This window comes from Solanum dulcamara, chromosome 9 (genome assembly GCF_947179165.1).
Source record: "Solanum dulcamara chromosome 9, daSolDulc1.2, whole genome shotgun sequence".
NCBI classification, from domain to species: Eukaryota; Viridiplantae; Streptophyta; class Magnoliopsida; order Solanales; family Solanaceae; genus Solanum; species Solanum dulcamara.
Genome location: NC_077245.1, coordinates 70,609,275 through 70,734,701, shown reverse-complemented (window position 1 = coordinate 70,734,701; position 125,427 = coordinate 70,609,275). Strand labels below are relative to the sequence as shown.

Below are 125,427 nucleotides of genomic sequence, written 5' to 3'. Positions count from 1 at the left end.
GTACATAATTTTTTGAAAACTACTAAGGATTACTTAAGATATAAACAAACTTTAGAAGCTTGGTCAAACATATTATAAGTTCATTTTCAAGAATGTAAGTCTTTTCATGCAACTTTCTTTCATGTGATTATTGATCTGGAACATCCCTTTTTAACATCTTCACAGTTTGATACTTTCATATTGATGCATATGTAGGTCAGCACAGGATATGACCACACAATCTCAACCGACATTTTGTTAATTTATATATAACTACATATCTATTTCAACATCTTCTTTTTTGCATTCTCATCTCATATTTTACACCCCAATATTCTCTATCATAATATGTTGATATTATATATACTGTTCTATAGAATTTATCTTTCACTTTAATAGATATTCTGTTGGAGCAAAATGCAATGTAAATATTTGAGTATTTTTATATTTAATTAAACTGACTCGTGTGAAAATGTCATTGTGCAACAACCTTTCATTTGTTGTATTCCATTTTTCACGTGAGTGGCATTTTTTGTTAATTTACTCATAGTAATTGGTGGATATTATTTTCGTAATCTCTATTTCTTAATTCGCTCATTATTTTACTTCTTCATGCCTTGTAACTTATGTAGTCATTGGATTATTTATTTACCTAATTTACTATCTATAATCTTCTTCTTCATTGTAAAAAATAATTTTTCAACTATAAATAATGATGATCTTTCTTTGTTTTGAGAAATAGAAAACCTAGAGTGAAAAAGATGAGGTGTGTTGAGATTAAAGTAGAGAAAGAGAGAGTTGAGAAAAAGAGAAATACTCTAAGTTTTTAACTAATTCACTATATAAAAGAGAGTAATTTTATGTTGAAGGAAAATATTATTTTTGTGGAGCTTTGGACTCTTCAATTAATTCGGAGTTGTTTGAGCTGTACAACATTGTTGGGTTATTGTATCATAGAGGGGACTGATCAAGAGATATACTGCTAAACCGGTGTAGATTATACCGCATGGGTTGAATCTCCTTAAAAAGAGTGAGATATTCGCGTTTCAGCCTGAATATATTTTTTATTTATTTTCAATTGTAATTTATTATAATTGTGGTATATTACACCAACACCCTACAACGTAACACTTCTTTATTCCAATCATATGATATTTAATTCAATGAGTATCATCTTCATCTATGATATCATTTTCTTAAAATAATGAGCCTAGATATCATAGAGGAAAAAATCACTATGGTCGTCCGTAACGAGCTTGGAGCATAGATATGGGCGTGATTGGTAATTTTTCTATGTTTGGTTGTTCAAAATATTTGAAAAATATTTTCTTTATGATAATAAGCTCCTTAAAAATGAGGAAATTAAAATAACTTTCTTAATGAAAGTAGGAAAAACAAGTTACACAATTGACATTCCAGATTTATTGTCTGCTCCTCATCCATCCTAATAGAGCAAATTAAGGAAACACATCACTATAAATCCTCAATCAAATATAGTTTACCTTTTCTAGAATATTCTTTATTTATTGTAGATGATGTTAAGGCTTGGCATAAAATACCGAAAATCGAATTACCGAACCGAACCGGCTATTTCGATATTTCGGTATTCGGTAAATCTGTTCAGTATTCGTTACTGAAATATAAAATTTGGTATTTTGATTTTAATTTTCGGTATTTCGGTTTTGGTATTCGAGAAATACTAAATATCAATTTATTTTTTATTTTTTATTAATACAAAAAATTGGAAAAAAAAAAGAAGAAAAATTACCAAAAAGAGAAGAGTTTAGTAAGAGGAAACTATCCCATTTTTTCATTTTCCTTACCATTTTCATTTCAACTTTCCCACGTTTACAGCATACTATATGCACACTTTCAAACACGTACATTATGGATAACTGCTAAAATTTAAATTCATATACATGTAAAAATTATAAATTCTAATTTCAAATTTAGGCAATTGATTATGAATTCTAATTTCACTTTGCATGATTCACCACGTCAGTTATCTACATAAACTGTTTGGTAGTTACATTGAAAATGAAAGATTCCAACTCTTTCATATCTTTGCAGGAACTAATTAATAATTAGTTTAGTGATGTACAATTTTTGGATAATTCAAAGAAAAACATATGTATAAAAATTATGTGTGATATATTAGAGATTTTTTTTCCACTCTTTTTCATCATTTTTATTACATGGCAATATTTTTTTTATTCTGTATCTATTCATAAATTATTTTCTCTTTATTTATGATGTATCATTTCTCTTCCGTAGAATGTGGCTTCAGAGCAATGTCGGTTTCGATATTTGGTAAGTTAAAATGCATATATTACTTAATTATGGTGTAGTAATAAAAATGTAAGTTAAGATATGTATTCTTTAGGTTATGTAAATATTAAATGCGGATAAATTTTTATTGTACATTGGTATTACCGAATACCGCACCGAACCAAAGTTTAATTTACCGATTATCGAATTATCGAACCGAAGTTTGAAAGTTTGGTATTTGGTATATACTTTGAATTATCGAACTCGAACTTTAAAAATACCGAACCGAATATCGAACGCCCAGCCCTAGCCGATGTTATGGATATTGTTCCTACTCTAAAGCTTTATATATATATATATATAATCAGTAAATACTTAATACACAATTTTTTCTACACCTCTTGCATCTTATTATAGTATCAGAGCCTCTCCAAAAATCAAACGAGTGAACTCTATTCGATCCTTTCCCTTTCTTCTAACTGATTTATCTTTATTGCTTATCCATGGATAACATCCAAACTTCAGCCACCAATACATCATCCTCTACCCCTTCAATGTTGGTCAATCCAACTATATAAATTATCAACTTCAATTCCTCTTCCCAACTGCCTATTGTACTCTCGGGCAACACCAATTTTGCGACATGGAAGGCTCAACTCCTCACTCTGTTATGTGGTATGATAATCTAGGCTATTTTGACGGTTTCATTCCTTATCCATCTAAAACTATCACGTAGGAAAATCAACAAGTTGCTAATCCACTCTTGAGAACTTGGTTTCATCATGATAATTTTATTCGGAATGCTTTACTTGCATCCGTAGATCCAACCATCGCATCATCAATAGCTAATATTGCAAATTTCAAGTAAGCTTGGGATGAATTGCACACTGCCTATGCAAATAAGTCACAGACTCACATTTATAGTCTTCATGATTCTCTTGCCAAAGTCACTCGAGACTCAAAGTTTATCTCTGAATACCTGTGGGGTCCATCCCCTCTTTTTCTTATTCAATTATTATTGCAAAGGTAAAGGAAGCAGCAAATGTTAATTGGAAATTACTGCCAATGTTGAATGAAAAGGTAGCAACAAAATTATGAACGTTGAAATGAAAATTTCACCTATAAAATGAGTTCTTCATCTCCTTATTTGATACATCCAATTCACAAACAGAGAGAAAAAATATTTGAGTTGTGAGGTATACCATAGACTATAAGAAAATAGTCTATGAAAAAAAAATAGAGTCTGAGCGATATTTTTAGAAAGGTGGGAGATCAAAAGAGTGTTATTTCTTTTGAGTGTGTGGTAGTCATTTTTGAGTATTGTACTCAATACTACCTAGTGTAAAATTTCTTACTATAGTGATATCAGTTGTTCATCTTGGCCCGTGATTTTTTCCTTATTTGGGTTTTCACGTAAAATTCTTGGTGTCATTATTTTTCCCATTTTATTTTTACTATTTTGACTATATATACTTTTCTCTTAGTTTATTTTTCCAAATAAATTGATATCAGAGTAAGGTTTTATCTGAGTATGCTCTGTGGTTGCAGCATAGTCTGAACTTCCACAAGGTTTTATCTGAGTATGCTCTGTGGGTGCAACATAGTCTGAACTTCCACATCAAAAATGATTTACTTTAATTTAATATATTTTTTAGGGGGGGAAGGGGGAAACCGATGGAAGCCAACACTAGTAGAATGATTACTTTTAATGATGTTAATTATGTCATTTTGAAGGAAAAAATAAAAGACTCGTTTTATGTTAGGAGTTTTTATCAACCAGTCTTTACCACTGTAAATTCTGATAATAAAATAGATGAAGAGTGAAATTTATTGCACAGACATGTGTGTGAATTTATTATGCAATAGGTTGACGATAATATATTGAATCATATTTCTGGGGCAATACACACTCGTACCCTATGAGAGCATCTTGAAAGCTTGTATGCTCGAAAAACTGGAATAATAAAATGTTCTTAATAAAACAAATGTTAAGTTTAAAATATCATGATGGTTCTTCGATGACAGATCATCTGAATAGTTTTCAGGAAATTATGAACCAGTTGTCTGCTATGGGCATTAAATTTGACGAAAAAATTCAAGGCTTGCTTTTACTTGGTTCCCTACCAGACTCTTGAGAAATATTTAGAATTTCACTATCAAATTCTGCTCCGGATGGTGTGATCTTTATGGATTCCGCCAAAAATAGTGTCTTGAACGAAGAGATGAGAAGAAAATCTTAAGGCTTTTTTTCTTCATCAAATGTTCTGGTAACTGGCTCTAGGGGGAGAAATAAAAATCCTGATTCTCAAAATAGAGAACATAGCAGAAGCAAATCCAGAGACAGACTTAGAGATATTGAGTGCTATCATTGTGGCATGAAATGACACACAAAGAGGTTCTAGCAGAAATAGAAGAGGGAAAACAAAGAAAAAGAGAAAAATAAAGAAGATGGCAATAAAAATTGCCTAGCCACCATCTCCACCGAAGATCTTGTTACAGTCCTTGATGTAGATATGATAAATATTGTTTGTGATGAGTCAAGCTGGGTTGTGGACACTGGTGTCGCATCTCATGTGACATAAAGGAAGGAATTTTTCCCTTCCTATACTTCTGGTGACTTTGAAACCTTGAGTATGGGTAGTGAGACTGTATCTAGGGTGGTTGGTGTTGGTACAATCTGTTTGAAAACTAGTATTAGAACTAAACTAGTTTTGAAAAATATAAAACATGCACCTGATATTTGTCTGCACCTAATTTATGTTGGTGTTCTAGATGATGAAGGATATGTTAGTACCAATGAAGGTGGAAAATAGAAACTTATTAAGGGTTCCTTAGTTGTGGCTCGTGGTAACAAACGTCGTGGTCTATACTGGACTGTGACTTCTATTTGTGCCAATATAGTGAATGCAGTTGAGAGAGATAACTCCTCAACGTTATGGCACAAGAGTCTTAGCCACATCAGTGAGAAAGGACTTAATGTTCTAGCCAAGAAGAAATTATTGTCAGATTTTCAAAATGCTAAATTAGAAAAGTGTAAGCACAACTTGGCTGGAAAACAAAATAGAGTTTCCTTTAAGTCTAATCCTCTTTCAAGAAAGACAGAGTTGCTTGAGTTAGTGCACTCTGATTTATACGGTCCAATGAAGACAAAGACTCTGGGTGGTGCACTCTACTTTGCTACTTTCATTGATGACTGATCAAGAAAGCTTTGGGTGTATGTCTTGAAGACTAAAGATCAAGTAATGAGTGTCTTTAAGAAGTTTTAGGCTTCAGTTGAAAGAGAAACTGGAAGAAAACTGAAATATATTTGTACTGATAATGGTGGTGAATATTGTGGACCATTTAATGAATACTGCAAGCATCAAGGTATTAGACATCTTCTTAAGATTCCTCAGCTTAATGGGTTGGCTGAGAGGATTAACAGGACCTTGATAGAAAGAGTTAGATGTTTGCTTTCTGAAGCAAAGTTGTCGAACTCCTTTTGGGGTGAGGCCTTATTGACCGTTGCACATGTTATTAACTTATCTCCTGCTGATGCTTTGCAAAGTGATGTTCCAAATAGAGTTTGGTATGAAAAAGATATTTCATATGACCACTTGAAAATATTTTGTTGCAAAGCTTTTGTAAATTGCCAAAAGATGAGAGGTCAAAGTTAGATGCAAAGACAAAGCAGTGCATCTTTGTTGGATATGGCCTTGATGAATTTGATTATAGGCTATATGATACAATTGAGACGAAGCTTGTAAGAAGCCGGAATGTCGTCTTCATGGAAAATCAAACCATTGAAGATATTGACAAAGTGGAGAAGCTAAAATCTTCAAGTTCAGATGGAGTAGTTCATCTTGATCAAGTTTCTCATACAAATGTGAATGACGTTGATAAACTTGATGATCGTGGTGATGCTCAGAATCAAGTCCCAGATCAACATATTGATGTTGATGTTAACAATGATGTTGTTATTGATAATGCTCATGCTTATGAAGTTGTGAAAGAAGAAAATAATCCTCTTAGTAGGTCCACAAGACAATGTATTTCCTTCTCTCGTTATTCACCTAATGAGCATGTGTTACTCACTGATGAGGGTGAACCAGAGTGTTATGAGGAGGTCATGGAAAATGAGCATAAGGATCAATGGATTGAAGTCATGCAAGATGAGATGAAATCTTTGCATGAGAACCACACTTATGAGTTGGTGAAAATTGCCTAAAGGCATGAAATCTTAGAAGAACAAGTGGGTGTTCAAAGTAAAAGTTGAAGAACACAGCTTGAAGCCAAGATACAAAGCTAGATTGGTTGTTAAAGGATTTGGTCAAAGAAAGGGTATTGACTTTAACGAAATATCCTCTCTTGTTGTGAAAATATCCTCTCTTGTTGTGAAAATATCCTCAATTCGTACAGTTCTTGATTTGACTGCTAGTCTAAATTTAGATATTGAGCAAATGGATGTGAATACGGTTTTTCTTCACAGTGATCTAGAAGAGGAAATTTATATGGAACAACTTGAGGGTTTCAAAGTAAATAGTAGAGAAAATTTTATATGCAAACTCAAAAAGAGTTTCTACTAGCTAAAGCAAGCTCCTAGACAATGGTACAAAAAGTTTGAATCTGTTATGGGGGAGCAAGGCTATAAAAAGACTTCTTCAGATCATTGTGTATTTGCTCAAAAATTTTCTGACGATGATTTTATCATCCTCTTGCTATATGTGGATGATATGTTGATTGTGGGCAGGAATACGTCCAAGATTGACGAGCTAAAGAAAAAGTTATGTAATTCTTTTGCTATGAAAGACTTGGGTCATACCAAACAAATTTTGGACATAAGAATTACTCGTCTCAGGGATGAAAGGAAGATTTATCTATCACAATAAAAGTACATTGAACGTGTACTGGAGCGCTTCAATATGAAGAATGCTAAGTTTATTAGCACACCTCTTACTAGTCATATGAAGTAGAGCAAGAAAATGTATCCTACAGCTAGGCAGGAAAAAGGAGAACATGGCCAATGTTCAATATTTCTCCGTCGTCGAAAGTCTAATGTATGCAATAGTATGCACTAGACCTGATATGGCTCACGCAGTTGGTGTTGTCAGTAGGTTTCTCGACAATCCAGGTAAACAACATTGGGAAGCTATAAAGTGGATACTCAAGTATCTGAGAGAAAGCTCAGATAAATATTTGTGTTTTAGAGGATCAGATCAAATCTTGAAGGGTTATACAAATGTTGATATGGCAAGTGACCTTGATAACAGAAAATCCACTACTAGATATTTATTTACTTTTTCAGGGAGAGATATATCATGGCAGTCAAAGTTGCAAAAATGTGTTGAACTATCTACAACTGAAGCTGATTATATTGCGGCTACTAAAGCTGGCAAGGAAATGATATGGATCAAACAATTTCTTTAAGAGCTTGACTTGCATCAGAATGAGTATGTCGTCTATTGTGACAGTCAAAGTGTAATAGACTTGAGCAAGAACTCTATGTACCATGCAAGGACAAAACACATAAACATGAGATATCATTGGATTCGAGAAAAGATAGAAGACGAATCTATGAAGGTTGAAAAGATTTCTACAAATAAGAATCCTGCAGATATGCTGACCAAAGTGGTAACAAGGGACAAGTTCGAATTGTGCAAAGAACTTGTTGGCATGAGCTCTCTCTAAGAATATGAAGATACCTCCTTCTAGTGAATGAGACTGGAGAAGAGATTTGTGGGGTCCATCCCCTTTTTTTCTTATTCATTATTGCTGCAAGGAAAAAGGAAGTAGCAAATGTTGAATTGGAAATTGCAGCCAATGTTGAATGAAAAGGTAGCACAATTTTGTTGACAAAATTGTAAACGGTGAAATAAAAATTCCACCTATTAAATGAGCTCTTCATCTCCTCATTTGATACATCAAATTCACAGACAGAGAGAAAAAATATTTGAGCTGCGAGGTATACCATAGACTATAAGAAAATAGTTCATGAAGAAAAATAGAGTGTGAGCGATATTTTTAGTAAGGTGGGAGATCAAAAGAGTGTTATTCCTTTTGAGTGTGTGGTAGTCATTTTTTAGTATTGTACTCAGTACTACCTAGTGTAAAATTCCTTATTATAGTGATATTATTTCTCATCTTGGCCCGTGGTTTTTCCCTTATTTGGATTTCCACGTAAAAAAAATTGTGTCATTATTTTTTCCATTTTATTTCTACTATTTTGACTATATATATATTTCTGTTAGTCCTTTTTTCCCAACAATACCCTCGTGAGATCCGCTCAATTTCTAATAAAATCGCAATAACAGTATTTCCAATCAACAATCTAGAACTTACGGTTACAATATTAAGTGGTTTGGGACCTGAATATCGCGCCATCAATGCAGCCATTCGTGCTCGTGATACTCCAATTTTCTGTGAAGAACTCTATGACAAGCTGACTAATTATGAGCTTTTTCTCAAACATGAACATCAATAGAAAATCTCTCGATCATTATCTACAGCCTGTGTCAATCTTGGATTCTCTATAGAATCTCATTGTCATAAATGTTATGATCCCATTAATTCAAATATATATCTTTCCAGTTATGTTGAATTTTTGGAAAATATATTTCCTTTTCAAACCATGTTTTCAAACCTCCCATTTCTGCCCCATCCATTATCTTGGCATGATTTACTCTCTTCCAAATCTCCATCCACTGATTTTCTCCCTTCACCTTCTTCTCAAAAAATTCATCTATTTTGCCTGCCCACAACACGCCTCGCATGATCAGCAGTTCACAAAATAACATTTTCAGACCCAAACAAATATTCAATTACACAGTTATTCTTGGTGAAACTCTTCCACCCATAACTGTGAAACAAGCTGCTCAAAAATAACACTTGGGAACTTGTACCGTCCAAACCAACTCATAACATTGTAGGAAATAGATAAATCTTTCGTGTCAAGCAAAAAGCGTATGGCATCATAGACAGATATAAAGCTCGTCTTATTGCAAAAGGATTTACTCAACTCCCAGGTGTTGATTTTCATTATATATTCAATCCTGTTGTAAAACAAATAATTGTTCGTGCTGTTTTGACTTTAGCACTGCAACATGGTTGGCCTTTTCATCAACTCAACATCAACAATGCCTTTTTGTAAGGCAATTTTGATGATGAAGTTTACATGGATCAACCTCCTGGGTTTGTGAATCCTGACTTACCAAATCATGTGTGTCGTCTCTGCAAAGCCATCTATGGTCGCAAGCAGGCACCTCGTGCCTGGTATCAAGAGCTTAAATCCTTCCTTGTAGCCTTTGGTTTCAAACGTTCTCACTCAAGCAGTTCCTTTATTTATTTATCGATCTTTGGGTAATATCATCTTTCTTCTAGTATACGTGGATGACATTGTTATCACTGAAAGCAGCCTTCCATCTATTCATCAGATAAAAGTTGCCTTCTCCAGACGTTTCTCTCTCAAAATCTTGATCCCCTGCATTTCTTTCTTTGCATTAAAGTTGTACCTTGGGCTACTGGATTCATTCTCTTGCAATCAAAGTATATATTTGAACTATTACATAAACATTCCATGCAAGATAGTAAAGGTTCTATCAGTCCATTAAGCTCATCAATCACTTTGCAACTTGATGATGGTGCTGCCCCAACTGATCCCAAACAATATCATGTAGTCATTGGAAAGCTTCAATATCTCTTCTTTACACATCCAGATATTAGTTTTGTTGTCAACAGGCTCCCATAATTTATGCACAAGCCTTTCAGCATCCACTAGCAAGCACTGAAACATGTCCTTAGATATCTCAAACATAATATGCTTCACGACTTGCTTTTTCATCGTAATTCCACTAATGCACTTCATGCATACTCAGATACAAAGTGGGAAGGTGATGTTACTGATCGATCCTCTACCTCAGCTCATGTGATCTATCTTGGTCTCAATCCTATTAATTGGTCTTCAAAGAAGCAACGAACTGTTGCGAGATCTTTCACTAAGTCTGAATATCGTGTTGTTGCTAGCGCAGTAGAAGAAATCAACTGGATTCAAAACCTATTATTTGAACTTCATGTGACCCTTGCAGCATCTCCTAAAATCTACTATGACAACATAAGTACCACTTATATATGTCAAAATTTTGTCTTCTACAGTCGCATGAAGCATATTGCCATTGATTTCCATTTTGCATGCGAACAAGTGCAACAAAATCGCCTTTATGTCACACATATCCACACTGTAGATTACCTTGCTGATGTACTCACCAAAACTTTGCCCAAGACTTATCACCAATAACAAATTGCCAAGTAAGGCATTGTTGAAACACCCCCTAACTTGTGGGGGCATAATAGAGCAAATTAAGAAAACACATTACTAGAAATCCTCACTCAAATATTGTCTTGTCTTTTTTAGAATATTTTTTATTTGTTGTAGCTGATATATTATGGATATTGTTCCTACTTCAAAGCTCTGTATATACATGTAATCAGTAAATACTTAAAACACAATTTTCTTACATCATTTGCATCTTATTACATCCAACCCTCACCCTTTGACCATCCCAACCCCCCGCCCCGCCCCTAAACCATCACTCCCCATTAGAAATCTTATTAAATTTATTTTATATTCTTGTTATGTTCAGAGAACAATATAGTTGAAGCTTCAAGATAGCTTGTACCTGCCAGAGTAATGGAGATTTAGTAGGGAACTCCCTGTCATGTTAAATGAAGAAAAAATAAAATAATAAAAGAAAGAAAAAATACGTACAATTACATCGAATCAAAGGAAATAAAGGTTGGGTGTTGGGGTGAGGAAGCACCACAACTAAAGTTTAATATGATGAAAATACTGAAAATAAATTGGACACGAGAATTTTACATGGAAATCCCTTTAATTGATAGAAGGAAAAAACCACGGAGTAGAAGGATCTCACTATAAAATATGGAGTACACTGTTCTCAAATACAAGGAGAAAACAACAATTAACACTTCTCTCTTGTAAAAGGAACAACTACTAAAGAGGACACTCAAGACTACAATATTTATCTTGGTGTATAACTCTCTTTGTATTCTTACTCTCTCTTTCTGGGATTTTTGGATGATCTAAATGAGGGCAAGAGATCCTCTATTTATAGGAGGATGAAACGTGTAAACGCGTTAATTAAAAGAAAAGTTGGGCAGTACACGTTTTCTGTTTTTCAACAAAACGTGTTGTTCCCTTTTTGCATTTTCAACTTTTCTTTTTGACTTTTTCTTTTCTTCTTTTTCTTCCTCCTTTTTTTGACTTTCTGTCTTCTCTGTTTTCTTTCACTCTCCCACTTGAAGATTTAATTGAGAATCAATTAAGTCTTCACACCATTCTTTCTACCCAATTACTGCAATGTTACATTTTTGCTAGGCCAATAGAAGATCGACACCATATGAACTTGTTACTGTTGATCGGCTTCGTAAACATATCTGCCAGGTTGTCATTAGTGTGAATTTTCTGAATATCCACACTGCCTTCTTCCACCTTCTCACGAACAAAGTGATACTGAACTCGTATGTGCTTTGTCCTTGAATGAAATGCCGAATTCTCTGCAAGATGCAAAGCGCTCTGACTGTCACAAAACAAAGCAATCTTCTCTTGTTTGTGCCCGAGCTCCTCCAATAACATCTGCATCCATATTGCCTCTTTGCTAGCTTGTGTAGCTGCTACATATTCTGCTTCCGTCGTAGATGTAGCCACGATAGACTGCAGTTTTGAAACCCAGCTTACAGCTCCTCCAGCAAGAGTAAACACATAACCTGTGGTGGACTTGCTTTTATCAAGATCACCTGCATAATCTGAATCAACATAACCTTTAACAGTAAAGTCTGATCCTTCATAACACATTGTAACATCTGAGGTACCCTTGATGTATCTCAGGATCCTCTTAACAGTATTCCAATGCTCTCTACCAGGATTAGCCATGTATCGACTAACCACTCCCACTGCTTGTGCAATGTCAGGTCTTGTACATACCATGGCGAACATTAAACTTCCCACTGCTGATGCATACGGTACTCGAGACATATCCATCCTCTCTGCTTCATTGCTAGGACTCATACTTGAGGATAACTTGAAATTAATAGGAAGTGGGGTAGAAATTGACTTACAATCTTGCATCTTGAAGCGTCTCTAGATTTTCTTCAAGTAGTTCTTTTGAGAAAGCCAAATCTTCCTATTATTTCTGTCTCGGTGAATTTTCATTCCTAGAATCTTGTTTGCTGGTCCTAAATCCTTCATTTCAAACTCCCTAGCCAACTGTGCCTTTAAATTTGTGAGACGATCTTTGTTGGGGCCTGCTACCAACATGTCGTCAACATACAACAGTAAAATAACAAAATTGTCATCACCAAATCTCTTGTAATAAATACAAGGATCTGAACTATGTCTGTTGTATCCAAGGCTTATAATGAAGGAATCAAATATCTTATACCAACATCTCGGTGCCTGTTTGAGACCGTATAGAGATTTGTTCAACCTGCAAGCCAAGTTCTCTTTTCCCTGTTCTTCAAAACCTTCTGGTTGGAGCATATAAATTTCTTCTTCAAGCTCTCCATGAAGAAATGCAGTTTTGACATCTAACTGCTCCAAGTACAAGTCAAATGTAGCACACATCGCTAGGACCACTCGAATTGTTGTGAGTCAACCACTGGAGAAAATATCTCATTGAAGTCGATACCTTCTTTCTGAGCGAATCCTTTCACCACCAATCTTGCACGATATTTCTCCACTTAATCATTACCATTGCGTTTGATCTTGTAGACCATACCCTAAGAAAATGCATTTCCTAGATTTTGGATCCAACTTTGATTTTTCTTGGGTGTTGTACATAACATAAGCAGGACTTCCGAATATATGTAAGCGAGAATAATCAGCTGGTTTTCCTGTCCACATCTCCATTGGCGTTTTCAGATCAATTGCGGTTGATGGTGACCGATTGATCACATAACAGGAGGTTTTGACTGCTTCTGCCCAGAATGGTTTTTCCAACCCTGCAGTCGCCAACATAGCTCTTGTCCGTTCCAACAAGGTTCTGTTCATCCGCTCTGCTACTCCATTTTGTTGTGGAGTAAGTATTGATGTGTTCAGTAACTGACATGGACTCTACCATTCAAAGAGTATACAGTCTTCTTTTTAAGAAGATTTTATTATGCAAAGACTTGGCTTCATACAACCCCGTAAGAGTATCACATATTTCCTTCGCCGTCCGTTTTTCTGCCACACTAGACAATACTTGATCAGCTAGTGCCAAGTGTAGATCAGCAACTGCGTTGCTGTCTATGTCGTTCTACTTGCTGTCATCAACAAAGTCTGTGGGTCTGCCTTCAATTGCAGCTAAGCAATTGTCTTTTCTCAATATTGCTTTTATTTTCATTTTCCATAATGAGAAATTAGTCCCATTGAATTTCTCAACGTCAAACTTTGTTGTACTCGACATTGTTATTTGCTTCACACCCTTCTAGATTGTTTCTGAATATTTTGGCGAACAATCGTGATAAACTGTACCATCACTGAAATTTACTATTCACGTGAATAGTACTATTCACTGAATTTTACTATTCACGAAAAGTTACTATTCACAGATAGTACCTTCGCATAAAATAGACAGAATAACTGAGGGCTCTGATACCACTGTTGGGGTGAGGAAGCACCACAACTAAAGTTTGATATGATAAAAATATTGAAAATAAATTGGACACGAGAATTTTATGTGAAAACCCCTCTAATTGATAGAAGGGAAAAACCACGGGGTAGAAGGATCTCACTATAAAATATGGAGTACACTGTTCTCAAATACAAGGAGAAAACAACAATTAACACTTCTCTCTTGTAAAAGGAACAACTACTAAAGAGGACACTCAAAACTACAATATTTATCTTGGTGTATAACTCTCTTTGTATTCTTACTCTCTCTTTCTGGGATTTTTGGATGATCTAAATGAGGGCAAGAGATCATCTATTTATAGGAGGATGAAACGCGTAAACGCGTTAATTAAAAGAAAAGTTGGGCAGTACACATTTTCTGTTTTTCAACAAAACGTGTTGTTCCCTTTTTGCATTTTCAACTTTTCTTTTTGACTTTTTCTTTTCTTCTTTTTCTTCCTCCTTTTTTTGACTTTCTGTCTTCTCTGTTTTCTTTCATTGGGAAATGAGAAAATAAATAAATGAAAGATAAGTACTTCAGAAAAAATTTCTTTCCCTTTCAAATGTGCCGCTAAGATCTCTGAGAAACTTTTGGCGGTTTCAATTTTATTTTAATTTATTTTTTTTATTGTGGTTTCAATCTTCTTCTTTTTTAATTTGTATTTTGTATATCACATTACAGGATCTCTTGCTAAATCTCGAGTTAATGAACAAGAAATTAGATCAAAGCAGTGGAACGATTTAGTGAAGATGCAACAATACTTATGCATATTTTTAATTTCAAAGGTAAGAACAAAAAGATGGAGAAGAAAAGGTAAATTGTATAAATTAATTTGTATAACTTTTTAAAGTTCTGATGATTATGTTTGTATAACTTCAAACGAATTTTCGAGATTTACAATCTTTTTTAGATTTACAGTTGTACCCATGTTTGTATAATTTTGAAATTGTATATAACCATCATGATTGTATACTTATTTGTATATTCCGTTACTTATTTATGTATTTTAAATTCAGTACTCAATTCAACAAATTGTATACTTATTTATATATTTTGATACATATACAAATTTATAATCTTTCTACTCATATCATCTTGTATACTTATTTTTATATTTTGATACTTCTTTGTATATTTCGAATCCAGTACTTAATCCAACAAATTGTATACTTATTTGTATATTTTGATACATATATAAATTTTATAATCTTTTGACTCATATTTAGAAAGTCTCCCAACAAAATTATACTTATACAAAATAGTCTACCAACAGAATTATAAATCCGGAAATAGCTCATTTATATTAATATATCTATCACTTCTTATTTATTAAGTCATTTTTTGACATATTTATTTAGGAAGTTAAATTTATTTTTCTTTATTTGGTAGAAGTCATGTTTAGTGTAAGAAATTTTATTGAGATTCAATTTTGTGATTTATGGTATTAGTTCTCTTTTTCACAATCGAAATTATCGCCCATTTTCCTCAAAAAAATTTGAATATCAAATTGTATAAATTATTAAATTCATGCGAAATATACGAATGAAAATATTTGTAACAAAGCTATAAAATATAATTAGACAAAGATTAATTGATTTTTTTCTTTTAACTATTTATAAAATTTACCCTGTCCCAAACCTACACGAAGAGAAGGGTCCACAGAGCACCGAAATGTTCGTTGGGGCTTATGTGATCAACTCCCACATGACCCATAATACCTGCAGAGCTGATCACATGAATTGGGTCCTCCTACTTTGTGGGCCCAACATTTTTAAGTAGTGTTGATGTTCAATCAGGGCGGATCTATCGACAAGAGAGTGTTCACCTGAATTTCTTTGATAAAAAAAATGTATTTTATATATAAAATTCTATTTATGTACATATGTAAAATTTTGAATTTCTTGTACAATATAAAAATTGTTAGCTCAACAAACCAGGTAATTCAAAATGCACCGCAACATTCCAAAGTTCGATTCACAGGAATTGCATTACTTTTTATATTTTTATTTTTTGAAATTCCTACATAAAAATTCAGAATTCACTATATATTTAATAGGAATAAATCTTAAATAAGGTGTCAAATTGGAAGATTGAAAATACTTATACCTTAAGCCTTACCAAAATATTGATAAATGTGTTTCACAAACTATCAAAATATTTTAATTTTCTGTGACAAATGTAGACTAAACACAAAGGGAGTCTAATCTAAAGAGAACTATATGCGTGTTTGAATTATTATTTTTTTATCTCAAGTATAAAAGAATAAAATTAACTTATTTTAATGTCTAGATTCATCACCGATGAATATAACAACTTAAAATAATTTTACATTGGTTAAAAATGTAATGAGAATTACCTTTAAAAGTCAAATCAATTGACTCTCATCAAACTATGAACTTACATTATTTCAAAATTAGTGCAAGGACAAGAGATTTGAATTTAGACAAAATTGATCTTATCTAGTGATCGATGGAAACATCTTCTTTGCCCTTAATTATTTGTCTACATACAATATTTTAGATAGGATTTGGACTTTGGTGGATTATATAGAAGTGTAAATTGACTACTCAAAAACCTAATAAACACCACAAACAAAAATTATAAAAAAAGATAAATTCATTCTTCTAGTGCCAACATTTAAACATGACTTATCTAATCACCACATGCCCCTAAGGTCCAACATTCCTTTCTCTGGCTAAAATGGTCATTTGTCCCCACCATTTTATGGGCATTTAGGTATATAACCAAAGGAACCAAGCAGTCAAAAATACTTGTGAAAGAAACACAAGAGGAAGTAGCTAAGATGAGGATAACCCCAGGGGTGGATCTAGGGGTGGTAGGGTGTTGTTCCATTTTCGTTAGAGAAATCGTTAGTATCGTAGGTAGGGACAATAAGTCCGTAGTGATGGAAATGACGGTCGAAAACCATATCTTTTATTCAAACGAAAACTATTTCTACGAACGAGAACATTCAAATTTCCTCGTTAAAAATATACTATATATAAAGGGTAATCTTTTTATTTGTTATGTTTATGTATACAAATTTTGAATCCCTAAATATATAAAACTAGAGATTGACTTAATGGATTAGGGTTCAAAATTCACCTTGATTTAGAACTAACTACCTTAGTTTTATAGTTATTAATTCTACTCATTATTTATGAAACGCTTAATTACTTGAGGGTATCTTTTAATTGATTTAACAATTTCATTTAGTTCGTTTTCGAAAACTTTGTTGATTGATAATTCGTTTATTTTGCACCACCAACGGCCTCAACTCATAGGCAAGTTGATTTCTTTGATTGAGATTGTATTCATTTTATCTTGACACGACACATGGATGTAGATACTCTTATGGATCCAACTTTGAAATTCAGATTGGATGATGGTCTGCTCTTTGAATATCCAGAGAGAAGGGTAGACGTCTGATTGGAAAGTTTATTTATCCGATTGTAATTTGATCAAATCTAACTTTACTATTAAAAAAAGATCAACATGTTATATGTACAAGTTAAACTATAGTGGTTGTTTGGTTGATGGATATGTGATTATCATCTCTAGATGAATTGTGAGTCTATTTTATTCCATATTTGATAGTACAAAATTAATTTAATTTCAGAAGTATCAATTTCGAGATAGCAAACCCTGTATTAGATAACAATTCTGAGATAAAAACAATAAAATGACATATTTCCTTTTCTCTGAAGCTTTTATCTCAATGTTTTATAACAACACCAAATTAAAGTTAAAATTACAAATAACTGTTTGTTCCAATTTATACCATTTAAATCAAATACATATTTTATATAATATCCAATATATTCTATTTTTAGTCTAATGAACTAAATATCTACCAACAAAAATATTTACTAGATAATCTCATTAATTATAATTCTGAAATAACTTGTTCTCCAACCAGACGATCATTGAAACAAAAACAAATGATGACAACAAAAAAACGTCTAGTCTTTTATTTCTCTAACTAATTGTGAGACAGAAAAACATGATAGAAATATGTAGTAAGATATGGTGAGTAGCCCTATGCTTTACTAGAGGGACCTCCAACTCCAAAAACGATAGACAACAACAAAGCCTTCCCCCCCCCCCCCCCCTCCCCCCTTCTATATGATAATTGGTACGTGCGATAAAAACTAATTGGTTCGTTTCTAAAATGCTTATCCAAACTCTTCGAGATGTATGGCCTTATGGGGTAAAATGCCTTTCGCTATAGGTTATCAACCGATTCGGAGTATCGAAATTGATTCTCTTATGAATTTGTCTCAAATATATATATATAGAAAACACTATAAAAGCATGCAAAGTGGGGATTATTGGGGATGGCAGGGGTGGGGAGAAGACAGTAATTTTGAAATATCACTTCTGAGACTTATTTTTTCTATTTCTATTAAAAAAATTATTTTAAAATTATTTTAAACAATGAAACACGAAAAAATTAGAAAACATTTTTTTGAAAAATCTTTTTCTTTGTACCAGACACATCCAGGAGCGGACCTAGAGGTAATTCAGGGGGTTCGGGTCGGCAAAAAATTAAATTGTATATATAAGGTATTTTTTAGAATTTTTTTATGTCATATATTAATTTTAAATCTCTTAAATAGAAGCTTAGTGGTTGAGGGATTTAAAATTAATCTTGAGATTCCAAATTCAAATCTTATGCACTATAAAAAAAAAAAATTGAATCCCCTTAATAGAAATCGTGGTGGACACATCCTTCAAATCTTTTGTCACTACAAAGTACATTTCGAATCCAATCTTCAAAACAATATCTAAGCCCACAACTCATGAGTGCAAGTGAGAGAGTGATACAATAGAGAGAGATCATATAAAATCAAGAAACAAGAATTTTAGATGCAAGAAAATTGATCTTCAACATTCTTCTTTTATATTATTTTTTTTCATTTTTGATTCCAAATGTTTTTGTATTATGTTGATGATTGAAATGAAGGCATAGGGATGAGTGTTTAGCCATGTGAAAATCTAGGTGTATAGGCATGGGATAAGATAATTCTTCATGACAATCATTCTTTCTTCTTGCTTCTCTATTTAATTACCCTCTTCTTAGCCTTTTATACTAGTAAAAAAGTTGTGTACATAACCTTTTGTCCACTCCCAAATATTTAAATTACTTCTTTTGGGGGGGAGTGTGTGTGTATATATATATATATAGATCAACTTTGTCTAAAGTCTGCAGGAATCAGGATATCTACTCACTTAAACTCCTCCTGCAATCAAAGGCAAAAGCATCAATATCCTACTTTCTGTTTTAGGTATGTATCAATTATGAGCTTACCTATGGTAAATAGCTGATAAATTTAAATTGTCTAGTTTGAGGGATAAGGAATTATATATAATTTTAGGACTAATTTATTTTATATTTATCGAAAATAATTTTTTTATTTTAACAAGGTAGAGATAACTGAATAAGATAGCATACACATTATCATCTCAAAACTTCAACTTATGGAATTACACTTGACAAGTTATTGTTGTTGTACTAATATTTAGTTTTATTTATGTTCAGCATGACTATTTCACTAAAAAATATTTCATACTTGATTTTATTATATTTTATTTAAGTCGAAGGTTTATCAAAAATAATATTTTAAATTTCAAAAAATAGAAGTAAAACGGTGTACACATCCTCTTTTTTTTAAATCCATTTATAAAATTACACGAAATAGTTTTTATATTTCGTCCGAACGTCCTTGTCAAGCCAGCAAAGGTAGGGCTATAATGCTTTTAATAGTGAACTACGTGTAATATTTCTTTTAGTAACTTTTTGGACAAAATTACCCTTCCAAATTTGAGATTTCCAAGTGTTCTTTCTATAAAGGGCTCTTTAATGGACACATACTATTTAAAAGTTAGCATTTGTATTTCCTACTCTGCCTAAGTATGAGATATTTATATTGAGACTCGATTAAATTAAAGTTCATATTAAAAAATTTCATATAAGGAGTAATACGTTTTCTAATAAAAGTAGATTTATACTCCAAAATCTCTTATTAAAAAGGAAGAAATACTTATCACTTCATCTCACTGATCTCATGTATAGTAAAACTTATCTTTTGTATAGTCTTTCTCAAGTCTTGTTATTGTCATACAAACTAACAGTAACAAAATATCATTTTCAAGCTAGCAAGTCTTGCTCTTGTCAATATCTTGTCACAGGCCATTATATTCAACTGCTATTAATATCTAGCTAAGCTACAGTGACTTCTATCTGTACATTTATATATTGTTTCTATCTTCTATTTTACATCAAATCCTTTTCTTTTTCTCATTAATATTCAATAATGATTTATTCTTATTTTTAAGGCTTGATATATTGCCATACCTTTTATACTAGTGGCAAATTTTATTTCTAACACTTGAATTTCGATTTGTTTCAATTGGGCATCTAAATATGTGATAAGTTATTATTATTAGACATTTTTAATTCAAATTTTGAAAAAAACCTTTGCACTTGTTCTCAAACATTTTTTAGGTATTTAAATTACCACATACAATATATCATATCTTTTAATTATACATATCAGCCTCAATTAGAAAATGAATGGGATTTTATTGTTTATTGAGGTGAATGCATATAATTCAATGAGGTGGCATGTTTTAATCGGTTAACTTATCTACGTAATGGGTGTTGTGGCTAACACATACGCAAGTCAATTTTTAAAAAAATATTTGAACAGAAAGTGTCTAATTAATATGAGTACCTTATCATGTGTTCAATTAGAATACGTCTTAGTTTAATTGTCTAAATGAAATATACTAACAAATTTAAAAGACTATTAATATATAAAATCTATTAATAATATAATACGTTTAAGATCACAAGTTCATAAAAGCTTTTTTTTATATATGTTTAACTTTCTATGCCAAAAGTCTCTTTTTCTGTATGAACCTTCTTATGCAGTCAAATACTAGGGCATGATGTTAAATAAAACATAGTGTACATGCATGTATTACAATTTTTTAAGTTGATTTAATTGTAGTTTAATTTTTATATGTTATGCTTAATAACATACTCTTATAGCAACACAAAAAAAAAGTCATGATGGCATGGTTTAAACTATACTCCTTCCGTTCTATATTAGATGAATACTTTCTATGTTATACGATAATTAATAAATTATTAATAGATTGATTAATTTTATTATTTTGTCCTTTGTTCATATTAATTAGCTTCTTGAAAAAGAAATTTTGAGTCTTCAAAATTTATTTAAACTTTCAAAGGCCATATTAATTGTAGGGGTAAAATAAAAAAAAATTAATTAATTCTATCCTGATTTAGTAAGTGGTCAATTATTATGAAACAAATATTTATAGTAAGATGTTCATCTAATATGGGACAAATGAAGTATGTGATAAAGGGATAGATTGGTACATGGAATAAGATGACATATTTCAGAAAGTTAATTTTATTAGAATATCTAAATTTTTATCTTATTAGCGATAATTTAATTTTCATCTATTAATCTTCTTCTCAATTTTCCCTTCCTTTACCCCAATTTCAAAAAAAGATAAAAGATTAAATTTAAATCTATTTGGGATATATATTTATCGTCAATCAAACATATATAAATCTATTCTCAAACATAATTTTAAATATGTCATATTTTCTCATCAAATTTGAAATTATTTTATTCCACCTGAAATCAATAAAATAAATTAATTCAAAAATTATAATTTCAAAACTCAGAGCAATCATGTCCGCGAATCAAACGACTCCATGTTTGCGCTGCAATCTTTTTATTTTTTTTTACTATACTTTCCGTCCAATCAAATATCCTCACGTAAAAGAAAAAATATATGCTGTGTGTAAATGGCGATAAAACTGTGTGAGAGCGCACACGCATATATAGTGTTTTGATACAGACATGAGAACTGTTTTTGTACGCAGAAATAATGGAAGAAGAAAACAAGCAATCTCCTCTTATACCACCATTGCCCAGAGATCCAAGAGGTTCACTAGAAGTTTTCAATCCTTCAACTTACTCTTCCCAATCAACAAATCCAGTTTTCCGATCACAACCTTCATGGAAAAATTGGACCGCCGCCGAGCACATTACTAGTACCATCCATGAAACAGAGGAAAAACCAGAGCAAATCGCAATTCCTAAATTGAGTAACGAAAATGAAGAAATCGCGACTTCATGGATGGCAATTTCTCCGGCGTCAGCGAAATTGACTTCTCCGAGTAGTCAGAAATCAATTACCGGCGGAGAGAAGGTTTCTTCTTCGACAGCGAAAGCGGCGGATGAAGTTGGTGCTGCTGCTCAGAGAGCCGCGGAGTGGGGACTGGTGTTGAAAACTGATGATGAGACTGGGAAATTGCAAGGTGTTAAAGTTAGAAATTCCGGAGATGATCTGAATCGTAAAACAGAGACTTCCAGAAGAGATTCCGGCAACTCTTGTCGGAGTTCCGGCGATTTTTCTGATGATGGAGCTGGTAAGCATGTATCTACAAATTTAAGTTATATACACTTCAAAATTAAATATAATTATTTTTCTTAATAAAGAAGTCTTTATGCTATCAATTCAAAGTTTTCAAAACTTTTCCGTACTCGATGTTTACTGAACCACACATTTAATAAGTTTGCCACAGATCTGCAATAACTGTTTAAATTAAGTTGGCAATTTAAAGATCTAATTGATGCTAACCTGTATAATTACACTGCTAATATAGAAATTAGTTACATTATTATCACATAAAATTTATTTAAGCTGTTTTGTTAATTTATTTTGCCTTGATTAATTGAGTAAATACAGGTAAAGAGAGGGGAATTCCAAGGGTTTCAGAGGATTTAAGAGATGCCTTATCAACATTTCAACAGACATTTGTGGTATCGGATGCAACCAAACCCGATTACCCGATTCTGTATGCAAGTGCCGGATTTTTCAAGATGACGGGTTATACATCAAAGGAGGTTATTGGCAGGAACTGGTAATAATAATAAACTATTCTCTCCATTTTATATATTTATTTTATTTTTCTTTTTAATCCGTTTTATTATTGGGTCGGATTTAGTCGGTTCATGCAGGGTTCGGATACGGATCCTGAGGATGTGGCGAAGATCCGAGAAGCATTGCAATCGGGTTCGACTTATTGTGGAAGATTATTGAATTACAAGAAGGATGGGACCCCCTTTTGGAATCTCCTCACCATTGCACCTATCAAAGATGATGCTGGCAAAGTTCTCAAATTCATTGGGTAAATCTCTAATCACCTTTTTTTATAAAAAAAACATTCCCTAAATAATGACAAGATTTTTTTTTATAGCCATACAAATATATGACTAAAATTATACATTTCAAATATTTTATAGCCATATAGATAATATCATAGCATATTTAATATTATGAATTTTAAAAATACTTTTTTTAGTTCTGTATTGAGTCAAACTAGATCATATGTATCATATATATTAAAATTGAGGAAGCATGTAGATATGTAATTTAGAGTTTTTCCACTGAGAAAAACATATTTACATAATCCTTCAAATTTAGGGTGTGTTTGGTAAAAGGAAAAAAAATTAATGAAAAAATGTTTTCTTGTAAAAGCAATTGATTTTCTTATTTATTTTCTAAATAAGAAAAAAAGTAATATCATCCCAAAAGTATTTATATATATTATATAAAGTGGGGGTGGAGGAGACAGTGAACAAAAAATGCTACTTATGGAATTAGTTTTTTTTGCTTCAATTAGAGAAGTCATTTTTTTTATTTTTAAAGAAGTTATTTTTATAATAAAAATATTCTCTAAAACATCTTGACCAATCAAATTCGAGAAGAGTGAAACAAAAAAAATACCTTCCTCCATACGAAACACACCCTAATTGTTTTTTAAGTGCACTAATTATGTCAATACTTTTTACATAAATAAAACTCAAATTGAATAAAATTTTATCTTGTCATGAGAAATAACTGATTTAATTACCTACTCTTCTGTAAAAATTAAAGGTACGACCAAACGGGTACATAAATACCCTTTTTTTTTTTACCAATTTAAACAATGCTAAAGATGAAAACACACAATAATTTGGATAACGACATACTTGAATAATGGTCCAAATTTTTTTTCTTAATAAATTATAATGGTCCGAAGTTTACACGCTGAAAGGTATTACTTCATCAGTTTCAATTTATTTGTCTGATCTTTTATTTGATATGAAGTTTTAAAAAGTAAAGAAATTTTTCAAATCTTGTGATGTTAATCTAAAAATACATAGAATATACTAAATATATTTAAATCTTATAGTCTTAAATATATCATGAGAAAAAGACTGAAATATTTTTTTAGACAAATTAAAAAAAAAGTAAAACATATATAGAAAGAGCGCGCGCTGTATTATTGTAGGCTGAATGGATTTGTTCCCTTATCTCTTCAATAATTCTTGCTTTCCTTTTGTAACCAGCTGGAAATTGTCTTCATCTTATCCATGGAAAGATTGAATACATGATTAAGATAGGGAGATGATGGGCCTTAATGTAAGAATGCCTTGTTTTGGACCATTTTCTCTAGTAGATATCATAGTAGGTAGGGGTGTACATGGACCGGATTGGTTCGGATTCTTTATAAATCAAATCAAATCATTTGTGTCGGGTTATTAAATTTATAAACTAAACCAAACCAATAAAAGTCAGGTTTTTCGATATCAATTTTTTTTTTGATTTTTTTGATTTTTTCGGGTTTTCGGTTTTTCATAGTATCTAATAAAAAGTACGGAGTAGTGCTTCTTAAAAAGAGTTCTAGTACAAAATATCAACATATAAGATGGAGGCAGAACACTATTTGAAGTTTTAACTTTATAATATAACTTTATAAGATGAGCTTTTTTTGTATATTATTTAGATGAATTTCTCAAGTCCAAATCTAAATATAAGAAAGAAAACAAAAATTATGAAAAAAATTTTAAAAATATTTATACATTACATTTTAATAAATATTTTTATGTATAACATAATTTAAAAGTGTATATCTATAATCGGGTCGGTTTGAGTTTTTTTAGTTAAAACCAAACCAATCTTATAATGGTCGGATTTTTTTTTCAAACACCAAACCAAGTCAAACCAAATTATTAGTCGAATTTTTTTTCTGATTTAGTTCGATTTATCGGTTTGGTGTGATTTATCAATTTGCCTTGTACAACTCTAATAGTAGGGAACCCACCAACTTTTTGCATGGAGTCCTATTTAACTAGTGTTACTATTTCATCGTTTTTACTAGTCGACTTTTGGAGTCATTGTCATGCACCCCTTGAAAAAAAGAACTTGATGGATTTAATTCTCCCTCAATTTTTTCATGATGGTAGGTGGGCCCTATAGTAGATAGTCTAATTTACATGTGGTTGCATTCCATGATAACATAAATTAATTTATGATTTAACTAAACACAAAATTTAGAAGAAGAATTGAAATATATATATATATATATTTATGTGACTACAAGTTATTTCATTAAGATTTAAAACAAAGTTCAAAGTTAGAATTTCAAGAATCAATCAAATTTTTATATGTTTTTCAAATGTTTCAAGTGTTAATTATTGTGATTTATAATTTTTTTGCGTCATTTTTAAATAATATATGTTACTTTTTTGTCATGATTTATGTGACACCGCTAAAATTTCGAGAGTCAATTGATTTTTTTTTATATATCTTTTAAATTTAAATATTTAAAATAGTTAATTATCGTGATTTACGCCTTAGAAGAAGTCGTGTCCGTCCCGGGCATCTCCAACGTCCTCCTTTGATATTCTAATCTGGAAGAACTAAAAGACTGACCCATTCGGTGATTTTTGCGGTTCCCTTCACTAAACCAACTTGAATCTGAAGGACGATTCAAATTAAGTCTTACCGAAATAGGATTTTCTTTTCGTGTCATATGCGCTTAGACTTTACTTTTTCCCTCTTTTTCTTTCCGGTGCAATATTTGTTCTCGAAGATCTTCGTTTCTGTGTAAATTTTTTTTTACATAATTATTAAATATTTAAAAGATTAAAAAAATTAAAATGAAAAAGTACAAAAATTATATAGCTTGCTTCTAGACTTTTCTATATAGTAGTAATATTAAACTATTTATTAAATACATTTCCCTTGTTAGATTGTTCATCAGATAACTCTTTCGGATTATGGGTTTTTCTATATATTCAAATGTTTATGAATAAACATATTCAACAAGTAATGCATTACTTTCTTATACTTAAATCTGCTGGTATATGATAATTAATTAAGTACATACGAATTAATGCTAATGAAATTAACTATGAAATTTTTGGCAGAATGCAAGTGGAGGTAAGCAAACATACAGAAGGCTCCAAGGAAAAGACGGTCCGACCCAACGGCCTTCCCGAATCATTGATACGCTATGATGGTATTATTATTATTTTATCATATTTTTTTCATATTCTTTTTTAAAATATTTTGAATTATTAAATATTATAGTTTATAGCTTTTTTTTTACATAATTTTAAATGCATAAATTTTATTTAAAAAAAATTATATCTAAATGTACAATTAAAATTAAGAAATTTCGAAAGATGAAATTTTTTACGTAAATTGACACTAGAGAGAGTATTTAGACAGGAAGTATAAAGAAAGAAAGAAAGAAATTATTTTGAAATTTGTGGTCTAAAGCAAATCTTTCATATTTGTGTTGCTATTAATCATTTTATTAAGGGGGTCGTTTGATTCAGAACAAGTTATCGTTTGGTTTGGAACAAGTTATCTCAGAATTAATTATCGTGGGATTAGTTATCTTGGGATTAGTTATCTTGGGATAAGGTGGATAAGTTATCTCAAACTTGACAACCAAACAAGACACCAAAATTTTATTCCAGGACTATTTTTTTACCTCAAGACTATATATGTTTATCCCTTACACCAAACGACTCCTAAGGATATAAAAAGAAATTTTAAAATTAAATTCTTTCTAATTTTTAAAAAATGATATTCTTTTTAGGACAAACTAAAAGAAAAATGTGACACATGAATTGAGATAGAAGGAATACTTGTTTAAACGAGACTGAGTTGGAAGGTTAAAGTGAACTGGTTTGTATATATAATTCGACGATAAAAACTTAAAAGAGTTATGTTGGATAGGTCATATTTTCGTGAGCTAATTATTTTGATACCTCTTGTAATAGGTAAAAGTACAATAATGATTTTGACGGTGTACATGACTTAAATCCGAATGTATTAACTAATGGTTAATTTGTTGTTGGCAGTACGTCAGAAGGAGATGGCTAGTAATTCAGTGAACGAGTTATTGGAAGAAATAAAAAGGCCAAGTAGGGCAAGAGCACTTAGTGAATCGACAAATAATCGACCAACTTTCATGAGAACGTCAGAAGGAGATCAAGTCGAACCAGACAGAAAGGATAAACTAAATTTAGTGAACAAAGCACCAGCAAGAAGACATTCCCATGCTGGTACTAGAACCACCACCATGAAGATGGAGAAAATTAATGAAGTCCCTGAAAAGAAATCTAAAAAATCTGCTCGTCTATCTTTCATGGGGTAATTAATACGTACTTCTCTTTTCTTCATATGTCGTAACTATATTATTCAGACTCTTTAAATATATTATCGTGCTCATGTCGAATTCGACATGCAACTCTCATGCGCCCTTTTCGAAAAGTCTGAACAACATAGCATCGTTCTACTTGAATTAGGATCTAATTTATACATCAATGATTTAATTACCTATTATTATTACCTTATGAATATTACTTCTATGCACTGATATTGTAATCAGATTACTTATAAGATAATTACATGTAGAGATTTCTATGATACACATTAATTAGTAACCTGATAAAATGATAGTAATATACTTAACGTATTACAATAGGTTAATTTAATTACATTTAGAAAAGTTTGGTTCAAGGGATTAGGTGGATTATCGCGGTATATATAAATTTTGGGAAATTAGTATTATTTTTATAATATAATCTTGATCTTACTTATTCCATATAGAAAGTGGAATAATTCTCCTTGTTGGAATTAATAACTTGATTTTGAACCAAACAACCCCAATAGCGTAAAAAGGGGGGAAAAAAGGTCGATGTACGATTAATCGTTTTCTTATAAATGGCTTAATTGTATAAAAAAAAAACTACATTTTCTGTAGGTAGAACTTATTAAACTGTTTGAATCTCATATTATATGTGACACTAAACAAGCATGCATGCACGTCCAAGATATATACAAATGTAACATTACTTTATATATGGTGTAATTACGTACGTACAGGATTATGAAGAAAAATCGTTCTAGTACTACCATGGCTACTGATGATGATGATTTTGAGGCAAGGATGACTATGGATAACGACGACGATGACGATGAGAGCGACAACGATGGACGACCAGTTAGTGTTGATGACAAAGTGAGGAAGAAGGAAATGAGGAAAGGTATTGATTTAGCAACGACTCTAGAACGTATCGAAAAGAACTTTGTCATTACTGATCCAAGGCTGCCTGATAATCCTATTGTAAGACTACTAATTCTTCACCTTTTAATTCAAAAATCAAAATCTAGTACATGCATTAATTTGTTGAATTTAATTTCTAGTTCCATAATTAATTAAGTTTTTGTACAAGTATAACATTATGGTTTTTTGTGTTTGATAAAATTAGATATTTGCATCGGATAGTTTCTTGGAGCTGACCGAGTACAGCCGTGAAGAAATCTTGGGAAGAAACTGCAGGTATAGTAAGCTCTCTTTTTTTTCTTAAATTTTGTGACAGGTCAAATGATGTCACATAAGTTGGAACGGAAAAGTATTGATCATGGCCATGGCACTAGCTAACGGTGCATACTTAATCTAAAGAAAGAGAGCCAAAATGACTTACTCATTATATTGTTGCTATTTGGTTTTTCTATTGTTATAGGTTTCTACAAGGTCCTGAAACTGATCCAGCTACTGTGAGGAAAATCAGACAGGCAATTGATAATCAAACTGATGTCACTGTCCAGCTCATTAACTACACTAAGACTGGTATATATGCTTTCCACAAATTTTTCATTCTTCTCATAGTTGTATATATTTTAATTTCTATACACTGAGGGTAAAATTAAATAATCTAAAGATAACTACAAGTAATTTTCCATCATAAGTAGAATTAGCAACTTAAAAAAATAAGGCTGGTAACATGCTAAAACAAGTTAACTACTGGTAGTGCAAATAAAAAAATTTATATTGTCAGTGTATATAAATTATCCAATATGCATATTGAGTTCGATATCCGAGGCAGGAAATGCTCACACATACATATATCTGCCTTTGGATGGATCAACCAGTAGTAATTAATTTCATGCTAGAGCAAACTTAAGCATGCTCATTCAGCTCATGTTAATCAAAGAAAGGAAAAGTTTATTTTCTCAAATATAGTAAAATTGTCTTTTGTTTTCTATTTCCCTTTCAAACTTAAAGACTGTGATTTGGTTCTACTTGAAGAGATGTAAGAAACTTATTGTGTTTACACATCAATTTTCCCCTAAATGAGTGACCTCGTGAGAATTATGGATTTTTTGGTTAAAAATACAAAGTATTTTATTGTTGAAGCAACTGATAATCTGTTAAAATTCAGGCAAAAAGTTCTGGAACTTGTTCCACCTGCAGCCTATGCGTGATCAGAAGGTATGTATATTACTAATATAGTTCTTGATGTTAAGATAAAAGTGTCGCGACTCTGAAGTTTTGTTGTACAAAAGCTTTCTTAAAATCCTTATTCAATGGATCTTTTGTCTATAATCAGGGAGAGGTACAGTACTTCATTGGAGTTCAACTAGATGGAAGTCAGCATGTAGAGCCACTTCAGAACAGTATCCCCGAAGAAAAAGCAACAGAAAGCGCAATACTGGTCTTAATCCTACTCTAATCCTCTTCAATTGTCTTTATTTCACATAAGTTTTTGCTATTCTTTACCCTTGTATCTCGTAAAGATATGATAGATACACAAGTACTCATGAATGGTCACTTAGTTTGAGCATTCGTATATATACCCAATCAAATTAATTCATGTTTAATGTGTCGTATATGGTCTTCACTTTGAGTGGTGAGGCCTATCTTGATGATGGTTTCCATTTGGTTCCCTATCAGGTGAAAGAAACTGCTGGAAACGTTGATGAAGCAGTTCGAGAGCTTCCAGATGCCAATTCGGTAAGTCCGAAACGTTGAACATGACTGTTTAAGACTATTTCTAGGTGTCGAATTGTACAAGGCTCACAAACTGCTGAACTGACCTGCAGAAACCAGAGGATTTGTGGAGAAATCATTCAAAAGTTGTTCAGCCAAAGCCTCACAGGAAGGGGAGCCCATCTTGGAAAGCAATACAAAAGGTAGATAGAATTTTTGCTTACACTCATCAATTGGTTTTCCATAAACAGCTATATATGTGCACATGAGATGTGCTTGCTCAGAAGAATGATGCTCCCTCCGTCCCAATTACGTGACACGGTTGGAATGTCGACAGTCAACCAAGTTTTCTTTGATCGGAGTTTCTTTATATGTCTTTCAAATATTTTAAGTTGTTGATTGTTGTGATTTATAGTACTTTTTACGTAGTTTTCAAAAATATAAATTTTATTTAAAAAAAAACTTAAAGCTTTTATGTCCGAATTCACTATCAAAGTTTTGAAGTTTGAATCTCGAAATTCCAACTGTGCCCCAAAAATTGGGACAGAGGGAGTAATACCTCAAAGTTCCAGCATTCTTCCATTATGCAGTTTATGGCTGGATTAGTGATCCTTCAACATGATGCTGTTCATCTGCCCTGTTGGCTTTCTGAGTTTATTAAAATTGTAATTCTCATTATAGTAGAAATTCTTTAGCCTAATTTTTATATGAAGAATTAACATAAATAGCCGCCTAGCCAATTACTTAAACTAACAATAGCCAGTGGGTGTATTATATATTTATAATCCCGTATAATCAATGTACGATATACATATACCAGTTAGGAAAAGTAAACATTGAATCCGCCTGGCTATTTGTGTAAACATCCCTTTTATATTCCCCTGATGATTATTTTAGTTTGAGTTTTCACTGCCCCTTTCATCACTGAGAGGTTTGTGATTTGTAGATCATGGAGAGTGGAGAACCGATAGGCTTGAAGCATTTTAAGCCAATTAAACCACTGGGATCGGGCGATACTGGCAGGTACATTTTATTAAGAACATGGCTGTCCCACTGTAGAGTAGATCAAGTATTATGATATGCTTCAGTCATCCAAAATGAATGTTTATGTTATCTTGGTTAACTTGGGAATAACTTGTGAACATGCAGTGTGCATTTGGTGGAGCTTTGCGGAACTGACCAGCATTTTGCTATGAAGGCAATGGATAAGAGTATAATGCTTAACCGAAACAAGGTAAAGAGTTAAATTGCAAGATCACAAATGTTGCTGCATCTTTTTTAGAGATTGAGATTATGCTGTTGTTCCCACCTTTTTCGATGGCATTTACAAAGTTATGTAGTCGTGTGAAAACTTGTCTTCTGTTACACCTCTACACATCCTTGTGAAGAGAACGATTGAAATTCTGGCTTCATAGTTTTCTAAACCTGTTCAATATATAAATGTGATAGAAACTAAGCAAATCTTGACTCTGGTGTATATGAATCTCCATTCTCATTGTACCATGTAAACTTATACTCTCTCATTCTTCTGTCTTCAATAAGGATCCTCTTATATTTTCTGCAGGTGCATAGAGCTTGTGCAGAACGAGAAATCCTAGATATGTTGGACCACCCTTTTCTTCCTGCACTTTATGCATCTTTTCAGGTATGAGAGGGATCATAATTATGTAGTTTCCATACGTTGAGAGAAGTGTAATGAGTAGGAAATGCAAGCGCATGTAGACTTGAATCCTTCACAGCATTTGATACTTGATGAATTCAGTGAACTGATAATATGCACCTGAATATACTGAATTGTTGAATTTTGCTGTGCTTCAGACCAAAACCCATATCTGTCTAATAACTGATTACTACCCTGGTGGAGAGCTGTTCATGCTTCTAGATAGACAACAAACAAAGGTGTTGAAGGAAGATGCTGCAAGGTACGTAAAACATATGTATAACCAAATTTGAAAAACAAAATAGTCTACAATTATACCTATCCAAGAAGCATTCTACAAAGTTTGCTGAGACTTTGATATCATATTCTCACGGTCCTTAAACATTTATTGAGCTATTTTCCATTTTGCTTCTGACATACAAGTTTTTTGTTTCATGCAGGTTCTATGCCGCTGAAGTAGTGGTAGCCTTGGAGTACCTTCACTGTCAAGGTAGCCTTTATATCCACATGTAATATGTATACAATCAAATCTGAATGATAAGAAAGTCTCTATTCATTCTTTTCTAACTAGTCCAATTCTACCAACTTTTAGACTAGCATGATCAAACAATTTCCTATACCTTATTAGTGATTGAGGAGAACGCATGTTCATGAATCAATGTTTGATGTATCCAATTTTTCACTTTCTGTTCTTTCTTTCAAATTATGTACACCATTCTCTTTGACTTTAGTTGTATGAAGTGATCAATGCTCAATAAGAGTACTTATGCCTTATGGTGAGTGATCTGAGTAAATGTGTCGATGTTGCATATGGCATATCAATCAAAGCAAATGCATAGTATATGACTATTTGTCTCTTATATCTAAAGAGTTGAAAAATCTATCTCCATGTATCCTGAGTTATCTTTTGCCAACAGGTATAATTTATAGGGATTTGAAGCCGGAAAACGTCTTGCTACAGAGTGGTGGACATGTATCTTTGACGGATTTTGATCTTTCCTGTTTGACATCTTGCAAGCCACAGGTACTTGACTCCTAACTTTTGTCAAGTTTGCAAAGTATTTTTTTTTCTCATGAGGTGACTTCACAAACATAGTTAGTTACTAATGAATGCCAATACACTGTTTTTGGTGATTTTGACAGCTTTTAGTTCCAGAAGTCAACGAAAAGAAGAAGCATCAAAAAGGCCAACAGAATCCGATCTTCATGGCTGAACCTATGCGTGCATCAAATTCTTTTGTCGGAACTGAAGAATACATAGCTCCGGTTGGACGTTTGTTTTCCCTTTTCTTTCTGGGAGAGCTACTTATAGATGTTTATAATCAATGTTTGTGAAGATTGTATTATAAATCAAGTTGTTATTCATGTATATCCTGTTTTTTGAACAATCTCTTTTCACTTGTTTATTAACAGGAGATCATAACTGGAGCAGGGCACACTAGTGCAGTGGATTGGTGGGCTCTTGGTAATTCTTTAGAATTCATTTGCTCTTTGAGTGCTGATATTGGCTGATCCATCAATCTTCACTAAGACCTTTTTGTACCATACTTGCCTCAAATGTTTATGCTATTGTTCACGAATAAATTGTCGTTTGGCAGGCATTCTTTTGTATGAAATGTTGTGTGGTTATACACCATTCAGGGGAAAGACTAGGCAAAAGACATTCTCAAATATACTACATAAGGATTTAAAATTCCCAGGAAGCATACAGGTATGATATTCCAATCTAACAATTTTAAGTGCCTCGATTTAAATGTGCGAGTGCATTTTTTCCCTCCAATTTCTAAAACTGTCTGTTTATATTCTCCTTTTACAGGCTAGTCTCCACGCGAAGCAGTTAATGTATAGATTGTTGCACAGAGATCCCAAAAACAGGTTAGGATCTCGCGAAGGAGCAAACGAAATCAAGCAGCATCCGTTCTTCCGGGGTGTGAATTGGGCATTAATTCGTTGCATGGTATTGTTATGAGCTCTTTCTTTAGCTCGTGTTAATCTGTCTTTGTCTCATCATATATTTGATTCCAGCTAGCATTTCAAGTTATTTGTTGTGTGAACATTCTTAAGATGGGAGACAATTCTCCCCTAACCAGAACTCACCCGCTGATTCTTGTAAGTTGGATGAATATGAGGTACATTGAAATACAATTTACTGAAACAAACCTGTGAAGAATCTAAATCAACCGTGACATAGGTGAAACCAGAATCTAGAGTTGATTTGTTCAAAATGAGGGTAGTCTTATTATATGTATACACTTTGAATGTTTTAATTGCATGTGTATGCATATTCAAGCTGAAATCATTGGTTCAGTTGAACCAACAGAACAAGCCCTAGATCCACATCTAAACTGTGATCATAGTATTAGGGAGAGGTGATTACACAGGACATGACATATTCACAGTTTATCAAGGACATGACCCTAGATAAGAAGATTTGGAGGTCGAGGATTATGATAGAAAGTTAGTAGGTAGTCGAACATTGTCTAGTTTCCTTATCAATATGGCTTCTTCGCTACTATATTTACTTTACATACTTGATTTTTGATATGTTTTACTTGAGTCAAGTATCTATTGGAAAATAACATTTGAAACAACTCTTCAGAACCCTCCCAAACTAGATGATGCTCCTTTTTTGGGAACTGAAGCTGAGAAAGAAGGAAAAGCCATCAACCCTGAGATGGAGGATTTACAAACAAATGTTTTCTAAGAGGTACTAGCATTTCTTTTTCTCAAAACTTCATTTATTCTACATCATCTATAGTTGGAGAATATAACTAATGTATTTATTAAATTTGCTGCAGAAATGAGAATATTTATAATCCAATCAAATCAAGTGCATGAGTGGAGAAAAGTGGTCTTCAGACCCTCCCTGCTACAGTTAATTACTTTGTTCGTTTTGTAAAGAAAATGATGGTTTTTCATTTGTTTTTTTTCGTTTGATGGTTTGTGTTTTTCTTTTTATGCATAGTTTGGTTGTTTTGTAATTCTTAGTTCATGAATTCCTCAGTAGATGTTGAGATAAATTAATTTGTTAAAGCTAATTTTCTTTATTTAACTCATTATTTATTGCATTCACTGTCATTTTCTAATTAATTCCTTTTCATGAGTTTCACTTTTGGGCGTGGAAGGAAGTGAAAAACTCTTCTCCACTTCTTCTTCTAGTGTTCGATTTTCTTGCACATTATTATTGGTGTTAATTACATGCTGAAATAACAGTTTTTTAATTATATTTTTTGTCAAAATAATATTTATTCTAAATACATGTATTTCAGATACACATGAATTAAATTAGAAGTAATTTATTTTAGATACACTGTATTCAAGTGTGATACGCATGTATTTGAGATATACTGATCAGGGGCGTCTCAACTACTTCGGGGGCCTAAAGTCAAACTTCATAGGAAGGTCTTTTTCTTTTAGTTATCATATGTAAATTGAATAACTATAACATACTTAACGTAATCCTACAAATGAAGTCTCGAGAAGGTAGGATGTACGTAGACTTTATGAAATAAGAAAGTTAACAATGAAAATATTTAATGAATAAATATAATATAAAGTTAGAATAATACAATCTGACTCAAAATTTAAAAAGTTTATATAATCATACTAGTATAAATTTGTTGCAGTGCTTAAAATTTAAAGAATACATCAAAAAATAAATTTGATCTTTTTATAAACACAAAACAATAGATTTTGCATAATGTAAAAGGTTTGACTGTTTGGTAGACGTTAGAATATTCAATAATGAGATAATAAAAATTGATTGGGGAATAAAAAAGGTAAATGTAAGAATTATAATATGGGTTTATGATAATCACCAAAGTATAAATAAGTTAACAAAAGTATCCACGTAAAAAAGATGCTACAATTAATTAAATACTATTTAATTTCTCAATTATTACAACGACTTCCACATTATATAAAGTAAACAAATACTATATATATATATATATATATATATATATATACATTCTTTAGGAAAAGTTGGGGGGCCTAAAAAATTTGGGGCCCCAAAGAGTTGTTTTAGTGGCCTTATGGTCAAGACGACCCTGATACTAACTCTCTCACTCGCCTCTCTTCTCTCTCATTTGCATATCTTCCTCTCCTGCTCGCCTCTCTCCCTATGTATCTATATTTCAGAATATATCCGAATTTTACAAATTTTATGTATACGTGCATTCAATATCACTCTCATGTATCTGTGTATGTATAATCAATTTCATTCCGTGTATATCTAATACTAATTTCATCTATCCGATATTAATATCATCAATATATTTACTATTAAATATTTAATATATATTTACATAAATATATGTATTTCATATCAAAATATATATATTAATACATTTATCAATTACCTTTAAATATTATTATCACCCGGAAAAAAAGAAGAGAGAGAGAAAGATCAGGGATCCATCGAGAGAAGGAGAAAGAGAGCAAGGGGAAAGCATAAAGAGGGGAGAGAGAGAAAAAGAGAAAGAAGAAGAAAGATTATATAATTATTTTAAAATATAAATTATTTTAATAAATACAGTAAAAATATTTATTTAATTAAATAATTTTTCCAAATTTAAATATATAATTGATCACTCATTGAGTTTAAATGTCTATTTTATGAAACAGACATATTTAAATATGCTCACCAATATAGTAGTACCTGATAGTTAGACGTCACAATATCTTGAATTTGACGACAAATACAGTACTGGTCCAATGCATTTTTTTCCCAATACTTTTTCTTATTACTCACATGTTTGAATTTATTTATTTTATTTTATTGATAGTTTTTAAATTTTCACTTCCGCTTGATATATTTAAAATTATAAATTTAATATTTTAAAAATATTTAAAAATATATTAAAATTAAATTATAAATTTAAAAATATTTTAATATTTTCTATATATCTTTAGTTTTAAATCATAAAACAACAACATATTTTGTTATATCACAAAGTGAAGTTTGAAAAAAGAAAGTATAAGCAAACCTTATTCCTAACATGAAGGTTGACATTTTAGTTTAAGATCATACGATTCAAATTTTATTTATTTTTTAAAAATTTCATATCAAGTGATCAAATTAAATAAATAATTTAAAATGGATGAGACATTTTATTTCTTGTATTATTATTATTATTATTATTATTATTATTATTATTTTATATATTAGACCACAAACTAAACGACACCTAGATACTTCGAATATTTTACACCATATCCTTTAGCCAAGAGAAGAGGAACCAAAATTACCCCTAATATAAAAGTTGCATTTATAATGCAAAACTTAAAGGTATAACTTTATAAGAGCCATATTTATCTTTATATTTAATATGAAAGTTCAAAATTAGCATTGGCCATATACTACATGTTGTAGTTTAAAATAGCTAGAGTTGGGAGTTTAATTATTAGGTGGTATTTTTTATTTTTTAAAAATAAATTATAATTTAAGGAAAATACAATTTTCATTAGTCAATAACAGATATATTGGGCCATTTGTTTAATAAACAGAGTTAGAAACCAATAAGGGTTGTGATGGAGTGGTAAGTATTTCTTCATTCGTAATCAAGAGGTCTCGCATTCGAGTTCCCTTGGATACGAAGTCGTCTTTGTTAAAGAGTGTTTACCCTTAATGTGGAATTTTTCGATGCAAATTCGAATTTAGTCGGACTCCAATATGAATGTCAGACACTGGATGAAAAATCAAAAAAAAAAATAACAGAGTTAGAAGTAAAATATTTTTTTAAAACAAAGAATCATTTATATTTATCAAATATTTTAGGGATATGCTAGATCATTTTCTCTTGTAGGAAATATGAGGAGGAAGCATTATTGCAACTTACACATGTCACTTTAATTCTAATAAAGTTTATATTCTCCTACTTTTTCTTTCCATCACTGTTCACATACTCATTTTAAAAAGGTGGAATAACTTGAGAGACTTTTATACTTGGCTCCGTTTGTCACCTGAACCCTTCTACTTACGACTTTGCCAATTGAATATTTAAACTCAATGAAACTTAATATTTTAAACATCTCTAACCGTTGACTGAGCTTATGTGGCAACTTGACGGTTGAATTGGACAAAGTGCGTGAGTTTCACGCATTTAAGAAAGTGAATGATTGAATAAGGACTAAAATAAAAAAAAAGTAAATAAAACTTAAAGAAAAAGGACAAAAAAGGAAAAAGGAAAAGAGAAACCCTCATTCCTTCTCCAAGCTCATCCCATCTCCAAACATGGCTGCCACCATTTCTTTTCTTCGCTGTCACCACTATCTTTTTTTTCTGAAATTGTCACTGTGAATCATCACTTGAAGAAATCATTATCTATGTCTTCTTTCATTTTCCCCTCATTAACCGTTTTTGAAAGCAAATTAGAAGGCAAAATATAAATACACCGCCATCGAAAAATATAATGCAAAGAAATATGTGTTAAGAGCAAAATTTCATTTTACCCACTTTGATTTCTTTAAATCTAACCTTTTGCAGCTATTTCAAACCCAAAATAGGGTTATTGCTAAAAATATTTGACTGATAATTGATATTTATTCTTCCATCGTAAAATCAATGGCTTGATTTGTGAAAATTATTGAATTTTGAAGTGAATGCAATTCAATTTCTTAATTAATCACCCCACTCCACCACTGAATCGAGAGACCGACGGTGATAGAGTGCAGGATTGGAGAAGGAAGGTGAAAAAATGGTGCTGAACCAAGTGAGGGCATTCCACATACTCATCAAACACAAGAAAACTAGGTGCAAATCTTCCAGAAGGCCGCATCATCTCCAACACCACCAGTAACGTCGTCGTTACCCAGCTCAAATCTTTTTGCAATGACATCATCTCTGGCAACTTTCAAGAAATCAAGAAAAAAAGGGTTATGGAAATGAGTTTGAGATTTTCATTAAAAAATAATATTTGTAATAATAAAAATGATGTGGCAATTTATATTTGATTTAATAATTGGCATTCTCTGATCGGCCTAATCTCATAATACATGGCTGATGTGAATAGTAATGTGTTATTCACATTAGTGCGTTTGAGAGACACACATGATTATAAGGGTTTAAAATAATATTTTTTAATAACTTTAAGTATTCAATTGGCAAAATTGTGAGTAGAAGGGTTCAGGTGACAAACGAAACCAAGTATAAAAATCTCTCAGGTCATTCCGTCTTCTAAAAAAGAAAAGAAGAAAAAACTAAAAGAGAAAAAAGAAGAAGAAAAGAATCATAATTTAACATAATTTTTTTTTTGTAAAAGTGCTTTACTACAAAGTACAAATCAACATAAATAGTTAATGGCAAAAACACTTTCTATCAAATGGGAGAGAAATACTTCCCTCACTTTTAACGAAAGTCAATTTGCTTGATAACTATTTGCATTATTATTTATGACACTTATTTTGAGATCGAATAAATTAAAATGATATTTATTTTAAGACGAAAAAAATATAGATATATATTACCTACTATCCAAATATTTAAGCTTAAGGGATCGTAAAGTCCATTAGAAAAAATAATACATTCATTAACTTTGTGTATAATTAGATACTTATTTAGTTATACACTCGATTGGGTATTATGTTATGTATTACTAATACTTAACAAATCATGATGTTAGTAATGCAAGAGTTTTTAATACATGCAGATAGAATTATGAGCCTGTTTGGATTGCTTATAATTTATTGAAAACAACTTATAAGTTGTTTATATTTTTTTGAGTATTTGGCTAGCCAATCTAAAATCATTTTGTACTTAAAATAAGTCCAAAAAATAATTGAGTCTGTTTGACTTATATGTTAGGATCTCAACTTATTTATTTTTTGATTTATAAGTTATTTTCAGCTTATAAATTATTTTAGATAAACTAGGTCAAACAAGCACTATGTCTCTATTTGAATTGGCTTAAAAGTCGATCATATCTACTTTTAAGTCATTTTTAGTTTTTGAGGGTATTTGACAAAATTAAAAATAACTTAAAATAAGTTATAAACCAAAAATAAAACCCTCCTTGCTTTTTATTTTTTAACTTAAAAGCCATTTTAATTTTATTTTTTATTTTTTAACTTAAAAACTATTTTTTTTTTGGCCAATCCAAATGGGCCCTATATCTCAAAACCTTTTTTTTTACCTCCTCTCTATAATATTTGTGGGGGTATATTTGTAGACGCTCATAAAAAATAATTTTTTCCTAAGTAATACAATCATAACTATTATAATACACCATATTCCACACTATTTTTATACGTTTGAGACAAAAATAATACATGATTAAAACAAAAACAAAAAACCACTTGTTGAGTAGCAGTTATTATAGTTTTTTTTTAATTCAATCCTAAAAATTACTTCTGAATACACTCTGTCACTACCAAAATTTCAGATCCAACACTCCTCCCTCTGTTTTTCCGCCATAGCTTAGAGCTCTCCACTTTCTGAAGAACAATCTCATTAGAGAAAGCTCAAGCTCAAAACTTTATCTCCTTCAATGGCTTCCCTTAACAACAAATCATCCAAGAACCAATTAGTTTCCACTATGATCAAACAAGGTTTCATTTCTAACCCATATCTATCTCCTTCTCCTTCCCCACCTCATACCTCCACCAACCCACCTTCCCCTATCCAAATTCCTACCCGAACCAGTAATCCTAGCCCGACCCTTTTCGAGATGATGTCGGAGGAGCAGACCCGTGACTCCAAACACTCATTGGAATCACGACACCGAGCTCACGAGAGAGTTTCGAGGGTTTTGGCTGATGCTCCGTTTCCGTCGGTGGGTGACGTCAGGCTGACGATAGCGGCGCGTGATGGGTTTAAGATTTCTATGGATGTTCACCGGAGAGTTCTTGTAGGACGGAGTAGGTTTTTCGCTGAGAAGCTTCAGAGAAATGGGTCTCATTCGGTGGAGATTCTTGATTGTGATGACGTGGAGGTTTATGTGGAAACATTGGTGCTTATGTATTGTGATGATTTGAAGAAGAGATTGATGGGTGAGGATGTTAATAAGGTCCTGGGATTGCTTAAGGTATAATAATTTTTCTGTTAACATCATCAATGTTTACTCAATTTTCGTTTCCTGTATAATAAAAGTTCAGTGTAGGTGAGTTCCTGAGTTATATTAGGCAATCCTCTCATCGTAAGCTAGTTTTCTAGGATTGAGTTAGGCTGAAAGTCTATTTTTTCACATGGTACCGGAGCCAAAACTCATCTAATTCATGTTGTTGTGTTTCTCAATGTTGAGTCCCCGAGTTATATTGTTCATGCTTAAGTTGTCTAGCATAGGGCGTGTGAGAGAGTGCCGAATCCCACAATGGTTGAGGAAAGGAGTTGTGATTTCCTATGGATGATCCTTCCTCCCTCGTGAGCTAATTTTTTAGGATGAGTTAGGGCCCAAGGTCCATCTTTACGTGGTACCAGAGCTAAGATCCATTGATCTTTGTTGTTGTGTTTCTTAATGTTGGACCCCCGTATTATATTATCCATGCTCTCGATGTCCTGTCCTGGGCATGTGAGCGAGTGTTGTGTCCCGCATTGGTTGGGAGAATGAGTTGTGAGCTCCTTATATGGTCTTCGACTCTTCGGCTCCCCCTCTCCCTCCCCTCATAAGCTAGCCTTTAGGATTAAGTTAGGCCTGAGATCTGACTCTTCACATGATAAAAGCAAAAATTAACTCTGATGGAGGGGAGATCTTATGGAAATCATCTTCTTCCCTCTGCTTGTGTGCTTCTTCAGTAAATGAGAAATCAATGGAGAGCTAGACATTGTAAAAGAAATTATAGATATATTGACAAGTTGCAGAATGGGTAGTGTACCAAGCTTCATTTTTCCGGTATGGCAAAGTTTTAACTACACTGATGACTTGGGACTTTGAGTGTCTTTTTATGTTCTTATTTTCTATATTAATATTTTCTTTTATCATGTTTTATCACAGATATCTTCAGCAATTATGTTTGATGATGGAGTATTGGCTTGTTTGGAGTATCTGGAGGCTGTTCCTTGGTCCCAACAAGAAGAGGAAAAAGTAGTATCTCATCTCAGTCAACTTCAGCTTCCTGATTCAGCAGCTCATATACTTCAGAGACTGGTTGCTGAACCATCAATATCTTCAAGATCCGATGATATTCTTCAGAGACTACTTACTAGTGTTTTACATGCCAAGGATGATAAAGCCCGCAAGGAGATGAAAAAAGTGATATCTCGTTTGCTAAGAGAAAACACTAGCAATAGTAGCAGTCATGAAAGTAACCTTGATATCTCTCAGGATACTCTTTATCATTTTTGTCATAGATGCCTCACTTCTCTAATACTTAGCTTGTCTGAAGCTACATCCGTGGATGATAACAGGCAGCAGGATCGAGGGGTTCTAATGGGTGAGATTGCTCGTGAAGCAGACAATCTGCAGTGGCTAGTCGATATCCTAATCGACAGGAAAATGGGGGATGAGTTTGTAAAACTATGGGCAGAACAAAAAGAACTCTCAATTCTTCACTCCAAGATTCCCATCATGTATCGCCATGAGATCAGCAAGATCACTGCACAACTTTGTGTTGCAATTGGTAGGGGAAATTTATTAGTACCAAAAGATGTTAGATATTGTCTGTTATCAACATGGCTGGAAAGTCTATATGACGATTTTGGGTGGATGAAAAGGGCTGGTAGATCAATTGACAAGAAGCTGGTTGAAGAAGGACTTGGCCAGACTATTCTAACACTACCCTTGGCTCAACAACAAACCATTCTGCTTAACTGGTTCGATCGATTCCTTAACAAAGGGGATGACTGTCCCAATATTCAGAGAGCTTTTGAGGTTTGGTGGAGAAGGTCATTCGTTAAGCAATACACAGTCGATTCTCAGTTACAATTAGCTCTCTTTGATTATACAGAGTGAAGAGGAGAGACTGTACAATATCAATCTTGGTTTGTTACATCCTTCCTATACACAACAATGTATATATGAAATGCATGCCACAGCCATTCTTTCAAATAAGTGTGTACTTCTTCTGTTGTAAATTTGGATCTTATATTCTACCTAAGGAGGGGAAGAGCAGCAGAAAATAATGTACTAGAAAGAAATCAAGACCATCTAGTTGTATAAAGATGGCAGTAATTTGGATATACAACCAAACCAGCCCCAGAAAAATGAATTTTCATCACCTCTACCTAATTCTAGTATACTTTTAAATGAGGATTCACTTTGCAGATTTGTCAATAAACGACCCACTAAAATCCTCTTTTTATTTTCTTCATTATTCAAGGATCCACCCAGCTCAAAGCAACATTTTAAAAAGCTAACTTTTGATTGTCCAGAAGTACGCATCTAACAAAGTGTGACAGGTAATTTAAGGCTAAAAAATGGACTCCCACGGAAAAAAAGCTTACTATACTGTATAATTTACTGTATGAGTCTGTATCAAAGCCTTGCCCGTAGCCAGTCCTGAATCACACGAACTCGAGCCAAAGGCTCCTGAAGCAAGTTTGTACCACGTGGCCTAGGCTTCGAAGCTTCAAACCAACCAACTAGAGATCGACAATGCCTAGGTTATCTTTATCTTAAGGATGACAACCTAAATTTTTTTTATATTTTCTGATTTTAGCTGAATTGTCTGATGTAGTTCTTGTATCAATGGATGGTTGTTTGGTAGGAGGAAAATACTTTTCATAAAACAAGTCATTTTCTAGCAACCAAACACCGAAAAAACATTAAAAAGGACTTCTGAAAACTGTATTCGAAAAATATTTTTTGGCATACCAAACACACCTGTGCTCTTTTATAATAGCAAATAATCTGATGTATCTTATTCTTTGGGGGTACTAATCTCACTTTTTATGAACAATTCCATATAATTATTTTTTGCGACTTGCATGATCTGATAATGCAAAAATTCATTTACACTATTTGTATATATAAAAATAAAATTATTTTGACCAAAAAAAGTTAAATCCTAAATCTGACAATGTGCTCACGATAAAAATTAAATGTATGTTTTTCCCCTTATAAATGCAGGAATGTTTTTATTCCAACCCGCCCAGCATAGCCTTAAACTCACACCACCCTGTTGCCATCCCTATTAATTAATTATCTTTCTATCCTGTTACACTCCAAAAACCATCACCATCTTTTTCTTGCTTTTTGTTTGTCTACATTTTTATAAAAATGGCTTTATTAGCTTTTCTGATATTATATGGCGATAAAGATAGCAAAAAAACTAAAAATCACACGGATAAACGTAAAATAGGAAATGCCATATTAATCTTTAAATATACTCTCAATGTGTTTAACTTTTGAAACTGTCCACTAAGTTCCAACATTCAGCAATTTCCTGCAGGAGGATGCCCAATATGAGGTATGGTATGTATAAATTGAATGAATCATAGAAACTACCAACAAAATCTGCATTAGCAACTATGGAGCTAAAATAATTACACGTTACGACACGTTGGAGGCGGGAAGCCCGACGAGACTTTTCACCTTTCAGTAACGATGAAAACAAATAATGTACCCGTAAACGTCTATCAACAAGGGCCAAAGTAACTTTCAACATTTTAAGGTTTGCTGAAACCAATCTTTCAGGTGTTGGTAAGACTTTTGTCTCCTTCAAGGACTTCTTTTTAAATTCACCTGATAGGATCTGCAAACCACGCCACAAGAAGAAATATTGCAAGTTGCCTTACCTGTAAAATCGGTCCCAAAGGCGAAAAAGGTAAGATGGTAAAATCAAGAAAGGTTGCCTTAATTACTATTCCAATGAAATCTGATAATGCTTCGATTCCGACAATTCATTCCTCCCTCAAGCCCAAGAGGATGGGTGTCCCATTTAAAATAGAAGGAAAACAATAAGCACAAAGAAAAATAGGGAGAAGTGAATAACTATCCATTAAAGCTGAAACTAAAATTTTGATGAACACTAACGAGATTGGGAACTAAAAGAAGATGTTTTGATGCGCAATATGCAAAGGGAACAGAAAACAAGCAGCAGCAGCAAAATGTCATGTCACAGAAATAGAGTGTTTATTCTCCTCTTATTAAATTCTTTACCTCTGCTATCATCCTTCCATCAGAATCCAGCAGTGCCTCAAGTATAAATTTGCAGAACCAGAAAATTCATTTAGAATACCTAGGATATCATAGGTTCTGATTGATAATTCAGCTCAACCTGCTCAACACTGGCATAAAAGAAGGAGAAGAGGAAACACCGGGAAATAAGGAATTAGTTATCTTAGAAGGTAAGAAGCACATCAAACTTTAAAAGACATTCACAAGAATGACGAGAAAAAAGAGCAGGAATGAATGGATATAATATGATTATTTGAGGGATCAAAGTAACCAAACTATTCTATGTATTATCCTCCCTGTGCAGAAGTTTGGGTTTCATTAGATTTGAGAGTTTCACCACACCTAGAAAGTACACTTTAATATGCAGCAAGGATTCACAAGCTACCACAATAACTGTAGGTGATTGGAATAGAAGTAGCTAACTTCTTAGATTACAAATCTGACCCTTTGTTAGTTATTGTACTAGATAACCACTTTAACTTAACGTTGACAAGTTTACGAGGACTTCTCCAATATACACAACATATACTCGCTAAAAGAAACTTTAATAAAATATGAGATGTGGACATCACATAAATAACCTATGATTTAGCAAACAATTCACAATATTTTCCATTTAACTGGTGATCCATTTTATGCTCACATACAATGCATAATGACATACATATCCCTTTCTAAGCATCTGAAACCTCCCACTCTACATGACCTACTTCTCTAACATTCTTGTATTGCTGTCTGTGGCTTGGTATGACTTATGGGTCTAAAATTGTCAAATTACCAATGTATTTTACGCCGTTCTTCTCAATCCTATTTATGAAGTAAATATTTTTTAAAAAAGAACATTGATCACAATATATACGGTATATTCCAAAAAGTACAACACCCAGGCGAAATATGATCCACTGCAAAGAACCACCCCAATTGTCTATCGACATCTATTAGGTGCTCCAAAATGTTAAAAGTATATAGAGATTCATGAACTGTTTCGACTCCTTTAAACAACAGGTTCTCTCTCCATACGGTCCTAATGAGTGCCAAATGAACCACCTCCTACACTCTATTTCTACGGTCATAATGAGTGCCAAATGAACCACCTCCTACACTCTATTTCTCCACCTGTTAGTTAAAGATGTTATCTTTTAGCTTGAGATAAGATCTTATCTATTAGGTTGAGGTATTTAATATTTTACAAAGGTATGGAGTTCTAATAGTCTTAAGAGTTTTTACTTGTTTAGAAATTCCTACCAGAATAAGGCTTAATTATTTTATTTGTTTTGTTTCATTAACTCGAAAAAAGAATGACTTAACAAATAGGTTTTGGTGATATCTCTGTGTTCCTATTTTATTCTTCTCTCATTCTCCTACTTCTCTAATTTTCTCCCATTCCACCTCCCTTCTCGTCCTGCATCAGCCGGATGCAAAGATATGCCAATATTTAATTGTTCTAACGAAAAGAAACCATTCTCAGAATACTGATTCCCTGATCTAGCAATAAGACCTTGAAAGCTCCACAGACTAATCAGTTTTCCTTTCTGTAGCTTCCAATGTGTTAGCTTATTCAAATAATTACGACGCACATAGAGGATATTATTAAGGTTAAAGAATAAAATGTCATGCTAAGTGTCAAACAAATACCGTTGCCGAAGTTTAAACATCCCAGTGCCTATCGTCATTGGTATGCCCATGATGATACATTCGGTTACTCCTTCTATCTTATCATCCCTTCCATTTACAGATGCATTAAACAGGTGGTCGGTTGTCTTCTCAAATGAAGCTAGCATCAGTACGCTATCTTTCATTTTCTGGACACCATGTCTAGTTATTCCCAGGACTTCACCCTATGATAGTGACAAAGAATGTCAATTAAGCTTGATATTTGGATATTAAAGGCATCCAACATGTTTTTGGATGAGGAATATTCCAGGAGAAGTACCTTATATGTCATCAGATCTGCAAGAAGCATCATGTGCCGCAAGTCTATTGTCATTCCATGACTTGACATGGTATAATTAATTTCATCAATTATAGAGACCCTTGATGCTTCAATGCCTAGAGTTTGCTGCACCTCCATTATATGATTGCTCTTTGTATTACGTCCATCAACTCCTTCAATGCCCATTACGGCAAGGAGACCGGTCCTACAGAAAGGAAAGAGCAGGTAAGATGTAGAAGTTCTATTTTATAGCAACAACTCATTGGAGCATGAAATTCCAGAGATGAAAACCAAAAGCCCAACTTGCTGACAATTGAAAACCAACACCATAGAGTAGGATTGTAATTCTCTTGTACATTTCTTCACAGGGTCCTAAAAGCTATATGAGACAACATTATTTTGACAATATCATTTTGATTATATGAGTCGCTAGTCTACCAATTAAACTCTCAATGAGACCATAAAATACAGATTTTCTGCACGTTTTTAAAATCCTTTTAATTTTTTAGATGATCTAACCGCAACAAACTGGTCTTAAAAGCTCCAACTCATGTTCTTGTGTGTAAAATTGTTCCATTTCTGGAAAAAAAATTGTTCCATTAATACCTTGTTTTCCGATTAAAAAGATGATTTCGAAGTTGTTCTTTATTTGATTGTCGAAAAGTTACAGATCTAAATTGATATATAAATATTTTACACTGTTCTCCCTTTCTAACAACTAAAACATCTAGATAGGCTAGGTGACAGCCATATGCTGCAAGCATAGACATAAAATACAGACTGTATTGTAAACAACTCCTTGCTTCACCCTGAGATGAGAGGGAAGGTCAACTTGACTCCTCTTTTCATATATATTATACATCATAATTGCATTTAATATTTCAATTAGTTTGATGTATTATTATGATATTGAGATTATGTCTAAAATCATTAATAAGCACACATAGGATGCAATTGTAGCTCGCAAAGAATAAAAGATAACAAACAAAACAGCTTTACTAGATTTAATGTGTTTGTAGCCATTGACTAGTTATATAGATTATTTTTGCAAATGAATACCAATTTATTTTGGTACTGTAATGACCTTGAGGGTGATTTTCAAAAATTTGTACAAAAACGTGTGAACAGTAACACGCGTGAACAGTAACTTTTTGGGCAGAAAATGCCCCTTTCTTCCCATTTCAATATTTTTCATCATTTGTTTGAGTTCTTGAACTCCTTGAGGTGATTTGAGAAGAGATTTTCGAGGCAAAGTGTTGGGTAAGTGATTTTTGACCTAAAACCTTCCTTTTTCATTAAGTTTTTGACGATTTTAACTCTTAAATTTTAGTTTCAAACCCCAAAAATCTTTGTTTCTTCCCTAATCCGAATTTAAGGAAAATTGTGATTTCCAACTCGTTTTGAGCTCTATTTTTATGGGTTTTTCAACCATGAGTTCCTTATTACCAATAGAATGGGATTGTTCAATAAATTTCCAGATTTGACCCTTTTCGAAAATAGTTAATTTTTGGACCATACCTATCAATATGGGTGTCATTGGACTCCTTGTGACGTGTATGTTTCATTGTTGATAGTGGGTTGTCATTCCGGACGCTGAATTCGAGAGTTGCTTGTCCGGTGGAGGTATTCGAGTGCGATTTCGGCAATTGAGGTAGGTTTGGCTATCTTTCTTTGAGATTGAGATGGGGTAATTAATCATTCATATGTTATAGACTTTGGGATGGGGTTGTAGTATGAGTTGAGAATGCTATATATATTATGATGTCCGTGTGGAGGCTTATTTATTAATGTGTTGCCGTGACGGGGTTTATTTGTATTACATAGCCCGTGTGGGGGCCTTATTTGTTATCTTATTTGCTTTGAGAGCATGTGAATTATGATTTGCCTAAGAGAGAGGCTTGAGTATATTATTTGACTTGTGATGCCGCCTGAGAGAATGAGTTGGGGGTTTTGAGCATACTTGAGTATTGAAATATTGTTGAGAAAGGGGTGAATATTTAAATGAAAGTGTGTTCTTCCCGTTACTATTTATTGAGGGTGAATATCATGTGTAGGTTAAGTTTTGAGAACTTTGAACATTATACCACATGTGAGTTGATTATTACTTCCATGCATATGTGTTTTGATGCATTCATCTTCATTCATCACATCATGAAACATGGGAAGTTGAGAAATATGAAAATTCTTTTTGAGAAAGAAAATGAAACACCTTTAAACCTTTGTATCTTGAGTCCCTGACCGAGGCAGTTTTCCGGTAGGGTAATGGATGCATTGTGATCCCAACCTTTGTATCTTGAGTCCCTAACCGAGGTAGTTTTCTGGCAGGGTAGTGGATGCATTGTGATCCCTTGACCACGAGAAGGTGGCAAGGATAATGAGATATTGTGATTGAGGTATATGGTCTGCGAGACCCCCATGGGTCCTGCTTGGTAGCACAGCTCGGCAGGTGTATACGACAGGCTGTGCGACAGTCTTGATTCCACCGTACCACCACATCATTGCATCATCATATTGCATTGCATTGACATTTGTGCTGCTTGAATTATTTGATTAATTGTGATTATGAGTTGTTATTATGGGTTTACTTTACTCGTGCCACTATATATATAAACTGGCGGCACCGATGCCGAAGTGAGACTTTTCTGTATGCAGGTGGAAGCGTTCCTTAGTTTATTTCATAGGTTTGATTAATTCCTTATACTCAGTCAGCTAAAACCTACTGAGTACATGTGAATTGTACTCACCCCTACTTCTGTGTCCCTTTTTGATGCAGATACTAGTCGGGGTACCCCACGTGGCAGTTAATATTCTAGCGGATTGTGTATTCTCAGATTAGTGGTGAGGTCCCAGAATTCGGATCGTCACTAGTCTATCTTTATTTTTCAGTCTTTTGTATCATTCAGAGACTTATGTTGTATCTTCAGATTCGAACCTTGTATTAGATGCTCTTTATACTTATGACACCAGGTTTTGGGATAATTTCTTCATTATTTTTTTTCTTTTTATTTAAATCGTGGCATCACTTTCCCCTTTGGAAGTCTTGTATGAGTTTTATTTTTAGGGTTACACATCAGATTGGGTTTTGAGATGTGTGTCATCATGACCTCAGTTTTTGGGTCGTGACAGGTACATACAAGATTAGACAAATATTTAATGTTACAGTTATAAATAATTATTCTATTGAGAAATACAGATATAAATAATTGAAGATAATCAAATTTGGGTGGGGGTGGGGTGGGGGATCATTTTCGGTCTGAGTCTATCCTTGCCCAAGTAGGACGTGTTTAAACTTGACCTCATGCTCATGGACAGACCTTGACCGTACATGGTCTTGGACCACCAATGAGAATATGAACCCACATCCGAGCATGAATGCCATCGTTCCGTAAACAATTTGTCCGAGAAGGAGGTTACAAGGACTAAGATTTGACCAAGTTCCATTCTACTTCACTTTTAAGCAACTGTTTGATAAAGGGGTGTTGAATTCGCTAGATCAGTGCAATGCTTTCGATAACTTAATTAGCCCTCTTAAGTTATATTTTGTAACGTAAAAAATACAGAATAAGGCATGTGAAAGTGAGATAACTTTTGAATCTCTACCATAAAAGACAAATAAGTTATGAGCTATTAAATTCATATAGGAATAATGTAGAAAATTACAGGCTTGCTACACCAAACTGAGCACAACCTAATGATATAGAATGTGGAAGAAGGTGTACATAAAACTTACCCTTCAACAAGCAACTCATATGTTTCCCCTTTGACATCATTTTTACGATCTTTTTGTTGTTCTCTGTTCACCACAGCCCTTTGAACTGTAGTAATACCCTGACATCCCAAGAAGATTTACAAATGTACGTCAACAGAGTAGTTCAGATAAAACAGAATAATCAATTCTGAACTGAAAACCCACAGATTTAATTAAAATTAAATCTTGATGCTTGTCATACCTTCACAACAACAGCAGGCAGCATATTTTTCAGCCGGTGCAGTTCAAAATGCAGTTTATCTTTATCAGCCTGAGGAAAAACTTCCAGCTTCCTGGGATTCAGAACTTTTACTTGCTGCAGAAAATAGAAGTTTCACTCAACAAGATGTCATTGATTGATAAGAAGCAGAAACAGAAACACAACTTATCTCACATGTTCCTTCAATTTTATTTTTGACGTCCGCAAAATTGATTGCTTGACAGTATAAGCATCAATACACAGTTGTGACACCTGAATTGTCTCCATATCAAGTGAAATAGCAATTGATGCCAATCGAGATGCCAACACAATCTTTATACTCTTAGCCACCTGCATAGGAAATAAATGTTGTATTCACAATGAACTTAGTTCAATGCCATTATGAGAGCTTTGTAAATTTCGTAAATACAAGCAATTTACCTGCCCCAAAAGAGTTTTTTCAATACGGGCTTTAATCATCCTTGCTGCAGTTAAATTAGCAGCAGACAGAAGTTTTGCAGTAATAATAGGAGTAGTGATCTTTTTTGCTGCATTTATGATTTCTTTTATTCGAGGAACTCCAAGTGTAACATCTACCAAAGAGTTAAAGAAACAGGATAATATGATAAAAGGTCAGTTAGACCAGCCAAAAACCATTTTGATGATGTAAACTTAAGTTCCAAATAAACAAGGATACTCATGCTTGCAACTCCAGCAAAGTGAAAGGTTTTCAGTGTCATCTGTGTCCCAGGTTCCCCAATACTCTGAGCTCCAATTGCACCAATTGCAGTTCCAGCTTCTAGTCTTTTTAGGTGATACCGAGAGATGCACGTGTTGAGGAACACCTACAAACAAGCAAGGAATATTAAAAATCCACAGATATGCACAATGCTATTAGTAACTTTATGATTCTGGAGAAAATTAAACAATTTATCTTTTTCTTTTAATATAAGTAGAAAATGTTATCCCTTAGTTTCTTTTTTCCCCTTTTTTTCCTAATTTCCCATTGAAATTATTTCCTCAATGAAGTACTACTAGTAATTCTCGTACCAGACAGATTTCATGTCTATTTTACATACTATAGCTTTATTTAGTCATACTACTGGGGATAACATAGAATCCCCTGTGTTTCCAATTTAAATGACTTTGATTAGCACAACAGTTCATATAGGAAAACATTCTCGTTTTATTACATGAAGGGAGCTAGGATATTAAAATACTGACGAAACAGGTGCAATGTAAGATAGTTTGAAGCAAATGTGGCACATCAAAATCAATGAAATAATCTCTTTGCTCAAATTTACACGTCACTCTTTCTATTCTTGGACTTCCCTAAATATTTGACACACTTCAACTAAACAGGTTGTGGTATATAACTTTCAAATTTGAAGAATTCATATTCATGTTCCACAAGGTACTTGCTACCTCCCACCAACACAAGTATTAGGTAACTCTGTCCACTAAGGTTTGAACAAATGGGAACAAATCACCTAGTATTTTTGCCTCCGCTAGGATTTGAAACGAAACTTCATGATTCTCAATCCCACTTCATTGGTCACTAGGCCACACCCTTGGGTGCAATTCATATTCATTTTCCTATTAAATTTGAACTTTGATTTTTTTTTTCAATGGCAGAACTTACTTTTTTCAAAATTGAAACCAAAATACAAATTCATTAAAAAGAGGAACATTTTCTGAAATAGAAAACAAATAAGATCTAATTGTTTAGGATTACATATCATCAAATAATTACTCCCATGATCCAGCTAATCTTGAATTTCAGCATTCACGATTAAGCAAGATAGCTTGTTACATACTTCTGACCAATAAATTTGCTAAACTTTTGATTGAAAATAAGTTACTTTCTTTGTCTCATTTGGTGCTATGCACAATTCTTCTCGATAATCAAAATTGTCTCTCCTTTACAATGTCTGTATTTTAATGTGTAGAACTTTCATATTCCATTGCACATACTACATTTTTCATCATTCATGAGCACATAAAACTTCTAAAAAAAATGATTTTGAAACTATAGTTTAAGGGGTCATTTAGTAGGGTGTATAAGAATAATGCTAAATAGAGTGTATTAGTTATGCTTGTATTAGTTATGCTTGCATTAACTATGAAGAGATATTCTTATGCATTGTTTGGCTTGGTGTATTAAAAATAACATGTATTGCATAATTTTTTAAATTTTTTTTTACAAAGATACACTCCACAAATATGGTGGAAAAGATGTAAAAATAAATAAATTGAGGGGCAATTGGGTCTTTAACATGCTAATGCATGCATTAAATTTCCTTGCATTACTAATACTTAGAAATCCATGGTATTAGTAATACACACCTTAATACACAATAGAGTGCTTGCATTAGTTATACATAGCATGAAAAAGTGTAACAAACAAGATACTATTAATACACCAAGTTAATGCATGCATTATTTTTGTCAATACACTCTACCAAACGACCCCTAAGAGAATAAATAAGCCTTTTGAATCTTGTGGTCTTACTAAAGCTATGTAGAATGTATTAAAATGTCCTTCAATCTTGTGGTCTTAAACATGTCATGTGCAAAGTTGAAATTAAGAGTTGCCAAAAAAGGAAAGAGGCATTCTCTTTGAAAAGGACTAAAAAGAAAAGTCGGACAAACAAATTGAAACGGAAGGAGATTTTTATCATTCGAGTGGGATGCAAATAAAAATTCACTGCCACATATAGTGTATAGATCGAACTATATGAAGTTTCCACTAAGGAGCAACAAAGATTTAAATCTTGCTTGTCCTTGCTATTTAATTATATTTTTATTTTGTCAACCGGAAAACATCTATGCAGTAATATAGTACCAATAAGAATTTAGCAGTAATAGAAAACATGTCATATTGAACTCCCATCAAAATAATAAGTCACTTCTGAATAACTAATTTGCATGGTCCTCAATGACAACATATTATAACAGAACTTCATATCTTGAAGCATAACCAATAAAAATTGAAGGAAAAGTAAATCAAGTAGCAACTTAATTGTTGTATGCAGTTTTGTCAGTAAACCACTTAATAGTTGGAGCAAGCAATTAACCAGAAAATCCTCTGCACAAGCAAAAAGGAACTTCTGAAGTTATTTACCTGTAGTTGCTTCTTAGTAATACCAGATATGTTTAACGCAATGTTTTCAAGATATCCATGGCCATCCCCTGCATGCTTCTCTTCACCCAATAATAGGGATTCCCGTAAATTTTTCAAGGTTTCAGCTAAATTTTTAATCAAAAAATCAGACAGCGAAGCACGGAATGCCTCTGAGCACCCCCCTTCAGGACTCATATCATGATATGAGAGCCTTTCATTGACTATTTCGCAGATTTCTGAGTAAGACAAACTCTTCGCACCTCCAGGAGGACATGTTGCCTATAAATAGAAAATAATTATCAAAATTTTCTAACCTTCATCACAAGACTGTTGAAATTTGATTTTTTATTAGGTTTTATTAAAATTGAAGTTCATACCTTAATCTTCATAAATAATCTGCTAAAATTTAGAGGACGTCCTTTTTTCTCTTCCATCTGAGAAGGATCCATGCCATCATCGCCATAAATGAACTGAACTATACATGCGCTAGCATTTCGTACAGTGCTGTCATAATAAACAGCAAGGTCCTCTAAAGCTTTCATAAGACGACGAGACATGTATCCAGTGTCGGCAGTTTTAACCTGTAGCGATCAAAATGGATGAACATCCAACACCGACAAAACTTTAGCCTTATACTTCAAAGAAAGACATCAACAAGAATCTATAGAATCCTATGTTACATGCACTTTCATATTTGATACGGGTGTGTTAAGTATACGATACGGGACGGGTATAAGCAGTTTGTCTGTCAATTTTTGGTGTACCTCAAAGAACCTACACGAAGTACCCCACACTCATATCCTACTGGTTAGATAGAAGTAGTCAAGCAGACAAATGAAGAATTCAGGTACACATATATTATGTCCGAACGAGAAATAAATAATACCAACAACAAATAAGCCGAAAGAGGAGATCCGTACCGCCGTATCAACAAGGCCTTCTCTTCCTCCCATTGTGTGAAAAAAGAACTCAGTTGCTGACAAACCGTCAAAAAAGGAATGAGCTACAAATCCTTTAGCCTGGGATCACAAACAGAACTGTACTCAGCACTCCATAAGGGTAAATACATGCATTTTCTAAAATTGAGCACATAAGTCACTGCAATAATTACTCTAAGCATCTCTTCTTTAAGGAAATAACTGCAATTGATGAATCTGAATGAACCATTTTAGAAGGTAAAACCAACTTACACAAAACAGAATCAAACTAAGATTTTAGTTTTGGTTGGGGTGTAAGAGGTTGGAAGAGTAGACATAATGTTATTTAATCCCACAAAATTTGACGGAAATAAAGAAATGGAACTTTTAGTCTTTTGAAACCTAACAAACAATTTGGAGTAATCTACTAAAATGTTTTAAGGGCTAGAAATTAAAGTTTAGAATATTTAAAGTGCTCCAAAAGTATGTACATCAGTAGCCAGATTCCCACAAATTGAAGTTGTATCCCCCATCCCATTCTTGTAGGGCATCTATAAGACATTATTACTGATTCAATATCATTTAACTATCCTCGTTTACAACAAAATGAAAATCCTAACTTATAGCTTTTGGCTTATTTTTGTTATAATTTGGCTTAAAACAAGTGCTTTAAGGGCTTCTTATGAAACTGTACAGGTGACAAAAAGTTTTTTCAACAAAAATGATCGCATTATATGCAATGTATATGTAACGTACCGATATTGTGTGTGTGTATATATATATATGATGTATAACTTTGTATCAGAGATGTATATACATCCATATACGTTGTTCATACAATATTTACATACACATATGTGGGGTGGTGATGTTCGGACAAAAATGCATATATTTGGTCATTATTTTCCTCACTTTTAGTACTTTTAATCGTCTTTTGAGTATTGATTACATTACTTTGTGCTTAATATTATATTTTGCTGTGTAGGAATTAAGTGATATGAAGATGAAGATATTTGGAACAAACAACAACAACAACAACATACCCATTGAAATCCCACAAGTGGGGTCTGGGGACCAAAGTTGAATAAAAAATGAGAAGAAAAGAAAGGAAAAAAGGAAGAACACCACGGGCAGATCTTTCTTCCTCTCGCAATAAAATTCCATCAATCTCCTTAGCAAAAATAAAGCCTTTGTTGTAGATCTACCAAGCATAAATCCAAATTGGTTCTTTGTCACTCTTGTAGAGTCCCTAAGTATATACGCTCTATCACTCGCTCCTAGAGTTTCATTGAGTATTTATCAAAGGCTCCATTTAAGACGCCCTTCACCTAGATTAAGTTGAGCTTTAGTGTAGACAAGGACCTAAGGTGTGTGCCTCATTGCCCATGAGTTTTATCTGAGCCGAGCGGTACTAAATAACAAATATAATTGGCAAATAAGTGTACTAATTGTTGAGGGAAACATTATGAATGAATTTATTATTTTTTCTTGAATTGCATATATATTTTTATTGTTTCCTTCATTGCACTTCCTTTACTAAGGCTCACACTTCAACTCTGCTTTGAGCTTAAAGCACCAATAGACCTCGAGCGCATTTTAGAGCTTTCACTTTTGGCAAACATTGATTACATTGTATGAATCATAAGTTCACTACCACGACAGTTTGCACAACTTCTAGTGTCTCCTTTGGTTTTATAAATTGAAACAATGGTAACTCTTACTCCACTCACCCATCATCCTATCACTTCTCAATATAGCATTATATTAGCTTGGTAAGTCATCCCACTCCAACCTGACCAAGACGCTTCCAACCCTCTATGGTGATACCATCTGGACCTCAAGCTTTTCTTATCCTCATATTTTTCATGGCATCCCTTACCTGTTGCATCTCTTGTAATAATTGCCTGGACCATCTAGAGCTTTGTGATGTGGTCGACACAACCCTAAAAGAACCTTCCTACTCACTGCCTTGCATAACAAAGTATTTTCCCTTCTCTAGTTACCACTACAAAGAAAAAAAAGTATTTTCCCTTCTCTCAGCCCACTCATACCAAGCTTCTGTGTCATTAATGTTCTATGTAATGTCATATAATCTATTCCAACCAAAGAAGTAGATTCTTCTCTCCATTATATCTCACTTTTTAACCAATCACTTAATTAAATGATTGAATAAAAATAAGGAAAGATCAAATCTGAAAAGGAATGTCTTGCAGGAAAACTACAAAGAAGTTGGAAGTCTTGGTCCGACAACAATAAATAGGTGTCTTACATTCATAAATCAATCAAAACCATCAAAGTATCTGCTGCTTCTCTCTATTTTTAACATCATTAATACTTAACCTAAGTAAGCCAACCATTTCTCAAGTTGTCCCCTTCCTTCCCAAAAAAAACTGGAACCAAACGTGTGCACCGCAATACCACTCAAACCTACACGCAGTGGCTTATCAAAAGACATAATCTGGAATCTCATTGTAGAAACAGCTGTAACATGGAGATCCCATCTACTCCAATTGCAGAACACTATAAATGTGCCTAGTTCCTAGGATGTCTCCGCCTCCAAGGAAATGATGTTCTCCCCACAACAGATGGCAACCATCACAGAAGATGTTCCTATGTCAAATTTCAGAATCAACATTATGCGTTCAAAAGCATCACATTTATCCACTTTTACAGGTTACCAGTTCATTCCGTTTTTCTTCAGACAATTCAAAGTTACTACAATATACAAGAAGCATGCAGGAATGAATGAATAGATAGACCAATAGTCAATGAGTGGGCAGTTGTGAAATTGCACTGGTGGAATAGACAGACAAATGGTCACTACCACTATCATTCAGGCAATCATTTAATAGTACAAATACAACCATCAATGAGAATGAGAAACACCTGTAACGTGCGGTGGAATAACTATAGATGAAGGTGCATTACTGAAGATTTAGATACGGAACCATCATAACTGTATGGCAACAATTCATTGATGCAGCTAAATTAATTTAATTGAGAAGATTAATACAAAGAAGAAAGTAAAGAAGGTTTACACAGTTAGGGCAGGAAAAGGAGGATGCTCTCGGAGACCCCACCTACTACTAATACAGGTTGGGTAGGTGTATAAGGAAAGACCTTGAGCTCTTGTCAAAGAGCGAATGACTAACAATCCAGTGCATAACAAAAAAAACTAAAATGTAGCATTATGTACTCACAGCTGGAAACTTTGATTTGAAGGGAAAATGCGGAAGACTTCGATCTATGAATCCATCAGGAGCACGACGTCCGCCAACAGACTGCTGACCAACACATGCAATCATCTGGCTTATGTTAATTGGGGATCCTTTTGAACCACACTGTGACATGATTAGAGGACTATTCCTCCAGTCTAGTGCTTTCATACAAATCTGTCAAAAAATTGATATTCAGGCAAATTTGTTCCACCTTCCCGAATCAAAATGTGATTTGAAAATAAATTCTTAAACATCACAAAACCTATACTTCTGGGAGAAAGGTTCAAGAGCAAAGAAAGAGACTTCGAAGAAGCATGTCTTCTAACTCTCAGAATTAGATGCCAAATGACCACGCAGTTTATTTTTTCCAAAGATTGGTGGGACCATAAAACAACAACTTGCTTTAGAGAAGATTCTCATTACAAGTTGTCACTGTCACTGGCTGGGCTCTCTTTTCTCCAGGTGAAGGAGAAGAATATAATGTAAGAATACACATATAATTGGCCAATTTAAAGATATCTTAAAATGGTTTACGCTATTTGGCAAGGGTTTGTTCCAATGGCCCCCAACCCCAAATTCAAATAAGCACAAAGCAGATATTTTCTAAAATGAGTTTGAATGCACCAAACTCTCCATCATATTCTATAAATCGAGGTTTCATGGCTTCAATATTCCTCAGATTGAGCAGAAGAAACTTGAACAAAAAAATGACAACTTGGATAGGGAATTTCCTTTTACTTATCGAGAGGGGACTTGGCAATGTCAGGGAGATCAGGATTTAACTAGAAGATTTAGACTGGTTATGAGAACAATTAAAGAGAATTCAGGCAATGCACAATGAAGATGGAAAATGAAAAGAAAGGGCTACTAAGACTATAATCAACAGTTGAAAACAATCTGTAATTGAACTTTAGAAGCTGGAAAAGGGCTATTCTTCCATAACTGGCCATCAAAGATTATAGAGGGAAGCGTACTACAAGTGCAAATAATACAAAGTTAAGGGAAAATGAGTATCTGAACCTGAATAGCATAAGATGTTAGGGAAAGATGGAAGTCCCTTGGTAGCCAGACGAGGTTAAGAATCTAATGCAGTGAATCGACAACAATCTGAAAGAAGGCTGTGGCAAAGAGGTGCAAATAAACAAGGGAAACATAAGCTCTTAGGACAGTAGATTTATAAGAGGCTTCTCTTGAGAATTATGTTTAAACTGGGCCCCTGGGTTGACGGTTTTGGTGCATACAGGTTTCCTTACACTTTACAACTCTTACGTCATCAGGTATGGTTTATGCAAATTGGCTTCTGGTGTTCCATTCGAGTTGCTATTACATGATCAGCAATTCCGTCAACAGCCAAGAGTGTCTCTTTTCCTTCTATGATTACTGTTCTAAGTTCACAAGTTTAGCACTTAGCCTTGAAGTGTTAAATTTTTGAAGATTGTGGCTAAGCTCACATTATCCATGTTTTCCTTCCTTATATCTGTCAGGGGAGCTAGGAAGAGATCGGAGATAGGAAGGTTCTACTAGCACAAAAGAGTTTACAAGCAATAAACCTGTCTTGGATAGATACAAGCCCTACAGGTGAAGATTTTTAGAGAAACTAGCAGTAAATGAAAAGATACATAGTTCTTACTTTTCCTATGTCGTCACGAACTTTATTCAACGACATAGTCACTTCAGCCTCCAGAGTCTGCGCAGCATCACAGCCGGGTTGCACAGCAAGCTTTCCTTCATTAAATTGTTTAATATAATCTTCACATTTCTTGTAATTTCGATGAATCTCTCCTTGTTTTTGCTTAACTAAGTTTTCCCCAGGTGTGACATCATCAATCCCTATGGAAAATCCATGATTTCCAATCCACCGAGCACTAGCAAGATATGAAAAGTGAAAAGTCAGTGTTTTTGAAAAAATGAAATGCGCAACAAAACGACAAGGTCCATGGTGCTTGAAGCGAAAAGAGAGAACTGAAAGTGTGTGCTTCTTTGAAGTGAGCATACAATCTGAAAATTCAAAAATACCAATTGCATATGAACTTAGTGCTAGAATAGTCAATTTGCAATCAGAATAACTATGGCATCCAATATCAGAGGAAAAGATTTTAGAAAGCTTAAATAGTCAAAAATCACTTAAGGGGACAAAATTTTCCTTCGCCTACTGTAACCAAATGGCAACAAGAAAAAAAAAATCAATTCCAAGCAGAACCATCTCCAAGTAATAAGGACATAAAGTGTGTGGCATTAATACCGAGTCCATGAAAAATTGAAAGCCACTAATCATTTATTTCATCCAAAAGTCTTAAGGAAGTATACTCCTTTAATGAGCTTAAAAAAGAACCTTCAGTTGACAACAAATGCAGAAGTAAATGGCTGATCTGAATCTAACTAACGCACCTCAACTTTGCAAGCCGATTCATGCATGTTGCAGCAGCATGGGACTTGTAGTCTCTCAACAGAACAGAGTAGAGACCATCCTTATTTCCATTTCCTGTTGTCATCTCTCACAAATAACAAGTACTGTTATCTCATTGTTTCTTACGGTCTTAAAATCCAAAAAGAACAGACCATAAGTCAAAAGGACCAATACACATGAGAACTTCCAATATAATCAATCAAAGAGCCCAAGAAAAGATTAAGGATGTGCTGTGCTACCTGTAACATTAGTACATAAGGTGTCCTTTTACATTCTTCTCATATCAAAACAAAATATGGAGAAGGGTCTAAGATACCCTTGAACTATTGAAATGGTACAAAAGTATCCTCCATCCACCTATTAGCTCTCAAATACCCCCGACGTTTACCTTTAGGTCCCATATTACCCTTATATTACACTTAGTTTTAACGGTCCCCCATTTAAACACAATTGATAAATTCATTAATGACATGGCAATTATCTATTGGTCACCTTATAATTAACCTAAATTAATTTAGAAACCCACCCATTCCCAAATCAGACGCGCCCCAATTTCATTTAAACCATCCGCCCAAAACAAAACCTTTCCTTCCCGACATTTGACTTCATCTTCAAACCCTTCCATTTCAACATTTCAGCCACAATCTCAGAAAACACTACCTTACACTCATCCGTTATGCTAATTTAATGGCACCAAAGGCTGATGCTCAGATGGAACTACAACCGCAGTCTCTACCGGAGCAACATCCGTGGAGGCATTAGACTGAAAAATAAACAACGACAGACAATAAACGCACAAGATACCTATGTTAGTTTAACAATGTTTAATAACGAAACAATTTTGCCAACGCAATTTGCTGTCTGTAGCTAAAGAATATGATTTGTTACTAATAAATCTTGGACTAAGGAGCACTTGGTGATTGCTGCACAAAATAGAATTTACTATATGCATGTACTGGGACAATAAAACTGCAATTTACCGTAATTTATACAGTGCATTATATTTATTATCTGTAGCTACAAAACATAACTTCTCACTAGTAGGTTTTGCATCTTAAGGAGCAATTGATTCAGCAACCAAAAATAAAATGTACCATCCATGTATTGAGATATCAGAATTGCAAGTTACTGTAATTTAATGTTGCTAGAATAGGAATAGGAACAAGAATAATATATACAATCCTACTTAGAAAAGGAATAGGAATAGAAATAGTATATAGAATCCTACTTAGAAAAGGATTGTATTGTAGTGTCCTAGATGGAAAAGGAGTCTAATCTAGTGTCTATAAATAGGGTCTCAATGTAATAATGTAAATACACAATTCAAGAATATTTTTCTCCTATATTTCGCACAAATATACTATCCATGTTTGAGTTTCATACATAAACTATCACTTCTTAGTTTAAGAAACACACCTCTCTCTTTTATTCCACTCTCACCATGGTGTGTGGTGTACACTCTCTTTCATTTTAAAAAACTTGCCACATCACACTCCACATAGACAAAATATTCCACCTAGACAAAGATTAATAAATTCTTAGAATTAGTTAAAATTAAATATCAAAATATTACTATCCCACCCTCAAAGAAAATATAAAATATTTGTATTACCCCACTCCACTTTTTCTCACCATACTCCCCCCCCCCTCCCAAATTTTTTTGTTTTATTTTTATTTTCTAAATTTCTTTTATAAAAGTTTTTAAAAAATTTCTTATTTCATCTTCCCCCTCCCCCTTCAAATGATAATTTAGATATTATTTTTATATATTTTTTTAAAAAAAATTCTACTCTGCCACACCTAATCCTTCGCTTCTAATTTTTTTCTCGTTTTGTGTTAGATACACACATATGAGTGAGAAAAATAACTTTTTTAAAAAATAATTTCGTTTTTTTAAAAAAATAATTTCTTTTTTTGGGGATGGAAATACTTTAGTTTTAACTTTTACCTAATATTAATAGTTATTTAATTTTTATCAATATAGAATATTTTAGCCATGTGGGAAAAAAAATTGAAAAAATAGAGAGTGTATTACACACACCACTGAGGTATGTTTCTCAAACTGAGAAGTGATAGTTTAGGTATAAAACTCAAAAAAATGGATAGTTTAGGCGTGTTTTTGACACTTTTCTCTTAAAAATAAGGGTAATATGGGACCTAAAGGTAAACGTTGGGGGTATTTGAGAGCTAATAGGTGGACGGAGGGTAGTTTTGTACCATTTTCAATAGTTCAAGGGTATTTTAGGCCCTTTTCCAAACAAAATAAAGAAGTCAATTCAACATAATCAGATATGAGATGTTGAAAGTTGAAACAACATAAGAAAGACATTTCACGTGCTTACCAGTAATATATGAATGATCTCCTTTTTTATAAGGTAAATTATTTTATTAATGTTTGGGAACCCTCGTTTACAAGACGTATAACAAAAAATAGAGAAACCTACACCAACATATGATTCTCTACGAAAGTCGCCCACTCATATGTACAAAAAAGAACCTCATGGGTGCACCAAAAAGGAACTATAGACAAGAGGCTATTCCTTGCATGTACAAAAATCATTCTTAACCCCTTCAAATGTTCTCCTATACCTCCCTCTCCACACAACCCACATAAGACCTAATGAGGCTACATCCCATGACTTGGGTCTTTCTCTTTTCCCTTTGAATGACCTCTTTCTCCTGGGATGCAAAAGATTTTAAGAGAACAACAAGATGCATGAAAAAGGATGGTAGGTTTGGCCAAGATTGAAGACTAGATAAATGCGGGAGTATACAAATTGCTAATTCGCCATTATGAATGGTCGTTTGCTGTGATCAAACAAAAGGTGTTAAATCCAAAATGCCAAATTCACTTTTTTTAAAGATAAAAAGGCCCTAACCTCCAAGTACTATAATCTTACATTGAGGAGTACTAAAGAAGATCGAGCAAGCATGTTCTAGGCAAATAATATGGTGAAAGCAATAAGGAGTTTATAACAAAGAGACAATCCCCGTATATAAAGATCTTATCCAGTCTAGCCATACACAGGGAGTTTGAATATTTCTTCAAGTACTTTTGCAATCCAATGAAAGCTCTATCAATTAATCAAACTAAAATCACATCTTCAAATTATATCGGGATTACATCCCATAAGATTAGGTCCTAAGAAACCATTCTGATGATGAAATGTTAAAGGGAAAAAGGCAACTAATTTTACCATTTATTGCCCCTATCCCTGATATGGTTTCTCATTCTTCACCATCTCCTGTCCACTCCCCCCAAACCCTCCAACACCTTGTCCAATCACCTTTGCATCAGCATCATTTTGGTTATCTCCCTTCCACCCCACGTCCATGATGAGAAGACTTGTCCCTCTTGTGCCTTGCTCCCTCATGACAAAAGAAACCCCCTACTCCGGATTATTTTCATATTTTATCCTTCTTTGACTATTTCCTTAATCTTACTAGTGCTATTTTTCCTCCCAAAGCAGTTGTAGTTACTTTTTTCCTACTTGCCTGATCTTTTCTTACCCTTCATAGATTTTCTTCAAAATCGGTTCTTCCTTATATTCTTTATTTTTGGATAAGTAAATAATATTTCATTAATATAATATCAAGATGGTGTAAAAGTAAAGTGCGTAAGTAGCTCAACAATCATATAGAACTACCTAAATTCATCTATACATAAGTAACGAAGACTTATTATACTTCTTACATCCTCATGCTATTTCAAACAACCTTATTTTATTGTTCCGGAATATACATAGCGGTATGGTTCTTTCAGCCATCATTCTTCGTAGCCAATTTTCTACAAATATTAAGCATTGAAAATTTCTTAGCTGAACAGTGAACCTGCAACACATTAGAAGGCGAACTGTTTCTTGATTCTTTTTATACTCCTTATGTAAACAACTTTCTTATTTTTTTCTAGTTATTCCTTATGCAGAACAAAGGAAAATGGTGCCTAGGTGTTTCACGCTTTCTTCCAATCTCCAAGTACAATTTTTTTTAATTTTAAAGTCTTCATCCCTTTCCCCATCATCTTCATGTCTACCTTTCAATCCCTACCCCTACTGGCCATTCATAAAGCTTATTTAGGAACTCCTTCACCTCCTCCTATTCATAATACCAGAGAGCCCTCTAGTAGTAATCTCCCAAAACGATTCCCCCCTAGCCCTCCATGAAAATTTTCCAATATAATTTCCATGCTAACCACCTACACGAGCGCCTCTTTCAGGGCTTTTTTTCCCACTACGAGTCCTGTCAAAAAGGTACTCTTTCACCATTATTAATGGTATATCATATTTGCTCCGAGAACCAATTTCTTCCCTACACAATCCCTTTTGACACACCCACTCCATACAATTCCGTTGCCTCTCCAATAAACCATTTGCTCCTCTATAGATAATGATTATCACCCTTCTTCGTTCTTCTCCTCCTGGGTGAATATCTATAACTGCTTCCCTAACAATGTAACATTGAATATAGATATTCTTCATATCTCTAAAACCCCTTCCTTGTAGAAAAAGTTAATATTTACAAGATACTAGAGGAAAATTATTTTCCCTCCTTTTTTTCAGAAAAAGACTCACATTATCTTTTATTAAAAGAAGTACCAAGAAGGTACAGAAAGGTACATCAAAGACCAACAACATCTATAGGAACATCCTGTTACATATTTCCTGGAGTTCCCAGAAATTCCAACCTTGTTTTGTTATGAAGAAATAAATTTTTTGAAACCTTGAGGCCATTCATTACATGTACGATGATGATAAACTTAAAATGTAGGAATCCGGAAAGATACAATTGGAGTTTTTGAGGGTAATCCTGATGGTTTCTTAAGTCATCTTTGGGATCCCTATAAATTTAGGTTAGAGCAATTTTTATCCCGTATGGTGAACTTAATGATGACCGACCCATAGGATACATGTGATGGAAAATGACTGGTAAAGAAAACTTACCTAAAATTTGTTTTTAAATGTAAGTAGGAGCTGAAGTTTAGCCCAAGGCATTAGCAATTTAATATGTTGTAAAACAATTCACATGTCCCCGAAAAAAGATTCATAAAAATAGAATTATCTATAATCTAATCACCCATATAATTTTAAATCTTGGGACAATGTCTAAGGTACTACCATTCTACCAAGCGACCTATGAGCATTTGATTGGATCAAGAAGATGAAGTGATTTGCAGGCGAAGGCACCAAAAGATCCAATTTCACGAGCAAATATATTGAAATATCATAAATTAGAGATAAGTACAGAGTGGGTTAGGGGAGTTTCCCCACCATGGTCACGCCCACTCCATTGTGGTACTACTATACTAAAATTTTCAACCCAGCTTGTTTCACTTTGTCCACATTTTTCTCCCCAAAAGAAGATTTTTTACTAACTTTTGTCATATTACTATTTTTTTTTCATCTCTTTCCTCACTGCATCGCAAAGTTTCTCCAACATACTTCACCCCAGATGCAATGGAACGAAAAAGAACTTGAAATTGTGCTGTGTATTTCCCATGAAGGCATTTGTTTGAACATTTAAATGAATACTAAGTTCAAACCAATAAAGTTTCTTCCCACGCATGAAATTCCACATGTACCATCAACAGAACCAAATTATTTAGTAAATAAGAAAAAAATCTTGTCAATTTCAACCAGGGGGGCACTAAGGTAAACTGACCTAGTGTAGCCTTCCCGAGCTGCCCGCTGATCAGTTCGCTATTACGGAAATAAACAAATCCATCACTTGGGCACATTGTCTCCCCTTTCCCACTGTAACTCTTTTCTGTGACTGTTAGATTTACATAGACTCTCATCTTTGAATACGGACGCAGTAGCATATGGAAGAGTTGTTTCCCAGTCCAAAGCTCAACCGGCTGTAAAAGGCCACCTCAGTCAATTGAAGATCCAAAGAAAAGACAAGCAGTAAATTCTACTGGCTTCAGCATTTCAAAAAAAGATGGAAACAGAACTCAATAAATACCAACAACAACATACATTTAATCCCATAAATGGGGTTTGGGGAGGGTGGGATGTACGCAGGCCTTACCCCTACCTTGGGTGAAGTAGAGGTTGTTTCCAATAACACCCTCGGCTCAAGAAAAGTGTTTTCAAACAGGCTTGAAAAATACAAGAGTAAAAAGTTAAGATGAAAAAGAACTCAATAAATACCACCAACTAATAAAAAAAGAAGGGAGTGTGCAATGATTTTAGTTGGTGTTAATATCCATATTCCAGTTCAAATCAAATATCTAGGAAGAAAGATTACAGGCCAAAAGGCTTCTAAGATAAAAAATTCAATCAAATGATACTTTTTCAATTTTAGCAGTATTAACACAAAAAAGGGTCAAATGACACTAATAAGAAGGGAGTGTGCAATGATTTTAGTTAGTGTTAATATCCATATTCCAGTTCAAATCAAATATCTAGGAAGAAAGATGACAGGCCAAAAGGCTTCTAAGATCAAAAATTCAATCAAATGATACTTTTTCAATTTTAGCAGTATTAACACAATAACGGGTCAAATGACACTAATAGTTTCCTTTATTAGGGAACAACCCTCTTCACTTACTCTATGTTGCCTAAGAATAAAATAAACAAAAGGATATAAAGAAAATAAGGAAAGAAATTGTTGAAGCAACTTAACTTCCCTCATCCTTTCCGTAGGCACCTCCCTCCAGAACAACATCCCCGATAACCCCTGTTCCCTTTTCTTCCTCTCAATTACACACTTATCTACGACTTGGCCTAACATTATCTATGTGAGAGAGAGAGCATTAGGGGGAAAGAAAGTATGGTCATATGTGGACTATTTCACCAACAAATTCCGCCACCGACATGCCCTCATGAGACACAGGACCATAAATAACTAATTCCAGAGTATTCCGTTTTTAACAAAGGCCTCATCTTTACTAACAGATGGAAAGAGGTGCCAACACATACTTGCAAAAGATAAAAAGTGGATATCAGCTTATGGTGTGGGTACAAAAGCTCCATAACCAGCAAATCCCTAAAAGGTTGTTGCCATAATGTAAAAATGCAGGTTCACATATGCTTAACATTTGTGAAATGCACTTTCCCAGAAAGTGATTTATTCTTGATAACCACTGTAGTTCAAATGTTGAATCTGTGCAATTGCTACTTTTGGATTTTTCAAAGTCCTGCCTGAACACTTCACCGGCTTGTAAAGCCTTATGTCTGCCTGACCAATCATCAAGATAGTTAAAGACATGAAAGGAGCACATAGAGGAATAGAAAGAGGATCATAGAAAAGAGAATTATTCGAAAACGAGAACGTCATCAATCAGGCAACAAACGGAAGTAAACGTTCACACACTCTTTCGAGGCTTAACCAAACCTTAATAAATGCTGGAGTTGGTAAATCTGTAGGATCCATTGCGTCGCCCATATATGAGCAAATAAGTGAAAAGGAAGCACGATTATAGAATGTGTCCTTCCTCGTAATGAGAAAGGAAGACGTCAGAAAATCCTGGGTCGAAGCAACCAAAATTTCTCCACTCTTCGGAGTGCATAAATTGTTTTGAACCTGCATTTTCATCACAAACACATAAAGGAGAAAACTAACATGGAAACAAATAAAGACAAGTTCGATATTTCTTCACAGCCTATTTTGGTCACAGTTAAGAGGACAGACTGACACAATTTCTGCCACATTTTTGCAACAAGATATCATTAAAAAGATGGGAGTTTGGAAGATCTGCTTTTCAGGTTTCCTGTTGTAACTTTCAGAAACTTCCAAACCAAAATGTAATATTAGTAAAGCATAGATGAGGAAACCTTGACCTCGCTTGGAAAGCCTTAAGCAAAAATCTCAAATAAGGGAACAGAAGAGAAGATGCACTGGAATAATTAAGAAGCAACCCAAATCCCTCCCCTCAATCTTGTAACATATGCCTCTATAGATTCTATTAAATAACTACAGCTAATAAGCAGGTAGGGATTTCGTCATGATTTTAAGAAGACGCCATTCTGATATGCCAATGGACCTTTCAGACAGACAAACACTATTGACAATGGAAGCAGCAATCTATATTTTATTTCTGACAGGAAAGGAGAGTATTAATCGCAAAGAGATCAAGTAGAAAGGGGAAAAAGAAAAGTTTCCTCGCTTTGGAAAAGGGAAAAGGCAAAGCAAACTACATCACATCCATCTTTCAAATAGATGACCTTAAGCAGTAGACTCTACGCTGCATAAATGCAACAGAAAACACCCAAACCGGCATACCCCTCGAATATATTAAGCCATCCCATATTGAATCTGTAATTTTGGCTCTTCCCAGAGTCTATACTACTCTAGTCCAATTTATGTGGCAACCTTACCATTTAGGGAGTCAAAGAGGTTGCTAGCTAAACATGCTTCTCTTAAATGTTTTGAATTATTACTATTATGACTTATAGTATTTTTAATGTAGTTTTCAAATATGTAACTTTAATTCCAAAAATTAATGAATCTATGTTCGAATTAACGCCGAAAATCAATTACTTTGACAATTGTACTCCTAACTTTGCCACATAAAGTGAAATGGAGGGAGTACTTTATAAAGTATATAAAAAATAATAAAATTGAAGACTATACCAAGCAAATTGTTTCTTTTAAATTTGATAAAAGTGAAAATATTACACAAAATAGATTTTGTATTGATTGGATAGTATTGACCATAGTTCTGTAGTAGTCCACCCCAAAGGTTGACAGTTTCCCCAACACATCAAATGTTTACCTCACAATGAACTAGGATGCGGACTTTCTCAACTGGACTTCTCTTTCACACATTACTATAATTTCAAACACTTGTATAGCTAACTCAAAACACTACCATTTTACTTGTTATTCACATATGTCAAGTAAAGATGAGCGGAAAGAGTAAACTTACCCCCATTAACATAAGAGCCTCTGTCCTCGCCTCCTCTGTTTGTGGCACATGCATATTCATCTCATCACCATCAAAATCAGCATTATAAGGGTTACATACAGATTCATTAAATCTCAATGTGCGCCATGGCATTATCCTCGCCTGCCAGAAAAAATGAAAAATTATAATTTGAAGACCGAATGATCCAAAGGCTCCACTACATGGACATGAGTCAGCAAAATATTCATTCACGCATTTTTTATCAAAATAATAGTCACCCGATGAGACATGATTGACATTCTATGCAGACTTGGCTGTCTGTTAAACAGGATTATATCTCCATCTTCTAGATGTCGATCAACAATATAATCAAATTTCAATTCATCAGCATGACGCTTTCTAGAAGAGAACATCAACGATCTGCATTATACAATTAAGATAGACTTTAGAAGATTTAGGCATGTGATTTACAGGAAGGGTTGAAAAAGTACAGGTCTTACATCTCAGTTCCATCAGGATGCCTGATAAACTTCGCACCAGGATACTTATTTGGTCCATTACGAACACATTGCCTCAACTTCTCTATATTGTGCTGAGAGACTCGCTCAGGATATGTTAAAATTTGAGCCATCAGTATTGGAACAGCAACCTGCATATGTATTTGTGATTCTCCCTTCATAGTGAAATTTAATGATTGATATCGATCAAACACTAGTTCCGTGTCAGACCTCTGTAATTTTCAAATTTGGATCAGGAGATATAACAGTTCGGCCAGTATATTCCACACGCTTTCCTGAGAGATTTCCACGGAATCGTCCCTGCTTTCCTTTAAGACGTTGAGTGAAACCACTCAACGGTTTAGAAGATTGCATATTATGTAGTGGCACTCCACGAACATCACTGTTTATATATTGTGCGACTTCCATTTGCAGACTAGTCCAAAGATTCTATATCAATGTTGTAACATCGAGTAAGATAAAATAGAGGTCTGAAGTAGCATTAATAGACAGAAAATATCTGGTCAACATGCATCAGCAAATTGACAATAATTGATGCACAAGATGTAAATTTCAAATTCCCTGATGTTTGGAGAAACCCTGCCTGTTACACACCTTGAGTGTGGCCTAAATAGACACTTGCTGACATATATCTCTCACAAGAAAAGCTCGCACTAAACATTCAGTAATTATGTCAAACCAATATCAAAAAGTTCAAGATCATTTTCCAGTGCTTCACCAGGGCGCACACAGTTTAGTGGGATTGATATCTAGACTCAAGTGATGGTCGTCGTGTTCAATAAGATTGTGAAGAGAAACAAGCACATATTGCAAAAAGAGATTAATGAATGATGTAGTGCTGAGATTTTGCAGAACTAACAGAACTGCTAGACAAATTGAGTCAAATCGCTATCACAGTAGTTAGATTCAAAATCTACCCTACACTATCCTAGCAATTCAATCTTGAAGAGACAGTAATTTGCAATGGTGTGTCTGCAAATACCAAGATTTAACAGTAGCACAAGCTTTTTTCCATTTCAACAGTTAAAAAACTATTTGATAAATATTTTACCTAACATAGGTTAAAAATTTACTGTAGTAGCTCTCTCCACAGGTATAATATGGATAAATTCTCCAATTCATATTAAGGAGGTAAGGAGATCAATTTGGATGGGAGAATGTAATCCTTTTATTATACATAAAAATGGAAGTATGTATTCCTAGTATTAGTACAAAAGGACTAGAATTTTATCTGCTAAACCAGAGAGTACAAAAGGACTAACCCAAAGGTGCAGAAGCACACAATATATGAAAGAATTCCCATCAGTTGTAATGTGCATGCTATTGCATCATGTATCTTAAAGAACGTGTCTAAATTGGAAATAAAGTTATCAACTGGTTCGTTTCTACCGTGGGCAAAAGCTGATGTCAGAAAATAAAACACCGCAATTACAACCTGATAATGAGTTAGACAGAAATGGCAAGGCAAAAACGAGGTGACCAGAAGCAGAAACAGAAATTTGCAACCCGCAACTAACAACCTCTGCCACTTGGATGTCCAATACAAGAATAAACTTCCCAATTTCTACGCTCTCAAGATTGCATCTTTCTCACTACCTTCCTCTACAACCCCATACCTTGAGATGATCTCCCAGTTACTCCACTATGAGTTACTAAGCAGAGGTCTTCTACTGTTCTGATTGTGGTACACCCCCCGGGGCAGCTTTATGCAGTTCAAACATAAACAATAATGCATGTTCCATTAACTTTTTGAAGAGCGTGAATTGCTTCATCTAGTTTGCTAAAGAAGGAATAATTAAACTATTTAGGTAGCCCTGTAACACACCCCAAAACATGTGGGTCTAATTCTTTTTCTTGGACCTTGACATGATGTGCTGCTAGCATATGACCCCAAGTATTGAGGGTGAAAGAACCGGTACATCCAACCTAAAACCTTAAATCAGGTGAAGTCAACCTAAGACCTATAAAGCCCCATTGGATGCCCTTATTTATCAGATGTGAGGTTCTACATACCTCACACAACTCGGTTTTTGAGGTTCACAAGTGGACTTGAATGTGGACCTACAAATGAGAGACATGAATAATGTTAGAGTGTCAACACTAGGTGAGAGAATGTGTCATTGTCTTCATATGATTTTGGACAATTCTCACCTTAGTAATTAAATTTTGGGGTTGAATCACACCCCAAGCTCCATTTTCTTCCCTTGGTATAAAGGTCAGGCCCATCCCTGTGGATGGGTTTCCAATGTTGGGCCCCACATTATTTTATAAACGGCTCAAATGTCCAATCCTGGGCATGCCAGGGGGAGAGGGTGTTAGAGTGCTACACATTTGTAAGAAAAATCGTTGTTGTCTTCATATATGTGGCATGTACAATCTTCGTTGGATGAATTAGTTTTGGGGGGCTGAACTAGATCTAAGATCAATTTTCTTCACGACCAACAAAGACGGGCTCAGATACCACATTGAAGACCTAAGCATTAACTGAAACCTTCATGCAGAGGGTTAAGTGGCTCATAATCTTCCTCCAGATGTTCTTATACCTAACGCGGCATTTTATACAACTCCAAAACATCAATATGAACTGTGACTAATTGAGATTTCTGTTAACACTCTAAACAATACTAGTTGCAAGAAAAACCAAACACACATAGCCACCCACAATTATAGAAAGGGAGTTACAATTCTCAGTCAACAGAGTCTATAAAAGGGGCCTTCTAGAGATGACAGGAAGAGATAGACGACCTTGGAAAGCTACTTGGAGAAGCATGGCACCTACTAAGGTAAAATGCTTCTCCTGGCTGGTAGTGAGGAAGGCATGTCTCACCCATGAGGCATTACAGAAAAGGAAATTTCATTTAGCTTCCATATGCCCTCTTTGTATGGAAGCCAATGAAACAAACAGCCACCTCTTCCTCCATTGCAAGGTAACTTCCCAAGTCTGGTCCCCATTCATTACCTTGGCTGGGGAAAGCTGGACAATGCCAGAGCACACTGCTGATCTATTGAGCTGCTAGATCAGAAGGGGAGGGAGCAAAAGCTAGAAGAGATGGTGGAAAACTATCCCAGCTTGCATATGGTGGGCCATATGGAAGGAAAGGAATGAGAGAATTTTCAAAGGAAGATCAAACTCCATTCAAAAGATCAAAGGGAAATGCATTTCTACTTTATGTTTTTGGTGTAAAGAGCAATTTATAGTAAATGAAATACCGATAGTGGATTTCCTAGGCTTTTTGTAATTAGAAATCTATGTAAGCACACTTTTGGAGGTGGCCAGCATACCCTTAATGCTGAAGAATACATGTTACCAGTTTTTAAAAAAACTTATATTAGGCTCCTCATCATCACTTTTAAGGAAAATAGACTCCAGATATCAAAATATGCTCAATACTTCTCATCAAGTACACAATTCAACTATAACATAAAAGAAATGTAACACAAATTGACTATGAAGTCGAGGAGAAATACGGTAAAAATTCCATCTAATTAACAACCAAAAAAAGTTACAAAAAGGTAATAACTGAGAACACTGAATATCATTGACTTTCAAAAAGAGCAGAAAGTCAACCAAAAATTACCAGACTCTTAACAGGAGTGCTATCAGACATCTCTTGATGAAGACTGGCATTTGCTTGAATAATGAACTTAAGCCTCTCCGTGATGTCATTCTCGTTGCTGCAACAGGCAACTAAACAACTTCAGGAAGTTATCAGAAGTATTTGAATCTTAATGTGAGAGATAATAGCTCTGCAAATGACAAAGCCAGGCTTCAAGTGGTAATTGAGCATCTATCAGAATATCAATGCATCAATCATGTAAAGCTACAAAAGAAGAAGAGTATTGGAGACAATTGTAATGACCTTGAGGGTGATTTTCAAAAATTTGTACAAAAACGTGTGAACAGTAACACGCGTGAACAGTAACACGCGTGAACAGTAACTTTTTGGGCAGAAAATGCCCCTTTCTTCCCATTTCAATAGTTTTCATCATTTGTTTGAGTTCTTGAACTCCTTGAGGTGATTTGAGAAGAGATTTTCGAGGCAAAGTGTTGGGTAAGTGATTTTTGACCTAAAACCTTCCTTTTTCATTAAGTTTTTGACGATTTTAACTCTTAAATTTTAGTTTCAAACCCCAAAAATCCTTGTTTCTTCCCTAATCCGAATTTAAGGAAAATTGTGATTTTTCAACTCGTTTTGAGCTCTATTTTTATGGGTTTTTCAACCATGAGTTCCTTATTACCAATAGAATGGGATTGTTCAATAAATTTCCAGATTTGACCCTTTTCAAAAATAGTTAATTTTTGGACTATTTTACCCCCGGTTCCAAAACCTATCAATATGGGTGTCATTGAACTCCTTGTGACGTGTATGTTTCATTGTTGATAGTGGGTTGTCATTCCGGGCGCTGAATTCGAGAGTTGCTTGTCCGGTGGAGGTATTCGAGTGCGGTTTCGGCAATTGAGGTAGGTTTGGCTATCTTTCTTTGAGATTGAGATGGGGTAATTAGTCATTCATATGTTATAGACTTTGGGATGGGGTTGTAGTATGAGTTGAGAATGTTATATATATTGTGATGTCCGTGTGGAGGCTTATTTATTAATGTGTTGCCGTGACGGGGTTTATTTGTATTACATAGCCCGTGTGGGGGCCTTATTTGTTATCTTATTTGCTTTGAGAGCATGTGAATTATGATTTGCCTAAGAGAGAGGCTTGAGTATATTATTTGACTTGTGATGCTGCCTGAGAGATTGAGTTGGGGGTTTTAAGCATACTTGAGTATTGAAATATTGTTGAGAAAGGGGTGAATATTTAAATGAAAGTGTGTTCTTCCCGTTACTATTTATTGAGGGTGAATATCATGTGTAGGTTAAGTTTTGAGAACTTTGAACCTTATACCACATGTGAGTTGATTATTACTTCCATGCATAAGTGTTTTGATACATTCATCCTCATTCATCATATCATGAAACATGGGAAGTTGAGAAATATGGAAATTCTTTTTGAGAAAGAAAATGAAACACCTTTAAACCTTTGTATCTTGAGTCCCTGACCGAGGCAGTTTTCCGGCAGGGTAGTGGATGCATTGTGATCCCAACCTTTGTATCTTGAGTCCCTGACCGAGGCAGTTTTTCGGCAGGGTAGTGGATACATTTTGATCCCAACCTTTGTATCTTGAATCCCTGACCGAGGCAGTTTTCCGGCAGGGTAGTGGATGCATTGTGATCCTAACCTTTGTATCTTGAGTCCCTGACCGAGGCAGTTTTCCGGCAGGGTAGTGGATGCATTGTGATCCCTTGACCACGAGGAGGTGGCAAGAATAATGAGATATTGTGATTGAGGTATATGGTCTGCGAGACCCCCATGGGTCCTGCTTGGTAGCACAGCTCAGCAGGTGTATACGACAGGCTGTGCGACAGTCTTGATTCCACCGTACCACCACATCATTGCATCATCATATTGCATTGCATTGCATTGATATTTGTGTTGCTTGAATTATTCGATTAATTGTGATTATGAGTTGTTATTATGGGTTTACTTTACTCGTGCCACTATATATATAAACTGGCGGCACCGATGCCGAAGTGGGACTTTTCTATATGCAGATGGAAGCGTTCCTTAGTTTATTTCATAGGTTTGATTAATTCCTTATACTCAGTCAGCTAAAACCTACTGAGTACATGTGAATTGTACTCACCCCTACTTCTGTGTCCCTTTTTGATGCAGATACTAGTCGGGGTACCCCACGTGGCAGTTAATATTCTAGCGGATTGTGTAATTCTCAGATTAGTGGTGAGGTCCCAGAATTCGGATCGTCACTAGTCTATCTTTATTTTTCAGTCTTTTGTATCATTCAGAGACTTATGTTGTATCTTCAGATTCGAACCTTGTATTAGATGCTCTTTATACTTATGACACCAGGTTTTGGGATAATTTCTTCATTGTTTTTTTTTCTTTTCTTTTTATTTAAATCGTGGCATCACTTTCCCCTTTGGGAGTCTTGTATGAGTTTTATTTTTAGGGTTACACATCAGATTGGGTTTTGAGATGTGTGCCATCATGACCTCAGTTTTTGGGTCGTGACAATTGGTATCAGAGCACTAGGTTCACCGGTCTTATAAGTTAAAGAGCAGGGTGTCTAGTAGAGTCTTGCGGATCGGTACATAGACGTCCGTACTTATCTTCGAGAGACTACAAGATACTTAATAGAAGAAACTCTTTCCTTTGATTCCTTTCGTGCGAATTATTCATATTAAGTGTTGTATACCTCTAATCTATTCCTTCCGCATTAAAAGTAACTGTCGGGTTCGAAATAGCGGCTCTTGCTTAAGGATGATTTAGTGATGCCCATTCGAGCCTGATTATGAGTATGAAGATGTGGAGCAACAAAAAAAAAGTATGGAAAATGGTCGGTTAGACTTTGACGGTTAGATTTCAAATTTTAGATATCTAATTAGCCCACTTTGGATTCCTTTGAGATCTGTGGTTCCACCTATGTCTTCTAGCATTGCTATGTTTACTTAGGAGCAAAAGAGATTTGGAGAGATTCGTCAGGGTATTGTCTCCCAAGTTTGAGGTTATCACTGTTGAGAAGGCTTATATCTTTTTGACCAAGTGTCAGGACAGGTTGTTCAAAATCGGGTATCTTGAAGGCACAGTGAATGTCTTATTTCTCTTTATAATTGCGGGAATGGCTAAGAAGTGATAGAGGTCTGTTCTTGCTCATAAACCTATCGGTCCTCCTATGATGAGTTGGGAGTAGTTTACTTGGGTTATTTTGTTATAGTGAGTTTGAATAAGGGGAAAATATGTGATTCTTCTTCTATTCAGCTAGGATCACAAGTTGTCTGCAATACACCAGTTTTAGTTGTTTGAGGTGCTTCATGGAGTACTCGAGGTGGTGGTTGTAGTGGTTCACAGGCTAAGGGTGACCATTAATTATGCTATGCTATACCAGGTAAATTTGAGGCAGAGGCCTCTGATGTGGTTATTACATGTATTGTTCTGGTTTGCCATCATTTTACGTTAGTATTATTTGAACTAGGGTCTACTTACTATTATGTGTTGACTTATTTTGATGTGGGTATTGATTATATGAGTGATCTTCTTGCTGTGCCCATTACTAATTTTACCCCGATAGGTGAACTTTTAGTGGTGGATAGAGTATATAGGGAGTGTGCAGTGATATGTTTGGGTAGAGAGACCCGAGTTGACTTGATCTTATTAGACATGCTTGATTTTGATGTGATACTGGGTATGGACTGGTTATCTCCTTATCATGCTATATTAGATTGTTATGCAAAGACCGTGACCTTAGCTTATCCCGGTTTACCTAGCGTGGTATGGAAAGGTAATCCGAGTTCATATCCTAAGGGGGTGATATCTTATATTCGTGCTCGTCGCTTGATGGATAAGGGTTGTTTGTCTTATTTGGCTCATGTACGTGATCTCACCACGGAGTCATCTCATATAGAGACTACGAGGGTGGTGAGAGAGTTTATGGATGTATTTCCTACAGACTTGCCGGGAGTTCCTACTGACCGTGATATCGATTTTGTGATTGATTTGGAGCATGACACTAAACCCATCTCTATTTCTCCTTATCGGATGGCTCCGGCAGAATTGAAAGAGTTGAAAGAACAATTGGAAGATTTATTGAAGAAAGGGTTTATTAGACCTAGTGTATCACCGTGGGGTGCACCAGTTTTATTTGTGAAGAAGAAAGATGGTACTATGAGGATGTGTATTGACTATCGACAGTTGAACAAAGTCACTATCAAGAACAAGTATCCTCCCCCTCGCATTGATGATTTATTTGACCAGCTTCAAGGTGCATCGGTGTTCTCAAAGATTGATTTGAGGTCGGGTTACCATCAGTTGAGAGTTCGGGAATCTGACATCCCGAAGACTGCATTCAGGACTCGTTATGGACATTATGAGTTTGTGTTTATGTCCTTCGGGTTGACTAATGCCCCGGCTGCTTTTATGGAGTTGATGAACCGGGTATTTCGACCTTATTTGGACTCGTTTGTGATCGTGTTTATTGATGACATCTTGGTTTATTCCAAGAATGAGGCGGATCATGTTAGGCACCTGAGGACAGTCCTTTAGAGATTGAGAGAGGAGAAATTGTATGCAAAATTCTCCAAATGTGAGTTTTGGCTTGAGTCTGTGACATTCTTGGGTCATATAGTGACCAAGGATGGTATTATGGTTGATCCAGCCAAAGTTGCAGCGGTTCGTGATTGGGTTAGGCCTACTTCGGTTACCGAGATTCGGAGTTTTATTGGGTTGGCAGGCTACTATCGTCGGTTTGTTCAAGGATTCTCTTCTATTGCAGCTCCATTGACTAGGCTAACTCAAAAGACCGTGGTATTTCAGTGGACTGATGAGTGTGAGGCGAGCTTTCAAAAGCTCAAGGAATTATTGTCTTCAGCACCTATTCTAGCCTTACCCGAGGAGGGCGTGGCATTTATTGTGTTTTGTGATGCTTCGGGAGTCGGCTTGGGTGGTGTATTGATGCAAAAAGGTAGAGTTATAGCTTATGCTTCTCGACAGTTGAAGGTACATGAGAAGAACTATCCTACCCACGACTTAGAATTAGCAGCGGTGGTGTTTGTTCTGAAGTTGTGGAGGCATTATCTCTATGGAGTGCATTGCGAAGTCTATACTGACCATCGTAGCCTTAAGTATATCTTTTCTCAACCGAATCTGAACATGCGGCAGCGTAGGTGGTTAGAGTTATTGAAAGACTATGACATTACCATACTTTATCATCCGGGCAAAGCTAATGTGGTAGCGGATGCCCTGAGTCGCAAAGCATCTAGCATGGGTAGTTTGGCCTTTCTTAAGGCTGTGGAGATGCCTTTGGCATTGGAGGTTCAGTCATTGGCTAGACAGTTGGTCCAACTTGATATTTCTACACATCATGGTATTTTGGCCTTTGTGGAGGCTAGGTCTACTTTGATGGACCAGATTCGTACACACCAGTTTGAAGATGAAAAGTTGAGGGTCATTCGAGACAAAGTGTTAAGTGGTGAAGCAAAATCAGCCTCTCTTGATTCGGAAGGAGTTTTGAGGATTAATGGTCGCATTTGTGTGCCCAAGGTTAGTGAATGGGTACGTATGATATTGGAGGAGGCTCATTGTTCCAAATATTCGATTCACCCGGGAGTGGCAAAGATGTTTCATGACTTGAAACAACACTATTGGTGGTGTGGCATGAAGAGAGACATTATTGATTTTGTGGCTAAGTGTTTAAATTGCCAACAAGTGAAGTATGAGCATCAGAAACCGGGTGGTCCTATGCAAAGGATGCCCATTCCTGAGTGGAAATGGGAGCGTATCACTATGGACTTCGTGTCTGGATTACCCATGGCATTGGGTAAGTATGACTCTGTCTGGGTGATTGTGGATCGATTGACCAAATCAGCCCATTTCCTTCCGGTGAAGACTAGCTACAATGCGGATCAGTTAGCTAGGATCTATCTTCGTGAGATTGTTAGGCTGCATGGGGTGCCTATCTCTATTGTATCGGATCGGGGTTCAATGTTCACCTCTCACTTTTGGAAGGCATTACAGCGTGGTTTGGGTATGCGGCTAGAGATGAGTTCAGCATTTCATCCCCAAACCGATGGTCAGTCCGAGCGGACTATTCAGGTGTTGGAGGATATGCTTAGGGCCTGTGTGATTGATTTTGGTGCCCGATGGGACCAACACTTGCCCTTAGCAGAGTTTGCCTATAATAACAGTTATCACTCCAGCATTCAAATGGCACCATTTGAGGCATTGTATGGTCGTAGGTGTCGATCACCCATTGGATGGTTTGATTCTGTTGCGGTTGATGCATTGGATACTAACTTACTTAGGGATGCTGTGGAGCGGGTACGTTTGATTCAGGGTCGACTATTGACAGCTCAGAGTCGTCAGAAGAGTTATGCAGATAGGAGGGTTCGTCCCTTAGAGTTCATGGTGGGTGATTGCACGTGGCTTAAAATATCGCCCATGAAGGGTGTGATGAGGTTCGGAAAGAAGGGCAAGCTTAGCCCAAGGTTTGTTGGCCCGTTTGAAATCCTGAGGAGAGTAGGTGGAATGGCGTATAAGTTGGCCTTACCCCCTAAATTGTCAGCTGTCCATCCGGTGTTTCATGTTTCCATGCTTCGCAAGTACATACCGGATGAGTCTCATGTGATTTCTTATGATGCGGTAGAGTTGAGTCCGGATTTGACTTATGAGGAGGAGCCGACACTTATTCTAGATAGGCAGCTTCGTAGACTCAGGACCAAGGAGGTCGCTTCGGTCAAGGTGCAGTGGCAGCATCGGCCTGCTGAGGAGGTGACTTGGGAGTTAGAGTCTGATATGCAGGCTCGGTACCCTCAGCTTTTTGAGACCCCAGGTACTTTATTTTATCTTATGTTCGAGGACGAACATCCTTTTTAGTGGTGGATATTGTAATGACCTTGAGGGTGATTTTCAAAAATTTGTACAAAAACGTGTGAACAGTAACACGCGTGAACAGTAACACGCGTGAACAGTAACTTTTTGGGCAGAAAATGCCCCTTTCTTCCCATTTCAATAGTTTTCATCATTTGTTTGAGTTCTTGAACTCCTTGAGGTGATTTGAGAAGAGATTTTCGAGGCAAAGTGTTGGGTAAGTGATTTTTGACCTAAAACCTTCCTTTTTCATTAAGTTTTTGACGATTTTAACTCTTAAATTTTAGTTTCAAACCCCAAAAATCCTTGTTTCTTCCCTAATCCGAATTTAAGGAAAATTGTGATTTTTCAACTCGTTTTGAGCTCTATTTTTATGGGTTTTTCAACCATGAGTTCCTTATTACCAATAGAATGGGATTGTTCAATAAATTTCCAGATTTGACCCTTTTCAAAAATAGTTAATTTTTGGACTATTTTACCCCCGGTTCCAAAACCTATCAATATGGGTGTCATTGAACTCCTTGTGACGTGTATGTTTCATTGTTGATAGTGGGTTGTCATTCCGGGCGCTGAATTCGAGAGTTGCTTGTCCGGTGGAGGTATTCGAGTGCGGTTTCGGCAATTGAGGTAGGTTTGGCTATCTTTCTTTGAGATTGAGATGGGGTAATTAGTCATTCATATGTTATAGACTTTGGGATGGGGTTGTAGTATGAGTTGAGAATGTTATATATATTGTGATGTCCGTGTGGAGGCTTATTTATTAATGTGTTGCCGTGACGGGGTTTATTTGTATTACATAGCCCGTGTGGGGGCCTTATTTGTTATCTTATTTGCTTTGAGAGCATGTGAATTATGATTTGCCTAAGAGAGAGGCTTGAGTATATTATTTGACTTGTGATGCTGCCTGAGAGATTGAGTTGGGGGTTTTAAGCATACTCATGTGAGTTGATTATTACTTCCATGCATATGTGTTTTGATACATTCATCCTCATTCATCATATCATGAAACATGGGAAGTTGAGAAATATGGAAATTCTTTTTGAGAAAGAAAATGAAACACCTTTAAACCTTTGTATCTTGAGTCCCTGACCGAGGCAGTTTTCCGGCAGGGTAGTGGATGCATTGTGATCCCAACCTTTGTATCTTGAGTCCCTGACCGAGGCAGTTTTCCGGCAGGGTAGTGGATGCATTGTGATCCTAACCTTTATATCCTGAGTCCCTGACCGAGGCAGTTTTCCGGCAGGGTAGTGGATGCATTGTGATCCTTTGACCACGAGGAGGTGGCAAGAATAATGAGATATTGTGATTGAGGTATATGGTCTGCGAGACCCCCATGGGTCCTGCTTGGTAGCACAGCTCAGCAGGTGTATACGACAGGCTGTGCGACAGTCTTGATTCCACCGTACCACCACATCATTGCATCATCATATTGCATTGCATTGCATTGATATTTGTGTTGCTTGAATTATTCGATTAATTGTGATTATGAGTTGTTATTATGGGTTTACTTTACTCGTGCCACTATATATATAAACTGGCGGCACCGATGCCGAAGTGGGACTTTTCTATATGCAGATGGAAGCGTTCCTTAGTTTATTTCATAGGTTTGATTAATTCCTTATACTCAGTCAGCTAAAACCTACTGAGTACATGTGAATTGTACTCACCCCTACTTCTGTGTCCCTTTTTGATGCAGATACTAGTCGGGGTACCCCACGTGGCAGTTAATATTCTAGCGGATTGTGTAATTCTCAGATTAGTGGTGAGGTCCCAGAATTCGGATCGTCACTAGTCTATCTTTATTTTTCAGTCTTTTGTATCATTCAGAGACTTATGTTGTATCTTCAGATTCGAACCTTGTATTAGATGCTCTTTATACTTATGACACCAGGTTTTGGGATAATTTCTTCATTGTTTTTTTTTCTTTTCTTTTTATTTAAATCGTGGCATCACTTTCCCCTTTGGGAGTCTTGTATGAGTTTTATTTTTAGGGTTACACATCAGATTGGGTTTTGAGATGTGTGCCATCATGACCTCAGTTTTTGGGTCGTGACAACAATCTCAGGGATTGAAGTTCCATAGAAAAAAAATTAACACTGAAAATTGTTGAGCTACATCAAAATGCAATCAAACTATGTGAAGTGTCCAATTAGAACTTATCTAGCCTATGTTTGGTCAATAATGTAACAGTTTGTCACAAGTAGAAACCATATCCAGATTCCTGCCAAATATCCTCCATGTTTTTCATGCTCTTATATCATAGGGGAACAACCTACACCTCAAAAAGTTCACATCCCAAAACAAGTAGCACAGCTACCTATGAACCCAAAATTGACAGAAAAGGGAACTTATAAATAACTAAAATGCTTTTTAAGTGTGGAAAAACATTTGTGCAGTAAAATATCTTCTATTGTCAACAAACATTCTAGATCAAAGTAAAAGTTATTAGACAAAAAAGCTGCATATGACCTCTGTGTTCCGCCATCCACAAATACTGAAGGGCGAATAGCTATTGGTGGCACCGGAATACTTGTAATAAGGAGTTTTTCTGGTCTATCACTAAGGTAGAGTAACTCACAATCCTGCATGCAAAACCATGAGAGAACAATGGTAGAAAAGATAATTAAAAAGTAGGACTAGACAACCAAGTGAATTACTTTAGAAGAAGAACTAAAGAGCGTATGAATTAACAAAACATTAAACAATACCTCATCGGACATATTCTTGAAAAGGGAGTAAACTACTTTGGGGTCAATTTCTGGAGGCACACTAACAGATGCCCTGAGCTCTCTCTTGTCAGAGATAGCGACATTGAGCTCATCCAAGATACGATTTCCTTGTTCATGTATGATTTTTAACTGAACCCTTTTCACCATACCTACAATTAACAAAAATAAAAGAATAAGATAAACAATGAGATTGTGAGGGTACTGTGACCATGCAAAGACCATAGAGTAACGCAACCTCCCTTAATAATCAAAGTCTCAGATAAATCATTCGAACTTGTTGAAGACATAATTAAGCAAAAGGAGAGACATTTATACCCTTAAATATAGATGTACTTTTTTGGTAGCTTTTGGTGCATACTAATTATTGTACATGATATAGATGCAATGGTAGAAACAATAGAAGATTTGCACAATATGTGACTACGCTTGTTGCACTAGCCACTAGCTTAGTGCAAGTATTTATAAAATCTCTTATTGATTATTAAAAAAAATATGCTCTTTCTAAGAGATTAAGTGTTTTAATGAGATGGTGGCACACTTCACCATGGTACTAGAGCAGACAGAGGTCCTGGGTTTGATTCTTAATGCCTCCCAATATTAAAAAGAATTTAACACATTTAGTGAGATAGTCACACGGTTAAATAAAAGTTTGTTCTCACTAAAACTTAAGCTTTTAGTGAGATAGTCACACGGTTCAACAAAATTATATAAAGTTTGATATATTTTTTAAGGTAAATAATTTTATTAATAATGGAAAAATCACCCATACACATTTTCTTTACTTCTTAGTATCATTTATAGTGTGTTTATACAGATGTTTTAGGATAGAATTTAGTTTATCATATGTGTCATTTGACTAATCTTTAAAAAGTTGTGATAAAAGTATATCACAATAATGGGCTAGGAGGCGATCCTTGTTATTTGCTATCAGGTCAGAGAGAGACCTGGCCCACAAGCTGGACCCCTTAAAAACCTATTTACTTAATAAGGATCTATTATGCAAAATAAAATTTAACTAAATGAATTTTTTTTAACATTTACAAGTTCAAAAAATATCCGATCATTTTATATTTCTCATTAGGTTATTGATACAAAATTTTCATAAAATATTTTCAAATTAATGCTCTTTATAATCACGTGAAATACATGTGGAACGCAAATGCATAATGACTAGTCAACAAAAATGTAGATGGAATCTAGACCGAACAAAGGACTACTTTCACCCAAAATGATGGAGATGGAGATGGAGAATAATATCAAACCATTCATGTATCCGCATTTGGAACATGTGGCAGCCTTTTGGGAACTTGTCATGGTATTACACCTTGTCACAACCTTTTTAAGTAGCTCACTCTTCTTCAAAAACTCAATTCTTGGATTTCTCATCTTCTTCAAAATGTCTCGACGCTCCTTGTCATCCAGAAGTATCGAGGAGCAGCACTGATCAAGAAAGCAGTTGCACAAGGAAAATTATTAAAGATACCAAGCTCTTGAGCAAGGCCAGTGTAAGGGGAAAAAAGCCAAAGGAAGATAAACTCTAACAAGGCATCATAAACTTCACTGATATTAGTTTTCTATCTCCAAAACATCATGACAAGGGAAAAACAACAACAAATACAGTGTAATCCCACAAGTGGGGTATGGGGTAACAAGGTGAAATTATCATAATCAAATAAATTATTGTCCTGACATGGAATCTTACCAATTGGCTTTTGAAAACTGTTAGGATTGTTCAATTTCAACTTACTTAATCACTATTCATATTTATTTTTATTACTGACATATGATATATCGCAACTGACTAACTTTTGCAATGACAATTCTCCACCAGATGATACTAACTTTACCTTCCGCAGAGGTAATACATTGCAAAAAATTTTATTCAAGATACAGGCAATTTCATGTTTGCACATACAGAATACGTTTTAAACCTTCACCATAATTAATCTACCTTACCCAACACCAGGCACTCTATACCTTCCCCCAAAATTAATTCACCTTAAAATTCTATGTATACACCAACCCCATCAGAATCCTCTTTTTCGTTGTTGTAAATTTGATTTAGAGATTTTGTTTGCCTCTGAAACTAGCTTTTACATGTTAGCTTAAGATTACAGCGGGATAGCAGTCTTACTTCCCAAACATCTCATTTACTTCTTCTATCATGTTAATATAAAATTACTAGTTTTTTACATATTAATTTAAAATTATTGTGTAATAGCAGTCTTACTCCCTTTAAAGATACAACACTTGGGCCTAACTCTACCTCAAAAACTAGTTCATGGGGGGAAGATTGTCCAAGTCCATATAAACAGACCACCAGTCCACTCCCTAACCAATGTGAGACTTCTACCCACTCTAACACCCTCCTTCACGCCCAAGCCCAACTGGAGCGTGGATCGGGAGCCCAAACGAGGATGGTCTGGCTCTGATACCATGTAAAGATATGGCACATGAGTCTAACTCAACCTCAAAAGCTAGCTCATGAGGGGAGGATTATCCAAGTCCATATAAACAGACCACCGGTACATTCCCCAAGCAATGTGGGACTTTTACCCACTCTAACACTCCCCAAACATTCCATTAACTTCTTCTGTCATGTTAATATAAAGTTACTAGTTTTTACATGTTAATTTCAAATTATTACCTTTTTCCCCATTACCTCAAAATCATTCTCCGCTACTTCTGCTTCTTTCTTTGATTCTTCTGTTGGGTGAAACAATTTCATCAATCAAACACCAAGTCAGTGTCATGATGTGTACGAACCTCTACTTCTTTATCCCGAATTTGTTTCAAAAATATTTTGTGCCCCCAAACCAGCTTCTACTTTTCAGTGAATTCCCATAACTAAAAATTTGATACCAAAATGACACTTACATTTTGATCTGTATGAGCATTTCTACTTCTTTTTGTCAACCAGAAACGGAAGTGTTCATATGGACCAGACATGCTATTTTAACCCCATAATAGACTTAATTTTTTGAAGAAAAAAATGTTTATAATAAGCAAGCATGCTTAATACTCAACCTCATTCTTCACTATTTATTTTGGACCACGACAGAAAGAACTTTATAGTATGTAACAAGCAAACTGAAAAACAAAGAATTAAGGCTATAAAAATCAAGGTCTCTCACTAAAAGAATTATATCTAAAGGCTTTTCCTCCAGAGTTCATAATCGTTAATTAGAAAAATTAGGTTATGTATTAATTTTTGGAGGACATCTGGCTCATACCCATGTTTTCTTATCTTTTTCCGTATTGAGTCTTTGCGACAACTGCAATTATCTGAAATATTTATGTCAGATCAATCGGAAAGGCAATCTAATTCTAATAAATGACCTGCTGCTCTTGTAGGTTCTAAACTGACAATTCTCGCTGTAATTTGGCAATTAGCACAAGTATTGCATCAAAGTATTACATCAATTATATAGAGTGTCGATATACTATTTTTTTCCCTTGAGGATAGTAGGAAAGTAGGTGTTTTTTTCTCATTATGCTAGTTAACGTCTCTGAATACTTTTCACACTTCTAAACTATAATTTAGCATAAAACTATCACAAAATTTAATCATTTAACAACTTAAAATTAAAGTTACCAATGACTCTTTTTTCAACCGAAGTAATTTCTAACAATTTGGGTACTACTTTTTCCTCACTACTACCAATATGATGTGGAAGAAAAATTATATTTCAGCCACTGTGCCAGTCAAATTGCTTTCTTGAAGTTGTAAAAAGTTGACATACCAAAAAAGATTAACTGAAAACTACGAATAGCATTTTCAATCGTTAAACAAGAAATAGCCTATTGCTGTATAAGATTAAAGAAGTTAAGTTTAAATAAGATATCACCTTGCATATGCACTTCAAGATGTTCACCACAGTGCCTAAATATCCAACATTATAAACTGGTAGAGCAAGAACCAAGTACCCATAATGACCCGGACACTCTCTAAAGTTACCATAACATGTTTCACAACATCCATTCTTGTTTGGAGGCCCCTGAAATCCAAAACTTCCTATAATCAAGATAGCATCAAAGACACAAAAAAGTATTTGGTAGACAGAAAATATATAAAGAGACTTCTCAGAGAGAAACATGAAGCACAAGGTTGTTGTTCCATCATCTACTCCTAAATCAATATAACTTTAATTAGCTTCCACTCATTCAAACTGATATGAGTGGCTCATAAATTGGTAGCAATTATAAACCTGTAGATTAGCTCGTAATTTTAAACTAAGATTTCTTTCCCATTCTTTTTACCAAAAGATTCTTTTGTAGACTTCCTGTTGTCCTAAATTCACATGAGGAAAGAAGCAAAGAAGCACCAACAACATAAACTTTTTGTCTATGGTGTGAAAAGAGCAAAATTACAAAAGAGCTTTTGAAGAAATAGAAATTCCAGTATGGAAATTAAAAGTGGTGATCTTGTTTACTTTTTCTTTTGGTGCTCTCGGTCAACTTTTTCGTCTCTTGGATAATATTTCGGCACATGTTCTGCCAGAGTTGGGACTCATGACACGCAAAGATCTTAATTCTAGCTTACCGAAATTGTATACATGTAATTACTAATTACTATGAATTTTCCAACTAAGCCAAGCTAATTCCTCAACTTTCTTCTCACAGCGAGTGCTTGGCTGTACTTGTTTGTGAATGATCAGAGTCCTAGAAAAGACGAACTTCACGCCAAACCAATTAAGTCTGAGTCTTCATTCATGAAATACTCATCTCCAAAAAGGTTGCACATGCTATGCTCCAACAACAAATAGACATGTTACCTTAGCAATTTATCCTATTTTGAGATATTTCCCCCCTTTTAACCCAGCACTGCAAATAGAAACCTGATTCCTCAATTAGTCTTTGCTCTATTAGGCCCATTTCATTCCAATACTACAAAATTCATCTTCTAAGACAAATCGAGAGTTCTCATTCACCCCACCACCACAACACCCCCTCCCCAAAAAAAAATACAAGTTCCCTGAAACTAGAAATACTCCAAACCTAACAGTTATTGCTACACAGAGATACAAGTCTCGAACCATACCAGAAAGACTCCTAATGCACACCCAAACCTAATTACTGTTATACATATTCCAACTTCTTAAAACAAATGGAAAGCTATTTTCCTTGCATCAAAATCTTCAAAATTCAAAAGGATACAAGCTAGAAACTAAAGAGAACATTCGTCGATAAGAAAACAGAATTTCACATTCCTTTTCCTTTTCTACACTCATCTCTCGATGCTCTAGAACAGATAACATGGCATACCGTCATTCTTTTTTTATTTTTGATGACCGTGGTGTGAGGCCAGCTTTCGTGCACCTCGACTAATTCCACGGTGTACTTGTCACCTCCCACCAGCAACAGATTCCAAGTAATTTTGTCCACCAAGGATGCTAGGGCAGATGAAAAGAATCCCCTAGTGTTATTTTGTATGAAACCTCATGGCTCTCAACCTCTTCATTGACCACTAGCCACGCCATGGCATAACATCATTCTGGAAAGTCAGATTTCTCTTAATTTGGTGTAAATTGTATGTTTATGACAAGAAACAAAACTAAACTGCATTTTACTCCCTGCAAACCCGAAAAAGAATCCAGGGCAACAACTACACCTCCATACATTGAACCACAAATTATATAGTATAGTATAGTATATATAGACACGTTGGAACCAGCCTTCTATCACGATGAACAATGTAGATAAGAGAGTTACCATTCGGGGGTCTAACAAGCCACTTCGAATAGGCTTTTTAGTAGATTCATAATAAAGCCCAAGGTACACTTCAACTTCAGCTAATTTCATTATTTCAGCCTCTGAAAAGAGGGAAAATTGAATGCTTTTTCTGTCCAACAACAATAAAAAAAAAAAAACAATCAAAATTCAATCATGTAAACATTAACCCCAAACAACATTCAAAAAAAAAAAAAGATCAACAACTACTGACATCTTTCTAGGGCCAACATCTTCAATGTAAGGTTGTTTTGTGACTTGGAAGGAGTTTTGTATTCTCTTCATCTTCCTGGGCACCACTCAGGAAACCCAAAAAGGACTGTTTTTTGTGGGGGTTTAAGAAGATGCTTACTGGGGTTTATGGGGCGCCAGTGACAACGATGGACGTTTATATATGAAGTAGAGGAAACCCTAAGTGGACTTTATTAATATTGAAGGCGGCGAGAGTAAAGTTCTCTGTTGGTCAGATGGTAAATGATGTTTAGGTTTTTTGCCTCTTCTTTCAAAGGCCTGGGTTCGATTCTCGCCGGTAGCAAATATGTTTTTTATTCCTTTTTTAACTCTTTAATTTCTGGTTATTATGTTTTGGGTTGTACAATTGTACTTATTTAAATTTTAAGCTAAGATGAAAGGGTTTATAGGCTTTTTAGTTTCTTTAATATAGATAAATTTTTATACTAGTTTTTATATTATTTGATGAAGCATATGAATATTTAACTATTTGTAAGGATTAATCACAAATTTTCTAAAGTATTAATATTCCACTGTTTAATTATTCATAAGGATTACATAAATTTCATAGTGTTAATAGCTAATTATATCTTATCCTTATTTTTTTTTAATTTACAAAAATTCCTTAAATTTTGTGAAATTTGGATACATCGCAAAACGTCCTAATACATCACGTAAAGTGATGTATTCGACTGATACATAGCGTCAAGTGATGAATCCGGCTGATACATCGCATAAAGTGATGTATTCGACGTTCCCATATATCACGTAAAGTGATTTATCCAACATGTACATCGCGTAGAGTGATGTATCTGATCGATATATCCCGTAAAGTGATGTATCTATCGTCTCGATACATCACGTAAAGTGATATATTCGATCGATATATCGCGTGAAATGATGTATTCGAGAACAAGAGAAAGTATAAATTTTTGTAATTTTTTAAATTGATAGAAAAATTTAGAAAATATGATAAATTAAAATGTGTATTTAGGTAATTTTTCCTAATTATTCATGACTTATACTAAGTTGTTTGGTTGCTCCATATTGAGGGTAATGTACTTTAAAAAATAATCTAAATACAATATATTCACTATATGAAGAAACCAGAAGTAGGATTTATCTAAGGGGGTTTCTCAAATTCACATGAACTCATTGTCTCCCTCTCTATTTATGTATAATAGTGTTATATTTTTAAAAAGAAATGTGTGACGTCAAACTCAAAGTATCATGCAATGCATGTGAGATCAGATATTCAAACCTTATGTCTATCTTATGTTTTTCTCAAAATAGGATAACATCTTTAATAAGTGGTTCTTATGCCTCATTTGTTTGCACTTAATGAATGTCTTAATCTTAATCATTATATCTCAATTATTCAATTCATTTTCAAGGTTTGAATCTAATCATTAAATGTGTTTGTTTTTCTTATTTTACAATCACTTAATGAGTCTAATAATTTAGATTTATAACAAAGTCTTAAAATTAATATCATTAAGATGTCTATTTAAGAATTTGTACAAAAATGACCGTTCACCGCTACTCCATCTACTTTCATTCACCACCCGCAATCACTATTTCAGCCACAGCTATCACCACCGCCTACCATCCACAACCACCATCTTCATCCCAACCACAACCAACACTAATCACCAAATCACTCGCCGTCACTATTACTCGTGATTTTCAATAATCATCACTAACTATTATTACATTCATCAATCACTATCGATAATTACAACCTTAGTCAATATTATATATTGTTAATCGTCTTCATCATTCACCATCGTCATTACCTATTAGTATTATTCCACTACTAATTATGAGTCGCCGCTGCCACCACCAAACATAATTAAGTACTACTGTCAACCCTAATACTATAAGACACAACACACGACCACTATTAACAGTCAACATCATCCCAAATTGACATACACAATCACTATCATTAGTTACCATCACCATCAATTGTCACAAAGAAAGTTAAAATATTTTATTGATATAACATTAGATCAATTTAGTATTTTATTTGAATTTTGTATTTATTAGTTTTTAAATAATAAGAAATTTTATACATTCAGATGTTCAGAAAATTAGCCGTGTTAATTATTTAATATTCAGACTTCAATATAATATCTTAATATTTTAATGTGTATTCAAATTTAGATCTATAAATTTAATACACACTTTAATATTCAGACATGCATTCAAATTGAGAGTCTTGATTTTAATAAAAATAAATACCCCCTGGTAAGTGTAGGGGCATGCATTATTTGGATTAAACCGAAAAACCAAATCAAATTAAATCGAATTTTAATTTGGATTGTATTTTTGGTTTGGTTTCGTATTAAAGATTTACTTTTTTTGATTTTTTAATTTGGTTTCGAATTTAGAAAAATAAAAATCAAAAAATTGAAAAAACCGAATTATTATATATTACTAATTACATATATAATATTTAGGTTAAGATTAAAGTTATAATTAACCACTTCCACCCCCTGTTTTTAGTTAAATGATTTTTATAAGAGTTAGTAATTTACCGTATTAGGACTAAGTCCAATTCTCTAGCCATTCTTATTTCTCTAAATTATAGGTATTAGTTTATAATATTTTTAAACTAGAGTTAGTTTTATTGAAAGTTTCATTATGATTTAGTTTAGATTTTATATTTAGACATCTATTGGTATAATTTAAGTTCTTGTGTTTTAAAGTTTTATTCATAACTTATATTAAAAAGTATATTTAAGAGATTTAATATTATTACTTTTCTGTAATTTTATTTTTTTTAGCATGTAAATATAACTTTGATTATACTATTAATTATTGACATAACCAAATAACCAAATCAAAAAAAATCAAACGAAAAAGTGAAAACCGAACCAAATCATTTTTTTGATTTAAATTGAGTTACTCTTTTTCAAAATCAAAAATCAAAATCGAATAACACAAAATCAAATCAAAAAATCGAATGCACACCCAATACTAACATTTCGTGTGTCTTTACTAATAGGCTATTCTGCCTAAAAACCTACCAAGCGGTCTCTTACCCGTCGTCGTCGAGATAGGAAGTAGTTGCGGTTTTGGGTCGGGTACAATTTGGAACTCAAAAGTCAAAATCAAAAAACCCTAACAAAAACCCTAGCTCTATCTACACCAGCAGACAACAGCATCAGAATCATCTTCTCCAGAGGAAGCCGATGAAGACTGTATCAGGCAAAGTAAAATCTACAACTCCAATCTCTCTCTCCGATGCAGCAAAATCCATCTCCAAATTTGCTGTATCAGACCATGAAGCTTCACATGCCGTTTCCTTATATGTCCAACGTGCTGCCGATTCATTCAACAATCTTGTAAAGGTTCATCAGAAACTCAGTTCCAATTGTGTGAAAAAGGAGTATTCTAATGATGATATCGAAATTTCAGAAAGTAGGCATCATCATGAGAAAATTCGGGAGGTGGGTTTAAAGGTTGAAGATGTAGTGAAGAATGAGGATATCCCAAATGGGTTCCGAGAAAGCAAGAAAAGCAAGAATCTTGTCAAGGAAGAAAACGCGGAAGCTGATACGAGGAATAAGACCAAAAACTCACCAAAAGTTGATAAAGTGAAGCATCAGAAATTGATAAAGACTGAACAACGACTCGATATAGGCGAAGGAGAGACAGAAAAATCCAACATAAATGAGCTGGAGTTTGTTCAAATAGATATGGAACTGGAGCTCAAGGAGGTTAAGGAAGGTGGTATGACAAGTAGAGATAAGAAGAAAATGAAGAAAAAGAAGGATAGAGGTGTAGGTGACAGTGAGCACGAGGTGGGGAAAGTGGAAGAAGATTTGGGTAAAAAGGCGGAGGAGGAAGGGAAGAAGAGGAAGAGTATGGATCCTGATGCTGGTGAAAATGCTGGTTCAACAGAGCAGAATAGTAAGAAAAAGAGTAAAAAGAGAAGAATTGAAGGTGAAAAGTAATTGAATTATCTGAGTCATAGGAATATTGTTGTTGTTGTTGCTGCTATTGTTGAGGTTCAGAGTTATACCTTTCTGTGTAACACCTGCGGAAATTGTCCCTTGTGGATATCATTGCTAAAGTTGTATTGATATATCGATTCAAGTAATCTTTTTTGAGATATGATTCAATTTTAAATGATTCTGGATTTAAAGCAGTATGGTTGACATATCAGAATTGAATTTAGGATTCTAACTATCTTTTTTGAGTAAAGGTAACATTTTTCGGATCCAATCTATCTTACAACGAAGAAGCATATGGTTGTACACATTGGGCAAATTGAAAGCTGCAAAGCTAACATGTTTTTGTTCATTTCTGTTTCTTCACATTATTTAAATTTGTGTAACATCTTTGCTAATTATTGGAGCTTGTTATTGATTGGTTAACTGGTTGTATGACTCAGTAGCACACTTTTGGATATGTTTTTTCTCACTTCTTCCTAATTCTCACATGCTGAACCCTTGAAAGTTGTAGCTAGTCAGTCCAAATGCATAGACTAGCAAGATAAATTCATAGCTGTTCATTAGCCTCAGTAGAGGAAGAAACGGAAAAGAACGCAATTTTTGAAAGAGCTGGTCAGTTATCTTCAGGACCGGAAGATGTTTCATCCAATCTGTTTTCCTAGGTTAGCATAGTCTGACTGCCTTCTTTGAGCTAAAGGATTTGAGTTAAGCAATTTGACAAAGAGCAAAAGTTCACTTGGGAGGAAATATGTTGGTTGAACTGCAAGCTAGTCGATGGAGTTGTATATTTCACATACTTCAGCATCTTATTAAGGCATATATTATGGAAACAAAGTGACAATCAGTCTTTACCTCTATATTCACACTCACTACAATGCACATATGTAAGAAAGTAGAGTGTTAAGACGTATTATAATGGATCATAAATGATTAGACCTAAATAATGTTGCTGGTCAATCTAATTGACACCTTATGTAATTTGGTGCAATGGTTCGTCTTAATCCTTTTGGGGGTAATAGAATTGTTTGGGTTGAAAAAGGGCTTGTCCTATTTTGATTATCATATTTCCTTGCATTTTTCCTATATCTGTTCTGTCATGAAATGCTTTAAACAAACTATATTACTCAATACTTATACGAAGATTAAGTTTTTCGCACCCTTAGAAATTGTAAATCTGGACATGTTTGCATCTGGATTTGTGATGTTAAGACCACAATAAGTGGACTACTTCAAACACGGAACAATAACATTCTTTTCATTCTAATTTTTTTCCTCTGTTCATGGCCTACAAAGGATTATCTGGCATGGTTGCAAGATATTCAAATTGCACTTGCTAAGAGGTCCTGCGACAACTTTTCATATAGAAAACGATCTTTCGTAGAGTCATCTGCAGACCAAATAAAGATACCATGAAGTGTTCCCTGACTCCTTAGTATGCTGCATGCATCAAAGAATCCATGTCTAGGAGACAAGCCACCACTGTTGTCAGTTCCAAAGCTAACTAGAATCTTGCCTCCTTTATAGTTATACATCTGAGTTTCAAAGTACTGTAGGAACTGAGGAATGGTTGTGCCCTTTTCATAGGCATAAAATTGGAAGTTGACATAGTCTATTAGATGACCGTACTTTTTCCAGAGTGCTAAATAGTGCGCTTGCACTGAATCATCGGCATATGGTGCTATTGATATGTAAGTGACAACATTGTTTTGTTTAAGATAGTACAACAGTCGCCCAATGCACTCGGCGAATGTATCTGGATCTGCATTGAAGTGTTCATAATCTATATCTATTGCATCCAGGTTATACTCTTTCACTATCGTGGTGATTGAATATATTGCTTTTCTTACCCAAGAAGTAATTGAAGTAGGAGCGAAGGTGGCATTTTTACCATTCACTGTATCACCGCCAAGACTCATACCTACCTTAACGTTTTTATGCTTGGCCTTGATGGAAGAAATATGAGAAGGGGTTAGGTTATCAATGTCCCAATAGATCAAGAAGACACCATTTGTGGGTTCTGGTGACTTTGTGTTTGTGTAGTCTATAGCAAAGGAGAGGAGGAAGTGAAACTCAACATTTGGATTAATTGGGACATCAGAGAATGTGACATTCTTGCCCTCAGCTCCAATGTATTCTCTGAAAACCACAGGGCAGAATGCTGGAGCTGCCTCGGTTGTAGGGGAAATGTTGAAGAGAGCTTGAAGGACAAGAAGTGAGATGCAAAATTTTAAGGACTCCATGATTTCTTGGAGTTGGAAGGATCCCTTGTACTTCTTATTTGTATTTAACCAAAGTAGATGCTGATTAAAATATTTCTCCTTCAACAAGGCATTTGTTGTATGCTTTGCCGACTATCATATAGGTTTAGATTCTATTTGTTCTTTTGTGAGTTGTATCTCTTTTCAGGACCTGGTTTTATAAGCATCCATAATATTAATAGATTATGTCTCAGCTGGAAGCCAAGCATTGTCTTTCTTGGCATTTCTGGACAGCAGAGATGCCCTTCAACAAGAAGATCCAATAGCATCCTTTCTTCCTATTCCGGGCCAAGGAAAGAAAATAAGGAATTTTTAGGGAGAAGGATTTGGCCCTGACTGATAAACTAACAAAAGGAAAACGAAATGCGATTGCTTGAAAAAAATCCGTTAAATCATCAGGTGGGATAAAAGGAAAGAGTGTATCTGCGCTGCTCGATGATCGGATGCGCAATCTTCCAGCTCTAATTGAAACTCCTTCTCATTGGCAGGTTGGGTAGGGTCCATGGTGTTTGGCCAGCAAACTGAGTTTTTCAAAAGGTAAAATGCATATTCAACGTAATTTACCTACTCTGCTCTGGGATTCCTCAAACCCATCGATGGTCTCTCGTAAAAATCATCCAAGATGATACTGAGTATTGTTTCTTTGGCTCAAGTTGATAGTACTATTCCTCAATCTGATCGAATTTGGACAGTTGATATGACAACTTGTGGGGTATGAATGCTTTGGACGGCTGATAATGAATTGTCTTTTTCTTGTTTGTAAAGAATAGGCTGGAATAAGATATTTCGCAGGATGTTTTGAAGGCGCGTGCATAGACACTAAATGGTGGTTCTTCACTTGAATAACATAGTAGTACAATTTTGGAGAGCTTTTCTCACTTCTTCTTAATCCTCACATGATATTGAAAGTTAAACCAGGTAAATCCATCTGCCTAGAAATATTTGGCGGCAAATGCATTGAGAGTGATGATGTAGATGAAGCAAACTGCAAGGGTTTGGGAAAATACAGGACATATTCTGGTGGGACTGCAAGCTGGTCAAGGAACTTGTAAGTTTTACTTTCTTAACTCAAGATACTGAAGGGATTGCTTGCTTTTGAAACTGGAGAATTCTTTATTTTGTATTTTCTAGGCGACTAATTTAAGGCATAATTATAGAAACCAAGTGCCTATTAGTCTTAACCTTTTCATTCACGCATGCTACTGCATTTTATAACATATCTGTACTCAGTTAGAGATGTTATAACGTATCATACATGCTTAGACCTGAATAGAGCTGCTGGTCAGTCTAATTGACACGTTTTGCATTTTGGTGAAATGATTCCTGCAAGTCCTTTTAGTGTTCCAAACTATATTTTAAAACAAAATTATTTTCCTGTGATAGTAAGCTTTAGCACATTTGGGAATTGTAAATCTGAACTTGTTTATATCAATATTTTGATTGTAAGACCACAATACGAGTACAACCTCATACATGTCTTGTTTCCTAGAGAAGCCCCCAAAATAAGAAATAACATTCCAGCATTCTAATTTTTATCTTTTGTCATGGCCTACAAAAGATTGCCTTAAATAGTTGCAAGATAATTAAGTTGCACTTGCTAAGAGGTCCTGTGACAACTTTTCATATAGGAAATGATCCTTCATAGAGTCATCTGCAGACCAAATAAAGATACCATGAAGTTTTCCCTGGCTCCTTAGTATGGTGCATGCATCAAAGAATCCATGTTCAGGAGACAAGCCACCAATATTATTAGTTCCAAAACTCACAAGAATGTTGCCTCCTTTATATTTACATCTCTGGGTTTCAAAGTACTGCAGGAATTGAGGTATGGTTGTGCCCTTTCCGTAGGCGTAAAATTGGAAGTTGACATAGTCTATTAGATGACCATACTTTCTCCAGAGTGCTAAATAATGCACCTGCACTGAATCATCTGCATATGGTGCTATTGATGTGTAAGAGATGACATTGTTTTGTTTAAGGAAGTACAACAGTTGCCCGATGCACTCTGCAAATGTATCTGGATCTGCATTGAAGTGTTCATAATCTATATCTATTGCATCCAGGTTATACTCTTTCACTATCTTGGTGATTGAATATATTGCATTTCTCACCCAAGATGTAATTGATGTAGGAGCGAAGGTGGCATTTTTACCATTCACTGTATCACCGCCAAGACTCATACCTACCTTAACGTTTTTATGCTTGGCCTTGATGGAAGAAATATGAGAAGGGGTTAGGTTATCAATGTCCCAATAGATCAAGAAGACACCATTTGTGGGTTCTGGTGACTTTGTGTTTGTGTAGTCTATAGCAAAGGAGAGGAGGAAGTGAAACTCAACATTTGGATTAATTGGGACATCAGAGAATGTGACATTCTTGCCTAGAGCTCCAATATATTCTCTGAAAACCACAGGACAGTTTGGTGAAACTGCCGTGGTTGTACGTGAAATGGTCAAGAGAGTCTGAAGGACTAGAAGGGAGATGTATAATTTGAAAGTCTCCATGCTTTCTTGGAGTTTGAAGGATTCCTTGTTCTTTTTATTGGTATATAACCAAAGTTTATACCAATATTTAAAGTATTTCGCCTCCGTCGACATGGCATTTGTTACATGCTACTCCACACCTTCATTTTAGGCTTAATTTCCATTTGTTCTTTTGTGAGTAACATTTCATTTGTAGACCTGGTTTGGTATTTGGTGACCATCAAAATAGTTTTAAAAAATGATGTCTTAGTTGGAAATTTGGCATTGTATTGCTTGGCATCTTCTACAGACGGCTTAAAATTTTAACAATCTAAAATGTAAACTATGGACCTTGAAGTAGTCAAAAGTATTTGTAACAATCTATTTGTCCTTCAATTCGTGTTTGGATTAGGTCAGCTGCATTCGCTTTCTAGAGCACAAATGCAAACTTTGAGTCATTTTGCATTTATCCTTCAAAACTTTTGTTTCCATATTCTGCAAAAAAGGAACTTTATGTTAACAGTGTTGAGTATATAATTATTAAAGTAAATAAAAAGCGTCCCCTCTTTAACGGCTTGAGCTTTTAGATGAAATAATTATACACTTTAATGTGGTTCAGAATAGGTAGAGGTTCTGAGATTGAATCTCACCATTATTCATTATCAAAAAAAAAATTCACGTACTTGATGATAAAAAAAAAAAAGAATCAGGTCCCAACGTAAGATAATGTGTTGCGTAGATAATTATAGAAAATGAGACAATAAATAATATTTAATACTTGCATAAACTTTTGTATTAAATAATGAATTGTTATGTTGATTTAATTTGGGTCACTCGCACAAATGCCATATATTAGGGTGATATTTAATTTTTGTTCCTCAAAATTGTTGGTTTTCCATTTTTACCTTTCAGAGGTTTTTAAAAATGACCAAAAATGCCCCTGACAGTCGAAAATAAAATAAAATTCGTCAAGACATAAATTAAGTTGTATAAGTTATGTCTTAAGCATAAGTTCAATCACACAAGCTATGTCTCAAGGCATAAATTTAGTGACACAAGTTACATCCCAAGGCAAAAGAAATTAAGCCAAGGTGTAAGTTATACCGCAAAGCATAAGTACAGTAGCACTGAGTTATGTTCAAAGGCAAAAGAAATTAAGTCCAAGACTTAAATTTATAAGGGAAAATTATGCAAATAAACAAATATATACTAGTTGATTAGTTAATATAGGTATAATTTAGCTAATTTGCAATTCGCCACTAACATTTAGCGTTAATTGCGGCTCGAGTTTGTATAATTCGCATGGTTGTGTAGTTCGAAATTTGTATAACTTTTGTATAATCTAATTTTCTATAATATAATTTGTATAATTGTTTAAAGTTCAGATGTTTGTATTTGTATAAATTCGTTATTTTGAATTTATACAAAAATAGTTCAATTCTCCGCAAATTATACAAATCCGCAAATTATACAAATCCGCGAATTATACAAACCCAAGAATTATACAAACGAGACAGCTTAAACTATAGATACAATTCGTAAATATGCAAACTATAACTAAAAAGCCTGATTAAGTTTATTATAATAGTTATTTGCAAAATTTCCCCAATTTATAAAGTGATTCAAATTATGCCCCAAGACATAAGTTTAGTGGCGCCACAAATCAAGAACAACCAAACTAGGAAGTGTGTATTAACTTTAGTTTGGTTTAGAAATCGGCTAAAATTGATTCAATTTTAATTTTAACAAAAAATTGACCCAATTACCGACCCATAAATATCCTACCCACAATATTAATTTTTACATAATTAATCTCTGCATTATTAATCTCTTCAACCGAATGACCTCTTAAGAACGTAACACTGTAAAGCGTAAAATGATCTTAGTGAATTTTTCTCTACAAAAAGATCCGTTCCTTTGAGACAAAGAAAGGTTATCTTTAATACTACTTATTAGAAAAAAATACTTCTTATTAATAATATTAAATAAAAATAAAAATATTATTATTTTTAATATGTGTGCTAAAGCTTTGAAAATCATTTATTATGAATTGGAAGGAGTATTTGATAGAGTTTTTTTTTTTCGGGAATAGACCCTACACGAGGCTCCCACCTCTCGTGCGCGGCCAGGGGTTAAGCCGCTCACCCCCAAGCTGTATTATACATAAAACAGAAAAAATACAAGGAGGGGGCATAGACCTAACCTCCAATCCTATGGTGGTTCATAAGCCGGCCATCCTACTAAGGTCAGCCAACTCATTCCCGATATATGCACACGAAAAGAAAACCTAGAAACTATGCACCTAAAGGAGAGGACTCCTCTCGACACAAAGAAACTAGGAAAGCATAAATAAGGGGGGGACACTGTAATTGGGTGCTCAATTCAAGGGTGCAAAATGAAATAGTAAATCATGGAGGCTTTTTAATCCGTTTGGTCTTCCTCCGTCTGAAGCTGGGCAGGCCGACTCTATCTAGCATGTAGTATCCTCGAGTACCAGGAGGTAGCTGCTGGAGGGTGGTGTAGTGGCCTGGAGTGGTAAGAATGTGACTGTGCTTGGAGAGAGCATCCGCAGTGAAGTTTGCCTCCCTGTATACATGCCTGCAAGAAAAGAAAGCAAATAATTTGGAAATAACAACAAGGTCATGAGTTACCTGGTGAAGGCTCCACGGAGGTTTCGTTTGATGATTGATCCATTTAGTGAGCAACTCCGAGTCAACTTCTAGGATAACGTGCTGAAAGCCCTTTTGAATGCACCATTTAAGCCCATAAACTGCCGCCTCTAGTTCGGCTTGATTGTTGGTTCCCTCCCCTAACGGTATGGCATAGGCGAAGATGAATTTACCCATGTGATCTCTTAAGATTCCACCCCCCAGTTGGCCCCGGATTACCCAACGCACTGCCGTCAGTGTTCAGCTTGACGAAACCTAGTTGTGGCTTAATCCACGAGACTTGGGTGATCTTCATCTCATGAGTACACTTATCTATACAGGAGATGGTGTAGATCCAGTTCGAGGGTCAATGGATATAGGGGTACGCGACTCTAAGGAGATTTGAGATGTCCTTGAAAATTGCAAATTTCACTCTCGCCAAACTAGAACTCTTCCCCCCGTATTTGCTCGCGCACCTATTCTTCCACAAATTCCAACATATAAATATTGGGGTGGAGTGAAGGATAAGTTTGTGAGCTTCTGTGCGGTACTTGCGAAGCCACCAACTCATAACAAGAGGTTTGAGGGGTGTGGCTTCATGCCTTATGCCTAGGGAATCTGAGAAGTAGCGCCAAATATTCCTAGCGAATTGGCCAGTGCTGAAAATGTGCTCTATGGTATCCGGACCTGGAATATGGCAGCAACAACATGGAGTGGAATCATAGCCGAATGCAGTTAGCTTTTCCTCCGTTGGCAGCTTGCCTCTAAAAGCCCTCCACAACAAAAAAGAGCATTTAAAGGGGATGTTTTTGTGCCAAGTGTAATAGTCAGAAAATGTCTTGGTCCGGTGTTCCCTGACAACCTGCCATGCCGAGGAACATGTGAAGTTCCCATTGGTGTTAGGCTTCCAAATGGCCTGATCGGGTGTGTTTCCTTGCATCTGAATTGTGGAAGAAGTAATGAGAGGGACGAGTTGCACTGGTGCCAACTGATTTAGCATATCGATGTTCCATTGCCCATTTATAAGAAAATCAGCCACCCTCGCGTTGCTTGCGTTTCCCAATTCCTGCCTATAGTTGGTTAAGGGGCCGATACCTAGCCAATCGTCCCACCAAAAATAACACGAACCCGAGTGAAGCCTCCATTGAATGTGAGGTTCAGCAATGTGTTTGTTGTGCATCATGTGTTTCCATACAAGCGACTGGCCAGAATGGAATTTTTTTCTGATGGGGTTGGCTCTCTGACAGTATTTGGCTCTAAGGAACTCACCCCACAACGTTGGTTTAGCTCTAAAGATCCACCATTGCTTGAGCTGGAGAGATTTACACACATCTGTAGTTCTCCTCAACCCAATACCTCCTTCGTCATATGGATAACAAAGTTTTTTCCATGAAGCCCAATGGTATTTTTTCTTGTTATCCTTCCACCCCCAGAAAAAATCAGCAGTGACTCTCTCAATCTGTTTGAGAGTAGTACGGGGGGGAGTAATGGCCGAAAGAAGGTGAATAGGGAGCGACTAAAGTACGTATTTCACGAGTGTAGCTCTACCGCCGTAGCTGAGGATTTTGGAGTGCCACCCTCTAATTCTGTTGACAACCTTAGAGACCATGTTCGTGTAGTACATGACTCTTTGCCTGCCAATGTACAGAGGACATCCTAAGTAGGTGATGGGACTATGCTTCTGAGTGAAACCCATAACCTGTTTCACCGTTTCCACATTGTCTTGGAGTGCATTGGGATGCATCATGAAGTGGCTCTTATTTTTGTTTATAAGCTGCCCCGATGTCTTTTCATACAGAGTCAAGGTCTTCATGATAATTTGAAGAATTTCCCTCCTTCCGGAGGAAAAGATGATAACGTCATCCGCAAAACTCAAATGGTTAATTTGTGGGCCTCTTTTCTTCATATAAAAACCATGATAGAAGTGGTAATTATGAAGACTATTCAGCATTCTGGAAAGCACCTCCGCTCCCAAAATGAATAAAGCGGGAGCAAGAGGATCACCCTGTTTGAGCCCTCTGGTGGAATGGAAAAAACCATGTCTAGATCCATTAATAATAACAGAGTACCAATTGTTAGACATGATTCGCCAAATCATATCAATAAAGGTCTCACCGAAGCCCATCCTTCTCAGTACCAGACAAGTATAAGACCAGGAGACTCTATCATATGCTTTGGCCATGTCTAACTTGATAACCACGTTGTCACCAATAACGGGCTTTCTGATATCGTGGATAATCTCCTGTGCTAGCATGATATTTTCGGAGATGCTTCTTCCTTTTACAAATCCAGATTGATTGGGAGAAATAAGAACGGGAAGAATCGGTGCAAGCCTGAGGCTAATGAGTTTTGATATGATCTTATTGGTGAAGTTACTGAGACTAATGGGTCTATAGTCAGAGAGTGTGTTGGGGTGATCTACCTTAGGGAGCAAGACCAAACAAGCATGAGAAAAGAATTTAGGCATAGCATACCCTCCGAAGAAAGAAGTAATGACTGCTAGTAGGTCCTCCGAAATAATCTCCCAGCAAGTTTGGAAGAATTTTCCATTCATACCATCTGGACCAGCTGCAGAGTTAGGATTCATGGAGAAGACCACATGTTTCAATTCTTCAATGGTAGGCGTGGCTTGAAGGATTTCATTTTGAGCATCTGTGATTATTCTAGGATTGTAATTCAAGATATTCTCCGGAATCGGAGATTGATCACCTGTGAATATTTGCTGAAAATGATCGCAAGCTGCTCTAGCAATGTGCTCGTCGCCCTGAATCCAATCCCCTTCTTCGTTAGTAACCTTGTGAATGAAAAGTCGCCTTCTCCTACCACGGATTAAAGCATGGAAATACTTAGTGTTAGCATCTCCATCCTTGAACCAATGTAGCTGAGTTTTTTGTTTGAGAATGTTTTCTTCAATTTTAAGAAATCTGATGTATTCAGAGTTGAGAGCATGCAATTGCATCCTATTCTCTTCATTATTGGATACTATCAGATTTTCTTCGGCGATTTTCACTAGTTCTTCATATTCCCTAACCTTGGCAAAAATGTCGCCGAATTCCACTCGCGACCATTTGCTAAGTGTGGAGGAAAGCCTTTTCATTTTTTGGTGAAAGGACCACATTGGGTTCCCTGTCATGGGTCTGTCCCAACAGAACTCTACAGTTTTGAGAAAAGTAGGGTTATCCACCCAACAGTTCAAGAATTTAAAATATTTAATAGTGGAATCCTGTCTTTCATTCATTTCTATAAGTAGAGGGTTATGGTCAGAACCAGTAGAGGGGAGATGGGTGACTGAAGTGTGAGGCATAGCGGCTAACCAGTTATCGGACACCATAGCTCTATCGAGTCGCTTCCATATTCTTTTATGCATATCTCGTTGATTACACCAAGTGTAGTCTGAGCCATGATACCCCAAATCTATTAGGCCACATGCTTCAATAACGCTAATGAATTCAAAGCTTTTGTTCATGTTGTAAGGGATTCCACCTAGTTTCTCATTCGTGGAGGTGATGACATTGAAGTCCCCAACTGTGCACCATGGAAGGTTAGTGGAAGCGTGATGCATAAGTCTATCCCAAAGTGGTCTTCTAAGAGTATCTTTGCATTTTTCATAAACAAATGTCATGAGAAATGCACTTTGATGCTCTACATGTTTCATCTCGCAAGTTATCTGTTGGTCGTCAACGTCGATAACTTTACAATCAACATCCTGTGTCCAGAAGATCCAAATCTTACCATTAGGATTGCACACGGACCTATCCATACCAAGGTTGATTCCAAAGCTTTGGAGATGAACATTGTTAGAGAAAGGTTCTAGGATGGAGATTATGGACGTTTGGTGGATATGTGTGAGCGACTTAAGTCTATCTATGACGCCTTTGGTATTGATTCCCCTAGCATTCCATATAATTGTGCTAATCATTGATGGGATCTAAGGTTACGGAGCCTAGTGTTTGGTCTGTTACTAGGAGCATGAATAGTAGTAATTTTAGGATTGTGGTGAACCCATGTAGGTGATAATCCTTGCTCACTAGCTAGTTGGTTCATTTCATCGTTCGTGATTTTAGTCGTGATCCTAGAAGGTGCAGCTGTACTATTTGATAGTTCAACAGTCTCTTCTTCATCCTCTAACCCAACCTCACTTTGAAAGTCTTTGTCGTATTCATCCTCCGAGTGTATAACACCATATTCATCATCACTATCAGGAGCTGAGATCTGAGCCTCCTTAAAAGTGCATAGGATGTTGATGGCATTTTCAGGTTGCATAAGAGGAGCTGCTTGAATATTCAAAGGGGTAAGGTTAAGAGGATCTTCACCACCAAAATCTGGGCTTCTAATTGGGGTGGTCTGATCTAGGAGGACATACTTAGAGCAAAAGTTTGAAACCACCTTACCAATTGTATCGTTTTCAACTCTATCAGCAGCAGTGTTTGTAGTGGTAGAGGTTGAAACTTCGTTTTGCTTTTCTAATTTCTTCTTTCTAGCTCTCTTTCTCCTTAGATTTTTAAAGTTACTAGGACTAGTTGAGAATTCTATATCATTAGTGTTGGAAATGTCTTGTTGTTTGGTGATAGAAACTTGCACTTGGTGGGAACAAGGACTAGGCACATGGTCACTTGAGGTTGTGCTGAAACTGTAGCCATTAATTGGGTCATTTTCAGCCCTCTCAATGTGACCAACCCTTTGTTTTTGGTGCTGAAAAGTTGTAAGTGTAGGTGCCATAGGCTGAACATTTTGTTCTTTCAATCTAGGAGCTGGACCACCTTCTAAAACCTGATTGGCCATATTTTGCTGCATATTCTCCTTCCAAGGAACAGCAGAATTAGCACCTACAGCCTGCCTAGTTTCATTGGAGAGGACAGCTTCAGAAACTCCTAAATCTTGCCATATTTCTTGCAAATCTGAAGCTACAATCTGGCTCAAGATCTGCTGATTATGAGGCTGAGAATGGCCTGAGGAACTGCCTATTTCCTGAGTGGAAATATGGCCAATTACAGGTGCAGGTCCTTGCACTTGGTTGGGACTAGGACTAGGGGTTGGATCACTTGAGAATGTGCTGAAGTTATAGGCATGGTGTTGGTATTTTTCAGCATTTTTAATGTGACTCTCACCATGTCTGTGGTGCTGGAATGGTATGGGATTAGGGGCTAGGGCTTGCACCTTTTTTTCTTTCAAGTTAGAGAGTGAAATAGCACCTAAGACCTGTAAATTTTCTTTTACAGAGACAACAACACCCTGTCCCAGTAACTGCAGGTTTTGGGACTGAATAGGGGCATCATTCTTGGCATTTTCCTGCGGGGGATTAGGAGTAACTGAGAACCCTAACTTTTGTGCATTGACAAAGTCCATTTTGTCCACTTGCTTGGAAGAAAAGTGTTGAATATTTGAAGTGGTAGCAGGGGCTCTAAGGTCATTCCTAGGGTCAACCATAGGGTTCTCATGCAAAACATGAGACAAATCCCCCCCACTGGACACCCCATCCTGCAGGTTAGTTGGTTTCTCCTGAATACCATCCTCTCCTCCATCAACTTCAGAATCAGCCAATACATTAAAAGTAATGTTCGGGGAGCCATGGGGGATTGGGAGCATTGAGTCAATACCTGATTGTCGCTCGCGATGTCCATGAATTGCATCAGTACCTGTATTCTTGGTTTGGGTGGGTTTATATACCTGATGAGTGTTTCCTTGTACCTTCTGGGTGTTCTGCATAGTTTGGGTCTTACCTTTGAAGTTTCTTTTCTTTTGGGTTTCCCATTGTTCATTTGAAATTTGATTCTTGTTTGTATTGGTTGATTGTTCCTTAGCCTTGCCTCTTTCTTCTTGAGATGTGGTGGTAGATATTTCTGGTGGTACCTGTTTCCTGAAACTTACAGCATTAGTTAAGACAATAGGAGTAGAGATCATACCTGTGTGTTTTGTCAACGCATCTTTTCTTAGCTCTTCTTCCTTGTCTTTGGCCTTGTTGCGTTCTGCATCTCTTCTGTTGATGGGGCATGCAAGAGGAGTATGGCCTTGGTGTTTGCAATAGGCACAATAAAGGGGGACATCTTCATATTCGATGTCCTGCCATCTACCTTCTCCATTTGGATCATCATTTTCATCGAATCCAATCCAAACACTTTGGATTCTAGGCTTTGTGATGTCCATTTGGACTTTTGCTTTTGCTACGCTCCCCCTTGTCTTTTGCATAAAGGCCATGTCCAAGTGCAACACTTGTCCCACGTCCGCAAGCAAGAGCGTAACAAATTCTTTATGGAAGCAATGCCATGGGAGCTCCGGAAGTATGACCCAAACGGGAAGAATGGGGGTTTCATAATTTGGATCGAAAGTAGGGGTCCAAACTTGAAACCGCATAAAGACACCGTCAATGTACATACGCTTGCTATCTAAAATGGTGGCTCTATCATGTTCATTATCAAGGTCAATGTATATGTGTCTAGAGTTGAAGTGGGTAATCTTGACCTTGCCCCTTAGTTCAGTTTGGGTAATAAATTTCTTTCGAATAATCTCCATCTTGGGCATAGGGCTGTAAAACTTGCCTATGAGTGTATACTTACAGGATTCAGCCATCTTAATCATGTAATCATCTCTCTTAAACATGATGGCCAGACATCCCTGTTTTGTAGCTCTTTTCGGAGGTGATAGGTCTATTTTAGTTTCGGTACCGACTTGTCTAATCCTAAGTCTTGTGGCTAAGGATTGCATTATGATGGGCGGAGGGAGGTGGTTAGTAGTGGTGGGTTTATTGTTGGGAGGTTTAGTTGTTGGAGGTATAGCACTGGGGGTTAGGGAAACTATAGGTACTTTAGTGATTTTAGGGTCGAATTTTTCAAAATTGGATGAAATGGTAGGGAAGTTTGAGACTGTGGGGTGTTTGGTAGTTTTGAGACCATTGGAGGTACAAGGAGTGTCCGAATTAGTGGCATGATTAACTAATACAGCGTCGGACCTTAATTCACTGTTTTCGTGTCTATTGGTAGGAGTTGCAATTTTGGAATTTGAGTTCGGGGTATCTAAAAATTGTGTTTTTTGGTTTAAAATGTTCGTATTGGTATGAGGGTCGTTCTGGTTTATAGAATTGCTTTGGGCGTTCAACGGAGTGGTGATTCCGGTGATTCTTTGAGGAATTCTAACACTAGCAGTAACGTTTGAAATGGTGGGATGGTCGTTTTCCTTAGCATTTTGTTCCTGAGGTGTATTTGGATGCTGGGGAGTACCATTGAATTGAAAAGGAATTTTTTCGGTAACCGGAGCTCCGGCGCAACCACTGTCAGCATGTATTGTCAAATTGGAAACCTCAGAATTGAAATTCGACGGGTTCGAGACCTTACCTGATGGGGCTTTTTGGATGGTTGGATTCCTGTCATCATTCTGAACAATTTGGCATTGCCAATTTCTGAATCGGATTCCCGCCGCTTCGCCGCCTCCGGCCAGTGGAAGCGTAACCCTAATTCCCAAATTCGAATCGTTAGAGAGTGAATTCAATGGGTCTTTTGGGATTTCTGTGTTCTTCGTTGCATCGTGGTCAAAACCCATTGGAAAATTTATATTTTCGTCGACATTCGCAGTGCCGCCGCCGCCGCCGGAATTCTTGCAGCCGCCTGAATCCTTTGAACTGATATTTGACAAGATTGGTAATGAATTTGATGGAGATTTTTGTATGGTTGTATTCGTGTTGAGCTCCTCTACACTTTGGCATTGGTCTTGAAGTTCGAATGTCACCGGAACTCCGGCGTCGAGGTTCAACAGTAGAGTGACGGCGACTCCGTCATCTATTGGGGCTGGGCTTTTACTATGAGGGGCGCACTGAGGTGGGAAACCAACCCCAGGTGGTGCGCCAACTTGAATACCATCGGCGGGCGTACAAAAGACATCCCGATTGGCCGGCGACTCGCCGGAGTTTCGCTGGACAGTCGCGGCTTCATTTCTCTCGATTGCCTCGCTGAAATTGCTTGATTTTCGGATATGCTGTAGCTGAGATGTTGTTCTAACATTCTCAATTGGTGGTTTATCAAAACAATTCACAGAATTGGAGCTAGAATCGATTTCTCGTTCAGTGATCGCGTCTGGTTTTTCAATATTCCCGGGGCTTTGGATGTCCGATTGAGACGATTCTTGAAGAGTTTTGCTTAGTCGAAGATTGTATAGTTCTCTGGACTGATCCGGTGGCTTGAAAAGTTCTGTCGGCGGCGATGATGCCATTCCGACAGAGTTGTTGTTGTTTGTAACGACTATATTTTGAGAGCGTATTTGCTACAGTAGAAATGATGTCTAAAGTGGAAACTTTTTTTTTTGATAGAGTTTAGGGTTTCTAATGCATGCATTAGTATGATTAAAGACAAAATTTTATATTTTTCAATACCCTTTTCACATTCTTTTCACCATATTAATGAATGATTTTTTTATAAATATTTTTAATAGAAATTATGCAATATATGCTATTTCTAATACAACAGATAAAATAATGCATAAAAATAATTTCAGGATAACTAATATCAGAATTATTAATACATCACATTCAACACTATTCTTATACGCCTTACTAAATGACCTTTTAGATAAGAGATGCATATATAGTACGTTGTTCACTCAAGCTTGTTATCTTTTTTTTGTCCCTTTTTTTTAATTAAAAAAAAACTCCTTTATATGAAAATCTTGATGTGATTTAATCAAAAGTCGTATATATCTTTGTGATGGAATTAATTAAAAAGTTATGAGTTAAAGAATGGTTTAAAATTAATTACTGTACATAATATATGCATTAATTAATTATCTTTGAAAGCAACTGAAACAAGAAGATTAATATTATTAAAAGATGGTTATTATCTTCAAGTAATCAAAACATCCAAGAATATTTCCTTTTTGTCCATATGAAGCAAAGAATGAGTATCAAATAGATAGTAAGTTCTTATATAGCATATGTATGTATATGTTTGTTTCATTAATGTTCTTCTTAATTAATTTCTCTTTTATATCAAATTAATCTCAATAGATTAATTAAAGATGATGTTAATAAGTAAATTTGGAATAACATTGATTATTTTTGTCACAAGTTTCATCTTTCTTGCAGAGGCTTCCATCAAGTTCACAAATGATAGCCTTTCAACAGAGAAGGTATGATAATATATTTAATTAGTTTTGAAATTGTCTGAGTGCATTTAATTTTTTTAATTTTACCTGTCTTCAAATCAAGCGTTCTCTTAGAAAAACATAATTTGAACCATACTTTTCACTATTGCACTTTTCAAAATCATAAATATAACTTTGCAAGTAGTGTGATTTATCTCCTAGAAAATATAAAACTTCAATAAATGAAAGGGCAAATATGGAAAAAGATTCAAATATTTATTTTGAACTTTGAACAATTCAATTATTTTGAACAATAAAAAAACCCTCAAAAATTCACTTAATATGGAATGGAGGGAGTATTAAATACCTATATAAAGTAGTAGAAGTCAAATTTAAAATTTCAAGACATTATTAATAAGGTTAGTTTAGTAAAATACACGTCTAATTAAAACTTTTTAAAGTCAGATTTTCAATCAATGAACATGAATTAATTTATTTTGATTAATTAATTATTTGACCAATGGACATGAATTATTTACTTAGTTTTTTCATGTTGGTCAAATATATATATTCAAAGTTAATAACTCACAAGGGTAAAATAGGAATTATAATGTCATTTATGCATTGATTTTGTAAAATGACAAATATTAAAACCCATCTATTTTTAATAAGGATGACATATAAATATGAACGGAAGGAGTAGTTTTCAAATTTAGAGTTTCAAGACATCATTAATAAGGTTAGTTTAATAAGATACAAATCTAATTAAAACTTTCATAAAGAGTGTGTCAGATCAATAAGGATCAAATAATATGAAACCTATAGAGTATCGTAATTTTGCACTTTAATAAATTCGTAACATTATTAATGTAATTTTACAAAAGGTGGTTTTAATTTGGCTGAAATTTGCTATGTCTTGACAATTATTTTTACAGGAGAAATGCACCTATTTTGTGACAATAGAGACAACATGTACAAAAGGTGCAGAAACCACAAATCATGTAAGCCTAAGGTTTGGTGATGAAAATTCCAATGACATTTTAGTGCACCATTTGAATTCCAAACATGTTAGAAGGGTTGATCCATTGGAGCCACAAGTTCTTGATGACATCCCAAGAAAACCATTTCAATCCTGCATGATTGATCAGTTTCAAGTTACTGGTCAATGTGTTAAATCACCAATTTGTTATCTCTATCTTAAATTGGCTGGAAGTGATGATTGGCGTCCTGGTTTTGCTCAAGTTCAACTCCTAGAAGGACCTCATTTTAGCTCAAATACATTTTATTTTCGACGATATTTGCCTCGTCGCGTATGGCATGGATCGGACTTTTGTGACACACAAGTCACGCCTTTTGGGTTAAAACGCAAGAGAAATGTATTTGGAAACGAAGCTTCGTAGACCTTAGTATCCTATAAAAATTATGAAAATAAAAGTCTGATAATTTTAAACTTGTAATGTACTTTGAGTTATTAAATTTGAACATATATAAATAAGATTTTTTGTTTTTAAATCACATTTTGTGTTAAAGGAAGTGCTTCAAGTCGTCATTGCTATTTGATTTAGATATGTTCTAAAAAGTGTAAGTATTTCAAATTGTTGGTTTGACTTGGAAAAAAATGGAGAAAACCTTTAAAATTATTTTAATATTAAACCTTGAAACATGTGATATTTTACATCGGGTAAATTCTTAACCTTTTTACCTCTTATTAAGACTACATAATGTTCTTATAAATTATGACAATACCCGATATATAAATAGTAGTTTTCAAATTCAAAGGTTAATCACATTCCGGCATCTTTACAATAGAGTTTGATTTTTTTTTTAAAAATGATAAATCAAGTGGGACAAGCAATATCTTCTTGGAATTATTTTTCTATACATACAGAATTAGATTCATATTTATCAAACATAGCATTTTCTAAGTTCCATTAAAAACGTACTATACAAGTCCAATACAAAGATCATGACCGAAATTATAAAGGGTAAATTTCAGAAATGACAGACATATTAAGCTTAATAATTCCGTATGAGTATAATTTCCCTAATTACTCTCCATAGCTATATTTATGTTTGCTATGGTCATTAATGTTTGTATATCTCGTTACATTATACAAATTGGGCTTTCCTATTTATATATCTCGCTGCATTATATAAATTAGGCTTCAAAGAGATTATATATAGGAAAACTTACATAAATATACTATATTAAGAAAATATTTACCCTTTATAGCAATAATATTTTTTTTCACTGGATATTTATAATACATTTATAATACAGTTTTAATACATATTAGTGAGAATAGTTTATAAAACTCATATAATACAAGTTTTATTCATTGATAATATATTTATCACATACTTTACTACACTTATAATACACTGCGTCAATTTCTTACCAAACAAGTATAATATATTTTAACACTTATAATATATTTATATTGCATACATAATTCACTTTTAATACATGACAAATATATCATAATATTGTTATGTATTGCTATAGATGGTAATAAATAAAAAGTATCGCTAAAATCAGTAATTATTTATTAAAAAGTGTTTTTCCTGATAATTTTTCTTTATATATATAGTCGCTTTCAGATTTGTATATTCGCTTCCAAATTTGTATAGTCGCTTTCAGATTTGCTTTAGAAATTTGTATATTCGCAATATATTCGCTTTTAGATTTGTATATTCGCTACCAGGTTTCTATATTCGCTTCCAGATTTGCTTTACAGATTTGTATATTCACTTTTAAATTTGTATATGAGCCTAGATTTGTAAAATAACAAATTTCATTAAACTATAGCCAATTCGTGTAATTAATTAAAACTATACCCGTATCGTATAATTATAATAGTAAAATTTGCCAATCCACGTAATTTTTCCAATTATAAAATCAATATACTATAGCTAACGGTGGTAGATTCAACACTTTCAATCAATTTTGGTACAACACAATAGAAGGTATTTTTATAGATTCTTTATAAAGGTCATGTAAGGTTTTTATAAAAACTCATGTATGGATTCTATATAACGTTCGTCTTTCAGTTTTTGATTATTTATTCAGTAAGTTTATGTATAAAATCTGTATATAAATTGTATAAAATCTAGTAAAATATGCATAAATTTTGATAAAGTATGTATAAATTTTGTATTAAAATTATATATATAAAATAGGGGAATTTTCAGATATGGAAAATTTTTTAAGCACAATTACTCCATATGGATATAGTTTCCCTAATTACTTATAATGACAAACATAAAATTTGCCATTATGCAAATGTCGTAGCAAATTATACAAAAGTTGTAACGAATTATACAAATGTTATATCCACAAATTATTTGTATATCAAAATATACAAATACTGATATACATATTTATTTGTATATCTTGCAAGCGAGATTGAGAGAGAGGAGAAGAGAGGCGAGTGAGATCGAAAGAGGGAAGGGAGAGGTGAGCGAGAGGCGAATTGTATATGTATATCTGTCGAATTGTATATATGTAAATGATATACATATTTATTTGTATATCTAGCAGGCGAGATTGAGAGAGAGGAGGAGAGAGGCGAGCGAGATTGAGAGAGGGAGGAGAGAGGCGAGCGATATCGAGAAAGGGAGGAGAAAGGCGAGCGAGAGGCAAATTGTATATGTATATCTGTTGAATTGTATATGTATACCTGTCAGAAAAATTGTATAATAGTAACTAATATACATATTTATTTGCCATACCGCGTAAATATATAGCTATGTTTGCTGTGAGCCGTAATTATTTTTGAATTATACCCTAAACGCGTAATATAGTAGTAAGATTTGTCATACCGCGTAATTTTTCCTATAAAATATGTATCATACATGTATGTATTATTTATAAAATGCATATTTTAATTTATGTATATGTATATAATTTTAATACAGAATTTATACATATTTTATCAGAATTCAGAGGAAAGAGGCGAGAGTACAAAAAGAGGAAAGTGGCGAGCAAATGAATGTGGAGAGACAGAGAGAGAGGAGAAAGAAAATAACTATAAAATCCTTATTAACTATAGTAATTCTGAATGTATTTTCCAAACTATTGAATTTATTATACCTAAAGTGTGATATATTAATTTTTTAATTCTATTTATTACTCTTTAAAAGATTTGTTAAGTCAATACTAGACAAGTTAAAATAAATTGAGGGAGTACCAAGAAGAGAAGAGTTCAAACAAGTCATTATTAGTTAATTTTATGATTTTTTATATATCAATAAATAAAGGAGTGTCCAGTCGCAAAACGTGACAATTAATAAAGAACGAAAGAGTAATTTCTTAAATACAGTGCATATTTATGGAAGAGAGAAAAGAATAAACTAATACTCTCATCGTACATTTTTATTTATCCAATATTGTCACGATCCTGACCCGTCGTGAGTAGCATCCACACTAACCCTTCAGTAGGAGAATAATTAATAACCCAACTAATAATTCAAAATCACGCATTTAAATAAGTGAAAGCAGTTAAAACAAGTAAAAGCTAAGTTCCCATAAACTCAGACAAGTTTATCAAAATATGCGGAATTAAACTCTCTAGAACCTGAAAGTTATTGTACCAAGACTCTATCGAAAGTCCAGAATATGGGGATGCAACCCAAAAACAATAAACATAAACTAAAGAATCTAAGATTGTCTGAGTCCGAAAAGAAAGGACTAAGAACCAAGAGAAATCCATGGCAGCCTGAAAGAACTGGCTCACTCTTGAGTTCGAACGATCAAGTATCTCTCAACTGAAGTTTCTCAATGATCGTCTGAAGTACAAGGAAAATACAAGTGCAGTATCAGTACACAACTACAGTTTACTGGTAAGCTCACACGACTAGTTCCAGTAAATTAACATATGAACAAGAAATCACAACTTAGTAAAGCAGATAATACACAATCACATCACAGTTATAACAACACCGGATTTTCACTCCTTACATTCAAATTATTATGCACAATGAGTATGATCAATCATAATACAACAATTAAATTCGGTCCTCTCATGAAATTCATACCCAAACTGTTAGTGTACTGGCGTGGTGCCCGTTCTCATAGTTAGTGGAACAGTGTGGTACTCGTTCCAAGTGTACCGATGTGGTACCCGATCCAAATATACCGGCGTAGTAACCTTTTCAAATATATCAGCGTGGTACCCGATCCAACAAAAAATCACATATCACAATTACAACCATAATGAATAGCAATCACACTTGTACAATCAAGTAACACATTCATTGCATGCAATTTAATCAAAAATATCATTTCAATACATGTTCTTTCCTTTTTCCTACTCGTATATCATGCATGCAACACTTACAAATTAGTTAACATGCACATATAACACAAACGATAAAAACAAAACCATCACCTACCAAGTAACAAGCGTAAATGCTCTAAAGAACCTGAGCTTTTCCCCTTTTAAGTGCCTTGGCTTGTTTTGATTTTAAACAAACAAAGAATACAGAAAATCAATGAACAATGACCTAAATTATCTGAATTATACTCAAATTCTAACCCTTGGCCAATTTCATAATCATACCACCCAGCTAGGGCTTTTTCCACCATTAATTTCAGGTCAAGAACCCCCCCCCTTAAGATAATTCACATGGATTCTAAGGTCTAAGAATTAAAATACAAGTTAGGGGAGTAATTAACTTACCTTTAGCTCAAAAATTGATGGAAAACTGAAGGAAATAGCCACAAGTTGCCTCTTGCTCTTCCAGGAATGAAATTGCAAAAATAATATCATTTTTGAGAGTTTTTTCTATTAAGTCTGCGATTGGTCCGCTATAGCGGCCACCATCCCCGCTATAGCGAAATTTCACTCGCTATGGCGACTTGCAACATCGAAATTCTTTCCCCAAGCCCTCATTTAGAAACACAACTTCAAAAATTGACATTCTAAAATAATTCTTTCATGCCAAATTTGATTTCGAAAGTTTTACTCACCCGAGTTCATTTTCGAAAAGCCCTACAGATTCCTTAAAGTCTTAGTTATCATAAAATCAAATCCAAACTTAGTCATTAACCCCAATCCATTCCCAGATCTCTGTACACCTCACCTCACTCAGATTTTGTCCGGAACTTGCCTAGCTTAAAATTTCTGAACTACTATTCAAAAGTTTTTCTGGTCCAAATCTTTCACTATTGGTTTTCTCATAACGATCAGAACGGATCGTCACAAATATTTCAAAAAATAATTTTTTACTTTTACCTACCATTTTTAACATATAAATTATTTTATCCATAATATTAATTATTTATTTTTCAAGATTTAAAATTATAGATCAATTACTATAAAATATTATAATAAAATATTTATAATTTTTAAAGAGTCTAGCAAAATTCAAAATGAACATACGGAGTATAACTTAAATTCTTTATGCATACTGGTGATGAATTGAAGGGAAGCCTTGGAGTAACTGGTAAAGTTGTTGCCGTGTGATCAGGAGGTCACGGGTTCAAGCCTGAAAACAGCCTCTGGCAGAAATGCAAAGTAAGGCTGTGTACAATAGACTCTTGTGGTCGGACCCTTCCTCGGACCCTACGCATAGCGAGAGCTTTGGTAGGCCAATTTACATTTTTTTTTTCAATTTTATAACTATTTTACAAAAGATCTTTATTCTTTCACATAAAATATTTAATTTTTTTTCTATTCAATTCGTAAATAATAAAATAATTTCATTTTCTCTATTATACACGCGCTGTCCTATCATACAAAGGACAATAAATTATTTAATTAAATATGATTATTCCTAGGTACTCTGGGTAGGTGTAAGTATTACTTTCTGATTAATAATTAGGGGGGGGGGGGGGGATTGAACAGTGACTATGATGGCAAAAACTCAACGCATAATTAAAGCCTTTTGTGATCAGCTCCAAGTAAGAACCTGTGGTCCAATTGAAATTATGATTTGTTTTAATTGAACATATAAATAAAAATACAGTGTTTTTATTAGATAATTTGACTCTATGTGATGTGGTTCGCATGTATCTGAAATATCACATATATAGGAGAGTGGCAAGCGAAATTGTCTATATATGACCCAGATACATGCGAATTCACTTGGATACAGTGTATCTAAAATAAATTACACCTAATTTTGACCTCATATATCTTGAGATACATGTATTTGGACGAACCAAAATTTAATAAAATTCGTAATATTGCAAACTAAAATGTATTTAAATAATTAATTTCTAGACTAGTGAATATTTTGTATTATTTAAGCAGTATCTTGACTTAGGTCTTAGTAGCTTCAAGCTAAAAAATCATATATATATATATATCAGAGGCTTACTTATAAATATTCTTTAACTAATCTGATAGTATATTTTTAAAAAAATATTATTTGTGTATATAACTTAAATTTATTTTTTTTAAAAAATAAAACTTACCACAATCTGCAGGTCAAGTCTAACGGTGAGTTTTGACGGTATATATGAGTTAGAGCTAAGATGATCTATTGTGAGTGAAAATTCAGGGAGGAATGCAATTTAACTTTCTACTATAGGAAAGTTTTGTCTTAGTTTGAGTACTTCCTCCGTTTTATTTTATTTGATCTGTATATAAAAATAAATATTTTATTTAATTCTCTTTATTCAGTATATTAAAAATAGAATTTCACTTTACTGGCTTAGTTTAAAAAATTAAGAAATTAAGAAATAATTTATCACTTAATTCCTAATTTAGCATTATTATTAATTATCATTATTTTTTAAAAATATTAAATTTATTATATTCAAAGAGTGATATAGTAAAATTATCATTCTATTTGTTACTTCATAAGGATTGTGTCAAGTATATATAGTGTACAAGTAAAAAAGGACGGAGGGAGTGCTTGTCCATTTTAGCAAATCAAGAGCTTTTCCCCCTCATTTATTCTTAGTTTTTTATAACTACATAAAGTTATCAAATTTAGCATTCCAAAACATCATTCAATAAAATTAATTTAGTAAAATACACCTCTAATTAACATTTTCTGGTCAACACCTGAAAAAGCAATACTTTGTTCATTCCTATTTATATGTCTATCATTTTAGATTTTACGTCTATTAAAAAACTAGGTAAGTTTACCATTGTACTCTCATTTAGTCTCTTGAAGTTAGTTTTAATAAATGAACATAAATTAATTAAACTTGAATTGCCAGATGACTTTGGCAATGAAGGGGGAGGAGGTAGCTTAGTAGCTGCTGGTGAATTTCTACTATTTGACATTCGATTTACTTCTTTATCTTCCCTATCCCATATAATTGGAGATAATTTTCGCTTCATGCTCTGTACAGGAGACTGGTTACCATTGTCGGCATTCTTGGTCTTCTGGTTCGACTCAGTAGCCCCATCAGACCCACTCTCACTATACAATTCCCCAGGCTCTCGGTCAACAGCCCTGACACTAAAGCCACTTCTCCTCGCTCCACCAGCATCACCATCACTACTACCAGAATAACTCTTGCTTGACATGGACCTATAATTGCCATTTATCATATCCCTTTCTTTTATAGGCTCTCGGTCAACAGCTCTGACACTAAGCCCACTTCTCCTAGCTCCACCACCATCACAATCACTGCTACCAGAATCACTCCTGCTTGACATGGACATATAATTTCCATTTATCATATCCCTTTCTTTTATATTCTTTTGTCTCAACCTACCCCTATCTCGATCACTTCTGTCATGAACTCGATCCCTATCAAAATCTCGATCCTCAGACCTAATTCGTTCGTAATCCCCCTTGGAGTGACCTCAAATTCAGCCTCACGCCCCCTAAATTCATTATCCCTGTAACCACCATGTCTTCCAGCAACCATATAAACGTCTGTATCAAAGAAAAGCCTAATTTCACCTAAAAACCCTAACCCTAATTTCACCTAAAAAGTCAGCAAACCCAACGAACCCTAGCTCGAAGAAAAATGGAGTTATTTTGAAAACTCAATAGCAGATCTGGTAAAAACTAATCAAAATATATAAAAATCAATTGAAATTTGTTTTCCCTAATTCTTTTTTTCTTTTTTTCTCGAATAACTTGAAAAACTCTAGGCACGACAGATAGAGACAGCGAAGAAGCCAAACCCCTAGAAATTGAAGAGTAAAGGGTAATTTACGCTCTTCTCTGATATGTTGTTGCTGAGATCGGAATACTTACCGGTGAATCGAAGCAACCAGATACGGCGGCGACAAAACTTTTAGATAGAGAGAGAATATACGAATTGTATTGCAAATTCCCACTATGGAAGTGAAGGGAAAGTTCAGTGCGCGTAAAGAGGAGTTTTTAGATTGGCTTCGTCTTCAAGTATGTTAAAATTGCAAACTAGACCCTTATGTTTATCAAATTATTTATTGTGCTTTCTGTAATTGATAGAAGGATCACAATGTTTCTTCCATGTTTATTCAGCTCTCCGAAGTCTTTGCCACAAATTTAAATTTCATTGGGTAAAATCCAAGCCCAATAGATTTTTCTCTTTATTCATCAAATTATGGTATATACTCCCTCCCATCCAAAATAATTAGTGGTCGTTTGATAGATGGTTTAAATGTGAATTATGAAAATATTAAATTTTGTATAGATATTTTATGCTTGATGGCTGATTAGGAGGTAAATTATTCATGCATAAAATTATAAAAAACTTACCTAAATATACCATATTTAAAAAATATTTATCATTTATAGCTATGAAATTCTAATACATGTATAATTCAATCTTAATACATAGTGCATTTTTTTACCAAAATAAGTCTAATACATTTTAAAACACTTATAATACATTTATATTGCATGTAAAGCTCCAAGAAAGGATGGGCTAAATGTTGTGTTTTTCAAAAAAGCATGGCCAATGGTGGGAGAGGAGATCACAAATGCAGTCCTACAATTCTTTGACACATGTGTGATGTACTGGCCTATCAACTGTACATCTATAACATTCATACCTAATATCAACTGTATAGCTGTAACACTCATACCTAAGGTGAAGAATCTAGCTAGGATAAGTGAATACAAGTCAATATCATGTTCCTCAACAATCTACAAGGCTACATCTAAAGTGATGACTGGTCAGTTGAAATAAGTCGTGGAGACTCTGGTAGATTCTAATCAATCAACATTTGTATCAGGTAGAACTTTGAATGATAATGTAATACTGATCCATGAACTTGCGAAGGGATATGATAGACAGGGGATTTCCAGAAGATGTATGGTGAAGATTGACATGAAAAAATCGTAGGATTCTTTGGAGTGGACATTCTTGGAGCAGATTCTAGGTGAACTCAAAATACCTTTTAAAGTCATCCAATGAATAATGCAATGTGTTACAACAGTTACCTATTCCATTAAAGATAAGAGGACATAGTACAACACCATTTAAAGCAAAAAGAAGGGTAAGAAAAGGGGATCATGTAATGCCCCTAATTACTTAAGCTAATATTCACACTTCAAGAGGTTATTTCTTGACGATATGAAACTTCTACTTTACAACTCCTTAACTCTAACTTTGTGACGTGGGAGAACTCAATTTTCTTAAATTCTTATGGTATTATAAAGAATTCTACTGGGGTAGTTTAGTAAATTATCATGACATATGCATATTCTTATAATAATAGAATCAAGGTATGATATTTTAGAACATGGACAGCTATTATTGACTTTTTGGACAACAACTTTTTTTTCCAGCACCTCTAGTGATAATATCACTTGTATATTATATATTTTTGGAAGCTCCTCTAAGAAGGTTGGTTTACTTAAGACTAAGGGACATTTATAAGTCTCTCATAATTTATTAGTTCACAAAAATCACAAGAAAAATAAGTTCCATATAGCTGAAACTCAAGACACACCCTAGCCTTGGGTAAGTGATCAAATCCGTTTTAAAATTGTGTAGTTGTTAGTAATGAACCATCAGGAAGAGCGTCCAACCGGAGATTTGTGTGGTAATGGCTCGAGCGACAACGGATTTGAACCGTATTCTGGTTTACCCATTTTTAACCATTCCTCCAGAAGCTCAATTTCATGAACCTCTGATAATCGATTCCGTAATTTAACTTTCCATGATTTAGACGCGTGCTTTCTCATACCTTTGTAATTGCTTTCTACGTCTATTGATTCTGCAAAATGGATAAAATTTTACTGATCGAAGTGTATCGCCGGTGAGGTAAAGGTTAACGGGCAGTGAGAATTTAAGGAAGAACCGGTGATGACGGCGGCGGGGAGGGTTTTTGCAAGATTTAAGGTTTTGGATTTGGGACACTTGACGTGTTATACTGGACGGGTCAAATTGGTTAATTTATTAAATGGGTCACACTTTAATTCACTCCATATTTTTTGGAAAAAATAATGTGAAAGTTCAAACAGAAAAAGAATAGAAAAGGTCCGCCTTCAGCATAACAGATAAAAGGGTGACATGGTCATACCTTTCTGGAGGGTACCAATTGGTTTCTTGTTTGCAGCCGGGCCAATCCTCATGGGCCTAGATGAACAAAGTACACCATTCATTTCGGTCATAGCACGCAATAGTTTACTCTTATTAGCGAACTTGACAAATCTATATCCCTTGGTACGTCCAATAATTCGATATGTTACAACTTTTGCACCTTTTACTGATGAATACACAGGTTTAAATGTCTCTTATAGCATATAATCTGTCATATCAGCAGCCGAATCACCATCAAATATTGTATACTCGGTTGAATCATCTCGCCTCTCACCGACACCAAGAGATGCGCAGTTCATACGGAAGTTCTGTTCCACATCTGGCATCAAGGTGCCTTTATATGTCTGTAAAACAGTTTCTGCATCTGCATGACTCCTGAACTCGAGGAATTCATAACCTTCAGACTAGCCACTTTGCTTATTCCTGATGACCTTAGCAGAAACAAGCTGCAGAAAAGAACAATGAAGCCATTATCATAGTCCAAATTAAAAAATAGAAGCCAATATCATTAAGGCAAATATTGATGTTTCTCGTTGATTTCCACTATTTGCTCTGAAAACCTTTCAAACCCTATAACACATCTTCTAAATTCACCTCCAAGTTTTCATTTTTTCCAAATATTTGACATTAACTTCCAACCCCATTCTCTTCTACCAATCACCTAAGCCACTTAGAAATTTGCAACCAAATGCATTGGAAAATTTAAAATGATAAAGGCAATATATTCAAATTCAATCGACTCCACATACAAATGCAAACACATAATCAGCAGGCTCGATATGAAAATGAAAGAACTTTTAACTACAATCTCCCAAAAAACAACATTTCAGATCATTATGAATTACGCATACTCTTATCAAAAATAAGAAATCATTTTGTAAGTCATAACTACATCACCAAACTATATCAGAAAGAAGCGATGTTCCTAAACAACTCTATAACTACCTAAAAACCGAACTTCCTAATAATAATTTCTTTTTTAATCAAACAATCGTACAAATACAGAGGATTCACAAAACAATATTTGAAAATTACTTCACTGGTATGATAAAGACAAGTGGAAAGATAATTCTCATCCATCCAATACTGCAAGTCCCCAATCCAAAGAGACCAAACCTCATTTGGATTAACGTTTGAGCTAGGGCTAGGATTAGTCGCACCGTACTATTGAGACACAAATTGCGATGGCTGCTGACCCAAGAAGGTTGAGCCTGAGGTTGAAATTACGGTTGTTGTGCTTTCTTTGCTGTTGTTGTTGTTGTTGAGTCGGCGGAGATTGCTGCTGATACTAATCCTTTGACATTGCCATTGGTGGCTGAGAAACTCCAATTTGTGGCATCATTTTTTCTGGCGAAATGGAACGAGCTAAGCTGAAACCCTAGGGGTAATAAAGAGAAGGAAAAAATGGAACGGTGATGAGAGATAAGGTTCTTGGGGTCGGCGTGGTAGGCGCGTACGTGGGTCTTTGTAAGAACTAGTCAGGAGGGATGGATGTTTGGGCCTTCATTAGCCCAACCCATATTGGACTATGTTATTCAAGATGACACAGTAATTATCCGTTAAATTTGTTAGCAAATTTCATTCAGATACTTGAACTGTGGCTTATTTCAGTTGAGCACCTAAATACATTATAAAGTATTCTTGGTTCAAATTAAGGAATAATGAAAAAAAATCTGTCAACTAGTTTAATTGAATATTTGAACACATGATAAAGTGTTCTTGTTAGACATTTTTAGTTCAAATTCTGGATATATTTACATGTGGTTGTATTCAATGCCCATTATATAGATCAAGTAACTATTTAAAATGCCACCTCTATTAATTATACATATTAACAACTATAATCGTAAAACCGTATGCATATTTCAATTGTAAAACCGTATGCATATTTCAATCGAGGTTGATATGTATAATTAAAGGATTAGATATAATTTATGTAATTAACTTAAATATGTTATATACGCTTAAGAACACACACAGAAAGATTTTCCAAAATTTGAACAGAAAACTGTTTAATAGAAATACCTCACTATTTGTTTTTGTGCTCAATTGAAATAAGTTAGTTAGTAGTAGTTCAAATGTCTAAATATATTTTACTGATGAATTTAAAAAATTGTCAATATTTTATATATAAGTTGAGTAATACATGAGCAAATGAAGGATAGTTTCCTAATGAGTACAAAAACAAAGAAACATATTCTCTAATATTATCTTGAAACATGTCCTTCTACACACTTCCCTGCTAGTAGATGAGCTTTCAGCTTGTGAATCTAATGTTCCTGCCTCAAACCCTACGAAATAATTCTTAGGAAAATTATGAACATGCGTGGTTACAAGCCTTTACTCTTCTATTTCCAGCCCCTTATGTCAGGCATTTGCAACCAGGCTCTCCTGCTCTTTCTAGTCTGAAATAAATTGAGGGAGAGGGTGGGGCTATTGGTAAAAAAAACACAAGTAAGTTTAGAAGCACAACCAAAGTCTTCACCACTAACCCCCTCCCATCCAAAATAAATATCATTACAAAGAAAAGAATCGACAAAGTGAAATTTCAAAACTCGATGCGACTATTAAAATTGAATAAATAAAATATGGATGTCAAGACTTCTCCCAGTTGCAAGGATTCAAGGCCAAATGAGCTTATACATATCTTTTGCAGAGTGACAATTCAAATAATGAAACCTTAGCAGTTTGAATAACAAACCAGTAGGGTTATTACAATCCCTTCTTTCTGTCAAAAGAAAAACTAATCAATAACAGGGCTGGAGATATAACACTAACTCTTTCCATTGATCAACTTACAAAAACCTCACTTGCAACAAAGCCAAGAAATACCCACTTTGCCTCCAAAAGAAGGTATAAAATGGATGGTAACCGCAAAACCGTTTGTCATCTTTCTACAATAAGAAGACTTGAAAGATAGAACCAAAAATTAATGCAACCAGACCCATTATAGGCTCAAATAAGAATCTCCATCTAAAAAAGAATGAACAAGATATCAAACTTAACATTTGTACATATCTAGCAGATGAGGCAGTAAAGTACCTTTACTGGCTTGGGCAGAGAATACGAGTATCTGAAGTACGGAAAATAAATTTGAAATTCTATGTATGCCAGGTTGTAGATAAGCTCCTCAACCTGCTTTCCTTGATACTACAGTGATATTTGTAGATTTCAATTCTACAGTAAAATTGAAAATTTTCCAACATAAAATAAAAAAAAAACCAAAAAAAATGTAGATCCGTTGTTTGGCATGCAAGCCGAAAGGAATATGGGTATCCATGTTCTCAAAAAATGAGAGAGAATAGAACGTAATACGTAAGTCAAAAAAAAATGGAAGCAACCACCAAGGCACTACCTAAATAGGGAATCAGGCTGAAGGAAAAACAAAGAGTAACTAAATGCATCAAGGAACGCGCTAACAATTTAGATAGTGTCAGCAAGAAAAACGAATCAAGATTTTCTTCCGAACAAAAAGAAAATAACTAATCAATAGCAAGATCAGTTCTTGCTTCATCTCGCTTAACAAAACTTTGTTAAATAGAAACCGGATAATGCTTTCATCCAAAGAAAAATGGTGGTCTTTCAATCTAAGACTAGCATTTTGAAATAAATTTCGAAAGACAGAATGAAACCAAAATTTTAAGATAACAATGTCATCCATGGGGCCGACCATTAACAAACATGTGTGTGAGACTCCATGTCAGTGAACAAATAAGCACTATACTAATAGATATTATAAATTTGGTCAAAAGTCCTATTCAGAAATGTTTCGGTTACCCTTACGTTTCAGTGGCATTCAGTCATGTCTACTTACTAATAGATAACTTCCATTATCAGCATTAATCTAGCGGTCAGTAACTTCAGAACCCCATGTAGATAAGACAGATAACTGTAGTCGGTCCCTAAAACATGGAATGATTATGAATCAGATCCTACAGAAGAACACAATCCCGCAGCTTGTTCATAATATCACCATAAAAGTCTGCAACTTCCTTTAAATGATTTTGAAAAGTTCATCACGACTTCCATCGCATTTGAATGATATCACTAGACACGCAAAGAAACATGTAGTATTCAATATTAATGTTTTTCCCAAAACAACAATGGAACATGTGAGAGTGCCTCTTGAAACCCTAGAACTTTTCCCTATCAAAGCTACTGACATTAAGGAGTAGGGACCCCAATATAATATATATTGTTTCTTGCTGAAATGCATGTGTAATATCATTGGATGAGGTTACTTTGTTCCTCAACTTAAGTATATCTAAATAAAATTTTAAATTCAAATCAATATGATTTCAAATCAATGAGTCATGTCTAAAGTCCAAACGCCCTAAATGTGCTAAAATCGTGGAAATTATGGCAAAGCAATGCATCCATGCATGTGTGCTTGTCAGATAGTAATAGGTGATTGTGATTTGTGAAGTCATTGTTTAACAACTCAAGTGTCTCTTTCAACGTGCATATGATTGAGGTTCTTCCAAACTTTTGAAGTAATTAGAATATAAAGCAATTAATTTAAGCAACATAAGTGGGGTGTAAAGAAAAAGGAGTTGAAGTTTGAAATTGAAAATAAAAATTTATTTTGATATTTCTTCTATACAGCCAATTTAATCAACTTTATGGTACTCACAAGCAGGGGCGGAGCCAATTCAGGGTTCATCCGAACCCCCTTCGACGAAAAATTATATTATTTATACATGATTAAAATTTTTGCTTGTTATATCCAGTGTTGTGGATGCATGTCATGTGTGTTGACATTAATTTAGTCGTGACGGAAGTGTTGT

At 34.7% G+C, this 125,427-nt stretch overlaps 7 protein-coding genes and 1 pseudogene across 8 annotated transcripts; 4 read left to right on the top strand and 4 right to left on the bottom strand.

Annotated features, from left to right (window-relative positions):
* Nucleotides 1-21,700: 21,700 nt before the first annotated feature.
* Nucleotides 21,701-34,792, top strand: LOC129902106 (phototropin-1-like). 2 transcript variants are annotated; one of them, XM_055977148.1, is made up of 24 exons: nt 21,701-22,365; nt 22,677-22,860; nt 22,945-23,127; nt 26,195-26,286; nt 27,140-27,431; nt 28,167-28,407; nt 28,553-28,623; nt 28,808-28,914; nt 29,507-29,556; nt 29,675-29,779; nt 30,019-30,078; nt 30,168-30,257; nt 31,001-31,077; nt 31,204-31,288; nt 31,619-31,699; nt 31,873-31,976; nt 32,155-32,204; nt 32,632-32,738; nt 32,858-32,980; nt 33,128-33,179; nt 33,313-33,425; nt 33,531-33,671; nt 34,314-34,421; nt 34,513-34,792. In XM_055977148.1, the coding sequence occupies exons 1-23, from the start codon at nt 21,822-21,824 to the stop codon at nt 34,416-34,418; spliced, it is 3,057 nt and encodes a 1,018-aa protein (XP_055833123.1). In that variant the 5' UTR covers nt 21,701-21,821; the 3' UTR covers nt 34,419-34,421; nt 34,513-34,792. The 2 variants fall into 2 exon arrangements, with proteins under 2 accessions (XP_055833123.1, XP_055833124.1); XM_055977149.1 differs by having other exon boundaries at nt 21,702-22,365; nt 22,686-22,860.
* A 5,237-nt stretch (nt 34,793-40,029) lies between these two features.
* LOC129904126 (BTB/POZ domain-containing protein At5g60050) lies at nt 40,030-42,696 on the top strand. The gene is made up of 2 exons (XM_055979660.1): nt 40,030-40,737; nt 41,644-42,696. Exons 1-2 carry the CDS (start codon nt 40,201-40,203, stop codon nt 42,598-42,600), a joined length of 1,494 nt encoding a protein of 497 aa, XP_055835635.1. The 5' UTR covers nt 40,030-40,200; the 3' UTR covers nt 42,601-42,696.
* A 1,244-nt stretch (nt 42,697-43,940) lies between these two features.
* Nucleotides 43,941-89,017, bottom strand: LOC129904254 (DNA-directed RNA polymerase III subunit 1-like). Its single transcript, XM_055979796.1, has 28 exons — nt 88,782-89,017; nt 88,550-88,679; nt 86,686-86,835; nt 84,100-84,277; nt 82,817-82,986; nt 82,578-82,690; nt 73,257-73,353; nt 69,889-70,107; nt 69,661-69,809; nt 69,439-69,580; nt 69,182-69,322; nt 67,648-67,836; nt 65,971-66,166; nt 60,294-60,387; nt 59,536-59,770; nt 57,888-58,079; nt 54,691-54,789; nt 54,148-54,351; nt 53,771-54,049; nt 51,344-51,491; nt 51,088-51,239; nt 50,842-50,997; nt 50,650-50,763; nt 50,430-50,527; nt 46,700-46,904; nt 46,402-46,604; nt 44,749-44,876; nt 43,941-44,384 (listed from the first exon to the last, which is right to left on the bottom strand). The coding sequence occupies exons 1-27, from the start codon at nt 88,850-88,852 to the stop codon at nt 44,828-44,830; spliced, it is 4,173 nt and encodes a 1,390-aa protein (XP_055835771.1). The 5' UTR covers nt 88,853-89,017; the 3' UTR covers nt 43,941-44,384; nt 44,749-44,827.
* Nucleotides 89,018-91,837: 2,820 nt separating this feature from the next.
* Nucleotides 91,838-92,954, top strand: LOC129904151 (uncharacterized). Its single transcript, XM_055979694.1, has one exon. It carries the CDS (start codon nt 91,996-91,998, stop codon nt 92,758-92,760), a length of 765 nt encoding a protein of 254 aa, XP_055835669.1. The 5' UTR covers nt 91,838-91,995; the 3' UTR covers nt 92,761-92,954.
* A 1,125-nt stretch (nt 92,955-94,079) lies between these two features.
* LOC129903768 (chitinase 2-like) lies at nt 94,080-95,599 on the bottom strand. The gene has a single exon (XM_055979302.1). It carries the CDS (start codon nt 94,998-95,000, stop codon nt 94,080-94,082), a length of 921 nt encoding a protein of 306 aa, XP_055835277.1. The 5' UTR covers nt 95,001-95,599.
* Nucleotides 95,600-96,250: 651 nt separating this feature from the next.
* LOC129904150 (chitinase 2-like) lies at nt 96,251-97,671 on the bottom strand. Its single transcript, XM_055979693.1, has one exon. The coding sequence runs from the start codon at nt 97,613-97,615 to the stop codon at nt 96,602-96,604; it is 1,014 nt and encodes a 337-aa protein (XP_055835668.1). The 5' UTR covers nt 97,616-97,671; the 3' UTR covers nt 96,251-96,601.
* Nucleotides 97,672-109,086: 11,415 nt separating this feature from the next.
* LOC129903878 (embryo-specific protein ATS3A-like) lies at nt 109,087-110,673 on the top strand. Its single transcript, XM_055979390.1, has 2 exons — nt 109,087-109,239; nt 110,130-110,673. The coding sequence occupies exons 1-2, from the start codon at nt 109,129-109,131 to the stop codon at nt 110,592-110,594; spliced, it is 576 nt and encodes a 191-aa protein (XP_055835365.1). The 5' UTR covers nt 109,087-109,128; the 3' UTR covers nt 110,595-110,673.
* Nucleotides 110,674-113,483: 2,810 nt separating this feature from the next.
* LOC129904464 (polyadenylate-binding protein RBP45-like) lies at nt 113,484-122,092 on the bottom strand (annotated as a pseudogene).
* Between the last annotated feature and the right edge of the window lie 3,335 nt (nt 122,093-125,427).

Bases quoted from the DNA above. Each gene is read 5' to 3' on its own strand.
- LOC129902106 (XM_055977148.1), top strand. From the start codon at position 21,822: ATGGAAGAAGAAAACAAGCAATCTCCTCTTATACCACCATTGCCCAGA. The intron at 23,128-26,194 runs GTAAATCTCTAA...AATTTTTGGCAG, and splicing joins AAAGTTCTCAAATTCATTGG to AATGCAAGTGGAGGTAAGCA. The intron at 28,408-28,552 runs GTAAGACTACTA...TGATAAAATTAG, and splicing joins GGCTGCCTGATAATCCTATT to ATATTTGCATCGGATAGTTT.
- LOC129904126 (XM_055979660.1), top strand. From the start codon at position 40,201: ATGGCTTCCCTTAACAACAAATCATCCAAGAACCAATTAGTTTCCACT. The intron at 40,738-41,643 runs GTATAATAATTT...GTTTTATCACAG, and splicing joins AGGTCCTGGGATTGCTTAAG to ATATCTTCAGCAATTATGTT.
- LOC129904254 (XM_055979796.1), bottom strand. From the start codon at position 88,852: ATGAAGAGAATACAAAACTCCTTCCAAGTCACAAAACAACCTTACATT. The intron at 88,680-88,781 runs GTCAGTAGTTGT...GTTGTTGGACAG, and splicing joins GATGTTGGCCCTAGAAAGAT to AAAAAGCATTCAATTTTCCC. The intron at 86,836-88,549 runs GTAACTCTCTTA...TTTGGATTTCAG, and splicing joins GCTTGTTAGACCCCCGAATG to GGGCCTCCAAACAAGAATGG.
- LOC129904151 (XM_055979694.1), top strand. From the start codon at position 91,996: ATGAAGACTGTATCAGGCAAAGTAAAATCTACAACTCCAATCTCTCTC.
- LOC129903768 (XM_055979302.1), bottom strand. From the start codon at position 95,000: ATGGAGTCCTTAAAATTTTGCATCTCACTTCTTGTCCTTCAAGCTCTC.
- LOC129904150 (XM_055979693.1), bottom strand. From the start codon at position 97,615: ATGTCGACGGAGGCGAAATACTTTAAATATTGGTATAAACTTTGGTTA.
- LOC129903878 (XM_055979390.1), top strand. From the start codon at position 109,129: ATGATGTTAATAAGTAAATTTGGAATAACATTGATTATTTTTGTCACA. The intron at 109,240-110,129 runs GTATGATAATAT...TTATTTTTACAG, and splicing joins ATAGCCTTTCAACAGAGAAG to GAGAAATGCACCTATTTTGT.